At 41.6% G+C, this 144,179-nt stretch overlaps 2 protein-coding genes and 1 long non-coding RNA gene across 5 annotated transcripts; 2 read left to right on the top strand and 1 right to left on the bottom strand.

The window, feature by feature from the left end:
* Window positions 1–53,700: 53,700 nt before the first annotated feature.
* On the top strand, window positions 53,701–67,884 carry LOC140726309 (S-phase kinase-associated protein 1-like). Of its 3 annotated transcripts, none has more exons than XM_073042513.1 (6): window positions 53,701–53,850; window positions 55,577–55,676; window positions 56,763–56,836; window positions 57,464–57,607; window positions 63,885–64,025; window positions 65,725–67,884. In XM_073042513.1, exons 2-6 carry the CDS (start codon window positions 55,580–55,582, stop codon window positions 65,758–65,760), a joined length of 492 nt encoding a protein of 163 aa, XP_072898614.1. In that variant the 5' UTR covers window positions 53,701–53,850; window positions 55,577–55,579; the 3' UTR covers window positions 65,761–67,884. The 3 variants fall into 3 exon arrangements, with proteins under 3 accessions (XP_072898614.1, XP_072898613.1, XP_072898615.1); XM_073042512.1 differs by lacking the exon at window positions 53,701–53,850 and adding an exon at window positions 54,066–54,223; XM_073042514.1 differs by lacking the exon at window positions 53,701–53,850 and adding an exon at window positions 54,172–54,206.
* Window positions 67,885–72,529: 4,645 nt separating this feature from the next.
* Window positions 72,530–81,863, bottom strand: rpl34 (ribosomal protein L34). The gene is made up of 5 exons (XM_073042511.1): window positions 81,788–81,863; window positions 79,163–79,236; window positions 78,187–78,286; window positions 73,244–73,347; window positions 72,530–72,659 (listed from the first exon to the last, which is right to left on the bottom strand). Exons 2-5 carry the CDS (start codon window positions 79,225–79,227, stop codon window positions 72,575–72,577), a joined length of 354 nt encoding a protein of 117 aa, XP_072898612.1. The 5' UTR covers window positions 79,228–79,236; window positions 81,788–81,863; the 3' UTR covers window positions 72,530–72,574.
* LOC140726308 (uncharacterized) lies at window positions 81,860–129,094 on the top strand. Its single transcript, XR_012098607.1, has 3 exons — window positions 81,860–82,062; window positions 85,227–85,286; window positions 129,019–129,094. It is a non-coding gene; the product is annotated as an uncharacterized lncRNA (long non-coding RNA).
* The last annotated feature ends 15,085 nt before the right edge of the window (window positions 129,095–144,179 follow it).

Below are 144,179 nucleotides of genomic sequence, written 5' to 3'. Positions count from 1 at the left end.
CAATTTAAATTGCCCCTTGTGTGTTGGCACAGTACTGTTGGCGGGTGGTGCAGTGACATCAGTGCCGGACTCTGGTACGGAGGTTCCTGGGTTCGAATCCAGTCGGGCCGTTCCCGAGTAAGCTTTCCATCCATGCCGGGTTGAGTGTTGAGCTCGCAACTCGACCTCGTAAAATAAAAAAGAAAAAATACTGCGAAGTGTCTGTGTGAGGAGTGGCGTGCCACACAGTCTTTTGTTCTGTGCCTTGTAAGGCATGAAAATGCTGGCCTTTCGGGTCTGAGTCGACATTATCATCATCATTGTGTGTTGGAGAATAGTCACGTTTCAGGAGCTGAGAATAAAATGGAGATTAGTTTAAATGGTTGGTACAGACTCCTTGCTGAAGGACCTGTTTCTGTCAGAATTACTCCAGTAGGTAAATCTGCAGCTTAATTTTATTTTCATCAAATTAGTTTCATTTTTGGATATTTTAAAACAAAAGCAGGGAGGATCTAACTGTAGATTAAATGCCAACACTAATATATTTAAAGCTAATCTAATTTTGTATATGAATTATCTCAGTAAGCATAAATGATGAGATGCTTGCATTTTACCGAAAAGTGAATTAGTCTGGACCATGTTCATTTGGAAATTACTTTCATTCTGCATTTCTTACACTTGTTAAGCATTATTGAAGTTTAATCTTACACTTCTTTATAAACTTGTGATTGGTAAGGTCAGTGGTGTCAGTCAAATCTAGTTAATGAAACACCTGCACTTACAACATTAATTTATAAGAATGAGTTAATTTGGCTATAGCTTCATGCAAGCTCCAGATTTATGATGGAATCTTGGAAAGGATGTAACAACCAGGGAGACAGACTGATTGCATTCATGTTCATTTCAGGAGTTGAAATTTGAAAGTACGTTAAGAGTTGGAAGAGAAGTTCAGGTTTCTGTGATGTTTGAAGTTAGAACATTGTAATCAATGGGATCAAAAAAACATTAAAGGCGCCAGGATGAAACGAACAAGCCATTTTGTATATTTTTACAAAATGGATATGAAGTGGGCAACAAATTGGGGGGAATGTTCTACAGGTGGAAATACAGTTGTGATCCTTGGTACTCATAAGCCTAACTGTACAATACAATTGCATTGGAAGTTATGCTAAAAATCTAGCTGAACTCTAGAGAGATTGCAAAGGAAATTTACCAGGATGCTGCTTGGATTAGAGAACATGTCATACGAGGAAAGGTTGAGACACCTAGGGCTTTTCCTTTTGGAATGAAGAAAGATGGGAGAAAACAATGGTCTCCTCCTCAGAGGTACAAAATGATGAGAGGCACAAATAAAGAGAGCAGCCAGCACCTTTTTCCCAGAGTGGCAGTTGCTAATATGAAAAGATGTGGTTCTGAGGTGATTGAAGGGAAGTATAGGGGAGATGTCAGAGGCAAGTGTTTTACAAAGTGGTAGAGGCAGATACATTAGGGACAATTAAGAGATGATAGGTAGGCACATGGACAAAAGAAAATGGAGGGCTATGTGGAAAAGAAGTGTTAAAATGATTTTGGAGTAAGTTGAAAGGTCGGCGTGACATGGGCTGAAGAGTTTGTACTGTGCTGTGCTGTTGTAGTTTATGAACCATTGATCAGAAGTAAAGATAGAAAATACTGGAAAGATCGGAGCAACATCTATGCAGAGAAAACAGAGTTAATAGTCTACATGAGACAAAAGACTGCAGATGTTGAAATCTGGAGCAAAACCTAAGATGCTGGAGGAACATAGTGGGTTAGGTAGCATCCACGGAGGGAAATATTCCTCTGGATTAAACGATAGAGGAGAGGTTGCCGGAATAAAAAAGGATGAAGTAAAAGCTAGCAAGTGATAGGTGGATCCAGGAGAGGAGTGGTAATAGGCAGACGGGGGTGGAAACAGTGACAAAAGCTGGAAGGTGATGGGTGGACATTCTGTTTCTTTCTCCAGAGATGCTGTCTGAAGTGTCTCATGTTCCCAGTGTTTTGTGTTTTCCTTTGGATTCCTACTGTGCTTTTCAATAATCTTGTGCCTCGGCTCAAATTTTGTTTCCATTTCTAAATGCATATTTAGAATGACCGTAAAGTTTAGAGGAGGCTTACTGTAGTTGATATTAGACTCTAATGAGAAACTGTTTCCAGTAGTGGAAAGACTATTTAAGAAGTCTTCTCTGACTAATAATTGGAAAAAGCTGTGGGGGGGGGTGGTATGAATGGACAAAAATAAGGTGGAGAGCGAAGACCATTCCTGTAACTATTAAAGGTTGTGTACTGTTTTGGTGCGCTTGCATGTGTTTATCATTCTAGTCAGCAAATCAAATAGACGGTAAGATAAGCAAGTATTCTATTGATTAGAAACAAAAAGGCTTGGTGACAAAGCCAGAGAAGTGTACTTACACTATGTAATAAAATAAATAATCATGTGGGGGGTCTTGGTATGGAGTAGATATGTGTCCTGAGAGCTGTGCCTACCTTCACCTTTTGCCTCACCCAAATAGCAGTTAATTCTTATTTTTTAAGTGACTGAAGTGAGTTGTAATGGGCTGAACGAAATGACAAAGCCAGGTAAAGGGAAGAAACAAGAAAAGGGCGCAGGAGAAGAAGGTTTCTGGCGAGGGTTCCACGAAGCTAGCGGGCCCAGGAGAAGCTAAAGCTTTTCTTTTTCTTTTTCAATCTTTTTATTAATATCATATTAAAAATAACAAATATTGATACATAATTATTGGGATTACATTGTTAATAGTTAACATACATGGATATATAAACAATAGGTACAAGAGAATTAAGTCTCCCAAAATCATACATGATACAAATATAATGTATACAAAGCAAGATAATTGGTATAACAATAAGAAAAAGAAAGAAAGAAAAATTATATACCCCAAATGAAAAACTAATCTATCCAAGGCTAACCACTAACTAAAAAAAAAGAAAAAGAAACATGTGCTGTTTATAATATCTAAGAAAAGAAAAAGAATCATAGGTGTCATCAACTCCGATCCCCTCTACATGTATAAAATCAGAAGAAAAAGAAAGAAATAGGTTTGAGAAAAGGTCAAATTACATCATATGAAAATATTGAATAAATGGCCTTCAAGTCTTTTCAAATTTAATAGGAGGATCATGTATAAAGCTTCTAATTTTTTCTAAGTTTAAACATAACATAGTTTGAGAGAACCAATGAAATGTGGTAGGGGGATTAATCTCTTTCCAATTCAACAAAATAGATCTTTTAGCCATTAATGTAAGAAATGCAATCATTCGACGAGCTGAAGGAGTTAAATGAATTGGCTGTATCATTGGTGAACCTAAAATTGCGGTAATAGGGTGAGGTTGTAAGTTAATACTCAATACCATTGAAATAATATTGAAGATATCTTTCCAGTACTTTTTCAAAGACGGACATAACCAAAACATATGAGCTGGAGAGGCTGTCAGGCTGAGGCTGTCTCAGAATGACATTATTTGTGTGGGAATAATAACGAGCTAATTTATCCTTGGACATATGAGCCCTGTGCAAAACTTTAAACTGTATCAACGAATGTTTGGAACATATAGAGGATGAATTAACTAATTGAAGAATTTTTTCCCATTTCTCAATAGGTATAGTAAACTTAAGTTCCCTTTCCCAATCATTCTTAATTTTATAAGATACATCTGAATGTATTTTCATAATTATATTGGGAGAAGCTAAAGCTAATACTGCTAGTGCCCTGGTCCCAACTACAACTGAAGAAGTCCCTGTGGCAGTAAACGAGCTGTACAGTTTGGTAGATGGGAGACATGCTGAGCACGATAAGTCAATCATGAACCTAACAGCTTTAGCCGAAGTCAGTAAGCCTGTTTCTTTAATGGAGGATACCGCTGAATCATATGAGAGGCGAATTGAAGAGTTGGAGAGGCGGCTTGATAGCCTAATACAGGCAGTCCCTGGGTTACGTATGAGTTCTGTTCCTGAGTCCGTCTTTAAGTCGGATTTGTACGTAAGTTGGAACAAGTACATCCGGTATTATTTAGTGTCAGTCAAACGTTTGTCTTAGTATATAGTATATATTTTACCTTTCTATGCATATAAAACACTTAAGAAATATATGTATTTCAATAATTAAACCACTGCGTTGCTTAGTAATAATTATAGCTTTCATCGGGGCAGACCTTTCAAATGCTCCATTATTCTCACTTCATCCTTTATCCTTTAAAATTGTTCCGATCATTGACGGACTGTAGTCTAACGCTTTTCCAATGACGTTTCACCTATTTCCAAACGCTTTATTATTTCCACTTTATTTTCAATCGTGACCACTTCCCGTCAATGGAACAGAAACACTGCGGGCGGCGGGACCTGAGCTCCGCTGGCTCACGAGGTCCGCTGGATCCTAAGGACCACAGCACTGATTTCCCCCGGTGCTAAACTGCACCGCACTAAGACAGGCTAAATGGGACAAGTGGGGGCTGTGCTGGGTTTGGGTATTTGATCCTCCACAATATTCTGCGTGGGGATTTAAACTGGAGGTGGCAGTGTTTTTCATGAGGTCGAGTTGCGAGCTTGAAATCAACCCGGCACGGATGGTACGGGAGTCACTGGATTGACATCAACCCAGCACGGGAGCAGTCTGTCACTGGATCGAACTCGCGAACCTCCATTCTCCAGCCCGGCGCTGATCTCACGGCGCCACCAGCTGACCGGAACGGGGTGGGGAGGGCAGGGTCAAAGTGAATCTTACTAATGTTACGTACCCCGTAACTGGGTCACTTACCAGCAAAGATAGAGAGGTCCGTTGAAGTCTGATGGTACTATTTTTAACAGTATTTATTGATAAAAATACACAAAAATAATATCAATGCAAACATACAGATAATATACGTCGTCAATACTAAATCTAAAAGCGCGGGTATAATAATAATCAATAAGAAATAGCTCTATCGTTGTCTAGGAGATAATGTATTGTCCGATGGAAATATAAAAGTCATTCAAGTTCATTCAGGCTGCAGCTTTTGGTTGGAGAGAGAGAGAGACGGATTTTTAGAACTTGCCCATTTTCCTTTTTATGATGTCGATCCTTCGAAATGTCGTTGGGGCTGGTTTCTCCTTTTTAGCTAAAGCTGTTCTTCCGTGGTGAGGCCCACCAATTCTGAGGCAAATGGAAAAGGACGCACATGGGCTTTCCACTGGTTGTCGCTATTACGCTGTCATGGGATTTCTAGCGTTTCTCCTGGTGCGTCTGAAGGGGTTGTTCCCCAGACCCTCTTTTATCCTTACTCACGGGGTCTCAGATGTCAATCAGGTTGGGATGAGGCCATCCCTCAACCAGCCCCCTCAGAGTTGTTCCCTGAGGGCTTCACTGAATAGCACAATACTCAATACACAAGTCCGTCTCCAAGAGACAATGGCTGTTATCCGTGGCTTTGTCTCGCTGAGGGCAGGACACACATTCCAAGCCCATGAGGATTCTCTCTCATTTCCAGGGTCTCCAGACCTGAAATAATAGCGATCTGGCGATTCTCAAAAAGAAGGGGGCTACTTTGTACCCTTCGGCCCCTCAGAGTTGGGGCACAGGCGTAACACTAAGAAAAATTTAAGCCAAATACAAAGTTAAACACTCAACACAGTGTCAACAGCAATGACTTAAAATGGCAGACGGTGTTGCGATCCGACAAAATGGCTGACGGCATCGCAATCTGACTTAAAATGGCAGATGGCGTTCTCCTTGGTTCATGAGTACAAGTTGTCTGTAAGTCGGACGTTTGTAACTCAGGGACTGCCAGTAACCCAAAACACGCAACTACAGGCTAAGGTGGATGACCTTGAAGCTCGGTTTTGCCATCAAAACATTCGCATTATCAGAGTTCAGGAGAAAGCCAAAAACAATAAGCCGACGGAATTTGTAGCCACGTTGCTTCCGAAGTTGCTGGTGGAAGAACATTTCCACCAGCCAATTGAAGTGAATTATGCCCACCGGAGCCTAGCACCAGCTAAAAATGGCAGGCCAAGAGCTACACCACTACCAGGTTAAAGAGCTGGTGCTATGGCTGTCTCGGGAGAGAGTTCTGCTGCTATATGACAGGTGCCCAGTGTTCACGTACCCGGATTTAACCTCGGCCACCATGAGGAAATGTCAGGATTTTCAGAACATTGAGGAGAAATGCAAAGCCAGGAAAATTTGGTGTGGATTCCGGTACCTGGCGAGGTTTATGGTTACAGTAAACAACACCACCAGTACTTTCAGCACTGCAGCCATAGCTGAGGAGTTCCTGAGCCGAGAAGTTAAAAGATTGGCGTTCTGACACTGTATCAACCTAAAAACGGATTAGTGCTGGGTTCGTCATTGATTGCTAGCGGCTTCATCTGGAGACTTTATTATGTTCAGCGCATGAGGAACTGAAAAATAAGCTCACACTAAAATGTGGGTGAGGACTGTTTGTTATTGTTTATTTTTTATTAGCGTATTTGTGAAGAGGCATTTCTCTCGCGTTTAATAATGGGTAGTTATCTTGCTCTTCTGGACCGAGTGTTGGCTCTTGGATATAGCTTTGACTCTCGGTTAGGGGTGTGGAAGTACTGCTGCTGGTGTGTTTTTATTTTTGGGTGGGTTTGTTGTGTTTCTCAAGGGGTTGTTACAGCACATCTGTTCGTTCAAGTTACTGTTTGTGTTACGCCATGACCAGCATATTATTTTTTGTTAAGCAGCAGACATGACATCAAATCTGCATTTGCACAGCATTGATGAGACTAAACTTGTCAGCTGGAATGTACAGGGGATGAATAGAGGGAGGGTGTATGCACATCTTCGTACACTTAAGGCTGATACAGTATTTGTTTTCTCCAAGAAACACACTCTAACAGCAGCAAAAGTGCTTTGTCCCTCCTGGGCATCTCAGGTCTACCAGTCGAATTTTAGTACTAAAACTAGAGGTGTTGCAATCCTAATTTTTAAAAAAACATAGTTTATTCATACACAAACTGTTGCTGACCTGAGGGGCAGATACGTAATAGTAAGTGGAATATTAAACTCCATACCATAGACACCAGTGAATGTGTATGGGCCCAACTTTGATGATCCAATTTTTTTTCAGAACCTCTTTAAGGCCATGCCTAATCTGTCTGACTAACATAATTGCAGGTGGAGACTTTAATCGCATCTTGGACTCCTTCCTAGATAGACAACATCCCCAAGTTTGTTCACTTAAAAATAGCGCAACATTTAATAATCTCATGCAGTCGTATAACATAGTGGATATTTGGAGGCTTCTTAATCCCACAAAGAAAGATTTTTCATATTTTCATGGCCAATAAGTTAAAAAGAATGCATTTGTTCTATCATTCATCCAGAGCAAACTGGCTTTATGCCAGCATGTAGAAGAGGCTGCAGTCATCTCATTAGATGCACAACGTGCATTTGACCAAGCGGAATGGCCATATATGATGTTTGCACTTAAGAAATTTGGATTTGGACCATCCTTCATTAAATGAATTGAGATAATTTATTCACACCCATCTGCTTCAATTATCACTGATCAGAATCTCTATTTCCTCCCCTTTTGCAATTCATCGTGGGACTCGTCAAGGCTGCCCCCTTTCTCCGTTTTTGTTTACAGTTATCAATGAGCCATTCGCTGTTAGCATCAGACAGGACCCTTTGATATCTCCCATTGATATGCATGGATATAAACATCACCTTTCGTGATATGCTGACGACGTCCTTTTGTATATACAAACATCAATACCCGCCCTTCTGATTCTAATTAATAATTTTGGCAGTGCAGTGGTTAATACAGCATATGTACAGTCCATTCCCTTTAAAATAACATGATAATTTTTCCTATCTTGGTATGACTATTACAAAAAACCCAGATGATCTTTTGCAAGTGAATTGACGAAACAAAGTTGAGCAGGTTAAACGCAATATTCACTTTTGGAAAACTCTTCCAATTTCTTTGGTGGGGAGGGTTAATGCAATCAAGATGATTGTACTGCCACAATTTCTTCATCTTTTCCATTCAATTCCATGTTTTATTCCTCAGTCATTCTTTAAGCAATTGGATTCAATTATTATACCCTTCATTTGGAATTATAAATCCATTAGAATTACTAAAAAACACTTGTCCAAGCCTAAGGAAGCAAGTGGTTTTGCTCTACCAAATGTTAAAATGTATTACTGGGCTGCCCACCTATCCATTCTTGCATGGTGGAAAAAAGGCCCACCCTCTACCTCAGACTCGTGCCCAGCATGGTTACTCATAGAGGGAATGCTTTGTAAGAAGACTTCCTTACCAGCTCTCCTTAATAGCCCCACTGCAGTTAAAGTCACATTTTAGTAACAGCTTCGTGGTAGGCAGCACTATAAGAACTTGGAAGCAGATTCAACTGCACATTAAGGCTTCAAAAACTTATATTGACACTCCAACCTGTGACAATCGTTCCTTTTTTGCCTGGCCTGAATGATACTTTTTTTTTCACCTGGAAACAGAGAGGCATCTGTAGTATAGGTGACCTATATATTAATGGAAACTTTGCCTTATTTGCACAGTTACAAGCAGTTTACAATATCCCTGCATCTAGCTTTTTTAGGTATTTACAAATTCGAGATTATGTTAGGAAATGTATACCTAACTTCAAGGTTTTAGACAAACATGAGTCACTGGAGGCAATAAATAAATTTTATCCTGTTACTTGTAGTGCTGTATCCTATTTTTATCAGATCTGACATAGTGGAGCTCGGGTGAATACTGCTGGTTTTAAACAGGCGTGGGTGGATGAATTGGGTGTAGAACTGTCAGAGGAGGTCTGGGATGAATGTTTAAAGAGTATACATGATTGGTCAATGTTAGACACAGTCTCATACAGTTTAAAACATTACATAGACTCCATTATTCTAGAGAAAAGTTGCATAGTTTCTACCCAGATGTTTTGCCAGTTTGTAATAGACAAATGTGACAGTAACTTGTCACATTAATTCTGGTCATGTTGTAAGTTTTATGCATACTAGAAAAGTACTTTTCACTGTTTCTCTGAGGTTTTTGGGAAGCAGTGGGAACCAGACCCGCTTATAGCCATCCTTGGAGCAACAGGCTCCTTATTTTCACCCAGTATGTATGGAAGAAGTGGCTGTATTGTTTGGAATGGTGATTGCTAAGAAGTTAATCCTGCAAATGTGGAAAATGGACTCTGTGCCTACGTACAATCTGGCTGAGAGAACTGGCAAACACTTTACATTTGGAGAGAGTGAGACTATGTAATAAGGACAGTGGGGACACCTTTGAAAGGATATGGGGCCCTGTACTGATCTTCCTTACGGGGTGAGGTCTGAGGTTTTTTGGTGCGGTGCACCTCTGCTGTGTATGTTTACTTTTTGCCTTTTTTCTCTTTTGCTGCTCAATTTTTAATTTGATTTTGCTGTGGTTGTGGTTTTTGTGGTTGTGCTGTATATTTTTTTTCTTTTCCTTTTTTGTTTTTGTTAGTTTTTTTTCCAAGTCTGTTCACATAAAACAATAAAATATATAATAGAAATAAAAAGTGATTTTTAAATAATATGTAGCAGCAAATGATTACTTTTACAACAAAATTAATTAAAATTAAATTAATGGTGGGTAAATGGAAAGTATTATTATCTGGATAGATGGTCTGATTAGGAACAGTCAACATGGATTTGTGCGTGGATGGTCATGTTTGACAAATCTTATTGAATTTTTTTGAAGAAGTTACTAGGAAAGTTGACGGAGGTAAAGCAGTGGATGTTGTCTATATGGACTTCAGTAAGGCCTTTGACAAGGTTCCACACGGAAGGTTAGTTAGGAAGGTTCAATCGTTGGGTATTAATATTGAAGTAGTAAAATGGATTCAACAGTGGCTGGATGGGAGATGTCAGAGAGTAGTGGTGGATAACTGTTTGTCAGGTTGGAGGCCGGTGACTAGTGGTGTGCTTCAGGGATCTGTACTGGGCCCAATGTCGTTTGTCATATACATTAATGATCTGGATGATGGGGTGGTAAATTGGATTAGTAAGTATGCAGATGATACTAAGATAGGTGGCGTTGTGGATAATGAAGTAGGTTTTCAAAGCTTGCAGAGAGATTTAGGCCAGTTAGAAGAGTGGGCTGAAAGATGGCAGATGGAGTTTAATGCTGATAAGTGTGAGGTGCTACATTTTGGTAGGACTAATCAAAATAGGACGTACATGGTAGGGCATTGAGGAGTACAGTAGAACAGTGATCTAGGAATAATGGTGCATAGTTCCCTGAAAGTGGAAACTCATGTGAATAGGGTGATGAAGAAAGCTTTTGGTATGCTGGCCTTTATAAATCAAAGCATTGAGTATAGGTGTTGGGATGTAATGTTAAAATTGTACAAGACATTGGTGAGGCTGAATTTGGAGTATTGTGTACAGTTCTGGTCACCAAATTATAGGAAAGATATCAACAAAATAGAGAGTACAGAGGAGATTTACTAGAATGCTACCTGGGTTTCAGCACCTAAGTTACAGAGAAAGGTTGAACAAGTTAGGTCTTTATTCTTTGGAGCGTAAAAGGTTGAGGGCAGACTTGATAGAGGTATTTAAAATTGAGGGGGATAGATAGAGTTGACGTGGATAGGTTTTTTCCATTGACAGTAGGGGAGATTAAAACAAGAACACGAGTTGAGAGTTAAGGGGCAAAAGTTTAGGGGTAACATGAGGGGGAACTTCTTTACTCAGAGTGGTAGCTGTGTGGAATGAGCTTCCAGTAGAAGTGATTGAGGCAGGTTTGATATTGTCATTAAAAAAAAACCAAAAATTTTAAATTGGATAGGTGTATGGACAGGAAAGAAATGGAGGGTTATGGGCTGAGTGCAGGTAGGTTGGACTAGGTGAGAGTAAGCGTTTGGCACGGACTAGAAGAGCCGAGATGGCCTGTTTCCGTGCTGTAATTGTTATATGGTTATATAAACAATTCATTCCTAAAGCAAAGTTAATTCTGTTGCTATTCTTTATGTACCTGAATGGTAAATAGCTCCGTAAACTTTGCCTATGAGGATGGAATTTGAGGAATTGCATTAATTTAAGGGCTAGACTATGGAGAGCAGCACATTGCACAAAAATGTTAAATCGAAATTGCAAATGCATCAGGTCAGGGCAGCATCTGTAGTGGGAAAAATAGATTAACATTTCAAGTCAGAGATCCTTTAAGTTGTGAGTGGTCTATTTAGAAAGTCCTAAAGGACTGCCATGTTGTCAAGCTTTTATAATTGTGCTGTAACTTCCTTTAACTTTGTATGTAGTATGTGCTTTCACATAGTATGATACATTCACTTTATACTGTGTAGCAGCAGAATCAAATTTCTTCTTTATCTATCCTTCTTTGGGTTTATTGCAGTGGTACCAGTACTGAATCTGCCAAGTCTGATTATCAAGCAATTTAAAATTCAATGTGTGTGGACCCTTTTAAATCTTAAGCATCTAAATAAGATTTCTGCTGGACTTCATTTTCTCTAGATAATCCTCAGTAACCCTTGTGCAGCATTTTCTTTTAAAGCTGTAGGTGGGAGTTTTATTAACTGAATTCAACACCCCGAGCAGCAGGATGCATTGATTTTGGTGTTTGTAGAATTTAAAAAAAAAATCACCACCTATGTTTGCCTATTTAAGAATGCTGATTGTAGATGAAAATATTTTCTTAAACTGCACATGAATCAAAACAGTTCTCATGATGGTCTTCAAGCAGAAATGTTAACTTTTCTTTCTACAGGATGTGATGTATTATGTGTAGTTTATTTCCTGATATATTCAAGGTCAAAAGGAATATCAAAAGCTATTCAAAGAAAAAGGTCTCATTTTTAACTTTACCTCATCATTGAGTTTTGACATTTCAGAATAGTTGTGTAAAATTGCCATTTGTAGGAGCTATACAGTCGGCCCTCCTTATCTGCAGGGGATTGGTTCCGGGACCCACCGTGGATACCAAAAAACGCGGATGCTCAAGTCCCTTAATTAACCTGTTCAGGGCGGTGGACTTTAGGATCCTGCGGAGATCGGGACCCGCCTCCCGTGGCTGCTGCTGAATCCACAGTATTTCTGTTCTGTTGACGGAAAACAATCACGATTGAAAATAAAGTGGAGATAATAAAGCAATTGGAAAGAGGTGAAATGCCATCGGTCATTGGAGAAGCGTTAGGCTACAGTCGGTCAACGATCAGAACAATTTTAAAGGATAAAGTGAGAATAATGGAGCATGTGAAAGGCCCTGCCCCAATGAAAGCTACAATTATTATTAAGCAACGCAGTAGTTTAATTATTGAAATACACGTTTCTTAAGTGTTTTATATGCATAGAAAGATAAAATGTATACTAAGAGAAACATTTGACTAACTGACGCTAAATAATACCGGATGTACCTGTTCCGACTTATAATACCTAACACAAGTAAATGTTATGTAAATAGTTGTTATGCTGTATTGTTTAGGGAATAATGATAAAAAGTCTACATGCTCAAACAACAAGTGCTGGAGAGAGAACTTCCGGGTTTTCCCAATCCGCGGTTGGTTGAATCCGCGTATGCGGAACCCGCGGATAAGGAAGGCCCACTGTATTAACAGACTAACAGATTACTGTAGAAGTTGGATTACTTACCTAAAATGAATAATTTTGACTATCTGTCTTGGGTCACATTAAGGCATTTCATTTGATTCCTACACCATAAACGTTACACAGTTTCTTAACTGCTGTGTTTTCTTCCAGATGATGATGACCTAGAAATAATCTTTAGAAAAAGTTATTGTGAAGGACCACTTGTTTGGCAAGATGGTGAAATGTACAACCCAAGCCACGATCATGCTCCTTCATCAAGAACAAATATTGTAGCAATTCCTATTGTGCAGGGACAGTTTGATGATGCTGATGAATAAAGTTGGGAAGTCACATCCTGAGGGAAGAAGCGATGAATAGCAGTTTATATTTCCAAGTTATTTTCACTTTAATTTTTTGATCTAACTGTACTTTGTAATGGGAAAATGTCTTGAGTTGCTCCTTTCTTTTGCTTTTCATTGACATAATTCAGTTCCAGCTTGCAGAACTTAAAGGAAATTCAAAAGCTTCATTATTGTTGTATGCTTTTTTGTTTTTGGGAAATTATTTTGATAAATGTAAAGAAAAATATTTTGAAGATTGTATGCAGTCATAATGGAGCCCAGATTATTTAACTATTTTACTCAGAAGGAATGTAAAATTAGCAAAAGGAATAAATGAATGGCATGCACATTTTTTAGTTACCAGCGTTGTTTTTAATGGCATTTTGTTAGTGTTTTGAATCCCACCATGCTTGAAATGTTTCATTCCATGCATGCATACTAATCTGTCAGTTAATTGAGCAGATGGCAAATGTTGTTTATAATGGCATTTTTGGGTTTCCTATGCAGAAGAAATTGATGCATATATCTGAACCATGGTTATAACTTCTGTGACATTAGAAAAATGTTCCTTTGTCATAGTTGGTCAAGTTTTGTACAGCAACTGCAGGAACCATGTATCTGTTTTGTCATGTAGGTTGGGGCATGGTAGAAGCAAATGGGTATAGTTAGTATTCTCATTTCGTTAGTTGTTTAGTTTAATTGAGGCGGGGTGGTAAGCCACGGAGAATTTTTTTTTGTTGACTGGTATTAGTACACTTAAATACGTGTAGAATGCTAATTTAGTTCACCACTTAGGCTAATTGGGAAGTTATTGGAATGCTTTGGATCTGTCTTCACTAGGGAAGACACAGACAATCTCCCAGATGTAATAGTAGCCAGAGGACCTAGGGTAATGGAGGAACTTAGGCAGAAAATAGTGTTGGGTAGACTGATGGGACTGAAGGCAAAGAGGTCCTTCTGCAGTTGTACAGGGCCTGGTGAGACTACACCTGGAGTATTGTGTTCAGTTTTGGTCTCCAAATTTGAGGAAGGACCTTCTTGCTATTGAGGGAGTGCGGCGTAGGTTCAGGAGGTTGATTCCTGGGATGGTGGGACTGTCATATGTTGAAAGATTGGAGTGACTGGGCTTGTATACACTGGAATTTAGAAGTATGAGAGGGGATCTGATTGAAATATATAAGGTTATTAAGGGATTGGTCACGCTAGAGGCAGGAAACATGTTCCCGATGTTGGGGGAGTCCAGAACCAGAGGCCATGGTTTAAGAATAAGGGGTAGGCCATTTAGAACGGAGTTCAGGAAAAACTTTTTCACCCAGAGAGTTGTGGATCTATGGAATGCTCTGCCTCAGAAGGCAGTGGAGGCCAATTCTCTGGATGCTTTCAAGAAAGAGTTGGATAGAGCTCTTAAAGATAGCGGAGTCGAGGGATATGGGGAGAAGGCAGGAACCGGGTACTGATTGTGGATGATCAGCCATGATCACATTGAATGGCGGTGCTGGCTTGAAGGGCCGAAGGGCCTACTCCTGCACCTATTGTCTATTGCTAAGCAGATTGCTAACTTCGCTTCAATATATTAGTTGAACTAACTTTGTTACTTCGCTAATTTGAGCGTTAAATTGCTAATTTTGTTTTGTTAGTTTTTTCATCACTACAAGATCGTTCGTCTTTGGCTTTGTAATAAAGGATTGCAAGTATCTTTTCTTACTTTGGAACTTGGTTATTTCAAAGTGTGCCATACAGTGTCAATCTCCTGGCTTGGTGTCTCAACGGTTTGTTTTAATATAACAGCTACAGGACTTTGTCTAATTCAGACAGGTATTTTTGAGGAAGGTATTATTAAACCAATTTGAATGAGTTGACCAAAATATTTGTTTATTCAGAAATTGCAATGTAATATACTAGATTTAATTATTATTTGAAGTCTTGACCAATTTCTGCTTCAATAATTCATGATAGAAGTGGCTTGTGTTTGGGTCAGACAAATCACATGTAATTTCTCACCAGTCAGGCCAAGCTGATGAAAAATTATCACAGGCAATTACTGAAGGCTGTCCAAGGAACCTGTCTCAGTAAACAATTGAAGACTCCAGGAGGAGAATTTGGTTGGAAAATTTAAAAAACACGTTTGGTTTAGTTTGCATAAATTTCCCCATGAGATTACAGTGTCTTTTGTGCTGTTTAATAACCGCAGACTTTCTTTTGACTTGTTTAGCATGTATACTTTTTAAAGTGTTCATTCCCACTGAATCTCTCACAGACCTTACTGTTGCAATATACACAGGTAGCTGCATTGTCCTTTAACTACCCACACCCACCATGTACATACATTTCATCATAGAGGGATGCAGCACGAAGATGAATTCTTCAGTCCACCAATCTGTGCTATCAACAACCTATTTACACTAATCTCAACATTCTCATCAACTTCCTCCTACTCACCCATGCATTAGAAGCAATTTACCAATTCAGTTAACCAACCAGCACGCATGTTTTTGGGGAAAGAAATTGGAACATCTGGAAGTAATGTACTCGGGGTCATTATTGAACCTGAATCTCTGGTGCCATGAGGCTGCAGCTCTTCTGTTTTGTTACTATCCTACCCACATCTTCACTCAATTTTCATTTGGATTCTCATTAAACATCCTTGAGGCCTAATCTGAAAGAAATGGGTCACTACACGCACATTTGTTTAGGAGAGAAGAAACAAACTCAGAACTATTTTCTGCTGTAAATCATATTTCACTTTTGCCTTTTCCATTTTTAAAAGTCTCCCACACTAAAAAAAAAATGACTTTGCATTTAATAATGCCTTTACCTCCAGCATCTTGTTCCTTCAACTGGAACTTCCCTTTAATGAAACCTACATCTTTCTTTCCTCAGTCCTATTCCACTATTCCAAATTCATTTAATCCATAGAGTTTAGCATTTGGTCCTGTTTACTCCCATGCTTGTCATTTCTCATCCTTGCTGTGTTCATAGTAAACACCATATTCAGTTCACTCACCACCAGACTTTCAGCTCTTACCTGTGGCTCCAAGTAGCAGTTTGCAACTGACAGCAGTCGTACCTTGGTACACCTCATCAACAAGTGGGCTAAATCAAGGGAGGGAAGCTGTCTGGTCTTGTACCCTGGTGAGATAGGGATGTATGTGCCTGTCCTATGTATGAAAGCAGCTCTGGCAGACTGGGCAGATGAAGTTAACAGATCTTACAGGAAGTTGGTTCTGCAACAGTTCATGGGGAGCAAAGAGCATGGTAAGGCACAGTAGTAATCATGGCTATCCATTACAAACAAGGAAGATCCCATTTGTAAAAACCGCTGATATTGCATCCAAACTTCCAGGGTCAAGAGAGTGGATCTGCCCTAGAGCACTGACTTTTCCACTTTAAAACTTTCCTGCACTGCTGTTGGATATGACCGACAACCAGTCTTATAGTTTGACCAGGCAATCATATTGATTATATACACTACTTTGATCTCAGCTAACACTGCTGCATGTTTATATTCAGATTCAATTTATTGTCATTTATAAACCACAAATACAATGCAGTTAAAAATGAGACAACGTTCTCCGGAATGATATCATGAAAAAGCACAAAACAGACCACACAAGAAAAACCACATAACGTTTGGTAATCCCCAATCCAGAGTCCGGAGAGGCTGTTGTGTATCAATATCGTGCTACCGTCCTAGCACATTCCCCGGAAAGGAACTACAAACCCATCAGACAAACTAAAGCTACAGGACCTACATAAAACCACATAGTTACATATAGTTATAGTTAACATATAGTTTCAACAGTGCAGACACTGTTCATGTTTTCATTTGCAATTTTCTTAATACAACATTTCTGAAGTAATTGGGATTACAACATCTTATTGACGTTCTCTTGAAGTTCATACTCAAATGTCAAGCAACATGGCAAGAGGATATTCCCCTCATTTGGCTATTACCTACAGATTATGGTGCAAAGGCTTGATATAGGGTAGGAGACAGGATATGTCCTTGAACACGGTTCAAGTATCTTCTGGTTCATCTTGAAAGTATTTCTTTGAAATTTTGATCAAACATTATACCATGAGCTTACCATATAAGTAAGTCTTTGAACTCTTAGTAAATTTATTATCAAAGTACATACAGTGTACACTCAGAAGTCACTTTATTAGGTACACCTATATCACCATATACTACCTTGAGATTAATTTCCTTGAAGGCATTTACAGGTAAACAGGGATTTACCATAGAATTTATGAAAATATACATAAAGATCAACAATATGTAAAAGACAAAGTTCGCAAATAAGAAAAACAAATAATACTAAGAATATGAGTTGTGGAGCCCTTGAAAGTGAGACTGAATGAAGTTATCCAGCCATGCCAAAAGATTTCAGCCCAAAAGGGCAACTGTACTTTTCTCTTTAGACCATAAGGCATAGGAACAGAATTAGGCCATCTGGCCCATCGAATCTGCTCTGCCATTCAATCATAGCTGATCCTTTTTTTTTCTATCTCTTCCTCGACCCTAGTTCTAGGCCTTCTCCTCGTAACCTTTGATACCAAGTCCAATCAAGAACCTATTAAAATCTCTGCCCTAAATACACCCAATGACCTGCCCTCCACAGCTGCATGTGGCAACAAATTCCATGATGCTGCCTGGCCTGCTGAGTTACTTAAGCATTTTGTGTGTGTTGCTGGAATTTCCAGTATCTGCAGATTTTCTCGAGTTTATTTTCTGGTTCAGCAGCCTGATGTTTATAGGGCAATACTGCTCCTGAAACTAACAGTATGAGATATAAGGCTTCTGTACCTCATGCCTGATGGTAGTATCGAGAGGTAAGGAGTTTGTACGTTCTCCCCATGACTGCATGGGTTTTCTCCAGGTGCTGTGGCTCACTCCCACAGCCCAAAACCATTCTGGTTGGTAGGTTAATTGGTCATTGTAAATCGTCCCATGTAGTTATACTGAAGGTTGTAGGGCAGTGCAGCTGGAAGGGCCAATTCCATACTGCATCTCATTAGGTAAATAAATAAGGGTATATGGCCTGGATGGTGCTTTCGAGCGGCAAATCTCCATGTAAATGTGCCTCATGGCAGGGAGCGATTGCCTGTGGTGGACTGGGATGTATCCACCACTTTCTGTGGACTTCTCCATTCCGGGCCATTGGTGTTTCAATACCAGGACATGATGCTTATTTATGTTTTTGCCACTTCTAAAAGAGCTAAACAGTTGGTCTCAAATCCTTGTCCTTTCTCCAGTCCTTGAGAATTTATCATTTTCAAGTATTGTAGCATAAAGTAATCAAAGAAGAATAAGTTCTGAGAATGGGGGGGGGGGGGGGCAGGGAATTGAGTGTTCTGTTGATGATAGTAACCCTATTTTAACTTGAAATTGTTAAAAGTTTTGTAAATATCTGATCATTGTATTTTGTGAAGTGAATAAAGTTTTGTAGTTTTGTAAAAACTAATCAAAGAAAGGATATTAGGCTATATTCAGATTTAAGCTCACTAGGAAAGTGAATCAGAATCAGGTTTATTATCAGCGGCATGTGACGTGAAATTTGTTAACTTAGCAGCAGCAGGTCAATGCAATACATAATCTAGCAGAGAAAAAGTAATAATAATAAAACTAAAAAAAAGTAAATCAATTATGAAAAGATTATAAAAACTTGCAAAAATAGAAAATACTGTATATTAAAAAAAAAGGTGAGGTGGTGTCCAAAGATTCAATGTCCATTTAGGAATCAGATGGCAGAGGGGAAGAAGCTGTCGCTGAGTGTGTGCCTTCAGGCTTCTGTACCGCCTACCTGATGGTAACAGTGAGAAAGGGCATGCCCTGGGTGCTGGAGGTCCTTAATAATGAACTCTGCCTTTCTGAGACCCAGTGCTCCCTAAAGATGTTCTGGGTACTTTGTAGGCTAGTACCCAAGATGAAGCTGACTAGATTTGCACCCTTCTGCAGCTTCTTTTGGTCCTGTGCAGTAGCCACTCCATACCAGGCAGTGATGCAGCCTCTCAGAATGTTCTCCAACTGGGACTCCTGAATGCGTTATTTCCCTCGATGCGGAGAAAGCATTTGATCGTATAGAATGGAACTACCTCTTTGCAGTTTTAGAAAAATTTGACTTTGGTCAAAGTTTTATCTCTTGGATCAAATTGCTGTATCTGTGTCCCACTGCCTCGGTTTTGACTACGGTAATTTTCAGCAATCCCAGTTATTTAACCTCAAACGTGGCACCCGTCAAGGATGACCTTTAAGTCCCTTTCTCTTTGATTTGGCTATAGAACCTCTGGCGATAGCATTCCGAAGCTGTCCTGAACTGACCGGGATCTGGGGGGAGGGGGGGGGGGGTGTTGAGCATAAAGTTTCTCTTTATGCTGATGACTTATTACTTTTTCTTTCAAATCCGTCCACATCCTTACCTCCAATGTTTTCACTTCTTGATCAGTTTAGCCAGTTTTCTGGCTATAAACTTAATTTACATAAGAGTGAACTTTTCCCGATTAATAAAGAAGCACAAGAATTAGCATTTCGTGACCTCCCTTTTAAAGTAGTTCATAATCAATTTACTTATCTTGGGATTACAGTTACAAGGAAGTTTAAAGATCTTTTTCGTGAAAATTTTGCCAATCTTTTATTTACTCCAAAACAGAGTCTGTCACAATGGTCACCTCTATCTATGTCCTTGGTAAGTCGTATTAATGTTGTTAAAATGTATGTTTTCCCTAAATTTTTATATTTATTTCAATCAATCCCAATTTTTATTCCTAAAACCTTTTTTGATTCCTTAGACTCTATTATTTTGTCATATCTGTGGAAGAATAAGCATTCTAGAATTAATAAAGTTTATCTTCAAAAATCTAAAAAAGAGGGTGGCATGGCCTTACCTAACTTTCGTTTATATTATTGGGCAGCTAACATACGTTGTACTACCTTTTGGTCTTTTTTTCATAGCCAACCCGAGTGCCCTAATTGGGTGGCAATGGAGTTGAATTCCACTAAAGATTTATCTATTTCTGCATTTCTTGGCTCTGTACTCCCTACTAGTTTGTCTAGACTAATTGTTAATCCTCTTGTTAGACACACTTTGCGAATATGGGCTCAGTTTAGGAAATTTTATGGTTTTTATGGTTTTTCCCTTTCTAGTCCTATCTTACATAATCACCTTTTTTTACCTACTATGTATGATTCAGCATTCTATGATTGGTATAGGAAGGGCATTAGACATTTTGAAGATCTTTTTATCGATAATCGCTTCGCATCTTTTCAACAGCTCTCTGCTAAGTTCAATCTGCCTAATGCCCATTTTTTAAGATATCTCCAAATTAGACACTTTATTAATCCTTTAATTCCTAACTTCCCTGAAATGCCCAAGAAAAATGTTATGGATTTCTTTCTTTCTATTAATCCACTGGGTAAAGGTTTAATATCATTTATTCGTGATAAATTAGCATTCTTACGGCGTGCCCCTGTGGATAAAATTAGAATGGCTTGGGAGCATGATTTAAATATCTCTTTATCTGATGAGATTTGGGACTCGATTCTCAAATCAGTTAATTCAACCTCTCTTTGTGCTCGCCATTGCCTTTTACAGTTTAAGATTGATCATAGAGCCCATATGTCTAAATCTAAATTATCTCAATTTTACCCTAATATTAGTCCTCTTTGTGATAAATGCAAAAGGGTCGAGGCTTCTCTTATTCATATGTATTGGTCCTGTCCTCGTTTAGAGAAATTTTGGAAAGACATTTTTATAACTTTATCCTGTATTCTGAATCGCCACTTAGAACCTAACCCTTTAACTGCTCTGTTTGGTTTTTTGGGTGAGACAGATAGACGTTTAAGTTCGACTAAGTGTCGAATATTATCTTTTGCTTCTCTCCTGGCTAGACGTTTAATCCTCCTTAGATGGAGAGATGTTGCCCCGCCCACGCATGCTCAATGGCTTAATGATATTATGTCCTGTTTAGACCTTGAAAAAATTCATTATTCAATTCTTAATTCGGATATAAAGTTTCATAAGGTCTGGGGACCTTTTATTGAGTACTTTCATAACCTTCCTCTTAATTAAGGTTTTTTTTTCAGTCCCTTACTTTCAGCTCTTTTTTTTTGGTAGTAGGCATTATTATCTTCCGTTTTCAAGCGTATTTACAGTTTTGGGGGTTTGAATGTCCTGATTTATATTCTCTATATTGTGTTGTGGTTGGTCTGGAGTATTTTTTGCTGTGGGGCTTGGGGAGGATACTAACTTTACATGACTTAAATTTGGGTGCTTTCTCAATTATCATTTTTGTATTATATTATTATTGTATGTTTATTTTTGCACTGTATTAATTTTTTTATTTTGGTTTGGGGGTTTTTCTTATCTGTAGTGTTGTAGAAAATGCATTTAAAAACCAATTAAAAAAAAGAATGTTCTTTACGGTACAACTATAGAAGTTTTTGAGTGTATTTGTTGACATGCCATATCTCTTCAAAATGCAGTATTTTTCTGAAAATTTAATTTTTTTTGAGAATTTAATTATTCTATTTAAATTAAAAGATTTATTTAAATCTCCCATTTTTCTTAAAGCTTTACTGGCTAGTTTGTTTCCAATTTAGAACATTTATTGGAATTTAAACTACTCCATTTACAATTACTGTATTTGTTCTGTCTCTTATGGTATGTTAACTGCTGCCAAAAACAACAGAATTCAGGAAGTGCAATCCTCATTTTAAATAGAAAACTGCCGCAGCTTCAGATCTCATTGATTAAATTGGCTTAAATAAATCTTTCAGTTAAAAGGTATTAAGTTGTGCCTTTTTGATCCATGCACATTTACTGGGCTAAAATGTTCATAGTGAGTTGCCAGCTACAATTACGGACCTTTTGTGGTTGGTTTGTAAATGATTTTTTTGTGAATCTGGTATGTGTGTGCCAGTTGCATAATGCCATTGCAATCCTGATAAAGTGTTTCAGACTGAAATGATAGCTGTTTCTCTTTTCACAGGTGCTGCCTGACTTGCTGAGCTTCTCCAGAAACTTCTGTTTTTATTTCAGTTTTCCAGCACCAGCAGTTCTGTGATTTTCATTGCAATGCTAAATGCAAGAAGTTTATAAAACTATGACAGGAATAGACATGGAAGATTATCTCTTTTTTCAGGGGTAGAAATGTCAAGTACTAGATGGTGTAGCTTTAAGATGAGAAGGGAAAATGTGTTTTTTACACAGAAGGTGGCAGGTGCCTAAAACGGGCTGCTAGAGGTCATGATGGATGCAGACACCTAAGTGGCATTTAAGAGGTAGTTAGACAGGCATATGATCATTAAGGGAATGGAGGGATAATGGTTTCTTGTGCAGGCCAATAGGTATAGGGTGTATTGTCCTGTCCTCTGTTCTATGGTAAGGCACAATGTGGCAGATCAAAACTATTTTTTATTGAGGCAAGAAAGACACAAACTGAAAACAATGTTTTTCACTGTATCTCAGTCCCTGTGGTAATAATTGATTAATTTACCATGGTGATCAGCAAAGCAGAGGGTATCAGTGAAGGTTGATGGGGTCAGGGGCCTACATATTCATAGAGAATTAGCAATGAAGTGAGAGAGAAGGGGAATGAAAGTGGTTCTATTCTTTCTGCACATTTTCTGATGCTGGCAAAAGAACCAATTAACACAACCATTAATGTAAACCTTAAAATAATGAAAGCTAGAAAGGATTAAATTAAAACAAAAGGTTTACAAGGATGTTCCCAGGTGATGCACCATCAATAACTCTCTCTGAGACGTAAAGGCGAGATATCGGCTTTTATTGACTGGAAGAAAGAACAAGCGGTAGTTGACCACCATACTACATCCTGGAGAATGAGGGCCAGGCTCAGGCCTCAATCGCCTTTATACCGGGGTCTGTGGGAGGAGCCACAGGAGCGGTCAGCAGGGGGCATGTCCAGACAGGTATATGTAGTTCACCACACCAGGTTTGCATAGTTAAAACTATAAGGCAAGTTTGGTTAGGCTTGGACTTTTTTCCCTAGTGTAGGAAGCTGAGGAATGACTATAGAGAATAATAAAATCATGAGGGGTATCAATAAGGTAAATAGTCATTGTCTTTTTTCCCCCAGGAATGAGGAGTCCAAAACTAGGAGGCAAAAGTTTAAAACGAGAGGAGGGAGATTTAAAAAGGACCTGAGGGGTAACTACTTCCCTCAGAGGTTGTTGTGTATACTTCGAAGAGCTGCTAGAGGAAGTGGGAAGAGGAAAGTACAATTACAACATTTGGATAGGAAAGGTTTAGATCGATATGGTTCAAATACAGGCAAATGGGTCTAGCAATGGTTAGACATCTTGGTCAGCTCAGATGAGTTGAGCTGGGTCGCCTGTTTTCTCTGCTGTGTGTCTCTCTGATTGGGTCCTGTCCCTTTATTTAAAAGAACTGAAAGCTGAACTGCAAGCACCCTATTCCGAAATGCCGTCATAAGGCACAGCTTGTAATTGATTCATCAACAAGATTTCTTTCAGGACTACACAGGCACATGTGATGGCTGCTCAGATGACTGACACTGAAACAGTTGTAAACACAAATATATAGAAAGTATCAGCTGAGTGGGCACAGATATGATCATAAATTTCCTAGTAGGTTTAGTTGTTTTCTAAAGCCAACTGTTTATATCAGGAAATATTGACAGAATCAGCAATGGTCAGCTGTCAACCACATGTCCAGTGTGAATCATCCATGAAGGCCTACTTCATTAACTAGAAGTGCAAGCTAATTTCTGACTGAGTGACTGTATCATTTTAACCACATGTTTTAGAAATGAATTCCTTCTAAACTTTGTCCACCGTTCAGTGGAATTGGCTTATGCCTAATGATGAGATTTCACTGAACTTACAGCCATGAGGATTATTTTAAAAGCAAGATGAAAAAAGGGAGAATACTAGAATGACATTTTAAATGGGAAAATGATTAAATGCCAATAATAATGTTGCTTTGACATAAGAGGTGGGATAAGCGAAAACAGACTCTGTTCTTAGGAGCTTGTTTGTGAAGTAGTCACGCTATAACAAAGCGACTCAACAGTCTGGAACCTAAAGTAGTGAGAGTGATACTGGTAATTGCTTTATTATTGTCACACCATAGAGGTACCAACTAGAGAAGGGGCAGTGTTGGATCTCCTGTTAGGGAATGAGATAGGTCAGGTGACAGAGGTATGTGTTAGGGAGCACTTCGGGTCCAGTGATCACAATACCATTAGTTTCAATATAATTATGGAGAAGAATAGGACTGGACCCAGGGTTGAGATTTTTGATTGGAGAAAGGCTAACTTTGAGGAGATGCAAAAGTATTTAGAAGGAGTGGACTGGGACAATTTGTTTTATGGGAAGGATGTAATAGAGAAATGGAGGTCATTTAAAGGTGAAATTTTGAGGGTACAGGATCTTTATGTTCCTGTTAAGTTGAAAAGAACGGTTAAAAGTTTGAGAGAGCCATGGTTTTCAAGGGATATTGGAAACTTTGTTCAGAAAAAGAGAGAGATCTACAATAAATATAGGCAGCATGGAGTAAATGAGGTGCTTGAGGAATATAAAGAATGTAAAAAGAATCTTAGGAAATAAATTAGAAAAGCTAAAAGAAGATATGAGGTTGCTTTGGCAAATAAGGTGAAAATAAATCCAAAGGGTTTCTGCAGTTATATTAATAGCAAAAGGATAGTGAGGGATAAAATTGGTCCCTTAGAGAATCAGAGTGGACAGCTATGTGTGGAGCCAAAAGAGATGGGGGAGATTTTGAACAATTTCTTTTCATCGGTATTCACTAAGGAGAAGGATATTGAATTGTGTAAGGTAAGGGAAACAAGTAAGGTACTTATGGAAACTATGATGATTAAAGAAGAGGAAGTACTAGAGCTTTTAAAGAATATAAAACTGGATAAGTCTCCAGGTCCTGATAGGATATTCCCTAGGACCTTGAGGGAAGTTAGTGTAGAAATAGCAGGGGCTCTGACAGAAATACTTCAAATGTCATTAGAAACGGGGATGGTGCAGGAGGATTGGCGTATTGCTCATGTGGTTCCATTGTTTAAAAAGGGTTCTAAGAGTAAACCTAGCAATTATCGGCCTGTAAGTTTGATGTCAGTGGGTAAATTAATGGAAAGTATTCTTAGAGATGGTATATATAATTATCTGGACAGACACGGTCTGATTAGGAGCAGTCAACATGGATTTGTGCATGGAAGGTCATGTTTGACAAATCTTACTGAATTTTTTGAAGAGGTTACTAGGAAAGTTGACGAGGGTAAAGCAGTGGATGTTGTCTACATGGACTTCAGTAAGGCCTTTGACAAGGTTCCACACAGAAGTTAGCAAGGTTCAATTGTTAGGTATTAATATTGAAGTAGTGAAATGGATTCAACAGTGGCTGGATGGGAGATGCCAGAGAGTAGTGGTGGATAACTGTTCGTCAGGTTGGAGGCCGGTGACTAGTGGTGTGCCTCAGGGATCTGTACTGGGTCCAATGTTGTTTGTCATATACATTAATGATCTGGATGATGGGGTGGTAAATTGGATTAGTAAGTATGCAGACGATACTAAGATAGGTGGCGTTGTGGATAATGAAGTAGGTTTTCAAAGCTTGCAGAGAGATTTAGGCCTGTTAGAAGAGTGGGCTGAAAGATGGCAGATGGAGTTTAATGCTGATAAGCATGAGGTGCTAAATTTTGATAGGAATAATCAAAATAGGACATACATGGTAAATGGTAGGGCATTGATGAATGCAGTAGAACAGAGTGATCTAGGAATAATGGTGCATAGTTCCCTGAAGGTGGAATCTCATGTGGATAGGGTGATGAAGAAAGCTTTTGGTATGCTGGCCTTTATAAATCAGAGCATTGATTATAGGAGTTAGGATGTAATGTTAAAATTGTACAAGACATTGGTGAGGCTGAATTTGGAGTATTGTGTACAGTTCTGGTCACCGATTTATAGGAAAGATGTCAACAAAATAGAGAGTACGGAGGAGATTTACTGGAATGTTACCTGGGTTTCAGCACCTAAATTACAGAGAAAGGTTGAACAAGTTAGGTCTTTATACTTTGGAGCGTAAAAGGTTGAGGGGGGACTTGATAGAGGTATTTAAAATTATGAGGGGGATAGATAGAGTTGACGTGGATAGGCTTTTTTCCATTGAGAGTGGGGAGATTCAAACAAGGGGACATGAGTTGAGAGTTAAGGGGCAAAAGTTTAGAGGTAACATGAGGGGGAACTTATTTACTCAGAGAGTGGTAGCTATGTGGAACAAGCTTCCAGTAGAAGTGGTAGAGGCAGGTTCAATTTTGTCATTTAAAAAAAAATTGGATAGGTATATGGACAGGAAAGGAATGGAGGGTTATGGGCTAAGTGCAGGTCGGTGGGACTAGGTGAGAGTAAGTGTTTGGCACGGACTAGAAGGGCCGAGATGGCCTTTCCGTGCTGTAATTGTTATAAAACACAGAATATAGTGTTTTAGTTACAGAGCAAGAGCAATGCTCACAAGCTACAAAGTGAACGGCCACAGTGAGGTAGGTAAGAGCAAAAGTTCATCTTTATTGTAGAGGAAATCCTTTTAAGAATCTTTTAACAGCTGGATAGAACCTATCCTTGAGTCTTGCAGTGTATGTTTTTAAGCTTTTGTGTCTTGTACTTGGAGTGAGGTGTCTTTGATCATGTTGGCTGCTTTCCTGAGGTTCTGTAATCCATCAATTTTTCAGTTCCCTTGGGTCACATAATCATTGAAATTGGTCTTTTGGTGAACCTTGCACAGAAATAGCAGGTGTGCTTCTGTGCTTTTAAAGAGATTATTACCCACTTGTAGATTTATTGGAAAGTTAATTGATGTTCATTATGCTTTTCCAGATAAAATACCGGTATATCAAATTGCAAGCTCTGTGCAGAATCTTGTTTGCCTTTCTTTGCAGCTTGGTGGTTCAGTTGTCCAGAAGGAGGGGAGGGGCCAAAGAGTAAGGATAACTAGATAGAGAGCCCAAAGGAGGAAACACAGAAAGATTCTGGATAGGACATAAAAGCAGAAATTTGCAGCAATACTCAATATGAGGAGGGAGAAAAATAATAATGTTTTCAGGTCAGTGACCTTTCAACAGAACCGTAAGAGATTTGGAAAGACCGACACCCTAGAGCCAGAGATCCAATAATTTGAAGGACATTGCATTTGAGTGGAGTGATTTCCTAAGACAATTTTGGCCATAAACCAGACTGTTTTGCTAATAGATGTATAACTCAGTCTCTGGATCATTCCAGGTGGTGATATCCGATAACATATCATTTCAATCTGCCACTTTTTCATAATATGGCATGTCACAGATACTGTCAGTTTGAGGAGAGGGCGTCCATTTCTGTAAGCACAGAGCAGATGTACAAGCATGCATATTTGCCAATCATTCAATCAGGCCTAAGGATCATAGCACAATAAATTGCATATGGCCTAAGATGTAGTAGTAGAATTAGGCTATTTGGCCCATTGAGTCTGCTCTACCATTTGATCATGGCTGATCAATGATTCTCTCAACCACATTCTAATGCCTTCTCCCCATAACCTTTGACACCCTAATTAATTAAGAGCCAATTAACTCCATTTAAAATCTATCCAATGACTTGGCCACCGCAGCCATCTGTGGCTTTAAATTCCTCACCTCCATTCTAAAGTGATGCCCTTCTATTCTAAGGTTGTGCCCTCTGGTTCTAGACTCTCCCACCGCTGAAAACATGCCCACTCTACACGGGCCTGTCAATATTTAGTAGGTTTCAATGAGATTCTCTCCCACATCCTTCTAATCTCCAGTGACTACAAGCCCAGAGCTATCAAATGCCATTGTCACTCACAGGAGAAAATTCAGTTTCAATGGTAACTATACTGCTAAAGTATGAGGTGTGGTTTGCTTTTCCTAAACAGTGCCATAAGTGAGTTTGTGAAGCTGGAGCAGGAAAGAAAATGAGTTTTTTTGTTCTAGAGCGTTTACCTTTTGATTGAAGCCAGATATCAAGCTCCCTTCCTTTTGGGGTACAGTACTCACATAATCATAGAAGCAAAATATTGCAGATGCTCTAAATAGAAAATAAATAAAAACAAAAAAGTTGGAAAAACATAGTAGTTTGGGCTTTATTTCCAGAATGAGAGAGTTCATCTATCCTTGTACCTCGCTCCCTCTTTTATATCAAACCTTAAAACTCAACCCTACTCCCTGTTGACCTCAAACGAAAAAATCTGCAGATGTTGGAAATCCAAGCAACACACAAAAAATGCTACAGGAACTCAGCAGATCAGACAGCATCAGTGGAAAAGAGTACAGTCTACGTTTTGGGCCAATACCTTTCATCAGGATGCTGGAGTATTTAGACCAAAACTTGCTACTGTACTCTTTTCCATAGATGCCGCCTGGCCTGTAGAGTTCCTCCAGCATTTTGAGTGTGTTCCCTGTTGACCATGCCCACTTTTGGTGTCAACTGTTGTTTGATCTCACTCCCAACTCACTCCTGAGGCTGTTATCCTGCTTTAAAAAATGGTGTTGATTTACCGTTGCAACACTTGCTTTAAATCTGAAGGGTCACTTTCGGGCATCTGCTGAATTCCCACAATGAAAATGGTAAGTAATCATTTCTGTTTCTGTTTACTGCGTTGTAGGGCAAGGTGCCATCTGAAGGTTTAGTTGATATTTAAATAAACCACTTACAGTTTATGGCTTAGTGCACTTTAATTCTTTGCAGACTGCATGTTGGCCCATATTCAAATCTAATGTTTCATTGGCTTTGACTTGCCAATCAAAAATAGGACAAACATTTCAACATACAAAACGAATAAAATAAATGCAGAAAGCTAAAGTACTGTTTGTGGATTCTAAAAAGTGATGCCTTCAGACCACAGTTCTTACTCCATTATTTTGGTAGAAGTAGTTTAACACATTTAAGGTCAAATTAACATTCAGAATTATTGTCATTTCCGAGTTGGACTACCACGTTTCACAGAACAACATGGATATTTTTTCAGTCCATGGGTCCATTTATATTGTTAATTAATGATAAATATTTACATTTAGCATCACTTAGGAATTCAGTTCTCCAGTTAAAATGTTTAATCTGACTATATTCTGCCAAAGTACTTTGTGCTTTTGCATCACAGCTAGGAAATTTCTTACTGTATTGCAAGCTTGTTCCAAAAATTATAACTATTTGCAATGAAAAATGGTCCCAAGAATTGATCAAGTAGAGAATGCACAGTTAATAGACAATAGACAATAGGTGCAGAAGTAGAGCATTCGGCCCTTCGAGCCTGCACCTCCATTTTGAGATCATGGCTGATCATCTACTATCAATACCCGTTGCAGTAAGCTGATAATCATGTCCAATGCAGATATCTGCCTTTTATCTAATCAAATTGGAATTTTATGTCAAACCACAGGAATATTTGGCAGGAGCTCTAAAATATGACTTTAAAATGTTGAAATGACTGTTTAAGGAAAGTCAATGTACAGTTGTTCAAGAAGGACTCGTTGTAAGTCTTCAATCTACTGAATGCGCTTTCCCTCATTTGCTCTAAATGCCAAATTAAAAGCAGCCTTTGAGAAAAACCATATAGTTTATGAGGTCATGATTCATGCCATATAATAGGTTTGTGTGACATTTTGAAAATCAAAGTAATGTCAACATATTAAATGTAATATTTTCATGGATATGCATTAACCTTGTTTGGCCTGGTTGATTAAATTCCCCAATGTGAATAGAGTTTTGTTTCAATTCTCCCTTCATTTAAGTGTATGAGACATAGGGCATAGGAGCAAAGTTAGGCTATTTGGCCCATCATGTCTGCTCTGCCATTCCATTGTGGCTGATTTATTATCCCTTTCAACCCCACTCTCCTGTCATCTCCTCTTAACCTTTGACTTGCTTACTGATCAAGAACCTACCAACCTCCGCTTTAAATAGATCCAATGACTTGGCCTCCACAGGTGTCTGGCAAAATAAATTCCTCCTCAGTTCTATTCTAAAGGGACCTTCTCATATTCCAAGGCTGACCCTCAGGTCCTAGACTCCTCTACTTTTGGAAACATCTCCATGTCCACTCTATCCAGGCCTTTTAATACTCAATAGGTTTCAGTGTGATTATCCTCCCCCCCCCCCCACCACCCATTCTTCTACATTCCAGTGAGTCAAGCCATCAAATGCTCCTCATCTGTTAACCCGTTCATTCCCAGAATCATTCTGGTGAACCTCTTCTGTACCCTCTCCAATGCCAGCACATCCTTTCCTAGATAAGGGGTACAAAACTGCTCACAATACTCCAAGTGCTGTTTGATAAATGCCTTATAAAGTCTCAGCATTACACCCTTGCTTTTATATTCTAGTTCTCTTCAAATAAATGCTAACATTGCATTTGTCATCCTCACTATTAACTCAAGCTGTAAGTTAACCTTTATGGAATCCTGCATGAGGACTCCCAAGTACCTTTGCAACTCTGATTTCTGAATTCTCATTTAGAAAGTAGTCTACAGCTTTATTGTTTCTACCAAAGTGCATGACCATACATGTCCCTGCACTGTATTACATCTGCCATTTCTTTGGCTAGACTCCTAATCTGCCCAAGTCCTTCTGCAGGTTCCTTGCTCTCTCAACACTACTTGTTCCTCACCTATATTTGTATCGTCCATAAACCTGGCCACAAAGCCATCAATCCTGTCATTCAGATCATTGACAAGTAATGTGGAAAGAAACAGCCCAACATCATCCCCTTTGGAACATCACTAGTCACTGGCAGCCAAACAGAAAAGGCCCCCTTTATTCCCACTCTTTGCCTCCTGCCAGCCACCCAATCTTTTATCCATGCTAATACCCTTTCTGTAACACTATGGGCTCTTGTTTAGCAGCCTCATGTGCAGCACCTTGTCAAAGGCCTTCTGGAAATCCAAGTAAACAACATCTTCTGATTGTCCTTTATCTATCCTGCCTGTTATTTCCTCAAAGAGTTCCAATGGATTAGTCAGGCAAGATTTCCCCTGAAGAAAAACCCGTTGACTTCTTCAGTCTGTTTTACCATGTGCCTTCAAGTACCCAAAACTAATAATGGACTCCAACATCTTACTAACTGTTGTACGATGTTGTGAAGTACGAGGAAGTAGATGGGATGAACTACCACCCCACCTTCTTGATCTTTCAGTCCTAGGTCTTGTCTTTATCTACTTGCCCTCTGAATATTCCAACCCTCTGGGCTAGGGAACTCCAGAGACTTGCTACCCTTGGCCTTGATTCCATATGAGTTGTTAAATTAATACTAATTTTTTTTAAAACTTTTTTTATTGTGTTTTCAAGTAGTTACAGAATAAAAGTGTATGAAAAAGAAAATGTATGTTAAAAAAAATAATACTAATTGTTGCTAATTAATATAGAAAATATCCACATTTTGATTGAAATCTTTACAAATTTTCACTCACCCTGTGTTTGCATTTGCATCCTGGCCTCAATGGTCCAGTGGCAATTCTAAAGTCACTTCCCTTTGTTGTGGATGTCCCACTTGAGAAATGTTTGCTTCTGTATCAAATCCATTGCATCACCCCTTAACAAACTAAATTTAAGGAAATCTAGCCTAGACTTTTTAACTTGGCTTCATCATTTGACCCCTTGTGCCTCAATAACATTGTCAATTTACACTGCTTAGGATATGGTTCTTGAAGTGCGTGACAGTCGTTAGACAATGACTGTTTCATCTTAGATGCCATTATTTCGAAATTTAGCCATGTCTCCACCACAAAAGGTCAGGCGATGTAACTTTTGTAGTTGGCCTGGTCTTGGCCTGCCAAGGTAGGACTTGGGAGCTCATCCTTGGGTTCAGTCTGACCATGGCTGGGGTCTGGGAGTGACGAAGCTCAGCTCTTGATATGGCGGTGTGCCCAGTAGGACTGGATAATTGGCATTTAGGTGGGGTCAATGAGGACATTCTGGCATTTGTGGCTGGAATTAGGGGTTAGGATACATATCAGTTCTCAGTGAAAACCTAAACATTGGTTCCTTCATGTTGCAAGTTTAGAGTTCTGGCTTGTTTGGTTTCATCTTTCATTGTGGAAGAAATTGATAATTAATTGCAAACATTGCTACACAGTTGAATCTTGGGCCAAAGATAACAGATAGGCCTAAAATTGCCATTCTATTAGCCATTTTCATTAGTCCTTTCACTTGCATTCCTCTCCCTTAACATTAAGTACATTCCATTTTTAAAATCTGTCTTTTAAAAATGTGATGAGACCAAAGGTGATTAAATACTAACTGTGGCCTTACTTCTTTTTAGATTGCCCAGAGGATTTATATTGTGTTTCTTTGTACTTTCTTGGTTTTTCTTCAGCAGCCAATTAATGTTTCAAACTCTTTGCCTGGGTTGGTCACTCTATGGTCCTTGCTTGCTCATAACACATGGATGCTCTGAGATGTTGACGCCCAAGAATTTGAAGCTGTCCACAGTTTCTACTGCTGATCACTCAATAGGGACTGATGAGTGTTCTCCTGACTTCCCCTTCCTCAAGTCCACAATCAGTTCCTTGGTCCTTACTAATATATTCCTGAGTTACCCTATGCTATGGTTAGATGCATGCGTAAGAAAGTATGTTAACATAACCATAACCATATAACAATTACAGCATGGAAACAGGCCATCTTGGCCCTTCTAGTCCGTGCCAAACGCTTACTCTCACCTAGTCCCACTGACCCGCACTCAGCCCATAACCCTCCATTCCTTTCCTGTCCTTATACCTATCCAATTTTACTTTAAATGACAATACCGAACCTGCCTCTACCACTTCTACTGGAAGCTTGTTCCACACAGCTACCGCTCTCTGAGTAAAGAAGATCCCCCTCGTGTTACCCCTAAACTTTTGCCCCCTAACTCTCAACTCATGTCCTCTTGTTTGAATCTCCCCTACTCTCAATGGAAAAAGCCTATCCACGTCAACTCTGTCTATCCCCCGCATAATTTTAAATACCTCTATCAATTCCCCCCCCCCCCCCCACAACCTTCTACGCTCCAAAGAATAAAGACCTAACTTGTTCAACCTTTACCTGTAACTTAGGTGCTGAAACCCAGGTAATATTCTGGTAAATCTTCTCTGTACTCTCTCTATCTTGTTGACATCTTTCCTATAATTTGGTGACCAGAACTGTACACAATACTCCAAATTTGGCCTTACCAATGCCTTGTACAATTTTAACATTACATCCCGACTCCTATACTCAATGCTCTGATTTATAAAGGCCAGCATACCAAAAGCTTTCTTCACCACCCTATCCATATGAGATTCCACCTTCAGGGAACTATGCACCATAACATAGAACAGTACAGCACAAGACAGGACAGGCCTTTTGCCCACCATGTCTTTACTGATCATGATACTAAACTAAACAAGACCTATCTGCCTGCACATGACCCATATCCCTCCATATCCATTTGATGGTCTAAAAGCCTTTTAAATTTTAAATGCTGCTTTTGTAACCTCTCATCCCCTTGTTTATCAAAAACATACCTATCTCTTTCTTAAATATGTTCAAAGATTCTGCTTCCACTGCCCTTTGAGGAGGAGAGTTCCAATGACACATCATCCTCAGAGGGAAAAGATACCTTGTCCCTTTTCTTAAATGAGTTATGCCTTATTTTTAAACAGCAATCTCTAGTTCCGGGTCCTCCCACAAGAGGGGATGTTGTCTAGATGTGCATTCTATCAATACTTCCATCAATTTCCCACTCACTCTTCTAAAACACACAGAGAACATGCTGGAAAATCTCAGGTGGCCAGGCAGCACCTGTGGAAAGACAAGCAGAGCCATGCCCTGGTCGAAGACCACATCTTGAAATATAAGAAGCTGAAGCAATTCCTGGGAGTGGTCACACTTTCTGTGTACAACCTAAACTTGCAACATTGAGGCACTAATTCACAAAATTCAAGATTCAAGTACATTTATTATCAAAGAACGTATAAATTATACAACCCTGAGATTTGCTTGCTTACAGGCAGCCACAAAGCAAGAAACCCAATTTTAAAAAGACCATAGAAGAGGCAAAACACACACACATCATGCAGACGACAGATTTGTGAACCAGATTGAGTCCTGAGACCCACTCCCCGGAGCAGATGGAGTAGGCGCAAGCCATCTGGCTTCATCACATTAGCGGGGTCAAACTGCTGCAAAACTCGCAGAGACAACAGCCGCGGGAGAGAGGGATGAACACGGGAGAGTGAGTGAAACCAGCTGAACTCTTGCCTCCGGTCCCGACAGTCGGGCTTTCCACTCTCACTGGGCAGGTGTCTAAAAGGTGAATCTTCAGACGTTCACATAAAACTTCTATTAAGCACACAGTTCATTTGGCCTAACAATTTTATTCCACTGTGTGTAAACAATATTGTAGGTTTTCGCAAAAAAAACTGCTTTACGTTTGAGGAAAAAACCATATGAACTCATTTATTGAACTCCAAAATAGACAATAGACAGTAGGTGCAGGAGTAGGCCATTCGGCCCTTCTAGCCAGCACCGCCATTCACTGTGATCATGGCTGATCATACACAATCAGTACCCGGTTCCTGCCCTCTCCCCATATCCCTTGACCCCACTATCTATAAGAGCTCTATCTAACTCTCTCTTGAATGCATCCAGAGACTTTGCCTCCACTGCCTTCTGGGGCAGAGCATTCCACATATCCACCACTCTCTGGGTGAAAAAGTTTTTCCGCATCACTGTTCTAAATGGCCTACCCCTTATTCTTAAACTGTGGCCTCTAGTTCTGGACTCACCCATCAGTGGGAACATGCTTCCTGCCTCCAGTGTGTCCAATCCCTTAATAATCTTATATGTTTCAATCAGATCCCCTCTCATCCTTCTAAATTCCAGTGTATACAAGCCCAGTGGCTCCAATCTTTCAACATATGACAGTCCCACCATTCCGGGAATTAACCTTGTGAACCTACGCTGCACTCCCTCAATAGCAAGAATGTCCTTCCTCAAATTTGGAGACCAAAACTGCACACAATACTCCAGGTGGGGTCTCACCAGGGCCCTGTACAACTGCAGAAGGACCTCTTTGCTCCTATACTCAATTCCTCTTGTTATAAAAGCCAGCATGCCATTGGCTTTCTCCACTGCCTGCTGTACCTGCATGCTTGCTTTCATTGACTGATGTACAAGAACACCTAGATCTCGTTGTACTTCCCCTTTACTGAATACTGAACACAAAGTGCGGTAAAAGTAACTTTATGTAATTACGTAATCATGTCAGACCCAACTCTGAAAGAGAACCCCAACTCAATTCAGTGGTTGTGAATTCTGAATGTTTCCACCAATTCCATTACCCTACAGTATCAAGCATTTGTACGCATACTTTTGCTTTCTACCCTGTTCCCATAAACTTGAAATTGAATGGAATTGCTTTGACCTGGTTTATTGTCACATGTACCAAGACGCAGTGAAAAGCTTATCTTGCATACTGTTCATACAAATCAAATCATTATACATGGCATTGAGGTAGAACAATCTAAAATGAAAACAGCATGTAGAGCAAAGTGTAACAGCTACAGAAAAAATGCACTCCAGCTAGACAATAAACTGCATGATCATATAAGGTAGATTGTGAGGTCACAGGAGTCCTTATTTTCATTCAATTTTCCTTCATTTTATCCAGCTGACCTTTTAAGTGCATAGCTTTATTTAAAATCTGTCAATGAACCCAATACATTTTAGAACTTAATTGGATTATTGACAGAGAGAGTGAGGATTTGTTTTAGAAGTGTGGAAGAGGACTGGACATTTCCAGTTGCAGCATATGCTAGACATGGGGTGGCATGAATATGTGGAGCTTATTTGTCTTTTTACCACTTTCTCTGTGAATTATCCCGTTGTCTTTATCAATCACACTGGTTTGGTTCATTATCCTGAGTCATGTGTAATGAAAGCTTAAACGCTGATGCTGCAAAAAAAACCACCTTTAAGTGTTTAAGTGTATTTGCAATGAATATTCATAAACCATTTCTAAAATGCTGCTCATTACAGTGTCTTTCAGCAGAATTTGAGGGATTGGCAGCCTGTCACTTTCCAGAGAGACACAAGAGAGTGCAGATGCTGGAATCTGGAGCAACAATCTGCTGCAGGAGCTCAACAGGTCGAGCAACATCTGTTTGGGTGGCGAGTGGAAGGAAAGCCACTTTCCAACTGGTTTCAACATTCAACAGTTCAATTTCATTGCTGCCATATAGGGATCTGAACTCTGGCTTCTGGATTGTTAGGTCAGGGAAGTGTGAACTCTAATCCCTGTACACTGGACAAATTGAGAGTCTTGCAGAATTTTGCTGGGGTGAAGGATTCAAGGAATATTGAATTGAGGCAGATAACCAGAACTGAAGTAAATCACCACAAACTACTCAAAAGGCAAAGTGGGTTTAGGGAGGACAATGGTTCAGTTAGCTTCCTCAGAATCATTATTCATTTCAGCCTAAAAATGATGAAGGATTCCATTCTGTATCTTCTCCTCAATGTCTTTAGTCATTGGCTGCCATTGACCCAGTTGATCTGTTGCCGTGGTCTGTGGAAGAGAGGCTGAAGTTTGGATCTGTTAAGGTAGGGCAATTCCATGAAGAAGTGTGAATAATTTCTGTTACTCTTCTGAACTTTAATGATCAAACAACACAGATCTTATGTGCTTCTTGGGGTCATACAGACTGGAAAAACGCCATTTGTCCCATCAAGTTTACACTGAGCAGTAGGCACTCATTGATTAATCCCATCCAGCACTTGACCATTTAATTCTTAGGCAGGTCAAGTACTTATTCCGACCCTTCGCTTCATAAATCCTGTCAGTTTCCACCACTTTCTCAAGCAGTCACCAGTAGAAAAGGTCCCCTGCAGATCTATTCTAAAGCCCTTGCAGAGTGAGTGTTTTGAGTTTGGAATATACCTCCAGGGTAGAAGTGGATACAAATTCAATTGAGGTATTCCTAAGGGAACTGAGTAATATGTGAAAAGAAGGGGTTTTCAGTTGTTAAGGGAGACGGAAGAATTGTTCTTACACAGAACCAGCAACTGATTGGATTGTCCCTACTCAGAATCAGTATAGACCTGTTGGGCCAAATGGCAAACTTACTATTAATCTGTAACTCTAGTCTTCTGACTGACCCAGAAAGACACACTGTTAATCCTTGTTCCTTCTCAGATGCCTTTTCTGTTGGTCAACCACATAACCTTTGCTCGACATGCTGTATCAATTTAAGTGAGGTAATTGCACAACAGAAAATAGACTTTATAAGATTACAAAAAATACACAGAATCACAAGTTCATATTTAATGTAGCCTGCAGGGAAAAAATTATTTTTATCAATGTTGATCATTGCATGAGAAATAGGGATTTGAAGGGGCATTATGAAAATAGAACATATCTGTCCCCAAAAAACCCTCATCTTTCTTGCTGATTAGCTACTTGCCAAGTGAAGAGATGCTTCTTTACCAATGCAGATGACACTAAACATCTTCCATGAACATGCTGATAACCTGCGGAGTGCTGGGTCTCAGATCACTGATCTGTTATAGGGATCTTCATTCTGCAGTTCAACACATGAACCAAACTTCAGATGGACAATTTGTGAACCAGGTCTGACACTGATAATTCATTAACCATAACTCATGATGAAGACATCTCTCAGGCTGTGCTGAGATCCTGGTGAGGCCACTAGCACCCTTACAGGAGTGAGTCACTCTCAGCTGGATGTAGAGAGACTGCCTCTGACCGCTGGGGTGGCTGGTGGGGCTGCTGAGATGTGGAGCTCAAGGCTGCATCCTGGCTTGCATGGTGAATGTGGGCTTTTGACTGGCAGTATCTTAACCATGTGTTGATGAACTGTATCATAATATGGTCTCTCTCTCTCCCCCTCTCTCTCTCTCTCCCCCCCCCCCCTCTCTTTCTCTCTCTCTCTCTCCCTCTCTCTCTCTCTCCATCCAGTCTCCACCTGCCAACCCCCCCCACCTTCTTTGGTTGCACAGATCTCCCTGCACCCAGAGTTCCTCGATGATGATAAACGCAGTAGCTTGTGAAACCACCAAGGTTGCCACCATTGCGAAGGTGCAGAGAAACCTGGGGGAGTCATTCGTCTTCTTCAGTGGTGATGTGTGGCCTGTGAACAATAGTGAATGATGGCAGCACTCATTTAGATGAACTGCCCTGGCAGTTCTGTAATTCGGCATGCTCTCGTAAAATACATCCTGTTGTAGCTTTACTTAAAGCTGCCGGTTCAGACTTGGAGGCTTTTGCTGCGAGACTCTGCCTCAGACCATGCATATGGCTATTCTGGTTGAATGGCTCCCCTAGGTTTCATTGCACCTTCTCTATAGTGACAAATTCAGTGGCTCCAGCAGCCACTGAGATCATCTTCACAGAGAAAATTCTGGGCACAGAGAGCTCTGTGCAGCCATTAACTATCCCTCTCCCTCCATTGAAGCTGTTTGACCTGCTGAGCAGTGTGTTAGTCTCTCCAGATTCAAGCATCGGCAGCCTCTTGTGTCTTCACGATAGTGATATCCTGGGTTTTCAGAATGGAATGGCTATGAAATGGAGCTGAGGCTACTCATTGCAGGGAATGAGAGAACGCTGAGTCCCAAACCCCAGAATCTGTGCTCCAGTCTGTCCTGGTGGCTCTTGTCTAATCTTCCCAGGGCAAGTAGAGGATTCATTCCAAACAGATTGGTTTGGTTTAAGAGTTGGATTCTCTGGTTTACAAACATGCATTGGTGTGAATCTCCCCACAAAGTCTCATTTCATTAGCTATCATCACTGGAATGTGCTCAGCCCCATGGGTTACGTTAACGCACTTCATACCCTGATGCACCTTCCATTTGTAGATTATATACACACTTTCCAAGTCACTTGTCCGAATACTACCATGTTCACTAAAGCCCACTCCAGAGGCTCCAGCTTATTATCTGCGAGCACCTGAAGGATGCCAAGTCAAACAGGGTAATGATCCTCAGTCTGCTATACATAATCTCAGATCATGTATCTTGGTCAAATTATAAACATCAGTCAGTACTATTAGCATAAATTGTGGTAAAACTGTAATAAATTGGTGCCCAATGGTTCAGAAATCCCTATGGTTGACATCTGGCAGCAGTGAAGCATTTCCTGCACTGAAGTGCTTTTGTGCTCAGGTCTCTGAAGTGCTACTTGACTTTTCTGACTCTCAGCTGAGGAAGCTGCCCTGATCTAGATCTGGAATGGCTGTGCTTTGCGCTACTCTGTGATTTACGGAATCAGAACGGTTCTTAATAGTTTTGTTTCAATGTTAAGCAATAATCTGCAGAACTCACTCCGAGATACTTAATCATGTGATGGAATAAAATCCAGACTAATTCCAGGGAGGGGCAGATCGCACAAGTTTAAAACTGGGACTTTGCAGGCCAGTTGTTGCAATTCGTTGTGCATCTCGCCAGCAAAGGCCCAGGTCCAAACCTGCTGCTTGTCTCCATCAACTGGCCACAAATTCATTCAGTACGGCCAGCAACAAAGCCGACTTTTCATCTCATTGCCACTGGTGCCAGCTCAAGCATCTTCAAGTTTTGTATTCTTCTGTTCCACCTTCTGCAAAAATGTTAAGAAATAAGTAAGTTGCAGATAGGCTTGTGAATATGTGGGGAATAGAGGGATATGTAGAGGCGGCCTCTGTGGTGCAGACATTGTGGATCAAAAGGCCTGTTCCTTTGGTGCACTCTATGTTCTTTGTAGTTAATCTTTGGTATTTGTTACCGGGTTGGTTATGGAAGTTTATTCACTGAGTGTATTCAAGGCTGGAACTGATACATCTTTGAACACTAACGGTGTGCTCTTCTGTACCCATTCTCCATAGTTCCCCAGATATACAGAGGATAAGTGGAAAAAGCACAGGGTTAGCCACAAACATTTTGACCAACAGAACAGGACTGAGGGCTGATTCAGTTTCTAATTTTACGACCAATGCACAAAAGCTCAAATAAGAAAAGTGCAGCTCATCTAACCAGCCTGTACAATGTAGCTGAAACTTAATATCAAGTGTAAAAACTACTTTCACATTTACAACCAGGTGGGCCCCCTGAAAAAGTTGAAAGGCCAATTAGGGGAAAAGCCCTGGGAATTTTTTCTCCAATCCTTCTGGATAGCCGGAACTTGTCCCAGAAGACTATATTGATTATTACCCACCTTTTGTGTGAAGTGACAGGATTCTGCTAGGCTCGCTCTGTCTCTTGTACGGACATCCAGAAAGTAGGTAGGTTTGTGCCAGAGGTGCAAAGATGAGAGAAGCATTTTCAATCACCATTCAGTCCTGCTGGAGCAGTGAAGTTCTCCGTAGAGAGGAGATGACCCATCATTTAGTAATGGAGATGTTACTAAACAAGCAATGGGAGTTTCAACGGATATCCTTTCTCAGATAGGATCCAGATTTCACAACACTAGTAATTGAGAGACAATGCTTTCCTCAGGCATTCTTTTTAGTCTACATTACTGTTCAGCAGCACTTTCCTACAGCGGTGCTGTCTTGACTAAGAGTTCTTCAGCAAGTTACAGATAGAGCCTCCTGCTGGAGCTGATCTTGATGAGTCATCGTCAGTGGGGAGCTGGGTGTTGCAGTCACTCATGTTTGTAACAGAAACGCTTTGAAAATTGTTTTGGCAGCTCTCACATGAATTTGTAACAAAAGTCTCCGTATCCTAAAACGACCTCATCTGTTCGAAGCATTCACGACAGCTGTTGATTATCACCCCCCCAAAAAAAATAACCATAGGAGTTCAACTTCTAAGATAAAAAATATATATTTAGTTCCAAGAAATCACCAGCTGGAAAAAGAAAGTATTTTTCAAACTAATATACACCAAATGCCAGAGGAACTTAGCAGGTCAGGCTGCATCTATAAAAAAGAATAAAGAGTTGAAGTTTCATACCAAAACGTTCATCAGTACAATTCTGACAAATTGGCCTGAAATATCGACTCTTTATTCCTTTCCATAGATGCTGCCTGACCTGCTGAGTTCCTCCAGCATTTTGTGTGTGTTGCTCTGGAATTCCAGCATCTGCAGAATCTCTTGTGTTTAGTACTTTTTGAAAATTCCTTGTGAGCTGCACATTGGCTGGATGGCCTACAATTCTTTACCCGAGGAAGCCAGAAGTTCAGCTTCACTACAACGGTGACTGTATTAATACACTGGCTATCAGTACACCGTGAGACACCAAGCACTTCGGGCATTCCGAGAATGTGAAGATTGTACAAGTACGAGTTCTCTCTTTTAGGGCGCCCCACGGTAGCAAAGTGGTTAGCACGACACTATTACAGCTCGGGGTGTCGGATTTGGAGTTGAATCCCAGTGCCCTCTGTAAAGTTTTTGTGTGTCCAACCTGTGGGATGCCTGTTTCCTCTGGCTGCTCCAGCTTCCCCCCACAATCCAAAGACATACTGGCTTGTGGGTTAATTGGTCATTGTAAATTGTCCCGTGATTAAATTAGGGTTAAATCGGGGGTTACTGGCCTGTTCCACACTGTATCTCTAAATAAATAAATACAGTAACTACTGGGTGCAGCAGGGGAAATGGGGCAGTGAATGATCAGATGGGTGAGCATCTCTGGAGACACAAGAGACCGCAGATGCTGAAACCTGGGGAGCAACCCAGTCAGAGGAACCCAGCGGATCAGGCTATGGCGGGAAATGGACGGTTGATGTTTTGGATGGGGATCCTTCAGTGAGATGGCCTTTGGAAGCCAAGCACTCTTGCTTGATTTTCTTTGCCCAAGGTTGCATTGAAATCCCTTGGAGTTCTGGGATCTGACTTTATTTCAGGAGCTCCTGTTGTTTTGCACAACGTTAAGACCATAAGATATAGGTATAGAATGAGGCTAATTGGTTCATGGAATCTGCTCCACCATTCAATCGTGGCTGAATTATATTCCTCTTTCAAGCCCATTCTCCTGCCTTCTCTCTACAACCTTTGACGCCCTTATTAATCAAGTTCCAAGATGCCATCTGTCATATTGTCTGGGCTTTTGTGTCTGGGAGAATGCAAATCAGCAGGCAATGTCCAGCTGAATTGGAGCTTGCCCTCCAGCCACCATTCCACCGGTGAACACAGATTCAGCAGCAGGAACAAGCCACAGATGTTCAATCAAGGAGCCTCCTCCGAAGACCACTTCAGATGGAGCGCATCACCCTCTGCAAAGTGGTTCTTTGGTATTGCGGAGGTCTGTTTTTCCTCAACAGTGTCACCATCAGGAGTACTCAGCCTTTGCCTGTGGAGTAGGAGGTAGAGGAAGGTGGGGGGGGGGGGATGAGGGAAAACTAGTCAGAGTTCGGGTTAAGATGGCGTTACTGAACATGTGCGATAGCTCACTAGTAGTTAAAAATTAAGAAATATGACTGAAAACATCACTAAAAATCCCTTTTCTGAGGTAAATTGTGTTAGATTATTGGCGCAAACAGTGAAGGGGTGAGCGATGCTGAGGTGAGTTTTGGGGATGAACCGAGATGCTGTATTGCAGAATTATTGCAGATAGAGTTCCAATGCCCATACGACTGGCCCTGGTGCGAGGTTGGATTGCTCTGGGTGCTGAGAGGAGAAGTCGGAGCCCAGGCAGAGGTGATTTGATGTCTGTACAACTGGCCTGGGTGCAAAATTGGTTTGCTGTGGGCACCGAGCTCATTTGAAGAGCTTGAAGGCGGCTTCAGGCTGGGCTCCAAAATCTGGGCCGGGAGCAAGTCACTGGGCTGTGTGGTGTAGGCCCCAAGCACTTTGCAGCAGCTGTGTCCTAGTGCGAGGTATGATCCGCTCTTTAGACAATCTAAACTCAGGCCCAGATCAGAGGTGAGAGCTCATTTCACTCACTCTCTGCGATGTTTGCTCCTCTCTCCAGGGAGCTGGAGCCTTTCACTGTTCCATTGTTTGGTCAATTTAAACTCAGGCCAGATTGGAGGCAAGGCCCGATCTCTCTCACTCTCTGCCATGTTTACTCCTCTCTCCAGGGCCCGGAGGTGTTCTGTTGTTTGGTCTATTTAAACACTGGCCCAGAGAGACTCTAAAGACAAGGCATCAGGATCTGGAGCAAGAGACGATTTTGCTCATTCTCCACGATGGTTACTTCTCTCTCTATGAAGACTGTCCCCTGGCTGTTGTGCTCCACGTCCGCTAATATGATGAACTGATAAGCAAGGCTTTGGGTCTACTCCAGCTGCTCCGGCGTTCAGATATGAGGACTTGGTTTTGGTTTGGAATAAAAGCAACATACACAAAATGCTGAAGGAACTCAGCAGGCCAGACAGCATCTATGGAGAAGAGTACAGTCGATGTTTTGGACCAAAACCCTTCACCAGGACTGGGTTCAGAATGTTGTTGTTCACTCCAACTGTTTGCACGATTTGTGTTTATTTCTCTTGCGCATCTGGTGTTGGTCTTTTATTTTTTCCTTTAATTGGGTTCCTTAAGTTTCTTGCTTTGTGGCTACCTGTCAGCAAACAAATCTTAGGGTTATATAATTTGTACATTCTTTGATAATAAATGTACTTCGACTTTGCCTGGCCAGGATGTCGACGTCAAATTCTACCACGCTACAAATAAAAAACTGCAATTCCCTATATATCATCAATTCCAATGCATTACTCCTCTGACCTAATGTTATAATTAAAACTGATCTTCAAACTAAATTTATGAATCAGTGAAGACAAAGGGCTGTAGATGCTGGAATCTGGAGCCATATATAAAACGCTGGATGACCGTTATGTGTCAATAGCATCTATGGAAGGTTGATGTTTGATGTTTCGCTTGAGACCTTTCATGTGGACTAGGATGAGTCAGTGTTTAGCAGGTTACATTTAAATGGCAACTAATCAATGTTGTGCCTTCCCTTAGCACCTGCCTTTCATTGTTCAACACTTTCCCATTGGAGTGCTGATCAGTGGTTGGAACATACTCAGTGAAAAGCTGTTCGCTTTTTTTGTGACTTTCCACAGTTCAGCAGGGAGAGCAAACTCATTCAACTCTGGACTGGGATTGCAGGATTTAAAACTGCTGAAGCTCAGCCTGAACAACAACAGTTTGGATGTGTTGGTAAAGATAGGGGGTCATGAATACTGTCCCTGAGAATGAACTTCCATATTCTTCTACCCCTTGACATTGCGTGCATGCTTTCTGGTTGGCCTGGCGTGTATCAAGTGTTGTGCATACTCCTCAACATCTGAGACCTCTGCACAAAACCTGTGTCTAACCTGGTTATCCATGAATCTGACACTGGCACCGCTTTTCTCTGCACCAGGTGGCTCAGTGGGTGTCGATCCCCCAGGCAGTGGCTGGGGAGGGACGACTGTGACCTGTTCTCACTCTGCTCTCGCTCTCCTACTGTTGCTTGGTCAGCTGTGGAGCTTGAAGGATGGAACAATTGTGAGGAGCAGCCTCGCGCCAGCTGCAGCTTGTAAATCAATACAGATTGTGAGAGGTGGGCCAACAGCTATGACGATTCTACTGCTTCACCTGACCGTGGACTCGTACGTGATGCATAGCCTCTTCTCCACAGCAGTGAGGTGATGCAGGTGTTCACACTTCCCCCCCAGTTTGATGTTGCTCCGTCTTGCTCGTCCTGCAAGAGAGAAGGCAGTGTATCTGTAACCGACGTGCATGGTGTTTGGTTAATGTGACATGGCTGAATAGCTGGCAACATAAAAGAGAGACAAAGATCATAAGCTTGTTAGATTGTCATTCTGATGGGGCTAGTTGATAGGTGAGCAAAGGAATGCGGTGCATTGGATAGTGGAATAGTTGATGGGAAATATCATTTGATTGATCAAAGGACCTTGACCATTGTGTAAAATGATTGTGCTCTTTCTGGCACTGAAACCTAACACCTGCCATTAACATCACAGGTAGTCTTCCGTCCTGATATGTCTGGTGGGGCCACATTAATATAGGGCATCTTTGCTCCCCTCTCTGAGGCTTCTCATGCAAAGTATATGCAGCCTGCTTCCTCCTTAGTTATGGCATTATTCAAAGTTTCAAAATTTAAATTATCGAATGGAATGAGTTCTTCTTGAGCTTGAAGGGGAACAAAGTACTTGTGGGCAGATTTTCTAGAGCTGTTGTAATCTAGTTTGCAGGGGAATGGAAACCAGAGGGAAAAGTCAGCAGATGGAGCACTTGGTGTAAAGGTAAATGAAATGTATAGAGATACCATGGCGAAGTGGATAGGGCATAAATGCAGTCAGTTGAATGAGTGCCTACTTTAATGGACAAGTATCGGAAGCAATGGTGATGAATTTAGAGCATGGATCAATACATGGAACTAAACATTGTGGCCATTACAGAGACTTCACTGTAACAAGGGTAGTAGTTTAAAACAAGTTCAAAACTTCAACGTTCAAAGTAAATTTATTATCACAATACATATATGTCACCATATGCAAACCTGAGATTCATTTTCTTGCAGGCAAACTAAATAAATCCATGATAGAATGGATAAAAGACTGCTCCAACACAGTCACATCTGGTTGTACTACTGTCCAGAATTAATTTCTTCTCTTTCTCAGTTGACCTTCAGTTAAACTTGTTTATAAAACAAGCAGTTCTAATCAGGTACCTTGAGAGATTTCCCTGGTATTTTTGCTGGTCAAGAAATTAATCTACATGCCACAGGGTAGTAACTTAACACCACCATCAACTGCGCAACAAATCCGGCCCATTGCCAGTATCAGGCTCATTCACTCCTTGTCATGTTGACTTAAACCAAATGTTCTGTACACAAGGACCCTTCCAGCCTCCCGTATAAAACTATGAGCAGAACTATACCTACAGGCCCATAACGTTGTTCTGTACTAATCAGTTCCATTCTTTGTCTTACAAAAGGTGGGGATGTTTTTTGTAGGTGAAATGGGCAGGTACCAGATAAAACTGTGGGTCCTAAGTAATGAGTTGGTCAAACTGGGTTTAAGCTACTTTTTCAATTGTTTATCATCTTCCCACATAAAAATAGCTGCCTGTGAAAACCTAACAGAAAGAGGCACCTCTCACAAAAATGATAGAAGAGTCCAGTCACAGGAGGGTGTAGCTCAAAGTTCATAGAGAGATACAGCACAGAAACAGACCCTTTAGCAACTACCCGTTTACATTAATCCTAAACTAAATGTGTTTCTTTGAGTAGAGATGTCACAGAGATGAATGGCTGTAAGCACCACAGGGGCTGACTGTTCTCCAGACATTCTCCAGGTAATACAATCCACCTCACTCTTTGCTGTTTACGGCCATCTTCTCTGTGACACTCCTAACAGGGAACACATTTATTTTTCCAAATGCTTCCTCCAGCAGTACTTCAAGCAGCCTGTGTTACCCATTTCTTCTCAAAGCTCTTTTTAATATGAGTAAATTTTGTTTTTATGTGTCAGAAACCAGTTGAGATTCACCTACCTTGTATTCAGCCGGCGCTTGTAGACTGGAATGCAGACTCCAACACCAGCCCAGCTCCGAAAGCCCCCTCTTCCAAATCAGTCGCCTGACCCTAGACTAGAAAATGCCAAAAGTACATTCATGCTGGTTAGCTTAGAGTGAAAACAGTCATGCAAGGATAAAGACTGACTTTTAACATTTTCAGAGAAAAGCGAGTCTTTGAGTAAGAAGTCACAAGTCCTCTGATTAAATGAGACGTGTACACAGGGCAAAGATTTTAACAGCAAATCTATCTGCAGCTGAGCCAAATAAATACTGGCTGCAGTTTCAGAATTAGTTGTGTTGTTTGGAGTCCATCCCACTCTGACCTGCCAATTCTGAACGCTAGCTGGAGTCTCCAGGAATTGATAATTAATCTCCTGGACAGCAAGGCAAGAGAAACATCAAAGAAGCTTTAAAAATAATGACATGCGTCCTTATGTTCTTTAAACATGTCCACTTGCTGGTTCTAATATCTAATGGAGATGAGGGAAAGAGTTTGCAGTGTGAATGAAAGGACTACTTACATTTATAAGTAGTCAAACAAGTACAATGTAGGAAATGTCAATCTGGGCACAGCAAACTCTCACAATTAGCAGTGTGATAAAGAGCAGGTAATATTTCAAGAATGATGACTGCTTTATTCTTGCTCTCTGCTTTTGTACACAGTTTGAAAGTACTGTCAACACTGCTGGCACTCTATCTCACTCTCACTCTTATATGGTCCATCTCTGACTCTTTTCATCCCTCCCTCAACCTCTATCTCCACCTCAGGGAATCACTTAACAACCAATATCTATTGCATTCCTTTATTCACACCTTCTCCCACCCCGATGCTATCTGTTCCATTCTGTCAGTTTCTTCATGTCTGTCGTATCTGCTGTCCTTAGTCAGTCTGGCTCTCCAGAGCCACATTCTGATCTTATCATCTCTCTGGAGGGGTCCTACCCTCCCACCTCAAAGAACAAAGGCAATTAGTGGCAAGCAATAAATGCTTGTCTTGCAGGTGAAAGTTAATCTCAGAGTTGTATACGGTGTCATATATGTACGTTGATTGTAACGTTTTCTTTGAACTTTGATGCCAACCAGGGAATGAAGAAATAGGGAAGAGTTTGCTCAAACTGGAAGCCCTGAATTCCCTTCTGATGCCAGATATCTGTAGAAGAAAAGGGAATAAAAATGATGCTGGAGGAAAATCTGTGGTGGAAATAGACAGTTGATATTTTGGGTTGAGGTCCTTCACCTGGACTGAATGACAGAGGGTGATAGCCACTATAAAGAGGGGAGGGGAAGCGGTGGAGCAAGAGCTAGTGAGTGAGAGGTGGATCGAGGTGAGGAGGGATGAGTGGAATTGGTGATAGAGGCTGAGAAGTGATAAGTGGGGGTAACAAAGGGCTGAAGATCATAGAATCTGGCAGGAGAGAGATTTAACCTCTGATATATAAAATATCTGGCAGCCTTTCCAATTGGTATCACATTCAAATGACTGCCAAGATCATATGAATAAAACCCAGTTTAAATATCATAATAATGCAGGCCTGTCGCTCCAAAATAAATAATGTTTCCAAAGATTTTGTGTATAATGCAGAATCTTGGGGCTTCAGATCAGTTGCATATTTCCTAAAGTATAACAGTGTACTCCATTCCCTTATGTTTCTCATCTGTCAATGAAACAGGTTTAACTCCCTTCTTTAATGCATGAATCTAACATGTTTATGAGAATGTAATTGTGTAATCAATAACTCAAACAGCACAGTGTTGAAAGGATTTCTGTGCTCAGAGTCAGCTAAATGTGACACTGTGGTAAGGGATTTGTATAAATATAGGCTGAAGGCAGGTGGACAGGATGTCATGTTTATATATGCCATGAGATTTGGAATGAGAATAATTTGGAAGGATTTGCTCCAAAAAAATTAATCTGGCTTGTTGCAAAATGAGAATCAGAAACTTGCCCTTTGCTTCTCTAATTGATACATCCTTCAAGCTCTGGAATTTCCTGGGGTTAACTGTGCAAATATTGTGGGACAGATGGGAATGGATCCATGATATTTTTGTCCCAAATTCTGTAGACATAAGGACAATTGAGAGTTTTGGAAATGAGATTGACAAATCTTTGTCTGTTGAAAGATTTCACAGAGCTAAGCAAAGTAATTGGTGCTTAAGGAGATCTTACTGGAATTCTGAAGCAGACAGAGATGGAATGGACTGCTGTTGCTCCAGACCACAGTGCTGGGTTTAACAAGGTGAGTGAAGACAATGCTGTGATGGATAGATATTTGCTTCCTGGGCCGGGAGCCCTCATGTTTTGCAAAGCTTGGCTTTCTAAGCACAATGGCTCCCACTTGTGAGTTCAAAGAGATGAAAGTAAACTTCCAACTAGCATTAGCAGGAACCAGTCTTCAGTTCATAAAATGTAAATGGCAAGTAGTAATCAGTCTGAAGTTTAAAAAGCACTACCTGTAGAGCAGCTGTGCTGGCTCATACCATGAGGCTAACATCTCAAGAGGTGCAGTATAAGACAATGGGTTTGTTAATCTGGCTTGTTTCAAAACAGACAACACAAACTAAGTTCAAGGAAGATTGCAGACCGGATGGATACAATCATTTAGCATATCAATACATGATCTATTGATGTTGGAAGTTTTATGTATTCAAGGAAGTTAGCTTCACAGCACTAATGGTAGGTAACTGAGATCTGTGTCTCCAAAAAGCTTTTATTTTTTTTGTGTAAAAAGGGTATCTGATGAAATAATCATATATTCACCCAAGTGACAAAGAAAAGAGTCTAAATGTAGAGAGCAGTTCAGGCTTATTAGGAATGAGGTAAGGAACATTAAGAAGCATGAAAGAAACATGAGAAAGAACTAGAATCCATTCTTCTGGCTTTGATTTCTGCAATGGATGATTTGTTCATTTGCATCGTTGGTTTGTCTTTTTAGTTTATAGGAATTGTATCTGTGTTTGGAAATCCTTTGATTTTAGGAATGCTTTGTGTTTTAGAAATAGTCTGTAATTTGGAAATGTTTAAGATGGAAATCTTCTGTGAATTTTAAATATGTCTTAAGAATGTTGTTTGAATTTAAATGTATATCACTGAAAATAAATGGACTGTGCTTTAAACTACTTTGTTAGCTGGAAGTATCTTCTCCTTTAATTTTCCAACACCCGGTAATTCCCTCCCCCTCCCTTCCCCCATCCCAGTTTCTCTCTGCCTCCTCCTCCAGCTGCCTATCACCTCTCTCGTGATTCTGCCTTCTTCTGCTGCACAGTGCTTTCCCCTTACATTCCTTCTTCACCTTTCCTGCCTATCCCCTCCCTGCTTCCCCTCCCCCACCCCTTGATCTTTCCTCTTAATAGTTTTTCAGCTGGCACCTACCAGCCTTCTTCCCACCCTCCCCCATCTTCTTTATAGGGCCCCTGCCCCCTCCCTCTTCAGTCCTGACGAAGGGTCTCGGCCCGAAACATTGACTGTTTGTTTCCATGGATGCTGAGTTCCTCTAGCATGTTGTGCGAGTATCTTCTTCTGGATAGGTAGGGGGACCCACCGCTCAAATAGTGGGTATTGGCAGCTAACCTCACCATGGGGAATAAACAGGGAAGCGAACTTGTCTTTGAAGATTAGGTAGTTACAGTTATAATCCCCTTTTTGTGAGAGTAATTAAATCTGATTGGGTTTAAGGTCTTCATCTGAGTTTAGAACCTGCCAATCAGCAACCATAGAACCATCACAAATGAGATGAAGTTTTAACATCTGGCGAAATGAAAGAGCTCTTCAATGACAGCCTTTGTGGAAGAAATTTCATTGGACTCCCACTGGACCTACAGACCCAATGGCTCTCTGATTCAATGATACTCAATGCATGCATCAATGCTGAATTTAACTAAGCACTCTTCTGCTTTACCGTAGATTTTGCCTGGGCCTTCCTGTGACTCCTCATACTACATCAGTCTGTGTTTCTGAGCAATTCTGGGCCTAATATTAAACTGGAAGTATTTGTTAATGAAAGTCAAAGTTGAGTTTATAGTCATATGCACAAGTGCAACTATGCCCAACATCACCGGCACATAGCATCTGATAAGTAATGTTCACAAGAAAAAAGTAAATTAAACATAAATTATATGCACTTTCTTTCAAATAAAAGAGAACATTAAAAATCATTAGGAAAAATGTGATGCCTGTTGCTTGGTATTGTATTTGGATAGAATTTGCCATCTTGGGTTTCCAATCTAAAGTCAACAAAAAAATCAAAAATCTGCAGTGGCTAGCTATCTGAAATAAAAATAGAAAATGGTGGAAACATTCAGCAGGTCAAGCAGCATTTCTAAGCTGAGAACAGAGTTAATACTTCAAGCCAAGAACCTTTCAGAAGAAATGGAATGCAAAGGTCTGTTTTGATGAACATTCTCTTATAAGACCATAAATTCATAAGACATAAAAGTAGAATTAGGCTATACGGCCCAACAGGTCTGGTCCACCATTTGATCAAGGGTAATTTATTTTCCACTTCTATTCCACTTCCTCCTTTCTCCTTGTAAACTTACTAATCAAGAACCCATTAATCTCCACTTTAAATATACCCAATAACTTAGCCTTAACTGCTGTCTGTTGCAATGAATTCCACAGTTTCACCACCTCTGGCTAAAGAAATTCCTGCACATTTTTGCCCTAAAGTATGTCCTTCTATTCTGAGGCTGTTCTCTCTGTTCCTAAACTCTCCCACCTCTGAAAACACATCCACTCCACACAGGCATTTCAATATTCGATAGATTTCAATGAGATTCCCTTCTCATCCTTCTAATTCCAAATGAGTACTAGTCCAGAGCCATCAAATACTCCTCAGACATTAACTGTTTCATTCCAGGATCACTCTCATAAACCTTCTCTGGACACTTTCCAATGCCAGCACATCTTTTCTTAGATAAGGGTACAAAATTACTCGCAATACTCCAAGTACAGCCTGACCAATGCCTTATAAAGTCTCAGCATTACATACTTGTGTTTATATTCTAGTCCTCTCAAAATGAATGTTAACATTACATTTGCCTTCCTTGGTACCGAATGAACCTGCAAATTAACCTTCAGGGAATCCTGTACTAGGACTCACAAGGCCCGTTGCAGCAGTGATTTCTGAAAGTGCTCCCTGTTTAGAAAATAATCTATGCATTTATTCCTTCTATCAACGTGATTTGGCAGTCAGAGAAAATTCACAGATTCACAAACTAATTGCAAGAACATTTCATTTAGCATGAGCTGAAATCATGAGTCAAATGTCAAGCCTGCATTTGAGCTCCTGATCTTACCTGACAGTTTAATGCAAAGTAGATAGGGTGCTATTTTGTTGGAGCTCCCATCTTCCTTGGAAATACTTAATATTTAATCAACATTGGCAAATGCAAATTAACTGGTCATGTTTCTTACTGCTATTTTTAGAGCTTTCAGGAATGTATTAGTGCCAATGGCTCGCACAAATTATTGGTTGTGAAGCTCCCCAGGATGTCCAGAAGGTGGCACTATATAAATGGAAGCTCTTTCCCTTTTGGGTGTGCATTTGGAGTTTAAATCCCGTACCTAAGGTCTATGAAAACCACTGGTTAGCTTCACTATCAATATTGTGCTCTGAAAATTGTTTTCCTGGTCATTATCCCAAGTATTGTTGAGAAGCCTAGATACCTTAATAAAGTTAATATCCCTAAAGTACCAAAAAAATGCCAGCATTAGTGGAAAGTGGGTGGCAAAACATTTCATGAGGTCCACTACCACTTCTTCTTCCTGTGCTGGCGCTAAATAATCTCTTTAGTTGATAAATGATAGAGGAACTCTTGTTTCTGGATTAAAAGGCTGTTGATTGAGTCCCCCTCCAACTTTTAAACACGAGAAGCAAGTAAGCCAAGGCAGGAGCGGAACTGCAAAGTTACAGAATCAGAAATACGTGATTTGAGGTTCATCTTTAAGTTAAATATGGCACCATTTAAGAAAATGGTCAGGGTTCATTTCAGAATCCTTTATTATCGCCAAGTATGAGGACACATACAGGGAATTTGATGCCGGTTTCCCTGAGCTCTCTCTGTACAGAATTAAAAGCAAACAAAACAATAGTGCAAATAATTATGAACTATATACAATGAGGTCCACCTCATTGAATGTACAGGTGGACTTGATTTATAATAGACTAAAATTCAAGTGTTCATAAGACTGATGGCATACGGAAATAAACTGTTCTTGTACCTATTTGTCCTGGCATACAGTGATCTAATCTGCCTACCAGAAAGGAGGAGTTGGAACAGGTGATGTCCAGGGTGTGATGGGTCTACAATAATGCTGCTTGCTCGCTTCCTGACTCTAGATGCATATAAGTCCTGGATCGGGGGCAGCTTCACACCAATAATCCTTTCCGCAGTCCTGACGGTTCTTTGGAGTCTATTCTTGTCTTGTTTGGTAGCTGATCCAAACCAGACAGTGATGGACGAACAGAGATCAGACTGGATTATTCCTGAATAGAATTGCATCAGCAGCTCCTGAGGCAGGTTGTACTTCCTGAGTTGACGTAGGAAATACAACCTCTGCTGAGCCTTTTTGATAAGAGTGATAAGTGATTTCGAATAGAGGAACAGATGGACTCAATGGCTAGCGAGGAGAGATTAAGAAATGGACTGAAGACAAAGTCTTTGGTATTTTTAGTAATTAGTATTCAAGTAAAAGTGTTCATACAGTACGGGATGTTAGAGAGAAATCTTAAGCTAGAAAGAATGCAAAAGAAAGGCTTATGAGGATGTTGCCAGGTGTTGTACAGGCTGGGACTTTAGTCACCGGAGTGTAGATAATTTCACCACATCAGTATAGTAAGATAGTACAAAGTAAGATAATGCAGAATTCCAGTTGCAGAGAAAGCAGACAATAAGGTGCACGGCAGATTGTGAACTCGACAGCCCATTTTATTGTACAAAACGTCTATTCAGTAGTTTTGTAACGGTGATAGCTGTCTTTGAAGCTGTGTTATGTGCTTTCAGGTTTTTGTATTTTTCCCTGAGGGGAGAAGCGAGAATAAAAATATCCCTTGTACAAATTCATCAATAAAATTATTATCCAGCTGTTAGCATGTCGCGACGTGTCAGATTTTCACATGCGTAGTTTTGCAGTTGTTCCTACTTAACACTGGCTTATTTTCAAGACTCATCCACAAGTTGTAGTGTACTTGAGGATATTCTAACATCATGGAATGGATTGCAGAGAAGCCCAGTTGGATGATTACTTTCCAGGACCGCAGAGCCCCAAAACGGGATAACTTCACCGGAGGCTGGGGAGCGATGAATCATGGGTGTTGTAGGTACTTCAGCTCAGCTAAAACTACAATTCCCTAAAGTCAACGCGACCGGCCGCGTGACGCGACATTGCCGCATCTTCCTTCTCCCCTGTTGGCAAAACTGTACCGCCTACGAAGGTACTGGAAATCTGCCCGTGGCTACAACCTTTTCTGAGGAAAGCTTCACACCAGCCCTTCATCTATAGGTAACAACTGTCTGATGATTTATAAACAGGATCGATGTGCGCATCTGCGGTGTGGTAGGCAAATATTTTTTTCCCCCGATGCAGACGTCCCTCCACCCTGGGTCTGTTCTCAGACAACATTCGGTTATAGTTGCATAGGAAGGCCAGGAATTCGCTGTGCCTGGTTTTAAATCGAACATTTTTTTGACAGACAGGCACTGTAGCGGAGGCCTAGCTGAGGTCCTAGCGTTGCGTAGCGAGGGCTGTGACATCACGGCGGCGGGTGCCCCCTATAAAGAGCGCGGAGCCGAGTGGGGGTCAGATTAACGGCGGGGTTGTGTGTGGTGGCTCCGGACGGACGGCGAGGACACCGGGCGGTAACTCCCTGCGACAGGTGCATGCTCGCTTGTTACTCAGTCCGTGGAGGAAAGGGTTTCCCTCCTCCACCGTCCCCGTAGGCAGTGCCGCGAGTGGGCTGGCGATACCCTCGCAGCACCGCCATCCTGCCCTCCCCGCCTCCCGCTGTTGCTAATCCGTCCGCCGAGGCTGCTTTACAACTGTTACAGCTGCCGCTCCTTGATGCCTTTTGTTGCAGCTTCTGGCTGTCACATGCCACATACGAAATTCACCCAACGGCGCCTGCACCCCCTTTACCTGCTTATGTTTGTTTTCGTCAGGCGGTGGTGGATGGGATTGAGGGAAGAGCTACATTCTTTTTCAGCTGTAGTTTTATTTTTGCCTCCAGGCATAGCTCATTGAGAGTTTAACTGATGAGGACTGGGGGATAGCACTTTATTTGAAAATTAGGTATAGGATCAGAATCAGGTTTATCATCACTAACGTCATGGAATTTGTTGTTTTGAGGCGGCAGTGCATGAAAATTACTTTAAGCTACAATAAAAATATACAAATAGTGTAAAAAGTGAGGTAGTGTTCATGATCCGTTCAAGAATCTGAGGGGGGAGGGGAAGAAGCTGTTCCTAAAACGTTGTGTGGGTGTCCTCGGGCAAAAGTACCTTTGTGTTGATGGTAGCGATGAGAAGAGGGCATGTCCTGAATGATGAATATTGAAAATGCCCTTCATAGTGGGGAGGCTGGTACCCGTGATGGAGCTGACTGAGTTTACAATCCTTTCAGCTTCTCTGATGCTGTGCAGTGGCCCCTCCATATTAGATGATGCAATCAGTCAAAATGCTCTCCATGGTACCTCTAGAAATTTGCTAGCATACCAATCTCCTCACTCCTAAGAACTATACCTGCTGGGGTGCTCTCTTTATAATTACATCACTATACTGGGCCCAGGATAGATCTTCGGAGATGTTGCCACCAAGGAATTTGAAGCTGATATGTATGATCCATTTGTTTCAGGTGTAAAGGTGTGCATTTCTTCATTTCTGTCTGGATACTTATTTACTCTTTGCCTCCTTTGTAAACATCTGTGTAAATCCTATAGAATCATTTGAAGATGTAAGAATACTTGAAGAAAAGAGAAACTGTTGGGAGTGGTGTAGAGATAAAATAAGTACCTGAGAGCTGGTGAGATTGGATCCTGAAGCTATTGCATAATGATCTGAAGTCTGACAATTGGCTGATCAGGGGTTTGAAATGAAATGCTAATTGAAGCTCGGGATAGCAAAGATAAATGGTAATGGATAATATTTCTGCTACCAAGGTGATAAGAATATAGTGCTTGGAACTTTGTGATGTGAAGTTTCAGTTGTTACTACTTTCCTTCTCTTTCTTTTAGATAATGCCGGCCATTAAGCTGCAGAGTTCAGATGGAGAGATATTTGAGGTTGATGTAGAAATAGCAAAGCAATCCATCACTATAAAGACTATGTTGGAAGGTATGTCTAACCAAGGGCTCTGAGATAACTGATATTTTAAAATTCTCTGCAGACAGTTAATGTATTGTCATGGCAAAATTTGGTTGAAGTCTTGGCTGTTTAAACATTACTCCTTTCATGCAGTACATATTGAGAGGTGATTGCATAATTCACCTTTTTTCTCATTTTAATCTGGAATTTGAATCAATGTTTGTCCTTTCATTAATGGAAACATTCAGGGATGCAAATGAACTTTGGAATAACAGATTCTTTTAGAGACCTTCCCAATGACTTTAAGATGCATATGAGTCAGCAAATCTCGCACAGCCTAGCTTTATGTCTGAAATCAATCCACTCTCCATCTTTGGGTGCTTTTCCTACACATGCACACCTCATCAGATCAATGGTAAATAGTTTTCCTGGACTTTATTCATAAACAGAGTACCACAAAGTGTTGAATTTAGTTTATTTTCTGGTTTAATCTGCGAACAGCTAGTGTTTTAATAATTCTGATTTTAAACATCTATACCTAAAGGCACAGATTTAACTGGCTGAATTTATTTCTGTTTGCACTATTTTTCGTGTTGCCCAATGCTAAACTTTCTGCATAGTTGACAGAATGTGCTTGCTGCTGCTGTGAAACAATGGTGAATGCAGCAGGGGATAAACTGGCTGCAATGCCAATGCGGGATGCTATTGATAGACATGGCAGTGATCCAGTGATGCTAACATGACTGTGCAGTAAATCAGCTGGCCATCAACTTGACTGTAATAGGCGTCTTTTTAAGTTTTTAATAGTAGGGAGTGGTTGCTATCATAAAACTACCATTTTTTTGAACTCTTGAGAGAATTGATAGAAAATCTAACTCGAAGAAAGATTTTAATGTGGACAATTCACAGGTTGTAAAAATCTGGAAAGGCATAAAAGTGGACATTGATATTATTCAGTAGGTCTAATGGCATCAGAGCCATTCTAGTGAAAGACCTGTTGCCTGAATCACAAAATCTTTTCATTCTGGTGATAATGATTTTTTCCTTTCATTATGAAATTCTGCCTGGTTAGAACTATATTCGTGAGTTTAACATTTGCTTTACTCCAAATCTCAGATCTGGGAATGGATGATGAAGGTGATGATGATCCAGTTCCTCTACCAAATGTGAATGCTGCAATTCTGAAAAAGGTAAGATGCCAAAATATATTCAGTGGTTATCTGTCTTGGGAGCAATGACACTGTTGTAGAGTTCCTGCTTTACTTCATCAAATCACTCAAAATCAAATAGGTTTGTGTCAGTCTCAGCTCGATGGTACATTCAGACCCCACTCCAGAGATTTTAATACCCAATTTAGGCTGTTTCTTCAGACTGTAATTTTGTGAGATGCACAACAGGTAAACAGAAAGCCCAAGGCACTCTTGTCCCCCAAAGGAGTTATTCCTTGTATCTATTTTAAATAGCTCCTAGATCAGTGATGTCTGTTATATCAGTGTATCCAGTACCTAGCTGTGTGCAGTAGGTTCCCTTCATTAGAATAGTGACTAAATTTCAAAAAGTAATTAACTATAATGACTTTCTAAGATGGTGAAAATAGCTGGAAAAATGCAAAATATTCTTTTGTAAATCTTTTTTTTATTTTAGCGAATTTTGAATGGTTAAAACAGGGTTTAAAAATTGTCCTTATTTTCTAAGGCTCTTGGAAAAAAACAATTATCCAGTTGGCTACTTTGTTCTGTGGGTTGTGATCCGCAGTGTTGGCCTGTGGTGTACGTGCACTGATGAAGATGCAAATGACTAGTTGTTTATACACCCAGGTGATCCAGTGGTGTACACATCACCGGGATGATCCTCCACCACCAGAAGATGATGAAAACAAAGAGAAGAGAACTGATGACATACCTGTGTGGGATCAAGAGTTTCTGAAAGTTGACCAGGGTACTCTCTTTGAATTAATTCTGGTTAGTATATATTGCTTCTTTGTGGTTTTAAACAACTGCTGTTTGACTGTAACGTGTCATAACTGAATGTCTAAATATTTATTGTTTTGCTTTTGTTGATGCTTGATATGTAGGCCTCTAAGTAATTTGGACATGGTGCTGTTTCCATGCCCATATGGCCATCATTTCAACAGGATGTTATTAATGGCGAGGTTGTACATAGTGTCTTACATTTCATGTCGAGTCACACCAAAGGAAGTGAATGGTGGGTATGGTGCTAATCTTTGTTTTTGGGTGGTATTAAATTATTTGCAAGTCATTATAATTGCCCTTGAGCATTATTTCATCACAATCCTGTTTCTTTTTCAGGTCAGGAAAGGTTTGAGAGTTGGGTAACTTGTCAGTGCTTATTTCTTGTAGTCAGCCTATGTGTGGTTAGTTCAGTGAAGTTTTGACCACAAACCAAATGTGTCAAATTGCTTTTGAGTTGTGTTGTAATCAACTCTTTACTATTTAAATTGCTCTTAAAACTGGGGTCGTTTTCCTTGTCCCATCATAGCTGATCGATTGTAAATGTGGCAGTTTGTATTCTCTGCAGTTGCCTGCTGATAGAACAGTTTTGTTAGATGCATATTTGGGCAGTTTGATCTTTCACATTGAATGTGATCAGATACTGGGTGGGCTGGAAACAATGTTTAGAAGTGTTATTTTATAGGAAGTTGGATATTATTTGTGGAATAAATGGCTGGTTGGAGACCTCACGTGCATGAGATTTGTAAACCAGTCACTTGCTCCTGTTATTCATCTAAGCTGGTATATTAGTCCAACACAGAATGTAACAATTGCTTTGGTTGCCTCTGCTTGGTGCTATTTCAGAGGTCAGCTAAGAGTTGTGTATGGACCCAACCAGATAAAAATGGCAGACTCCAAAGGTGGTTGATTAGATTTTAAGGAGAGGTCTGTAGGTTTTATTTTTCATTCTTGGCCAGCATTATTTCTAGTCCTTATTCTCCTTCAGAGAGTAGTAGTGAACTGCTGTGTTGTACCCCATAGTCTTTCAGATGAGGGTACTCCCACCGTGTAGGGGAGGGAGTTGCAGGATTTTCATCCATTAATGAAGGAATTGAAATTTCCAAAGTGATTTGGTGAGATTTGTGCAACTTGCATGTGGGGTGGTCATACCTGAAACCCTTGTTCTAGCTTGTTTAAGTTGTAGATTTGGGACACTGTTCCCTGCACCAGTGCCTGAAATGTTGTGGTGGTTGTCGGATCAGTCTACCAGACATTGTTTTCGTGCTGCTTGAGTATTTTAGAGCTGCACTTCATCCACACAAATATTTATCATTCTGTCAGTTATTCCTTGTAGTTGATGGAAAGGCATTAGTGTCAGGAGGTACAGTTGCAAGAAAGAGTTTGTGAACCCTCTACTATTACCTAGTTTTAGAAACATAGAAAACCTACAGCATAATACAGGCCCTTTGGCCCACAAAACTGTGCCAAACATGTACTTGCTTTAGAAATTACCTAGGGTTCTCCATAGCCCTCTATTTTTCTAAGCTTCACGTACCTATCCAGGAGTCTCTTAAAAGTCCCTATTGTATCAGCCACTCCGCTGGCAGCCCATTCCACGCACTCACCACTCTCTGCGGTTTTTTTAAAAATTTACCGCTGACTTCTCTGTACCTACTTCCAAGCACTTTAAGACTGTGTCCTCTCATGTTAGTCATTTCAGCCCTGGGAAAAAGCCTCTGACTATCCACAGAATCAATGCCTCTCATCATCTTATACACCTCTATCAGGTCACATCTCATCCTCTGTCACACCAAGGAGAAAAGGCCAAGTTCACTCAACCTATTCTCATAAGGCATGCTCGCCAATCGAGGCAACATCCTTGTAAATCTCCTCTGCACCCTTTTTATAGTTTACACATCCTTCCTGTAGTGAGGTGATCAGAACTGAGCATAGTACTCCGAGTGGGGTCTGACCAGGGTCCTATATAGCTGTAACATTACCTCTCCGCTTGTCGTGGTTTCTCGTGCCCCACAAACGACCAGGAGACGCAGAAGATTCTTCAAGAAGTGTTAAACTTTAATTTGCAAATCAAAGCTGAGACAGTCATTGAGCTAGTTGCTGATTGCCCACCGATCCTTGTACATAGCATTTTTTATAGCAATCTCCTGGTTTAGTTGCATTAGCATATCCAATTGGTCTACGGTTGGTTGCGTATCACTAGTACATCAGCCACTATTGTTTCTACCCATTAAGTTAATCATGTTCTAATCTACATCTCTTAGCTACTTCTCATTAACACACCATTATCTTCTTATTTGGCTACATTCTTAAGTCACTGATCTGTTCAATAGTACAGAGACAAAACAGAGATTTCATTCTCCTACTAAATTGGATACATAGCAAATAGCAAACACAAAGCTGACTACATAGTTTTGGTTACACAGCAAACAATGCAACTTTTATACTCCAATATGCTCTTGAACTCAATCCCATGGTTGATGAAGGCCAATACACTGTATACCTTCTTAACCACAGAGTCAACCTGCACAGCAGCTTTGAGTGTCCTGTTGCCTCGGACCCCAAGATCCCTCTGATCCTCCACACTGCCAAGAGTCTTACCATTAGTACTATATTTTGTCGTTATATTTGACCTACCAAAATGAACCACCTTATGCTTATCTTGGTTGATCTCCATCTGCCACTTCTCAGCCTATAGTTTTGCATCCTATCAATGTCCCGCTGTAACCTCTGACAGCCCTCCACACTATCCACAAGACCTCCAACCTTTGTGTCATCAGCAAATTTACTAACCCAACACTCCACTTCCTCATCCAGGTCATTTATAAAAATCAAGAGAAGGGAACCCAGAACAGATCCCCGAGGCACACCACTGGTCACCAACCTCCATGCAGAATATGACCCGTCTACAACCACTCTTTGACTTCTGGGCAAGCCAGTTCTGGATCCACAAAGCAAGGTCCCCTTGGATCCCATGCCTCCTTACTTTCTCAATAAGCCTTGCATGGGGTACATTATCAAATGCCTTGCTGAAATCCATATACACTACATCTACTGCTCTACCTTCATCAGTGTGTTTAGTCACATTCTCAAAAAATTCAGTCAGCCTTGTAAAGCACGACCTGCCTTTGACAAAGCCATGCTAACTTTTCCTAATCATATTATGCCTCTCCAAGTGTTGATAAATCCTGCCTGTCAGGATCTTCTCCATCAGCTTACCAACCACTGAGTAAGACTCGCTAGTCTATAATTTCCAGGGCTATCTCTTCTCCCTTTCTTGAATAAGGGAAGAACATCTGCAACCCTCCAATCCTCTGGAACACCTCTGTTCCCATTGATGATGCAGAGATCATTGCAGAGGCTCAGCGATCTCCTCCCTCACTTCCCACAGTAGCCTGGGGTATATCTCGTCCAGTCCCGGTGACTTACCCAACTGGATGTTTTCCAAAAGCTCCAGAACATTCTCTTTCTTAATGACTCTATGCTTAAGGTCGTTTTCCGTGGTGAATACTGAATCAAAGTATTCATTAAGTACATCCACTACCACCTCCAATTCCATACGGTCTTCCACTGTCACACTTGATTGGTCCTATTCTCTCACGTCTTATCCTCTTGATCTTCCCATACTTGTAGAATCCCTTGCGGTTTTCCTTAATCCTGTCCACCAAGGCCTTCTCATGGCCCCTTCTGGCTCTAATTTCATTCTTAAGCTCCTTCCTGCTAGCTTTATAATTTTCTAGATCTCTATCATTACCTAGTTCTTTTTGAACCTTTCATAAGCTTTTCTTCTTGACTAGATTTTCAACAGCCTTTGTACACCATGGTTCCTGTACCCTACCATCCTTTCCCTGTCTCATTGGAACGTAACTGTGCAGAATGCCACGCAAATATCCCCTGAACATTTCCCACATTTCTGCTGTACATTTCCCTGAGAACATCTGTCCCCAATTTATGCTTCCAAGTTCCTGCCTGATGGCTTCATATTTCCCCTTACTCCAATTAAACGCTTTCCTAACTTGTCTGCTTCTATCCCTCTGCAATGCTATGGTAAAGGAGATAGAATTGTGATCACTATCTCCAAAATGCTCTCCCACTGAGAGACCTGACACCTGATCAGGTTCATTTCCCAATACCATAACAAGAACAGCCTCTCCTCTTATAGGCTTATCTACATGTTGTAACAGGAAACCTTCCAGAACACACCTAACAAACTCCATCCTATCTAAATCCCTCGCTCTAGGGAGATGCCAGTCAATATTGGGGAAATTAAAATCCCCCATCTCGACAACCCTGTTATTATTACACCTTTCCAGAATCTGTCTCCCTATCTGTTCCTCAATGTCCCTGTTACTGTTGAGCGGTCTATTTAAAAAAAATACGCCCAGTAGAGTTATTGACGCCTTCCTGTTTCTAACTTGACCTACAAAGACTCATGTGGTCTGATCTTCATCCAAGTCACAATAATAGACGAACACTATCTGCCTAAACTAATAACACTCAAACAATCGTACTTTCATGTTTCTATTGAACGTATTGTTTAATCATTCACAGTCCAGGCTGGAAAAAGAGTGTTAACCTTTGTATTTAGTAACTGATAGAACCTCTACCAAACACTTCCTGTAGCTGCTCCTCAGACTTGCACAGTAGTGAGGAGGAATTTTAGACCATTCCTCCATACAAAACAGTTTCAGTTCATCAGTACTTCTGGGATACCTTGCATGAACAGCCCTCTTCAGGTCATGACGCAGCATCTCAATTGGGTTAAGGGCTGAGCACTGACTTCGCCATTCCTAAACATGAATTTTCTTTTTAAATGATAGTTTTGATTTACTCTTGTCTTTCAGATCATTGTCTTGTTGTTCATCCAACTTCTAACAAGCTTTAGTGACAGACCATTACCCTGACATTCTCCTGTAAGATGTCTTGTTACAATTTTGAATTAATTGTTCCCTCAGTGATTGCTAGCTGTCCAGGCCCTGCGGCACAAAGCAGCCTAAACCATGATGCTCCTTCCACCATGTTTCACAGTTGGGATGAAGTTTTGGTGTTGGTGTGCAGTACCCTTTTATCTCCAAACATAGCAGTGTGTATTTCCGCCAGAAAGTTGAACTTTTGAACATCTAGCCACAGAACATTATCCCAGAAGTGTTGTGGAAGTGTGGTGGTCTTTTGCAAACTTGAGATGTGCAGCAATGTTTTTTTTGGAGAGTAGTGGTTTCCTCCATGGTGTCCTTCCAGGAACACCATTCTTATTCAGTGTTTTTCTTGTAGTGGACACATGAAGAGACTTTAGGAAGTTCTAGAGATTTCTGCAGGTCTTTTGCTGTTACCCTTCCGCTCTTTTTCACCTCCTTCAGCATTGCATGTTGGCGCTATCTTTGCAGGATGCCCACTCCTAGAGACAGTAGGAACAGTACTGAGTTTTCTCCATTTGTAGATAATGTCTAGTACTGTAGATTGATGAACACTAGGTTTTTAGAAATGCTTTTGTTGTCTTTCCAGCTTCATGCATCTCTACAATTCTTTTAAGGTCCTCAAAGTTATTTTGATTGAGGCACAAGTAGATGTTTCTTGAGAAGAGCAGGCTCTGTCAGTAACCCGTCTTTTTTATAGCGCAGGACACCTCTACAACTCACGCCTCCAGACATCTCATTGATTGGAAGACTGACTTCAAATAGCTTTTGAGAAGGCTCACGTACTTTTTTGAACCTAGACTCTGATTGTTTAAATGTGTACTCAGTATTGACGAGAAGTATGATTTTTTTTGTGTTATTGGTTTAGGCAGGTTGTGTTTGTCTATTATTGTATCTTAGATGAAGATCAGACCACGTTTTATGAGTAATGCAGAAAGCCAGGTAATTGCAAAGGGTCTCAAACTTTTTCTTGCAACTGTATGCTATTTGTCTCAGCTCTTCTTCAGGTGCCATTGAGTTTCTGATGAGTTGTGACCACCGAGACATTAATGGTCAGGGACATGGCCTTGCTAATGACATTAAACCTCAAGCTTTGGTTGTTAGACCTTCTTGTCTTTGCTGCCTGGATTTTGCTTGCAGCTGCAGTCTGTTTCACTTTGTGAGGAGTTGGTTTTTTTTAGGAATTGAATATGTGAATTCAACAGTTTGTCGTCTTTTCTGAATTTAGTCCAGTGAAACAATCACTGCTATCCCCTGCAAATCTGGGGAATGACCCTTCGTGAAGTGCTTGGTTAGAATTTTTTTTGTCCCACTGTGGAAAAACTTGTTTTAAACAACATTTTTTGTTTCAATAGGCAGCAAACTACCTTGATATCAAGGGACTACTAGATGTAACTTGCAAAACTGTGGCCAACATGATAAAAGGAAAAACACCTGAAGAAATTCGCAAAACTTTCAATATCAAGAATGATTTTACCGAGGAAGAGGAAGCACAGGTATTGTCAGCTCAGCTTGAAGGATTGCTCTTGAATTATTTTTTTGTCGTGGCTGGTTTGGGGTGGCTTGAAGGAAGTATCCCTTTCTCCTCCTCTCTAAGCATTGTCTGAAGTACATACTAGGGGCTATGTGGCTATACTGAGCAACTCCTGGCTATGGTTTGAATCCAGGCTGAACAAGTCCAAAGCAACATAAAGTTGTGAGTTATACAGCACAGGAGCCTGCTGATGACTTGATACTTCCCTATCAACCAAGTTGCCTACCTGAGCTAGTCCCATCTCCTCATCTTTGGCTCATATCAAAATAACTATTTAAATATTGTAATTGCTTACCACTTCTTCAGCCAGCTTGTTACCCACTACCCTTTGGGCTCCTCACTTACTTAAACCTGTGCCTTCAGTTTTAGACTTCCCTATCTGTTGGGGTGGTGGTGTGGAGAAGAATAGTTATTCATGCTACATATGCCCCTCAAACTTTATATTCCTCCAAGGTTGCCCCTCAGCTTTGTGATCCAGGGTCAACTGCCCCAGCCTATCCTGTATCTCCTTGTAACTCAAGTATCCCAGTTCTGCTGGTAGAGTGGAGTCCATGGAGCAAAGCTGATTAAATAACTTATTTCAAGCCACTGATGGGGTGGTTTTCTCTGTGATAGTATTAGAGAGCATATGAGGCTTGGTGTAACTAGCTCCTACAAATTATTTAGATATTCTGGGGCAACTTTTATTTGTAGGTTTTTTTTGACATTGTGTAGAGCAAGATGTTCATCTTATGACTGCACTGCATTTTATTTCAATTAACTAGCAATTAATATTTGCCATTTTCTAGACCTTTCAGTTTTTACTAAGTTTCTACTCCTGTATGTACAGTTGTCTTTAAAAATGCTCACTAATATCCAAAATTGTAATAAACAGATGAACTAAATCAGAATCAGATTATCTCTTAATAGTATGTGAATTTTTTTTCTATCAGCTGTACAAAATTATTAATAAATTCCAAAAATGATACAAAAAATAGACATGGTATTCATGGACCACTCAGAAATCTGAATGTAAAGGGTTAGAAGCTATTTCTGAAGTATTGGATGAGTCTTCATTCTCGTCTTGCTCCTCCCTAACAAGAGGGAATGTCCTGGGTGATCAGAGTCCTTGATGATGGATGCTGGAAATGCAGAGTATCTCACATAATGCTGAAGAAACTCAGCAGGTCAGCATCCCAGAGAAAGCAACAAACAGTCAATGTTTCAGCCAAGACCATTCATCAGAGCCTGCCTCTTGCTATCTTTGATGGTGGGGAGGGTTGTGCCTGTGAAGGAGCTGACTGAGCCTGTAATCCTCTGCTGCTGCTTGTGATCCTGTGCATTGGAGCTTCTCTGCCATAGTATGGAGAAAGGTATGGGAGATGGGCTTGTGAGGTGGCATGGTAGAACAGTGGCTAGTGTAACATTTTACAGTGCCAATGGCCCGGTTTCCAATTCCTGCTCCTGTCTGTAAGGTGTTTGTACGTTCTCTGTGTGACAACATGGGTTAGGATTAATAAGCTGTGGGTATGTCATGTTGGTACCAGAAGCCTGATGACATTAGCTGCTGTCGGCTCATCCTCGGACTGTGGTAATCTAAATGATACATTTCTCTCTATGTACATGTTCTTCAGAAGTGATGGAAGGATGAAGGATGACCTAATTGTACTTCTCTTTTTCAGGTACGGAAAGAGAATCAGTGGTGTGAAGAGAAGTGACCCAGTAGGAATTGTGCAACTCAATGGAAAAGCTTTGCTTGCACCATGTATTATATCATTAGCAGCCTGTGATTCCTCTAAATATAGTGATAAGATAACCTTGCGTAATATTTGTAACTAGTAATAATTTGAGCTTGCAGTGTGCTCCATGAAACCTATTAGTGAGTAGCACAGTGACTATTTATTACTCCACTCTGACCTCATTGATCTGTGGAATGTAAGTTGTATAAAACTGGCAGCATGACAGCAATTACTATGTTAATTTGTATTTAAAATTTACTCTTTCAATGACTTTTTTCATGGCTACCTTTTACAAAAAAATCCCCAAATGATTTTTGAATCGATTTATGGTTGCTGGTTATGGATTTTAGCCCATGTTAATCACAGTGCATGAAGTGCATCCTCAAGATTGATGTCACACCAGTGATCTCTTGATATATTCCATTTGTATCAAAGATGATTTAGGTTCCATTCTTTTCTGGACTTTCTACATAACCCACAGTTGGCAGAGAACTAGAAAGGTGTGGTAGAACTGGTTTAAAGATCAGTGTTGAAAGAATTAATGGGATGTAAAGTTCTTACTGTGATCTGTGAGCATTTTTGGCCAACAAAACTCCAGAAATCACGGATATTGTACTACTTCACTCTTTGAATTTCTGAATATTAGTGTCAAACTGGCTTGTTCTTGTGTGCTATGGAGTACAGTTGCTTTGTTTCTTTTGTTTTCAGGAAGAAACCTCATTAAATAACTTGTAGTTTATGTTTGAAAGGATTGGAGTGCTTAAAATGGCTTGTTGCCCAAATGGCTCTGGTATTGCTCTTTTCTCCCAAGAAAACGCTTTGGCGATTATGGGAGTAACAGCGCCAGTGATAACAGCTATGAACGTGCAGAATATTTTTTCCGGAAGAGGTGTCACAGCAAACAAAGAAAATGGTCATACTAGATTTAGTGACATTATCAACAGATGAACCTGGATTGATTAATATCTTGAGGAATGTTCACATTATTATTTACGTACAGCATGTGCAAAAGTATTGGGCATATGTATATTGATAGGGTGCCTGGGACTTGCACAGTACTGTATTTGACAACATGGAGCAGAGATCAAATTTGTAAATCTGGTGGGACCAGAGGATGTTGGGAATGGCAAATGTGGAGTGTCACGGGAGTGATGCAGAGGAGTGCCAAGGGTGAAGGGTGGTGTGAATGCAGACCTACCCAGCCTTGAGATACAGACTAGGTGATTTGATTCCAAACAATTGGTTTTTTGATCATTGCAGAATGTCTGGTGCTTCCTGCTCCCTCCACTCACCCTTTCCCTTTTCCCAGCCATGATTCCACTCTCCCTGCCTTCTTCCCAGTCTCAGTTGACAAGAGAGACCCAAATCAGAATAGGGTTTATCATCACTCACATTTGTCATGAAATGCTTTTTTTTGCTGCAGCAGTATAGTGCAATTCACAAGATTTTACAATACTGTGAGAAAGTCTTGGGCATACGAGCAATATATATGCCTAAAATTTTTGCACAGTTCTGTATAGCTGAAGAATTCCAAAATAGCATTGTCAATTCTTTTATTGCAAAGAATGGAAGAATTGTAATTCTGAATGCAATTCAGAATCTGCATGTGACCAATGAAGAATAAATGTCATATCAATTAAACTTGAAGCCTTCAGAAACACAAGATTTAAAAAAAAGATAATGGTGTGGAGTTGGGGTCCCTTTGAGGTGATGTGTCTGATATACAGATTTTACATTGCAAACTTAAAATAATTGAAGTGCAAGGTTGGAAGCCTCCTTCAAATGCAATCACTTTTTTGGTCATTATTCAAGAGTGTTCTTTCACTTTTCAGATTTGATAATCATCAATTTAGCTTTAACTTAGCAGTCGTAGCCCCAAATGCAATGTGGGGTCTTTATTAAAGTATCTGTAGCTTGAAGCAGAGTTTGGTTTGTGTTATCAACTTGAATTGACAAATTAGTGGCTAACTTTCTAGCTGTCTTGTGTTGAAGCAATGCTATTGCTGGTGGCCACCATTGTGTAAATATTGACTGAATTTATCGACCGTATGAATGCTTAAGATTCTTGCACCTTTTCATTAAAGTTAATTCCACAATACTAAATGCATTGACTGGTTGAGATTTTTGTGTAACAAGCCTTGCATACATTGATTACCTCAGTATTTCCATGAAATAATACACCAACTAGGATTCTATTCCCTGAAATTGGGGCTAAAGAGTACACTACTAAGAATTGATGGATATAAGGTGCAAAACCTTTCTGATAGTTATTGCAGAATAATGGTACAAGATTTTAAAAGCCAGAAAACACTTCTGTGGTTCAGGTAGTACAAATAGTTTTCAGCAAAAGGCACTTGAAACTGGAGGTCCATGAGCCAATCCTCATCAGGGATCAGAGACGGAGAGGGTCAGCAACATCAGTGTCCCCTTTTCAGAGGATCTGCCCTGGGCCCAATACGCAAATGCAATTATGAAGAAAGTACGGCAGAGCGTCTACTTTGAAGTTTATGAAGATTTGGCATGAAATCTAAAAGCTGACAAGCTTCAATAGATGTGTGGTGTTAAAGTATATTGACTGGCTGCATCTCAGCCTGGTATGGAAACATCAATGCTGTTGAATGGACAATCTTACAAATAGTGCTACAAAAAGCCCAGTCCATAATGGGAAAGCCCTCCCTACCACTGAGCACATCTATAGGAAGGCAGCATCCATCATTGTGGGGGTGATGTTCTCTCCTTGCCATCACCAAGAAGGTACGGGAGTCTCAGGCTCACACCAGCAGTGAGTCCCACAACCTATGGACTCGCTTTCAAGGACTCTGCTCCTCATGTTCTCCATTTTATTTCTTAATTGTCTTTCCCCCCCACCCCATTTTTTGTATTTTGTTGCTTTTGAGCAATGGTTATTTATCCATCCAGTTGGGTGTGGCCTTTCATTGATTCCATTATGCTTGGATTTACCTGGAAGGAGTCTCAGGGTTGTGTATGGTGAGTACTTTTGAAAGTAAATTATCACTTTGATGCTTGTTCAGTTAATTTTTAAATATTCTTGTTAAGGCAATTTGGAATGCAGGGAATAGTGGGGATATGGGCTTGGGTTCAGAGGTAGCAAACAAGCTTGAGGGCTCTTGGTCTGTGTTCTATCTTGCAATCTGCCTGATACAGCAGTATTGAGACCAGTCAATTAGAATAGTTACAAGATTCTTGGGTTCAGAATTGGCATAATTTGATTTCATGCAGAGGGATGGCATATTGGATTTCCAGAGCTGACATAGGAACTGTTGTAGATGAATAGACAAGGTTATAAATATGCAAAAAGACTGAAAGTAGTTGAGCGTTTTTGCATTGCTAGCAAAATGGCAGTAAGCCTTACCGTATGAGTACAGCAGACAAGTTTTAATAAAAGAATGAAAACCTTTAAGGATAAATAATTCCTTGGGTGGTGGTGGTGGGGGTGGGGGGGGGTTCTGCTATCTCTCTATGCAATAGCAGGGATATAACAAGTTTACCTAAAAATATTCTAGAATTAAATTGAGAAAGGAACTATTTAAACATTGCTAGAATTGCTCCATAGTTCAGTCTCTCTCACCTGGAAAAGGCTGATCTATTTTGGGTCACTTTTTATCCTTGACTACATTCTGTAAACCAAGGCTGGTATTTATTACCAATTAAAGACTTGTCTTGATGACTCTGTGCTACTTTCAGAGGCCAAATAAGTCAACAGCATGACTGGAGCTAGACACAACAGCCTCCCTCCCAGATGTGGTAGTTTGAGTCGCCATGGCCACAGGAAACTGCAGAGCAGCAAACAATATGCTGGAGGAACTCGGTGGGTCATACAGCATCTGTGGGATGAAAGTTTGTTTCAGGGTTTCAACATGAAATGCAAATTTCATTCCTCCCACAGTGTATGTAAACTGAGTTTTTCTTCCAGTATATTATTGCTTTCATCATCATACCTGCATTGTGGTGGCTCATAAGGGTGGATATATCAGCGGTTTGATATTTAATGTTCTGTGTTATTTATGTGATTAGTTTTTTTTGCATTTTGGTTATTTGATGATCTTTCTTTTAAATGGGTTCTACGGTGTTTGTGGCTGCCTGTAGGGAGGCTTACTGCAGGGTTGCATACTCTATACATAATTTAATAAATATTTTGAATTTCTAAACCTGCCAGTTGAGGTGGGGATTCAAATTATATTAAAATTGTGTAAATTGCAGCATTTGTAGAAGATGCAGTGCTAGTTACAATCTCTGCCTCCATTCTTAAGCTGTTGATTCTGGATTTCCTGTTTCTAATAACTGTTCATGTGAACATTATTACTGACAAAGCAAACAGTCCTCTTTCACCCCATCTAACACATTGAAAATGGTTGAGTTTTACACTTGGAACATTTGTTGGAGCTTGGCCTCAATTTTTTAATAACTGAGCTGTTCATGTTAACTTTGGATGCTCAAAGAGTAAATACATTTGAAACTTTGAATACCAGTCATCAAGGGATCAGAAGTGGAAAGGGTGTGCAGTTTCAAATGCTTGGCTGTCAACAGCTGAGGATCTAGCCCAAGCCCAACAATTACAAGGAAAGCACGGCAGTGGCTATATTTCATCAGGAATTTGAGGAGAATGGTTATCAAAGAAACTTCCTACAAATGCACTATACAAAACATTTAACTAGTCGCATTGTCTGGCACAGGATCAGAAAAAGCTGCAGATGTTGCAAATTCACTCAGCCTCTATTTTTCCTCTCTTGCAGTGCTGCTGCAAAACAAACTTCATGTCATATCCAGTGCTATTAAACCTGATTCTGATCTTAACTGGGTAAGTGGGCTAAGGAATGCTGGCAAATGGAGTTAATCCACATTTTGGGAGGACAAATGAGGGCAAAAATTGAAGTGCAATACACACCAAAATGCTGGAGGGACTCAGCAGGCCAGGCAGCATCAATGGGGAAAAATAGTCAATGTTTCAGGCTGAAACCCCTTGGCAGGACTGGGGGATAAAAAGCCGAGTAGATTTAAAAGGTGGAGGGGAGAGAGAAATAACAAGTTTAAGGTGGACCCTGGAGGGGGAGGGATGAAGTAAAGAGCTGGGAAGTTGATTGGTGAAGGAGACAGAAGACAGTGGAAGAAATGAAAATGGGGGGAGGAGCACCAAAGGGAGGTGATGGGTGGGCAAGAAGCTAAAGCATTACTGGAAGTTTGAAAAATTGATGTTCATGACATTAGGTTGGAGGCTACCCAATTGGAATACAAGGTGTTCTTCTTCCAACCTGAGTGTGGCCATGGATGGAGACTGGGAGATCCCGCTTGTTCCAGCAGATGGCGCGTAGACGCTCAGTGAAGCACTCTACAAATCTACATCAGGTCTCACTGATGTACAGGAGGCCACACCAGGAGCACCAAACATAGTAAATGACCCCAACAGACTCTCAAGTGAAGTATTCATACTCATCTGGAAGGACTATTTAGGGCCCTGAATGCTGAGTTTCTCCAGCATTTTGTGTATTGCTCGGATTTCCAAAATCTGCAGAAATTTCAGTGAATGGCAGGACCCCAGAGAATGGATAACAAAAGGACCAGTCGTCGTGGTAGCTTAACAGGGTAGTGAAGGTGGCTTTTTGGCACACTGGCCTTCAGCAGTTAGGAGTATGGAAGTTGGGATATTGCACTTGTATAAAGATTTGAAGCCACATTTGGAATATTGTGTTCAGTTTTGGTCACCCTGCTGTAAGAAAGATGCTGTTAGGTTGGGAAAAATTGCAGAGATTGATGAGAACGTTGCTGGACTTGGACATTGTTGAACAAGTTCAGACTTTCACTAAGGTCTGATATATAAAAAGATGAGGGTGATGGGCATGGTCTTCTAAGGATTAGGGTGAGAGGCGAGGGATTTAATGGGAACCTGAGGGGCAGTGAGGATATGGAATGAGCTACCGGAGGAAGTGGTTATGACTGATACTTAAACAGTTAAAAAGGTTGTTTTATAGGTACATGGATAGGAAGTTTAGGGACATTAGCCAAACAGGCTACCTTAGATTGAGAATCTTGGTCAGCATATATCAGATGGCTGGGGGTCCTGTTTCCCCCATTAATTTACCCTGTAATCTATTAGATTTCCATTACCTGCATACTAGGAGTAGTTTTGTGGCTAATCCATCCACTGACCCACACACCTTTTAAGACATAGCAGGAAATATAAGTTGTCACACTCTGTAGACCATACAGGTTAGGACAAGTGTGAAAAACAAGCTTTCTGGATTGAATTCAATCTCATTTGAATTATGTCATTAAAAATTTGCGTAAACTTTCAGTCAAAAAGAGAGCCTGCGACTATTTAAGGGAACTATTATTGGACATAAATATTAAAGTAAAAACTGCAAATTCTGCATTTTTCAGTATAAAGCTCTTAGTAGGCACATTGAGCAGGTGCCAGACAGTTCCTGCATTTTGGAAGGATAAACTACAAATCAGATTAAGAAAACATCTCTTAAGAGTGAAATCTCAAGGATCAGGTTACAATTCTACTTGCAAGTACTGATAATCATTTATGTCCATTCCAAACTCCTTCATGGCCAAGGCAATAAGCAAATTTCAACATAAAGCTGGTGGATCAGAATACTAGGATCAGGAAGGATCAAAGTCAAAGTCACAGGGCAAGCTTTCTACCCCCTAAAGCATTTGTGGAATTGACTTTGTGGTCACAACCATCTACATTTTGGAGGAAGAATAAAATTCTCAAACAAGTGAGTTCCAATTAATTTTTTACTTTCATACGCATACAAAATGACATGATTCACTTTGACTTCTGGCTCTGTGCTTGTGCCTTCAGCACCTTCACCACTATCTTCTGTTCCTCAATAAGGAACGCACGCTTAATTCTGAAATTTAAAAAAAATGCACATTAGATTAAATTTTATAGCCAAAGGCTTAAAAACTCAGACACCAATCACACATCCCACTCTCAGAACCCGCACTCTAGGCCAAAATTCCCTGCTGTGATGGGACACAAGCTTTGGCACTGCGTCAGGTTTTGGGTCCACACACAAGGTTGGCTGCCACTTTCTTTTCCTTTTGCAGTGGAGTCAATCCACAGACAACACATTGATCAAAACAAGTAACCCTGGAATCAATTAACTGCACGCTTCTGGGGCAAGTGACTTTACCATGAACATACAACCATTTGGGTTTAAAACTCATGATCACCAATAGCTTAATATACCAAGTAGTCATCTAGTAAACTACCTGAGGCACCTCCACCGTAAACTTTGATGGCGACCCTATAATTTTTTTACTACTGGGTAATCATGAACTCCCCAAGTTAGAGCACCCGACTACACTACACCAATGCCTCAGTGAGTTACTGATGGGAAAACCATACTTTTACCACCCCCTACATAGTTTCACACCTGACAGGGATGCTCAATAAAGCAGTGGACAAGAAACAAGTCACTTTGGAGTTTACCTGTCACGCACACACTTGGCACACATAGAACCACCATAGGCTCTACTGACGTGTTTCTTGGTCTTCGATAATCTCATTAGGACCTTGGGTCGAACAGCCCGAATCTATAAAAATTTAAGAGGAAGCAGTTAATGTGTGCTTTCTGTCAACATTCTGAATAGAGAATAATCACTAGGTTTAAAATCAATTTATACTAAGCAGGACATAAACCATTTATCAAAAGATTTAAACTAGGCGGCATAGAAATGCAGTAGTTCGCACATCGCTTTACAGCCCCAGCAATCTGATTGGTATTCAATCCCTGCTGCTGCCTGTAAGGAGTTTGTACCTTCTTCCATGACTGACTGGGTTTCCTCCCACATTCCAAAGATGCAGCTTGGCTTAGTGAATTGTGGGCATACTACGCTGGGACCGGAAGTGAGCTACCCAGCTGAATCTTGCTGATTTGATGATGCTAATGACATTTCATGTTTTGATGTATATGTGGCATGGCAAGGCTAATCTTAAAAAAAAATCATCTATGGAAGAATCACTGAAATGAAACTAGGAATAGGTGATCCAGTGCCTTACAGCTAGGTTCTAAGTTAAACCTAAAAAAACCAAAGGCTGCATGGGTCCTCACTGTTGCAGCAAAGTTTAATACAAACTCAAGGAACAACTTGGTTTCCTTCCACTTTACAGCTTTCCAGGTCTTCCAAAGTTCAACCACTTTGGATAGCCTTTTTGACTTGCATATTTTGATTACAAAGCAGATAATTACAGTTAATTATTCTGTTTCTTTTCACATCGCTTCCGAACCAGTTTTAGTAATGTCACTAATCCAACACCCCATTTTATTCTGCACTATTGTCCCTTGCGTCATTCTCTCTCTCACCTTCCTCCTCTGCAATTTGCATTTCATCCAATCTTGTTTTCAGCTCTGCTCCAAGATAACTAACCTGAAACGTTAACTCCAAAAATGCCAACAAATTTGCTAACCATTCTGGTGTATTTTTTTGTTCCATACAAAAGTTGTGTGAAATGTGTTTTGTTGGTCCAAATCTCTTTTATTTAGAACAGATTATGTAGCAAATAAAAACAATCCTTACTGGGAAACGTTACCCATTCTGATGACAGTAGTTATGCCTGATGAGCATGTTTCCAAGTTCATGGCAGTCAAACTACATTAATTAGACTCTCAGCGATCTACAGATTATTCCTGGGCTATGAACAGCCATCTCATGGATATTCTCAGATACAAATAAGCTCTCAATATTAAATTTATAATTCTGACATATGTACATACATCGAAATAGCAGAACTAGTTTCTTCTCTCGTTTCACATTTAGTGATTTTTTATTCTTCTCAGTCTTAAGTGCATATGGTGCCATTCACCACAATATTGTGGAGGTATAGTTAGCATATCAGGTGAGTTTTGTGTATTTCTGACTTACAAATTGACTTCTGAATGCCTAAAAATGGAACCAGTTTGGTACCTGGAAATGGCCCGCAGTTGTCCCAGGAGTATGTAAAGTGGAAAATTAAAGTACTCCTTCATATAGTGTGACTGCACTTCACAAACAAGACAAAAATAAACCCTCCAAATATAGATAAAGGATTTGCCGTGCCTGTGCTGAATGCCAAAGATATTATCAGTATTTTGGAATTGAGGTACTGACCAGTTTTTCCTCAATATTTTTACAGCAACTGGGCAAGCTGAGGAAATGTACTTTTGCCAGAGTGAAGCTGGATGCACAAACAAAATTGCATTCTGCAGACTTTTACTGCAATTAAAAGGAAGTCCCAAATGACAGGTCAGTAATGATCACTGCCTGTGGGAGGTGGTAAATATTCTAAACCAGACATGGGATCTATAAAAGACAGCTTCCCATTCGTTTTCATCTTTTAAATGTTACTTCAGGGCTTTGTTTGTAACAAATCCCTGGTGGTTATATATTGTGGCGACCCACTTTCTGCGCAGGCGAACCGGGTCACAAATAGCCAGCGCGTGGGGAGAGACTTTGGTAATGCACCTCTGACATCATTTCTGCCCGGACAGGGCGGGTGCTAGGGATTAAATGCCAGCGCTGCTAAGTTTGAATAAACTAGTCTTGAAACGACTTACCGACTGCGTGTCATTATTTCAGCGCTGTGTGTAGCACATCACTACATTTCATTTTCATTCTAACAGCAGACACAATGGTGTTCAAGAGGTATTTAAACATGTGAACATGCAGAGAATGGATCATGTATGGGCATTTTTAATGGCAAATATCAGCATTTGATTTTTACACGCTTTTTAATGTACACCATTAATCTCAGTCCATGGGTGGACAGAGGGGTTGCTCTCACAAGAACATTAACAAGTTGCAACCATACTAACATGAGTACAATCAGTAGGGATAGGCAGCAACACCTCAATACCGGTACCCAAAAAGGCTCCCTAACTTTACTCCTTATGCATTATCAATCCTGTGGCCAGATTCTGCTCCAACTCCATTTATCAGTTTATAGAGGACACCACCAGAATGGCCCAACTCTCAAACAAGCCACAGCACAGGAAGGAGACAAAGTCTAGCGCCATGGTATCATAACATTTCCCTCAATATCAACAGAACCAAAGAGCTGGTCATGACTTCAGGAAGCAACGGTTATTACAGCTCGTGGCATCGGAGTTCAATGCTGGCATCCTCCGTACGCCCTTTTCCCTCCCACAGTCCAAAGAAGTACCAGAAAGGTTAAGTGTTCATTGTAAATTGTCCAGTGATTAGGATAGGGTTAAATTCGGGTTGTCAGGCGTTGCTGGGCAGTGCCGCTCAAAAGGTCAGAGGTCTTACTCTGCACTCGATCACTGAATAAAATAAAATGAGCAGGGTGGAGCCAACAGCCCATGGCCTCATCAATGGTGCTGACCTGGAGATGCTTGAGAGCTCCAAGATCCTCAGTCCCGATCTCATTACATAGACACCAGAACCTAGAAAGCACAGCAGTGCCTCTAATTCTTCAGGAGGCCAAGGAACCTTGGCATGCCCCTGTTGACTCCCACTAACTCCTACATATCTTGGTATGGCAACTGTTCTTCCCAAGACCACATGCAACTGCAGGATTGTGGAAATAGTATGCCGTGAAAGCCAGCCTCTCCACACTTCTCGGTGCCTCAGTAAAGCAGCTAACGCAAAACCCCCCTCAGAGATTCTCCCTTCTTCCAAATGCAGAAAAGCCTGAAAGTATGTACCATCAGACTCAAGGACAGCTGCTATCCCACTGTAATGTGTCTATTGAATGCACCTCTTCTACGACAAGATAGACTCGATCTCCATCTACCTTGTCGTGGACTTGTACCTTATTATCCTGCACTTTCTCAGTAACTAACACTACATTCTCCATTCTGTTTCTGCTTTTCCCTGCATTACTTCAATATATTGCTGCAATTAATTGATCTGTATGGATGGCATGCAAAACAAAGGTTTGCACTGTACCTTGGTACATGTGACAATTACTAACAGCTATCTTTCAACAAGAATAAAACTTTCTCCTACTCTGCAAATGAACCTGATAATTGAGGTCAGACCAATGCAATTCACATAAACAAGCCTGAACACTCGTTGAATTATGCCAACTCCAGCAGTGAGACATGCTTCGGATTTACACTTCCATACCATCTAATTTGCAGTGTGCACCCTATGTCATTAGGACTAAAAATGTCACTCTGTTGAATTTGAAGTTTCAGTAATCCACAACACAATGTGGTCAGCAGTAAAACGCACATTATAGCAAACTGTCCAGGCAAGACTGAAGCTTTACGTCTACAACTTCAAAAGGGCTTATAAATTATCATCACTAACAAACCAAGCACAGGAGGTGGAGGAGCTTAGGAGAATTAATGGCGACTCCTTTGCTTGCATCTTTGGAAGCAGCTCTATTTCCATCTTTAATATCTCTATTTTTCCCTTTCAGCATTCTTTTGAAGACCCTGACCTGGAGTTGCATGCTGACTCTGGTTCTCTGCGGGAATGGGACCCGCTCTCGGGGTTTCACGACTGGCCGTTATTCATCACACCAAGGGCTCGGCCCACCTTCGGAGGGCCTAGATCTCATGGCCCTGGAGGCGGGCAGATTGAAGGTCAGTGTCCAGGCAAGAGATCAGTGTGTTGTGGGAAATGGAAGATCTGAGGCTGTGTGCCCAGAGACCCAAAATCTTTGGGCACAGAGCTCAGCAAAAGCGACGCAACTGACTTTTAACATCATAAACCAGTGAGTTGTTTGTTATGCCGCCTCTCTTGCTGTGAAATGGAGATTACACTTTCTCCCTTATTAGGGAGAGGGAGGGAGAGAGAGAGAGAGAGAGGGAGTGCACGCACGCCTGTGGTGTGCTGAATACTGGGTGAACAAGTAGTTTTCGCAGTACCGCAAGTCGGTGTCTTTGTTGTTGCTTTGCTCACGCTTGAGTGTTCAGTAGCACTGCCGATTCTTTTTTGCCGGTGGGATCGATGCTTGCTGCCGCTTATGCACGGGAGGGAGGGGAGCTGGGGGGACTTTTATATTCTAACATTTAACTGTCATTCGTTCTTTGGGGGCACTCCTGTTTTCTGTGGACGGTTGCAAATAAAAAGCATTTCAGGATATATATTGTATACATTTCTAACATTAAATGTACCTTTGAAACAGGAACATATATATAAAATTTCCCTATACATTTAAAGACTACATAATTTAAAAAATCTATTAAATATCTTCTCCAGTTCTACAGGACAGTCATGATGCATAAAGTCTCTTGCCTTCACTAAAGCCAGAAAGACATTAAGATCAGAAAACCATGAAATAAATCCATGTTTGCTGATCTTTTCTTTGACGAACAGCTCGGACTGCAGAACACAGTGGTTGCTGAGGCCTATCCAGCAAGCGGTCAGTTACTCACAGCCACAAGGGGCAAGTAACAGCAAGTACATTTTAAAATGACTTACACCACGCAGTCTTCCAGGACAGATTCCACATGCGGACTTCGGTGCCTTGCCGACTTTCTTCGTGTACAGGAACACAATGCGGTTTCCAGGTGTCCGGGAGCTTCACAAATTAAAAAAAAAATAGTTTTCAGAAAATTAGTATTAAGATTGTTTGGGGGGGGGGGGGGGGAATGCACTTTCAATTGTAATCATAGAACAATGCAGCACAGAAACTGGCTCTTTGACCAAACTTGTCCATGTCAACCAAGGTCCTAACTGAACTGGTGTCATTTACCTGTGTCTGCCTGAAATCACCCTGAATGATTCCTATTCCTGTGACTGTCCATATGCCTTTTAACTGTACCCATCCATTCCACAGTCAACACCCATCGTGAAAAAGTTGCCCAGCCCATCAGATCCCTTTTAATCTGTATGGAACTCACCACTTGCATCACTTACACCAAGCAACTTCAACTGATTCTTCTCACTTCTGACAAATCAAAGGTGTATTCATGGGCACCTGCATGCTTGTCTTTCTGTGAATAGTCCCCATATCTGATATAACTACCGTACTCCACAACTGTTACACTGACAACTGCAATAGTGCCTGTGCAAAAGTCTTCAACTTTATCTACTCCAGCAGCTGCGCGTGCCCCTCACATTTTAAACTTATACCTTCTAATTTTGTACTTCCAATATACTACAGGATGATCAGATTAAGGGTCGCAGGAATGAGTTTAATGAAAGAGACCCATTTTTGCTGGAGCAGCTCAGAAGTCAACCCAGCAGAGGTGATGTCAGGAAACAGTTCTTCACACAACTGGCAAAGGATATTGGGACCTTTCTCCCACAGAACACCAGAGAGGGGTTAAATGAGAGGCTCAGAATAGAAAGCAATTTAGATTAGAGAAATAGAACCAGGATAGTACAGGTCCGTTATCATTTATCTTAAAGGAATAGATGCGCTGAATATATTCCTCTTATATGCAGTACTTACAGTCTTTTCTTGTTGGAGGTGGTGTTGTAGGACAACCTACGGCGGTATGTCAGACGCTGAACCATTTTTTAAATCTGTAAAAAGAAGAAAAAAGTATATCTAATAGACAGTCTTGAAGATGCAGGCTTTCAAAATTCAGATTTGTCAATAGAATGTTTAAATCTGTGGAGATAACTAGCTGATGTATAAGACAAGATATCGATGAGTATCAGATTCAGCCCTTGGAATCCCAGTACTTATAGCCTGATTTGTGAACTACCTTCATAAACTAAATTTAATTTCTATGCTGGAGGAAAATAACCTAGCTCAAATTTCCCAGTAATCTATTAGATTTTAAGGAAATACTCATTCATATAGCACCTGAATGTGTCAAAACTATTCAAGATTCTTCTCAGCAGGACCAATCTAATTTGACATGAGCTTAAAGAAATATTATCAAATAGCATTTAAGGAGCACCTTGAAGAACACAAGAGATTGCAAAGCCTACGGCTTTAGTCTCAGTTGCTGAAAACATGGAAGACCCTTTGAGCTTGCAGAGTAAGGCCAATCAGGGAACATCGTAAAACACAGAATAAAAATTTTGATAAGAAAACCTGTTCCTACAAACTGGAGAATCTGCCCATTTTCCACTCAAACACCGTGACGGTTACCAGGACTTCAGACTGTCAGCAGCAAGCAGTTGTGTTAAACTGCAGATGGCTGCAACACTCAGAAACCATTTTCTTTAGTGTGACTATCTTAGATGAGCTCTACATGCTTTGGGTTGTGTATGACTGTTGGTACTGTATTTTGCACCTTGGCCTTGGAGTAATGCTGTTTCATTTGGTCGTGTTCGTGGATATTTATGTATGGTTGAATGACAATTAAACTTGAACTTCAGGTCTAAACTAAGGTAAAACCAACAGTTTCACGCCACACTTTTTGCCCAAGATGGTTCTCGATTGAAAAACAACAGCTGTTCTAACAAACAAGTATTCAATAGTACAGGGGAATTATCCCTGGCACAAAAAACAGAAAATGCTGGAAACTCGACAGATCAGACTGTATCTGTGGAAAGAAAAATAACCTAGACATTTAACCACCTCTCCACGGATAATGCCTAACCTCTCCGTGTTTCCAGAAATCTTTCACTCTATTGTGACATAAGAGACGGCAGATGCTGGACTCTGGAGCAACAAAAAAAGAGCAGGAAGAACTCAGTGGGAGGACTAGGAGAACTTGCAGAGCAAAATGGAACTTTTGGGTAAAGACCCTTCCTCTGAACCAGATGAAAGGTGTTGATTAGAAATGTCAACTGTCCATTTCCATCTACAGATGACACTGAGTTCATGTAGCATCTTCTTTATTTTGATGTATCTGCTGGTTTTCTTGATTTTCAAGTACCCCATCGTCCTGTCTCCTCTACCAACACCATCTGTACATCTACTTGGATGCTTCACAACTTGATATGATGATTGCCCAGAGTTGTAGACACAGCTCAGTCCATCATGAAAGCCAGCCTTCCTTCCGTGGACTTTTCTACATTGCCCTGCCATACAAGGGCGTTGCGGTCGTGTAGTGGTTAGCACAATGCTATTATGGCTCGGGGTGTTGGAGTTCAAAGGTAAATCCCAGTGTCCCCTGTAAGGACTCTGTACACCATCCTTACAGAATGCGTGGGTTTTCTCCAAAGACGTATCAGGTTGGCTAATTGGTCATTGTAATTTGTTCCATGAATAAGTTAGGGTTAAATTAGGATGGTCAGGGTTTGACTTGAAGGGCCTATTCTGTGCTGTATCTCAAAACAGCCAACACAATGAAAAGCCCCCTCACCTTGACATTCTCTCTTCCTTTCCATTATACTTTACAGAAGCTTGACAACATGCACCACTAAAGCACAGCTTCTACCCTGACATTATACGACATTTGAAGGGCTCTGCTTGACTGCTTTCTCGGTAACAGCTGCATGATATTCTGCACAGTCATTACATTTCCCTCGCACTACTTCAATCTACTTACATTGTAAAGTTATCTGTACTGGTGGCATGCAAAACAAGGTTACTCACTATATGTGTGATAATAAACCAAAGCATTAGAGGCCCAGGTTAAAGGCTCAGGCATAAAAAATAGGGTAATATAACAATAATGTGGGAGTGAGGAAAAACTTTTTAATGGGAACCCATCGCCTATGAGGGTGTAGCAAGATTATGAATAAGGAAATTGAATCACTGGTCGGATTAGTCCTTCCTCTTCGGATCCTGCTGTGCTACAACTCAACGTTTGTAAATAATTCAGATAACATATTAATGAACCAATTAAACCACCGTCCCTAAGTACCGACAGCCCTAGCCCAGACGGATACGCCAACAGTCTGGCCCCCAATCCCACAACCAGCTAACTATTACGCCCAGGCCCAAAGCCGGGAGGGTGGTTAGTGCTGACTTCCCGGGCACCAGGAGCGGCACTGGGCTTTCGCTCCGGCCGGCGGGCATCAGAGACGGAGACGTTGACAATATACATCCCGGAGGAACTCTCCCGCTCGGGGTAACACCACTCGGCAGAGGATCCATCGGACCGCGGCCGCCGATGGCACCGGATTGTCGCAAGAACATTGGCAGGCAGTCCGCCCTTCACCAGAACCATACCTGCAGCCGGCGTCACCGGAAAAGGAAGGAGGAAGCTACTCGGGGTGGAAGGTCAAATGGAGCCAAGAACCGGACGTGACGTGGGGCTGAGCGGGATTGGTCGTGTTGTTAAACGGCGAAGCTTCAGTCCTGAGCGCTGAAACCATGGGGAACTTCATCAGTGTAACTTACTTCAGTTTAAAGCACGAAACAGTGCAATGGTGGACAAGAAGCAGCTCATTCCAATGAGTATTTTCCGCGGTCAACTAAACTGAATGCACACAGAAGTGTCGGCGGTGCGTGTTAATCGGCTTATCATTGCCACATGCACTGAGTTTTCAGCGAAAAAACTAAAGCATCCGGACACTGATCATTCTGTACCAAAACGGACCTTGTAATTTTTGCTCTAATTGTGTTCTTCCTTGTAAAATATGTGTATACTTCATGCTTCATTCATGATTTTTCTTGTGAACGCTGCTTCTCTAAAGTAAATCTGTGATTCTGCAAGTCAGAATCAGGTTTATATTCACTGAACTAAAATATGTGAAAACTTTAATTGTTCAGTTTTTATGGCACTGTTCACACATGTACTTAAGCTTATAATAAGATCTACTCTTGACCTGGTGATGTCCCTGCACCTTATTGTTGCCTGTACTGCACTTCCCCGTAATTGTAACACATTATTCTGTAATTGTTTTCCCGTGTACTACCTCAACATACTGTTGTAATGAAATGATCGGCGGATGGCATGCAAAACAAAGTACTTCACTATCTCGGTACCTGTGGCAGGGTAGTGTAGTGGTTAGCACAACACTGTTACAGCTCGGGCGTAATCAGAGCTCAATCCCGGCATTCTCCGTTTGCACGTCCTCCCATGGAATGTGTGGTTCCCTCCCAGTGCTCTCTCTTCCTCCCAGTCCACAGACCTATGGGTTAGTCGGTTCATTGGTCACTGTAAATTGTCGCACGATTAGGCTAGGGTTAAATCAGGGGTTACTGGCTCAGGGGGCCGGAAGGGCTGATTTGCGCTGTCTTTCTAAATCAAGAAAACCGGTCTACCACTTTCATCTCGACATTTACAGTCCAAACATAAGTATATTGTGGGAGTACAAAGGGATATATCTGGAGGATGGGGGGGGGGGGGATATATCTGGAGGATGGGGGGGGGATATATCTGGAGGATGGGGGGGGATATATCTGGAGGATGGAGTGGATATTTCTGATGGGTGGGTAGATATTTCTGGAGGATGGAGCAGATATTTCTGGAGGATGCAGTGGATATTTCTGGTGGAGGATGGAGTGGATATTTCTGGTGGATGGAGTGGATAATTCTGGTGGAGGATGGAGTGGATATTTCTGGTGGATGGAATGGATAATTCTGGTGGAGGATGGAGTGGATATTTCTGGTGGATGGAATGGATAATTCTGGAAGATGGAGTGGATATTTCTGGTGGAGGATGGAGTGTATATTTCTGAAGGATGGAGTGGATATTTCTGGTGGATGGAGTGGATATTTCTGGTGGAGGATGGAGTAGATATTTCTGGTGGAGGATGGAGTAGATATTTCTGGCGGAGGATGGAGTGGATATTTCTGGTGGAGGATGGAGTGGATATTTCTGGAGGACGGAGTGGATATCTCTGGTGGAGGATGGAGTGGATATTTCTGGAGGATGGAGTGGATATTTCTGGAGGACGGAGTGGATATTTCCGGTAGATGGAATGGATATTTCTGGAGGATGGAGTTGATATTTCTTGTGGAGGATGGAGTGGATATCTCTGGAGGATAGAGTGGATATCCCTGGAGGATGGAGTGGATATCTTTGGTGGATGGAGTGGATATTTCTGGAGGATGGAGTGGATATTTCTGGAGGATGGAGTGGATATTTCTGCTGGAGGATGGAGTGGATATTTCTGGTGGTGGTTTATCCTGCAAAGCGCCTTGAATATAAATTTCAGGCCACACTTTATCTAACCCCTGATGGTACCAGCACTCTTGGAGATGGGGATTGGCAAATGTGGGGCAATAGAGGGTAAGAGGAGAGGTGATGTTTAAAATAAATAAAATAGTTAGTTTGAGGGACCATTTTGGACAATTCTTCCTCGATTCCTTGTCCTTTTACTTCTTTTGGAACACTGGAGGGTGTTGCTGCAACCCCTGATGAGCTTCCAGTTGAGAAGTATGAAGTTTAAAGCAGATGTGTGGGATAAAATATTTGACATGGAGAACGAAAGGTGTCTGGAACATTCTGCCAGAGCTGGCAGTGGAAGCAGATACAACTTAGTTTTAGATGTAGGATTTTATTTCTTACATATATCTCACAACATGATGGAGTAATAATCTTTCTGTTGCAGCTCCGTTGCTATGTAGAAGCAATAAGGAAGGGAAATGTGGGAGGATATTGCCCATACACGAAGATTGTATACATAATTGTTTTGTATCCGTGTATGTACAGTCCGATCAGATATTCAATCAGATCAATGTGTATTGATCAATCTGATGGCCTGGTGAAGGAAGCAGTCCCCGAGCCTGCTGGTCCTGGCCATAATGCTGCGATACTGTTTGCCAGACAGAAGCAGTTTGTGGTTGGGGCAGCTGGAGTGCCTGATGATCTGCTGAGTCCCCTTTATGCACCTGTCACTGTAAATGTCCTGAATAAGGGACAGTTCACTGCCACAGATATGCTGGGCTGTCTGCACCACTCTCTGCAGTGCCCTGCTATTAAAGGTAGTACAGTTCCCATGCTATGTGGTGACACAGCCAGTCAGGATGCTGTCGTTGGTGCCCCTGTAGAAAGATCTCAGCTGGACTGTACATACTGGCTGGGTAGTAACTAAAGCACAACAGTGCCTCTTTCACCTCAGATGGCTTAGGAAGTTTGGTATGAGAGTGGCTATGCTTTGTTTAATCACACAGCCGGTATGTACAGTCCTGGTGAGATCTTTGGTGATGTACATACGGGAAACTGCTCACCCTCTCAACTACAGACCCATTGGTGTCAATCTGGAATAGGTTGTCTCTGTTCCTCCTGTAATCCATGATCAACTCCTTTGTTTATTCAACATCGAAGGAGAGGTTGTTTTATCGGCACCACTGTGTCAGGGTGTTGGCCTCTTCAGTAGGCTGTCTCATCATTCTTGGAAATAAGGCCTATCAATGTCATGTCATCTGCAAATTTGATCAGCAGATTGGAGCTGTATGTGGCAACGCAGTCGTGGGTGTGTAGGGAGTAGAAGAGGGGGCTCAGGACACAGCCCAGGGAGGCTTCTGTGTTGAGGGCCAGAGGGTGTCCATCCTCACCACCTGCCGGCGATCTGACAGGAAGTCCAGGATCCAGCTGCACAAGGCAGGGTGCAGGCTGAGCTGTTTGAGCTTCTTGTCGAGCCTGAGGGGAATTATAGCGTTGGATGCTGAACTGTAGTCCAAGAACAGCACTCTAACATATGCATCCCTCTTCTCCAGGTGGGTGAGGACGGTGTGAAGAGCTGTGGCTATGGCTTCATCTGTCCATCGGTTGTGTCGGTAGGTGAATTGTAGGGGGTCCAGTGTGGGTGGTAGCAAGCTGCAGATGTAATCCTTGACCAGCCTCTCAAAGCATTTGCTTATGGTTGAGGTGAGCGTGACAAGACGCCAGTCATTCTGACATGCTAGCTTGGTTTATTTTGGTACAGGGACAATGATGGATGTTTTGAAGCAGGAGGGCACTACACACTGGGAGAGGGAAAGATTAAAAATGGCTGTGAACACACCAGCCAGCTCTGCCGCGCAGACTTGGAGTACTTGCCCTGGGACGCCGTCTGGCCCCAATCCTTTGTGGCTATTGATGACCTACGTACCTTAGCCTTGGAAATGACCAGGCTATAGGTCGCTTCGGGGGTTCAGTGTTAATGACTTCGAAACAAGCGTAAAAACAATTTAACTCGTCTGTGAGAGAGCAGCGATATTGGCTGCGTTGCTGCTTTTCCCTTTGAAACACCAATGGGGGTTCCCAATAGGGGTGTTTAAGAGGCACCTGATGGAATAGAGGGATATGGATTATGTAGGGCAGAGAGGTTTAGTTTAACCTGGCGTCATGGCCTGCAGAGACATTATGGTCAGTTTCTCTGCCACACAGGTCTACATTCTTGTTCCATGTTGTAAGTCATTAGACTGAATTCAGATATTCTCCCAATCACAGTCGACCCCCTCCAGATTGCTAATATGCATTTCAGAAACCAGTTGAACAGGAAATGCGTATTTCATAACAATGAGTTTATTTATTTATATCATGGTTAGAATGTCAGAGATGGAGGCAGCAATGTTCTGTTACCTCATGCCAGCTCTGAAATGTAATGGGATCATCTCAGCTTGATTATTCTGTGCGGTCTTCATATCTAATTCTCTCTGTGTCTAAAAACGTCAATGAGCATTGATAGCTCACTGAGGTGAAGAATTGTAAAGTTTTAAAATGAACAATGCGCATGGAAGACAGAGGGTAGTGGTTGAGGGGACATTTGAGCTGGAGGTCTGTAATTAGTGGAGTTCTGCAGGAATCTGTGCTGGGACCTCTGCTGTTTGTAATGTATATAAGTGACCTGGATGAAAATGTAGATGGGTGGGTTAGTAAGTCTGCAGATGATACCAAGATTGGTGGAGTTGTGGATGGTGCAGAAGACTGGCAAAGAATACAGCATGATATCGAGCAGTTGTACATACGGGCTGAGAAATGGCAGATGGAGTTTAACCGAGATAAATGTGAGGTGTTGCACCTCGGTAGGGCAAATTCAAGGAGACAGTACACTGTCAAGGGTAAGGTCCTTAACAATGTTGCTGAACAGAGAGATCGTAGGATCCAAGTTCATGGCTCCTTGAAAGTAGCTACACAGGTCAATTATTTGGTTAAGAAGGCTTATAGAATGCTTGTTTTTATTAATCGAGGCATTGAATTCAAAAGTCAGGAGATTATGTTGCAACTTTGTAAAACTCTGGTTAGGCCACATCTGGAGTATTGCGTGCAGGTGTAGTTGCCCCATGAAAGGAAGGATATTAAGGGTTTGGAGAGGGTGCAGAAGAGGATCACTAGGATGCTGCCTGTTTTAGAGGATATGTGCTATTAAGAGAGGTTGGATAAATTTGGGTTGCTTTCTCGAGCATCGGAGACAAAGGAGAGATCTGATAGAGGTTCACAAGATTATGATAGATAGATAGATAGATACTTTATTCATCCCCATGGGGAAATTCAACTTTTTTTCCAATGTCCCATACACTTGTTGTAGCAAAACTAATTACATACAATACTTAACTCAGTAAAAAATATGATATGCATATAAATCACTATCTCAAAAAGCATTAATAATAGCTTTTAAAAAGTTCTTAAGTCCTGGCGGTAGAATTGTAAAGCCTAATGGCATTGGGGAGTATTGACCTCTTCATCCTGTCTGAGGAGCATTGCATCGATAGTATCTGGGAGTACAGTTAGACGAGAAGCTAGACTGGACTGCCAACACAGATGCCTTGTGCAGGAAGGCACAGAGTCGACTGTACTTCCTAAGAAGGTTGGCGTCATTCAATGTCTGTAGTGAGATGCTGAAGATGTTCTATAGGTCAGTTGTGGAGAGCGCCCTCTTCTTTGTGGTGGCGTGTTGGGAGGAAGCATTAAGAAGAGGGACGCCTCACGTCTTAATAAGCTGGTAAGGAAGGCGGGCTTTGTCGTGGGCAAAGTACTGGAGAGTTTAACATCGGTAGCTGAGCGAAGGGCGCTGAGTAGGCTACGGTCAATTATGGATAACTCTGAACATCCTCTACATAGCACCATCCAGAGACAGAGAAGCAGTTTCAGCGACAGGTTACTATCGATGCAATGCGTTGATAGACATTGATAGTGAACAGAGAGTATCTGTTTCCCGGGGTTGAAATGTCTAATACCAGAGGGCATGCATTGAAGATGAGAGGGGGTAGATTCAAGGGGGATGTGAAGTTTTTTTACTCAATCATGGATGCCTGGAATGCGCTGCCTGGTATGGTGGTAGAGTCAAATACATTGGAGGCTTTTAAGAGATGTTTGGATAGGCACATGGATGCAAGAAAGATGGAGGAATACAGGTATGGTGTAGGTAGGAGGAATTTGTGTTTGGATGTTTTTGATTTGCTTTTTAGCTGGTTTGGCACACATTGTGGGCAGAATGCCCTGCTCCTGGGCTGTACTGTTCTATGCTTTACGTTCTCTATTCTCCTTAACTTGACCAACACTTATTCTAAGGTGTCGAAGTAACAATCATTGCTGGTAATAAAATAAAATAACTGAAATAACCAGGCCCAGAACACATGCCCACTCTTACGACTCAAGCATTCTTTTTCTCTTACTTGTGCACAAGGAGAACCACATGGACCCTGTCCTGAAGTCTGAATAGAAAACTGCTATTTTTAAACAGAATTGGCTTATCAATTACGGCCATTAATACTTCTAAATTGTATACGTTTGAATTCTTCACTTGCAAAGTCAATCAACATTCACAAAAGAGGTGCTAAAGACAATCGAAACTTCAAGCAGGCAGCCGATGATATTTTGAAGTTAGTAAAGACAATGGAGTCTGAAGACTGATTTATACTTGTGTGTCGCATCGATGCCGTGTGTAACGTGTACCCTACGCCATACCTATGCCGTACCCTATGCTGTAGGGTGACGTGCACCTCTCCAGAAAAGTTGCTCACGCGTCGTGGCAATGCAGACCACAACAACTGTGATTGGTCCTTTTGGTAGCATCGCATTTCCTCCTACACGTTTCCAGTTGCTTCTTCTCTGCCATATCTGGAGGCTGTGCATACACTGATGCGAAAAAGATGAACCAAATTGTCAAATCTACCTGCTGACATGCGAAAATGTTTGAAATGCATTTCCTTGTCCATATCTCTCACCAAGAACCTCAACGCAGTGGCATAGAAACCCCACCGCCAACTAGTGTTTTGGCGCACACCAACGCATGCTTGCTATGGCGTAGAGCAACGCAGAAGTAAAAATCAGGGTTGTGGCGTAGGCTGTACGCACAAGTATAAATCAGCCTTTAGCTAGAAGCATGGAAAACCTACAGCACAATACAGGCCCTTCGACCCACAAACTTGTGCCGAACATGTCCCTGCCTTAGAAATTACTAGGCTTACCTATAGCCCTCTATTTTACTAAGCTCCATGTACCTATCTAAAAGTCTCTTAAAAGACCCTATCATATTCGCCTCCACCCACCGTTGCCAGCAGCCCATTCCACACACTCACCACTCACTGAGTAAAAAACTTACCCCTGACATCTCCTCTGTAGCTACTCCCCAGCACTGTAAACCTGTGTCCTCCTGTGGCAACCATTTCAGCCCTGGGAAAAAGTCTCTGACTATCCACACGATCAATGCCTCTCATCATCTTATACACCTCTATCAGGTCACATCTCATCCTCTGTAGCTCCAAGGAGAAAAGGCCGAGTTCACTTAACCTATTCTCATAAGGCATGCTCCCCAATCCTGGCAACATCTTTGTAAATCTCCTCCGCACCCTTTCTATGGCTTCATCATCCTTCCTGTAGTGAGGCGACCAGAACTGAGCACAGTACTCCAAGTGGGGTCTGACTAAGGTCCTATATAGCTGCAACATTACCTCTCGGCTCCTAAATTCAATTCCACGATTAATGAAGATCAATACATCATACGCTATACACCTTCTTAACCACAGAGTCAACCTGCACAGCTGCTTTGAGCATCCTATGGACTCGGACCCCAAGATCCCTCTGATCCTCCACTGCCAAGAGTCTTACCATTAATACTATATTCTGCCATCATATTTGACCTACCAAAATTAACCACTTCACACTTGTCTGGGTTGAAGTCCATCTGCCACTTCTCCGCCCAGTTTTGCATCCTATCAATGTCCCGCTGTAACCTCTGACAACCCTCCACACTATCACAACCTTATAACCTTTGAGTCATCAGCAAACTTACTAACCCATCTTCCCAATTCCTGATCCAGGTCATTTATAAAAATCACGTACAGTAAGGGTCCCAGAACAGATCCCTGAGGCACACCACTGGTCATGGACCTCCATACAGAATATGACCCGTCTACAGTCAGTCTTTGCCTTCTGTGGGCAAGCCAGTTCTGGATCCACAAAGCAATGTCCCCTTGGATCCCATGCCTTTTTACTTTCTCAATAAGCCTTGCATGGGGTACCTTATCAAATGCCTTGCTGAAATCCATATACACTACATCTACTGCTCTTCCTTCATCAATGTGTTTAGTCACATCCTCAAAAAATTCAATCAGACTCGCAAGGCATGACCTGGCCTTGACAAAGCCATGCTGATTGCTCCTAATCATATTATAGCTCTCCAAATGTTCATAAATCCTGCCTCTCAGGATCTTCTCCATCAACTTACCAACCACTGAGGTAAGACTCACTGGTCTATAATTTCCTGGGCTATCTCTATTCCCTTTCTTGAATAAAGGAACAACATCCACGGCTCTCCAATCCTCCAGAATCTCTCTTGTCCCCATTGATGATGCAGAGATCATCACCAGAGGCTGAGCAATCTCCTGCCTTGCCCCCCACAGTAGCGTGGGGTACATTGCATCTGGTCCCGGTGACTTATCCAACTTGATGCTTTCCAAAAGCTCCAGCACATCCTCTTCCTTAATATCTACATGCTCAAGCTTTTCAGTCTGCAGCAAGTCATCACTACAATCACCAAGATCCTTTTCCATAGTGAATACTGAAGTGAAGTATTTATTAAGTACTTCTGCTATTTCCTCCAGTTCCATACACACTTTCCCACTGTCACACTTGGTAGGTCCTATTCTTTCATGTCTTATCCTCTTGATCTTCACATAGCTGTAGAATGCCTTGGGGTTTTCCTTAATCCTGCCCATCAAGGCCTTCTCATGGCCCCTTTTGGCTCTCCTAATTTCCTTCTTAAGCTCCTTCCTATTAGCCTTATAATCTTCTAGATCTCTAACATTACCTAGCTCTCTGAACCTTTTCTAAGCTTTTCTTCTTGACTAAATTTACTACAACCTTTGTACGCCACAATTTCTGTACCCTACCATAACTTCCCTGTCTCATTGGAACGTACCTATACAGAACTCCACACAAATATCCCCTGAATATTTGCCACATTTCTTCTGTACTTTTCCCAGAGAACATCCGTTTCCAATTTAAGCCTACAATTTCCTACCTGATAGCCTTATAATTCCCCTTACTCCAATTAAGCATTTCCCTAGCTTGTCTGTTCCTATCTCTCTCCAATGCTGTTGTAAAGGAGACAGAATTATGATCACTATCTCCAAAATGCTCTCCCACTGAGAGATCTGATACCTGACCAGTTTCAATTCCCATTACAGTACCAAATGAAGTACAGCCTCTCCTCTTGTAGGCTTATTTACATATTGTGTCAAGAAACCTTCCTGAACACACCTAACAAACTCCATCCAATCTAAACCCCTTGCTCTAGGGAGAGGCCCGTTGATATTTGGGAAATTAAAATCTCCCATCACGACAACTCTGTTATTATTACACCTTTCCAGGATCTGTTTCCCTATGTGCTCATTGATATCCCTGTTACTATTGGGCAGCCTATAAAAAACACCCAGCAAAGTTATTGACCCCTTCCTGTTCCTAACCTCCACCCACAGAGACTCCGTAGACAATCCCTCCATGGTGTCCACCTTTTCTGCAGCCGTGACACTATCTCTGATCAACAGAATCATGCCCCCACCTCTTTTGCCTCCCTCCCTGTCCTTTCTGAAACATCTAAACCCCGGCACTTGAAGTAACCATTCCTGTCCCTGAGCCATTAAAGTCTCTGTAATGGCCAGCACATCGTATCTCCAAGTACTGATCCTTGCTCTAAGCTCATCCACTTTGTTCACAACACTCCCTGTGTTAAAATAGACACATCTCAAACCTTTGGTTTGAGCGCATCCTTTCTCTATCACCTACCTATCCTCCCTCTTGCACTGTCTACAAGCTTTCTCTATTTGTGAGCCAACCGCCTCTTCCCCCATCCCTTCAGTTTGGTTCCCACCCCCAACAGTTCTAGTTTAAATTCTCCCCAATAGCCTTAGCAAACCTCCCCGCCAGGATATTGGTCCCCCTCAAATTCAAGTGTAACCCGTCCTTTTTGTACAGGTCACACCTGCCCCAAAAGAGGTCCCAATGATCCAGAAATCTGAATCCCTGCCCCGTGCTCCAATCCCTCAGTCATGCATTTATCCTCCACCTCATCCTATTCCTACTCTCACTGTCATGTGGCACAGGCAGTAATCCTGAAATGACTACCTTTGTGGTCCTTCTTCTCAACTTCCTTCCTAACTCCCTGTAGTCTTTTTTCAGGACCTCTTCCCTTTTCCTACCTATGTCATTGGTACCAATGTGTACCTCTGGCTGTTCTCCCTCCCACCGCAGGATATCGTGGATGCAATCTGAAACATCCCAGCCCCTGGCACCTGGGAGGCAAACTATCATCCGAGTTTCTTTCCTGCATCCACAGAATCGCCTGTCTGACCCCCTGACTATAGAGTCCCTTACCACTACTGCCTTCCTCTTCCCTTCCCTACCTTTCTGAGCCACAGGGCCAGACTCTGTGCCAGAGGCATGGCCACTGCCACTTCCACCAGGTAGGCTGTTCCCCCCCAACAGTACTCAAACAGGAGTACTTATTGTCAAGGGGTACAGCCACAGGGGTACTCTCCAGTACCTGACTCTCCCCCCTCCCCCTTCTGACTGTGACTCACTTGTCCATCTCCCATGGCCCCAGTGTGACCACCTGCATATAACTCCTCTGTATCACCTCCTTGCTCTCTCTGACCAGGCAAAGGTCATCCAGCTGCATCACCAGTTCCTTAACTCGGTCCATCAGGAGCTGCAGCTCGACACACCTGGTGCAGGTATGGCCGTCCGAGAGGCTGGGAGACTTCAAGCCCCCCAACATCTGACACTGAGCACAGAAAACTGGCCTCACACACATACTACCTCCTTTCCGCAAGTAACACAGTTAAACCTACCTCGCCTCATCCCGTTACCGCCTAAGCCCTTTGAGCCAAAGCCCTAACTCTCTGCTGCCTCTCACTCCACTACCCACTCCGATGCTCCCCGCTGATACGGTGGTCTTTTTAAAACTTTCGCGCGCTACTGGCTGACGTCACGTGCCTACGCAGTCTCGCCTCTCTTTTACCCTGAGTAGCAAAAAACTCCCTTCGCTCCGAAAAATCAGTCATTCAGTCACAGCCTTCTTGCTCCGAATCAAGTTGTTGGGTATATTTCATACCCTTCTGTTATCTCGTTTTGGTTCAATGTCCATTTAGGAATTTTATGGCAGAGGGGAAGAAGCTGTTCCTGAATCACTGAGAGCGTGCCTTCAGGCTTCTGTACCTCCTTCCCGAGGTAACAATGAAAAGAGGGCACATGCTGGGTGATGGGGGAACTTAATAATGGACTATGCCTTCCTAAGGCACTGCTCCTTGAAGATGTCTTGGATACAATGGAGGCTAGTACCCACGATGGAGCTGACTAATCGTACAAGTTTCTGCAACTTACTGTGATCTTGTGCCCCCCTCCCCCCCAATACCAGACAGTGATGCAGCCAAACCAAACCTCTTCAAGTTCTTAATGAAATATAGCCGCTGTCTTGCCTTGTTCAGAGAAATTGTTCACTCTCTCCACTGCTGATCCCTCTATGAGGATTGGTTTGTGTTCCCTCTCCTTACCCTTTCTGAAGTCCCCAATCAGCTCTTTGGTCTTAGTCTCGTTAGTGCAAGGTTGTTGCTGCGACACCACTCAACTAACTGGTATATCTTGCTCCTGTACATTCTTTCGTCACCATCTGGCCAATAATGGCTGTATCATCAGCAAATTTATAGGTGGCATTTGAGCTGTGCTCGGCCACACAGTCATGGGTATAGAGAGAGTAGAGCAGTGGGCTAAGCACACAGAATAGAGGGGCATTCTTTTAGAACAGAAGTGAGGAGGATTTCTTTCGCCAGAGAGTGGTGAATCTGTGAAATTTATTGCCACAGATGGCTGTGGAGGCCAAGTAATTGGGTATATTTAAGGCAGAGGTTGATAGATTCTTAATTGGTTGGGGTATGAAGGGATACATGGAGTAAGCAGGAGATTGGGCTGAGAGGAGAAAATGGATCAGCTATAATGAAATGGCAGAGCAGATTCGATGGGCTAAATGGCCTAATTCTGCTCCTCTGTCTTATGGTCTGATGGTCTTTGCATTTATTTATCTTCCTTCCTCACACCTCATACAGAACGCATCTAAGGAGGTGGGAAGTTTTTTAATTATCAGTTGTTACATGCCAAAACATATTGCATGTCACCTCAACATTTATGGCCCCCCTAGTTTTGTAGGTAAAAGTTTGTTTAAGATTTCAGATTCAGATTCAGTTTATTGTCATTTAAAAACCACAAATGCAATGCAGTTTAAAAATGAGACAACGTTCCTCCAGAATGATATCAACAAAGCACATGACAAAAACGGACTACATCAGAAAATCCACATAACGTTTGGCAATCCCCAATCCAGAGCCCGGAGAGGCTGCTGCGTATTAATATCACGCTGCCATCTTAGTGCGTTCTCCGGAAAGGAACTCCAATCCCACCAGACAAAACAAGACCAAAAACTAAAGCTACAAGACCTGCACAAAACCACATAGTTACAACATATAGTTACAACAGTGCAAACAATAGCATAATTGATAAAAAAACAGACCATGGGCACAGTAAACATAGTCCAAAGATGTTAAAAGACCATAACTTCAAAAGAAACCACCACACAGTTTCCACAAGTCCTCAGGGTCCTGATTGACTCGCCATCCCACGCAGGTGGCAGAAGGGAATACCCCCGCTATGGACTTCCATGGCGCCGCCGGACTCAGCCTCGCAGACGCAGCACACAATGAAAGCTCCGTCGAACCCAGCCTCGCAGACACAGCACACAGTGAAAGCGACCTGATCGCAGCGGACTCCGAGTCCATCAAACCTCCGAGCCTCTGACCATCCCCTCCGGTACAGCTTCTCAGAGCACCATCCTCTGCTGACCGTATTAAGATGGCAATCGCCAACGGCCATCGGCAACGCGACCCCGAGAACTGGGGGCCTGTTCTTCCCAGCAGAGACCCGGACCTCACAGCAGCAGCAGCAACGAAGAAGGTCTTCTTGGAGATTTCCAGATGTTCCTCCGTGCTCCTACATCCGTTTTTCATCCGATTATGATTGCGCACGGCACCTGGCTTCACAAATAACAGATAATCAGCTCCGGAGTGGCCGCTGCAAGCTGCGTCGCACCACCATCTTGGAATTTAGTTGTTGATTTAGAGATTTTGGGCATAAAAGACATTGGTGGAAAATATATTTCGATAAGATGTGATCACAAGGAAGGAGTGACACCATCTTTAATTTTTAAAAAAGTTGAGGAAGTTTGGCAAATCACTGAACACTCCAACAAACTTTTACTGATATACCGTGGACCATATCCTGACTGGTTACATCATGATCATTTCATAAGGTGTGGAGAGAAGCCCAATATATCATGGACACATCCTTCCCACTATTGGTAGTATATAAATGAGGCACTGTTGTCAAAGCTCCCCACCAACTGAGCCATGCCATCTTCTTGTACCAAAGAAGCCACTTTACAAAACGTTTTATCTGCTTAAATTGTGTTCTTTCTTGTTAAAAACTCAGTATAATTTATGGTTAATTTATATTTTCCTTGTGAATGTTTTGTCTCTAATGTTATGTGTCTGTGATGCTACCGCAGGGAGTGTTTTTTTGTTACAACCTATGCATGCATGCAGTTGTGCATGTGACAATAAGTAGGATTTGGACATTATGATCCAAGATGCATCACTCTAACCAATGCCATTCTGGCTCAACATTTTATGACCCTTTTCTTAAGTGAGGCAGTTAAGTCATCTTGTAAGTTGACTGTTTTAAAATATGTTTAAGTGTAACATGAATAATTCCAGGCAGGGTAAAAAAAAATTTAAAAGATTTTCCATTGAATTTAAGAGAAGAGAAGAGAGTTAATTATCATTCACATATTCACAAGAACATAAAGTGGAACATGTTTTAATATTTGGACATGGAATTTTCCCTTGAGAATTCAATTTTACATGAAAAGTGAAAGTCACAATATGCAAGAATCTTCAAAGGATTAATTTAGGAACTGCAGAACAACAAACTAATTGGGCTTCTGACTGTTCTGTTAGATATGATTTTAATATGTGTGTTCTATAATTAAATCATTCCTTTTTAATAGGATCATCTATGCAAATTAGACAGTTTCTAAATAAAAGAGCAAAATTCTGCAGATATTTAAAATAAAAGCAGAAAGTTTTGGAAATAACTCAGTAGAACAGACAGCATCTATGAAGAAAGAATCTGGGTTAACTTTTTAGGTCAATGAGAAAATGGATGTGGGGTGAGCCAGGGTTGGATGGCAAAGGAAATTGAGACAGGAATAAAAAACACTCTGTACAAATAATTTCTTCTACCCCAAATTCTACTTTCAAGCTTTTAGAATAATTTTTGGGTTTGTATAATCACCAATTATGTCTAACTTTGATTTGTCCTGTATCAGTATATTTAAGTATAACACTGGCTCCATTTTGGGACACTGTATTAAAAACTGAGAGCTAGTCAGTAGCAGGTTTGGAATGGGGCCAGAATGTTTAACAACCTGACTGTGGCTTTAAAAAGAGCAGCGTGAATTGTGACAGCAGCACGATTGATTCAGCAATGAACCCACTCAGTCAGAGAGGGGCTGTGTTGTTGTCTGAATGGGGTCACCGGAGAAAAGTATTGGTAGTTGTGAAGCAGCCTCTTTATTCAATACAGCAGACATCATATAGAGATCCTTTTGGTTGGGGGGAAAAGTCTGGGGGGCTCTACTTTACCTGACATTTTATGTGTTAAACATCAAAAGACAATTCCATAGTTACAATGCATCCACAATGCTTTCTTTGAAACTATACACAAACTTCACACCTCCTGATATGCATTCACACCACAGACATCTAAATTAATTTTAATCAGCATTGTCTGGTTTGTGATTCAAGGCTTTTAGGAACCTATTGTTCAGAGCTGTGTTTTAAATGTAATCTACAATCTATATTCAGATTTGAAGATTGGTGGCTAAAGTTATTTGCGATAGGTCCTAAATCCAAAAACGGCTCTAACATGCTGCTACCTTTCAAGGTATCGTTAGCACCTTCAGGTTCCTGGGTGTCAACATCTCAGAAGATCTAACCTAGGCCAACACATTAATGCGATCACAAAGGAGGCATATGAACAAATATTGTTAGGTGTTTGAGATCTGATACGACACCAAAGACTTATAAATTTCTACAGGTGTACGGTTGCCTCACAGCCTGTTATAGAGGCTCCAAAGCACAATATCACAAAAGGCTGCAGAGGATTGTCAATTCAGGCAGCTTTATCACAAGTACCATCTTCCCCACCATCAAGGACATCTTCAAGAGGCGGCGCCTCTCAATAAGATCCATCTAAGGATCCTTACCATCCGGGATATGCCCTCTTCTTATTACTGCCAATGGGGAGGAGGTACTGGAACCCAAAGACCCACTCTCAATGATTTAGGGAGAGCCCCTTTGCCATCAGATTTCTGCAGGTTTCTGAATGGTCCTTGAAACAGCGAACACCACCCCATTATTCCTATTTATTTATTATTTTAATTTATAGAGTTTTATTTCTTTGCGCTGTACTGCTACCCCAAAACAACAAGTTTCACATCATACGTCAGTGTTAATAAATCTGAATCTGTTGGGATAGAAACTGGATTCACCGCACATTATGCAATTTTTCTGTAGCTGATTGAACACTCTAATAGGGTGGATGGAAAGCAGCAGATTACATTTGCCATTTCCTCTGCTAGCCGTCTAACAGATAACCGCCTGCAGATAATGAAGTTTGAGCCAAATTGAATATGGACTCTTTGATTTAGTGTTTTATTGTCTGTGCTTTCGCACATTCTTTCTTGTTGCCATTTGCTTGATTTGTTTTTTGCGTGGGGTTTAATGTTTTTATTGCCATTTGCACAATTTGTTTGTTTTTTGCTTGGGGTAGGGGTTGATGTTCTTGTTGCCATTTGCGAGATTTGTTTTTTTGCAAAGGGGGTGTTAGGGCATGTTAGGGTATATAGCAAATAATAACTTCACCAGCAACCAATCTTCAGCCATGAACATGGATTGTAGATTGAATTCAAAATGCAACTCAGAACAATAGTTTTCCTGGAGCTGTGCACTGGAGTTGATTGCAAATCAGATAATGCCGATTAATATTCATTATGGGTGTCTGGAGTGTGGGTGCGAAAAACGAGGTGTATGAAAGCTAACTGTAATTAATAGGAAGCACTGTAGATACATTGTAAGTATAGAATTGTCCTGCAGTTACCTTTGATCTTCAGCATATAAAAATGTTATTTAATATTGAGTCGGGAAGCCACTTCTTCCAGAAGTGTCTCAATATGGTGCTTGTTGCTTGTTCTTGTTGAATAAAACACTTCTGTGTCCACTAGCTTCAGTGACTTTGTTCATGTCACAACAGGGGAGTTGATGCTGTTGTTACTGTTTGCCTGATTTGTTTTCTTTTGGCAATGCCGGGGGGGGGGGGGGTGGTGTTTGATGTGTTTTTTTTCTTTGAACAAGTTCTATGGTTTTCTTTGTTTCGTGCCTGTCTGTGAGAAGACAAATCTCAGGGTTGAATACTACAAACATACTTTGACAATAAATGTACTCTGAATCCTTTAAACATGATACTTGTCCTTCAGAAAGTCCTCACCAATCCCTTATTCTCAGATGTAGGGTCTCGAGCCGAAACGTCGACCATCCATTTCCCTCCACCAATGCTTCCTGACCTGCTGAGTTCCTCTAGTAGTTTGTTTGTCGTAGGCTCCAAGGGTAGTCATAGCCGAAGTGTGGTAGTGGGGATGAGCTCCCACTGCTAAACAAATGCTCTTCATGGTGTGCATCTCAAACAGCCTCTGACAATCAAGTCCAACTCCTGGCCTTCACGTGTGGCACAGTTCTTATGCTTGGCGGAGCTGTTCTCACTGACAGGAGAATGGGCAAAGGTGGCCACTGGTGCCTTAAAACCAGTTGCTCTGGGCAGATGGGGCTCATTAACCATGGATAGTAGCTCATCTAGGAGAGGGAAAACTCCGATTTCAAACCTCCGCTGCCTTGCGGCTATACCCACTCATGGGAAAGGCTTTGGGAGTAAACCCTGAGGAAAAATCTGGAGTCAGAGTCCCTAAGGCGGCTGACTGCTGTACCCAGCACCAGCACAGCAACTCCTGTGATGCTGCTGGCACCAAACTGTATTGACTTTTGTCGTTCCTTTGGACCTGTGATCAGCATGGAGAGAGGTTCCACTGCATGGGCAACAGATGGATCTCTATATCAACTCTGCCCTGGCTTGCGCCCTGGAGAAGCCACTCCCAGTGACTACCAGAGGCGCAGTACCCATTGTCGACCATGACCGACGGAGGCCACAGTTTTGTTTGTCGTTCTAAATTTCAGTCTCCCTCCCATCCCATTTTCCCTGTTGGAGCAGACTGATCCATGTTGTCTGCCAGGGTGAAGTTAAAGGGAACAAAGGTTGGAGGAATTCAACCACTTATCCTTGACTGGGGCTGCCTGTGGAGAAACTCTAAGGGACAGACCACACTTCATATTGAACCAGGTTCTGCTGAGCAGGTGGCAAGTGCAACGGAGAAATAATCTACCAAAATGATGCAAGTTGTAATGGAGAGCCAGCAACCTGAAAAGGACCTGGCATCAAAGAACAGCCACTTTATAAGAAGTCTTATAAAGGACTCAAATTAATTAGGCAATAAATTTTTTTTGAAAATTCAAGCTGGGGTAGCCAAAAGAAAACAGCAGATGAATAAAGAATAACTTGCTTTGAAGCTTGATGCTGAGATGGCTATGGAGCTAATTTTGCCTGACTGGATATCATAATGAAACAGCTGCCGGTTACATCCCTAGATTGGTGAAGGAATCCAATAACTATGATTGCAACCCCCTACTGTTAGAGGTGAAGAAAGAGTTGTTTAATTGACCTCTCTTTCTCCCTTGAGCTTTTCAAACCCTGTAGGAGCAAGACTGCTGCTGCTAAATTATTTAAGTACTGTTGGATCTTGTATGTTTGATGAAATGAAGGCAGCTTTGTAGCAGTCCGGTTGAGATTCATCCCCTTCGAATGTGAGTTGAGCATCCCACCAGGAAAGCTGGCACAGAAATAAAGCTCAGACCCTAGGAGAGGAGCGTGCCAGTGGGTGAGGGCCTGGCTAAGTGTGGCAGGAACTCCACTAGTCTTTAGGAGGCACAGAGGGGTAGCTAGTAGAGCTCCTGCTAGTGATTTGGGTTCAATCCCAAGCCTGGGTGCTGTCTGTGTGTGTGGTTTGCTTGATCTGTGACTGTGTGGGCTACCTCCAAATGCTTCGGTTTCTTCCCACGTCCCGAGGCACGTCGTTTGGTAAGTTTATTTTGCCTCTATAAATTGCTCCTAGTGGGCAAGTAAACGATAGAATCTGGGCTCGTTGATGTGGGAAGAAGAAATAGGATTGGGGGTGTAGTACAGACTAGGTGGGCCGAAGGGTCTGGTTCCTTACTAAAGCTGGCTATATAGCTTGCTGGTTTGCAGGCCATGCATTATGGAGGAGGAATTAATTTCTGTCATAGATTTTGCCAGACAAAAAAAATCAGCCTGGAGTTCTGCTGTTGTTTGCATTTACTGCACCCTTGTGATGCAGTTACTGGGGAAGTAACCAGGGTCCTGGACAATGGACCCAATAATGGTTCTGAATTCTGCATCAGCAACACCATTACATAGGATGAACGCAGCGATGTGGAACGAAAACCGGAGTTATTTAAATTTTCCACTATCAGTAATGGTGACCAGGAGATTAACAGACTGTTGTAAAATCTCATCTTAAAGTCATGGAATCATGAGTTACACAGCCCAGAAACAGGCCCTTTGGCCTGATCTTCCCGTACTGGCCAAGATGTCCATCTACACTAGTCCAATTTGCTCATGTTTGGCACATACTGGAATGCTTTAAAACTTCTCTATCCATGTACCCGTGCTTGTCTTTTAAATCTCATCATTGTACCTGTCCTCTGCTAACTAATTCTATAATGACGTTCAAAGAAGGAATTAAGTCCTCCTTCTCCTGTTTGGGCTACAGGTGACTTAGCAAGACATTCCGTTCATTTACAGGTGTTAACCTTGCTGTGTCTCTGAGTGAAAGTGATTGTTGATGTTTTGGGACAAAACTCTGCACCAGGAGGGTGACCCTCTCCCACACGGGGGACCCTATGGAACAACACTTTAAGAAAGATTTTCCTGACAGTATCCTTGTTACTCTTATTTTAGGTGAGGTTTTAATTAAAGCCTGTTTGGAAGTAATATAGGTAGGGCTTGAATTTGTGACATGTGGAGGTGAATGGGGTGACCTTTCTACTTTGCCCAATACTCCTACAAATCTCACTGCAAACCTCAACTCCTCTCTGTATTTCAGATCAGTGCTCTCTAACTAAGCATGGCAGATGGGTTTTATAAGTTTAATTCAACCAGTACAGATCATGCTCAGGTTGTGAATAGGTTCCATTTTTACAGACGTCACTAAGCAGATCTTGTGTAGAAACCATACAAAAACTTACTTGATATGGCAACTCTACACCTTCATTATATTGTAATGAATAGCATTGCAAGCATGTAAGACTGATAAGAAAGAACAATTAGAGAGAGAGGAAAGTAGTTCCAATGTTTGTTGCAACAGTACATTGGACTTTTGAATTCAGTCATATTATAGACAGATAGATACTTTATTGATCCCAAAGGAAATGACGGTGTCACAATAGCATTACACGTGCACAGATATAAATATTAGAAGAGAGGTAGAAAGAATAAAAGAATAAGTTTCCTCCAACAGTCTAACAGGAGGGGGTTATCACTTCCCCAGCTATAGATTGACTCATTATAGAGCCTAATGGCTGAGGATAAGAATGACCTCATATCGTGCTCTTTGGAGCAGCACAGTTGTCTTAGTCTAATACTAAAAGTGCTCCTCCGTTCAACTAAGGAGGCATGCAGAGGGTGAGAAACATTATCCAGAATTGCCAGGATTTTCTGGAGGGTCCTTTGTTCCACCAGAGCCATCAGTGCGGCCAGTTTGATTCCTATAATGGAGCCAGCCTTTCTAATCAATTTATTGAACCTGTTGGAGAGTCCTGCATACTCCAAAGTACCTCAGTCTCCTCAGGAAGTAGAGGTGACTCTGGTCCTTCATGTACATAGCCACTGGGTTGGTGCTCCACTCAGGTCTATCATCCAGCTTCACCCCCAGGTACTTGTAGGTCCTCACCACATCCACGTCCTCACCATCAATAGTACCAGGGAGCCGTGCAGGCTTGGTCTTTCTAAAGTCCATTACCATGTCCTTTGTCTTACTGATGTTGAGCTGCAGATGATTCAGCTTGCACCGTATGACCAAGTCCTCACCAGGTCCTGTACTCATCCTCACGTCCTCCCTTTATACACCCAACTATTGCTGAGTCATCAGAGAATTTCTGCAGATGACATGACTCAGTGTCGTATCTAAAGTCTGAGGCATACAGGGTAAACAGGAAGAGAACCAGTGCAGTCCCTGTGGGGCCCAGTGCTGCTTATAGCCACGTCTGACACACAGCTCTGAAGCATGCCAACCTGCATCGAATGGAGATTTTACCCCAGCAATGAGGGCTGTCTGGTATTGAAGGCACTTGAGAAATCAAACAACATGATCCTCACAGAGCTGCCCTGCTTATCCAAATGGGAGTAGGCTCTGTTCAGCAGGTAGATGACAGCATCAATGTGCTCCTTGTAGGCAAACTGCAGGGGATCGAGGGCTGATATAACCAGGGGTCAGAGGTGAGGCAATACCAGCCTCCCTAGGGTCTTCATGATGTGTGCAGTCAGGGCCACTGGATGGTATTCATTCAAGACTTTCAGTTGGCCCTTCTTGGGTACTGGGACCACACATGATGTTTTCCATACAGTCAGGACCCTTTCCAGGCTGAGACTCGTATTGAAAATGCGCTGGAGAACTCCACACAGCTGCTCAGCACACTCCTTCAGGACCTTGGGGTTCACACCTTCCGCTCCCAATGCTTTGCCATGTCTGAGTTTCCCCAGAGCCCTTCTCACCTGCTCAGTAGTGAAGGTGAGTCCATGATGACTGGGGAGTTGGTGGAAGGTGGGGACTAGGGGAGATGAAGATTGGGACGATAGCAGTTGGGATGTGGAGGGGTGGATGGTAGGTGGAGAGCAAGGAGGGGATGTAGATAGCAATAGCCTATGTTGTTCATCCATGTGTTGAACTGGAGGGGGGAGGAGGGAGGAGCGGAGACATTAGTGCTGAGAGAGCATTGTGTGCCTAGCACCTGGACTGTTGTGCTGAGGGGATTGTGAACAGGAGGGCAATTGTTAAACCTATTGAAGAATTGGTTTAATTCATTAGCCCATTCATGGCTGCACTTCAAGGCTCTACAGCTAGGTTGATTGAAGCCAGCAATCTTCTTCATGCCTCTCCACATCTCCTATATGTTACTCTGTCGAAGCTTGTTCTTCAGCTCTCTTCTGTATTCCTCTATAGTCACTTGGATCTTCTCCTTAGTTCCCTCTGCATATCTTTCAATTCCTCTCTGTTTCCTGACCTAAAGGCTCTCTTTTTGTCATTGAGAAGAGTTGTTAGATCATTGGTGACACATAGTTTGGTGTTAGGGAAGCAGCGAACAGTCGTTGATGGTATTGCAATGTCCACATAGAAGCTGATGAAGCTAGTGATGCAATCATCAAGTCCATTAATGTTCTTCTCATATGGTTCATAAAGTACATTCCAGTCAGTAACCTCAAAGCAACCCTTCAAGGCCTCAATGGTTTCTGGTGGTAGCTGGCTGTTGCTGTATTTGGGCTTATACAAGGGCATGAGGTGAACCAGGTTGCGATCTGATCTTCCAAGTGGGGGGAAGAGCTGTGAAGCTGTATGCAAATTTAACATTTGTACACAATAGATCTAGTGCTTTATTTTCTCTTGTATGACACTGGACGAAGTATTATAGGAGCTAACTTGTATGTGCGCTCATAAATCTGGTGTTCATAACCTGAAGATGGCCTATGTTGCAATCTGAAGTGATAATGTTTCAAGCATTGGTGGGGGGCAAGAGCAATTGACAGCAGTTCAAATTTTGTCCACCTGAGGGTGATGGTATGCAGTTCATCAGTGATTCCTAATGGGCGCAGGGGTGGTTATGTGTCCTAAGGAGGCGTAAGGAGTAATAGAAGTCCTTGGGGTGTGTTCAAGATTATTGGGGGGGGGGGAGCAGGGTGGTAAGTGGCACCCACTCTATGGCACTATAATTATGAAACATTATGTGATCGGTAGCTCGCCGAACACTAGCTCTATCCTGACTAACATTCAGATTCCAATTTGAATCCTTGTCGATGTAATATTTGCTGTTGTGATCATCTTTATCTTTGCCTTGTCATTCCTTTACATGCCGCTACCATCGTTCCATCCATGTCAACTCGCTGCTGTCATCAACATCCGATAGGCATTCCCAGTTTGTATTAATTTTTAAATTTAATTTAGCTCTTTAATGATGGATAAATATGTATGACATGATCTCTATGAGTCTGAAGGCAGTGAAGCCTTGAATTCTAATCCTACTAAGAAACTGAAACTGCATCAATACAATGTTATACAATGGAGTGTGGTTTTATTCTGTTCCCATCATATCAGCGATGACCCAAGTGTCTTATTGTACTGTCTAATGAAACCATGAAATCATCAAGATTGCAGGGAAACTTCTGTAAAAGACACCCTGAAAATGCTACTTATGGTATTACTCAGCTCCAGAAGATGAAAGAAGCATTTGAAAAGCACTGCACAGTCAAGTCATTTGCCAAGGAAGCTAAAAATGACCTTGATAGTGGTGTCATTGCTTCTTATAACATTTCCAAAATGATAGCAAAATGTGGAAAATCTCATACAATTGCTGAAAGATTAATAATGCCTGCTGATTCATAAGTGTTACCATTATTCTCAAAATGGATCCCAGTATTTTAAAATCAGTTCCTCTGAGTAATAACCCTGTAACTCATCGTATTGACGAAATGAGTGAAGACATTGAGTATCAACTATGCACAGAACTAGAAAATTGGGAATTTGGGATACAACTGGATGAATCAACTGTGCAAGACAACAAGGCATTGCTAATGGCATAGGCATGGTTTATCAAAAATGGAAAAGTTTATGAAGAGGTTCTCTTTTGTAGAAAGTTAAAAACAAATATCAACAGAGAATGAATCTACAATGAGCTCAACATGTATATTGAGGATAAAAGAATTCCAATTAAGAACATGATTTCTTGTGCAACAGATGGAGCACCATTTATGATGGGTTCAGCGGCATTTATGAAAAAAATTCCAGTTTGCAATCCATTGTGAAATTTATTGTCAACATCTCAGCCAAGAACCTCAGCTGGTGACTTTTCAAGCATGACTGTTGTAATGTCTGCTATCAACAAAATTAAAGCTTATCCATTAAATAACAGAATATTTCGCCAGTTATGCCAAGTTAATGCTGAAGAGTTTGAACGCTTGCTTCTTCACACTGAAGTGCACTGGCTGTCAAAAGGCTGCTGGTTAAAATGTTTCTTTGATCCTTTTTGACACTGTAGTTGAATTTTTGCTCAAAGTCAACAAGAGCTTGGGAAACAAGATTGAACTTCTACTTGGAGAAATGGCATTCCTAGCTGATCTGTATGACAAAATGAACATTGTAAATATGAAAATGCAGGATGATAATTTCAATTTAATTGAGGCAAATGTCTGCATTTATTGGAAAACTGGAAATATATAGTAAAACATTGGGAGAAGAATGTTCTCTCTGTTTCCCTGCAGGGAAAGTATGGCACTCTCTTTCACAGACAGTGATTTGCAAGAGTGCTGCTTACACCTGCAGTCACTGAAGAAGGATTTTCAGAAGCAAGGATTTAAATGATCTGGAAATTCTGGACTGTGTAATTAACCCATTTCTTTCCAAGGTGGAAGAACGGGAAGAGAACTTGCAAAAAGAAATTATTGAAATTCAGAATGATGAAGAAGTGAAAATGCTTTTCAAAAATGTCAGCTTTTGTGGTATGTGGCTACACTGTCATAGAAAGTTTTCTGGTCTTTGGAAAAGAGCCAAACTGCTCTGCAATGCATTTCCATCCTCTTACCTTGTTGAAAGAGACTTCAGTGCAGTGAACCACATACTCAGAAAAACCAGAAGCCGCTTGGACATCGTTATGTATGGGGACTTATGTTTTTTGCTGTCACAATTTGAACTAGATATTTCAACTCTTGCTAAAAACTATCAAGCTCAAGGATCACATTGATATTGAAACTGCTGTACAGTGCACAGGTACTGTGAAAGCTAGGTTTAAAGATTTAAAGACAAATGAAGAATCATTTTTCTCATGTTACTATATGGTAGATATTTATTAACACTATGAGGATGCTGTAAAATATATTGTGCTGAAGAGGAGCATTGGCAATTATGAAGGTGCTTTAGGTGCGCGTTGGGCTAAAAAAGGTTTGAAAACACTGAGCTACATAAACCTTATTACTGTGAAATTCTTTCGTGAGGTGATGGTGACCACTTTGCACTGATATCAATCATCTGATGTTTGTTCTGCCACATAATCTAGGCTCCCACAGAAAGAACTAGTTTTAGATGCTGTGATGTTATAAGCAATGAATTAAGAAGAGGACAAAGTCGCTCAACCCCACGTACACTGCTCCATCCGTTTAGTACAACCACGATTGATCTCTTTATAATCTCGCCCCTGCATGCCTGTCTCTCCAGGCTAATCTTTAACTTTCCACCTCTGCCACCACTTATCAGGTATACATCTACCTCTGATCTGACAACAATTGGACTACAACCAGAGAGGAAGGACTGATTTCAGCTAAAATAAACAGTAAGAACAGCAATTGATCAATCAAGCTATGATACAAAATCTGACAAGTTTTTGATGACATGTTTACAGTCACCAATATTCTTCTGTCTTCAACTTTTCAACTTTCAATATCCCAACAGATGAAGAGGGATTTGATCAAAGTTAAAATAAACATCACCTTTAGTAGCCATTCTCCATTGATCTGTCCTAACTATAGCAAGCAGCCTACTTTAAAAACAGTTTATGTCAGTTGCTTGAGGTAACAGTGGCTGATGATAGATCCTCTCCATTATATGACTTGTATGTTGTGGAGACACAAGCTATTGCAGATACTGGAATCTGGAGTGAAAAAAAACAAGATGCTGGAGGAACTCTGTGGGTCGAGAGCAGCATCTGTGGAAGGAAATGTACAGTCGCTGTCTTTATCTTTATCTGCTGAGTACCTCCAGCATCTTGTTTCAGTAGTTTGTGGAATTCATTCATCTGGATGAGTAGCAGCTACCTTCATAAATCATTGTTTTTCAGCTGCAGCTTCTAATTAATAGTTTGATTTTCTCTTTTGGTTTTTAGACACAAAGAATTACAAAATTGTATTATTTTGTCTTCTACACAGATGATTTCCCCACAGTGACCAATTCAGATACAGAGCAATTTTTAATACCAAGTATTCCAACAAATGTAGCAAGACAATATCTGAAACAGCTTCCTCCAGCAGTAAAGTTCAGAAGCATTTGATGTTATAGGGACAAAAAGAAAATGGTATTTATGCTTAAGCTTCTGTCCAACTGAGTCTGTCTCATTTCATTTACAAGTCCTCCTGCTCCCTTCTCTTGCTCCCTTTTCATGCATATGTTTATCCAGCTTCCCCTTAAAGTCATCCATGCTGTGTGTCCCAATCTCTCCACAGTGTAATGAGTTCCACGTTCTCACTACTGGCTGCATGAAGAAGTTTCTCTTGAGAGCCACACTGATTTCAACTCGTGGCCTGTTGTTATCAGAAGGGCAACCAACAGTTTGCTCCAACAGTTTATGGATGAGAAGGTGAGGAGAAATTTCCTCAGCAGAGGTGGTGAGTCTGTGGAATCCATTGCCGTAAATGGCTGTGCAGGCCAAGTCATTAGGTATATTTAAAGAGGAGGGTGGTAGGTTCTTGATTAGACAGGGCATCAAAGGTTATGAGGAGAAGGCAGAAGAATGAGGTTGAGAGGGATAATAAATCAGCCATGATGGAATGGTAGAGCAGACTTGATAGATATAATGGCCTATCGGCTTATGGCTTATGGCCTTATGGTCTTACATTCAAATGTCTCCAGTTTTTAAAATTCAGTTTTCGTGATGTGGATGCTGTTGGTAAAGCCAATATCCATTGTCCATCCTTTATTGCAATTGGGAAGATGGTGAATCATTATTGTCTGAAAATACTCCCACAATATATCTGGATAGGCAGTTCTTGGAGTTTGTCCAAGGCTCAACTTAACCTAACTTTGCAAATGAGGCACCAGAAAGTGATTTGCAGAAATTTCATTCACTGCAACTGAATATGTTGGTCAGTTGTTAAAATACAATTGACATTGTTAAAAACTAAAAATAAATAAACTAACACAAATAGTAAAAAAAATAAAAAGTATTAAAGAACTCTTGCATGCATTTAAAACACATAGATAAACCAAACTAAATTAAGTAGGAAGATCTAAGAACAGTTCAATTCTGTGGACAACAGGTTATTACCTTGATTCCAGGAGAATGCTATATTTGCACAGATCTGACCATGAGGAGCCCACAGATTTCCCAAGTCCAAGTAAACCTGAAGCAAAAGGCTACAGTACAGTCTGTTTAACTTTTACCCAATTAAGTGCTTAAATGCTGACAAATCCAAGCCAAACTAGCCAAATGACTTTGCTTGGAAACCCAAGAGACTGCAAAGGCTGGAATTTGTTATCAAAAAGGAGAATGAACAGCCCGAGGAACTTAGATTCTGCCTGACCTACTGAGTTCCTCTAGCAATTTGTTTTTTGCACCTGCGATTTTGATCCCCCTGTTTTCACATCCTTTCCCATTCCAACAGTTGGCCCATTGCCAACTTATTTTGGTACTTTTAATACAATCTCTTCTGCACTCTACCCCATTTCAGGCCTTACCCTTAATTCTGGGCTATGGGGATCACTGGCAAGGCTAGTAAGTTCAAGTTTATTGCCATTCAACCATACACATTAATCAGCTGAACAAAACTGTTCATCTGGGGCCAAGGTGCAAAACACAGAACACAGACTCACACACAGCATATATAGTTATGATCCAGCACATACAAAATAATATTAACACGTCACTGAGGGTAAAGTAGGAGGTGTCTGTTTATATAAGACAATGGAAAGTTACTGGCACTATTATACGAGGGGTGATTGATAAGTTTGTAGCCTAAGGTAGAAGGAGTCAATTTTAGGAAACCTAGCACATTTATTTTTCAACATAGTCCCCTCCTGCATGTACACACTTAGTCCAGCAGTTGTGGAGCATACAGATCCCTTCTTTGTAGAAGTGGTCCACAGCAGGGGTGATTGATAAGTTTGTGGCCTAAAGTAGAAGGCGATGTTATACAGCTCTTGTTACATGCACGTGCAGTTCAACTCCTTGAGTGAAAATGCAGAAAGCTTGAAGTTAATATCGCCTTCCACCTTCGGCCACAAACTTATCAATCACCCCATGCTGTGGACCACTTCTGGAGGTCCAAGACACCGACTTCTACAAAAAAGGAATCCGTATGCTCCATGACCGCTGGACTAAGTGTGTAAATGTAGGAAAAATAAATGTGCTAGGTTTTCTAAAATTGACTCCTTCTACCGTAGGCCACGAACTTATCAATCACCCCTCATAAGTGGTATGAATTAGTAGAAGAAGTAATTATTGCCATTCCTAATTACCCTTGAAAAACTAATTCTTACTGAACTGATGCAGTCCACCTGGTGGTGATGCACCCACAATGCATTTTGTGTTATTCTTGTTCCCCCCCCCCCCCCCCCCCCCACCTTCTTTGCATCCTAGAGCTTATTTCTCATTTTTACACAGAAAGCTGAAGGAAGATTCATGCTGTGGGCTATATGAGGGAGTTTGAAAATTTGGCCGAGTGGTGTAATAACACCAACCTGTCACTCAATGTCAATAAGAGCAAGCAATTGACTGTAGACTTCAGGAGAGGAAAACCAAAGGTCCATGAGCCAGTAAACATCAGGGGTGGAGAGGGTTAGTAACTTTAAATTCTTAGGTCTCACTTTCTCAGAAGGCCTGACCTGGACCTGTCATATAAATATAATTGCGAACAAAGCACAACAGTGCCTCTGCTTCCTCAGAAGGCTGCGGAAATTCAGCATATCATCAAAAACTTTGGCAAATTTCTATAGATGTGAGGTGGAAAGTGTGCTGACTGGCTGCATTACAGCCTGGTATGGGAACGCCAATGCCTTTGAGTGGAAAATCCTACAAAAGGTAATGGATTCACCCAGTACATCATGGGTAAAACCCTCTCAGCCATTAAGCAAATTGACATGAAAAGCAGTATCCATCTTCAAAGATCTTCTCCACCCAGGCCTTGCTCTTTTCTCGCTGCTACCATCAGGGAGAAGGTACAAGTGCCTCAGGACTCACATCACCAGGTTCAGGAACAATTGCTACCCCTCAACTACCAGGCTCTTGATAAAAGGGGATAACTACACTCATTTAAGGACTCTTTTATTTTGTTATTTCATGATTGTTATTTATTGCTATTTATTTATTATCCTCACTTGCATAGTTTGTTTACAGTTACCAATATTTACAGTTTACTGTTGCTCTTCTGTAGATTTGCTAAAAATACGCACAGAAAAAGAATCTCAGGGTTGTATGTGGTGACATGTATGTACAGTGATAATAACTTTTACTTTGAACTTTGACTGGGACTGTTAATTCTCTCTCTCCCTCCACAGCAGCTTGCCCGACCTGCTGAGCATTTCTAGCATTTTCCCATTTTTTTTGCTTGTGTAAGTGCTACTACTGTGACTTCAGAAACCTGAGCCTAAGAGTCTACTGATACATAGATCTTGCTGCATAATTGGTGAAGTCATCTATGAGCTGAGATATTGTACTGAAGTGCTGTATACTCATTTAAAACCCTGCATTCCTGCACCAACAGGAGTTAACCCAGGCCTCCTGACTGGCCTGGTTTGTTGTACATCACGTAGTGTGTGCCGATCATCGTATCCAATCCGTCTAGTTGTTACTAGGAGGCTGTTATGCATAAATTAGCACCTCCTTTTCCAATAGATAGATAGATAGATAGATAGATAGATACTTTATTCATCCCCATGGGGAAATTCAACTTTTTTTCCAATGTCCCATACACTTGTTGTAGCAAAACTAATTACATACAATACTTAACTCAGTAAAAAATATGATATGCATCTAAATCACTATCTCAAAAAGCATTAATAATAGCTTTTAAAAAGTTCTTAAGTCCTGGCGGTAGAATTGTAAAGCCTAATGGCATTGGGGAGTATTGACCTCTTCATCCTGTCTGAGGAGCATTGTATCGATAGTAACCTGTCGCTGAAACTGCTTCTCTGTCTCTGGATGGTGCTATGTAGAGGATGTTCAGAGTTTTCCATAATTGACCGTAGCCTACTCAGCGCCCTTCGCTCAGCTACCAATGTTAAACTCTCCAGTACTTTGCCCACGACAGAGCCCGCCTTCCTTACCAGCTTATTAAGACGTGAGGCGTCCCTCTTCTTAATGCTTCCTCCCCAACACGCCACCACAAAGAAGAGGGCGCTCTCCACAACTGACCTATAGAACATCTTCAGCATCTCACTACAGACATTGAATGACGCCAACCTTCTTAGGAAGTACAGTCGACTCTGTGCCTTCCTGCACAAGGCATCTGTGTTGGCAGTCCAGTCTAGCTTCTCGTCTAACTGTACTCCCAGGTACTTGTAGGTCTTAACCTGCTCCACACATTCTCCATTAATGATCACTGGCTCCATATGAGGCCTAGATCTCCTAAAGTCCATTTACAATTTAAAATATTACAATGACTGCTCTGCAAAGATATGTAAATGGCTTCAAACACCTCACAGTTCCCATTTGCTCACTGACCCTCACAAATTTGGTTCCACACTTCACCTTTTAAAACATTTTTTTATCAGATTTCATCACCTGCAACACTTTGTACCTCCACCTGTCACCACTCACTAACTCCACCCCCCCTCCCCACCTGGCTGCCCCTCTTGCTTGCCAGATCTTGCCCCATACCCCCTTACCCTTCTGGAATGTCTATCCCCACACCACCTGACCTTGACCCAAAATGTCAGCTGTCCATTTCCCTCTACAGATGGTGCCTGACTTGCTGAGTTCCTTCAGCAGCTCGCTTCCTAACTTCAAAACACACACGATGCCCTGAAATCACCAAATCTGATTTAAAAGTACAAACCTTGTTTTCTTCTTATTTCATTGAGCGTACCCTGAGGAAGACACATATAGATTGCATTTTTTCAACAGTGCCGGTTAAAGCGAAAAGATTATTGGTTTTAAGCATCTTCTTCGTCTTCTGTATGAGTGGAATCAGTCCTGTAAAAATCTTAATGAACAATTCAAGCCTGTAGCAAGGTGAACTTTCTGCATGTTCAGCAGCAGATGGCAGTAGAAGATTTGCATAGCACCTATTTCACTTGCAGATCAGTGCTAGCTGGATTGTAGCTATGGGGTATATTGTCCAAGTCAAAGTTATAGCCTTATGCACACGTACAGTGAGGTACAGGTGCATTAAAAAGCTTACCCATAGAAACATCGCAGGCACATGGGTGCTGACGGCACACAGAATATAAGCTATACAAGTCAGTGAAGAGAAAACAGAATGGAGAACAAGGTATCAGTTCAAAAGACACAACCAGAGACAAATTCACAGTATTCATGAGGTTGCCTGTGGTACTCGGGTTGCAGAGGTAGGATTAGGGTTGTGATAGTTGTTTCAAGAACCTGATGATTGTAGGAAAGTAGCTGTTCCTGGAATTGGTGGGGGACTTCAGGCTCCTGTACCTCCTGCCCAACCGTAGCTGCAAGAAGATGGTCTTTATCCTGGATGTTGGGGATACTTGATTCTGTTTTCACTCACGTCATGTCTCCTGTAATTGCTATCAATGGTAGGGATGGCTCTGTCAGTGACTGATCAGGCTGCAGCCTCTTGCTTTGGAATTGAGGTACCAGGCTATTATACAACTAGTCAGATAATGTTTAACAGTGCAAATGTAGAAGTTAGTTAGAATGACTTGTGATATGCAGTTCTACTCAGTGCACCTAAAAACTACTGCCAATGCCCTCTCCGCAGAACCCTCTTAACTTCACTGGAAGAGTCAGTCAACCAGTATCAGCGTCCTGTTACAGACCAACAACACCTTCACTGAGGTCCCTGATACACTCAGTCAGCTCCAGTGGGCAGAACACTTTGTCTGCAATGTGCTCTGTCAAGGAAAGAGAGAGAAGAAATGAGTCAGGGGTGTGCTCAGATCTCTGGCCTGACTGATTCCTGAGAATACCGACCCTATAGCTGCTCACTGGAGAAGGTGCTGGGATGGTACTGAGAACCTGTATGCCATGTATCAGGAGCTCACAGTGTATGCAGGAGAAGGAGCAGACCTCATCATAAACCACCCAAATGGCCCACTCATTATCCTCTGCATTATTAGGCAGCTGAGAACCCACGAATGCAAGGTGTTTATTGCAAGAAACTCAAGTCTAAGATTTAGAATACACTTCAATGGGGAAGTGGATAAATAATCGGAATATTTTATGGAGTCATCTTCTGTGCGGTGCTGTCAAGTGATTCCAAGATTATCTTCTCACTTCAAGATCTTCTAAAAGGCTTTAGGGGCAATGATGTCCATTCATCGAAGTGGGACTTGGGTACATCCATTGGTAATATCTATATAGGGAGTTCTACCTCAGGAAGGCAGCATCTATCACCCAAGATACCCACCATCTGAGTAATGCCACCTTCTTGCAGCTACCATCAGGTAAGAGGTACAGAAGCTTGAAGTCCTACACCACCAGGTTCAAGAGCAGTTACCTCCCTTCAACCAGTCTTCACTACCTTGGTATAGCAACACCATGACCACTTTGCACTACAATGGACTTTGTATTTTTGTTCTAATTGCGTGCATTCTTGTAAAAATGTGTATATCTTGTGTTCAATATGTATGTCCTGTAAATGTTTTGTATCTGATGCTGCTGACATTAGGTTTCCACTGCACTCCTGCAGAAGTGTACTCATGAAATGACAAGAGACTTTGACAGACAATAAGCTTGTGCATTTAGCTTTATAATCCCAGGTGACAGCCTAAAACAGTAGGACTTTCTGCACAGTACTGTCCTTACATTAGAAAGGCCAGCTTCTAATTTTATCATCACACTTCACATCCAAATAAATTCCAGCACCACACTTGGTAACAATTGATTTAATCAGTTCTCATACATGAGCCCACGCACAGTGAGTATTTAAAGCTACTTCTCCTGTTTTATTTATACCACTGAACTTTATTCAAGATTCAAAATTATGGAAAAATGGTGAAAAAAAAAGAATTAGCAGTGGCTACCGATTTCAGGTGAAGGACCAGAAGTAAGATTAGAATAAACTTATTGCGAGCAGCTTGAGGTAAGGGTTTGGCATACACTTCAAAAAGAAATGGATAAAAAAATGGAATATTTCAAGGAGTTGTCCTCTGTCCTGCACTGCTGGGTGATTTCAAGATTATCTTCTGACTCCTGTAATCTCAGGATCTTCTAAAGGGCTTTAGGTCCCATGATGTCCATTCATTGCAGGACATGAGGTAGCACATTTCTCACAGGAAGCTCCCACTGACAGCATTAAGATTAAAGCAACAAATCATCTCCTTCAGTTAATGAGGGATGAAGGTTGCCAGGAACATTGTAGGGAAACTTTTCTTCTTTAAAGGCTCAAAGACTCTTTTATTTGTGTTTGATGTTTGGTGTTTAACATTTATCTGAGAGTGCAGTGTTCAATGCTGGTAACTTCCATTTCCTTGGTGCCTCCAACACAATTTTGGGATGTTGGCTCCTGTGGGTCCTCAGTAGCATAATCAGACATGGGACTCCATGAAGACACTAGGATCAAAGAGATGGGTTTATGGAGGTGGACTGTAAAGAAGGGGTGGGAGGCAAAGAAATCTTGGAAAAGGATTTCAGTGTTTGAGGCCTATAATGGGGTGATGCACTAGGAGATTAGGGCGAGAGAAACCCGGGCTCAAGTCATGGGTCAGGGGGAGGTTAAGGACACAGATGCATTTGAACACAAGTAAGAGGATATTTAATTGGAAGCATTGCATGATTGGGAGCCAACATGGGTTGAAGAGGACTGTGTATGGGTGGAGGATAGGATTCAGAGAGCAGGAATTTGGTTGAGGCTAAGTTTGGGAGAGTTAGGGACTGGACAGCATTCAGAAGATCTCTGTGCTAATCACATCTGGCACTGGAGAAGGTCCAAAGGAATGAAAGGGTTAACATCTAATTAATAGAATGGCAGGGTGGCGGGGATCTCATTGAAACGTATGGCCTAATTCTGCTTCTCTGTCTCATGGCCTTATCTGGAGATGGCATGTCAGATTTCAGAAGCAGGTCCTTTGGCCCATCTAGTCTATTCTGACCAACATTCCCATATAATCTAGCCCCATTTGCCCTTGCCTGAGTTTGGCCCATAACCCTCTGAATTTTTCACATCAGTCCAAGTACCTTTCAAATGTTGACAAAGTTCCTGCCTTAACGACTTAGACTGGCAGCTCATTCCACGCAATGACCACTCTCTGTGTGATGAGGTTTCCCCTCAGCTTCCTAGTAAATACCTTCCGTCTCGTATTAAACCTACTGTATGTCCTAAACCTATGTTCTTAATTCCCCAGCCCTGGGAAAACAACTGTGAGCTTTGCCCCTACCTATGCCCCTTGTGATTGTACGCACTTCCAGAAGAACATCCCCCATTCTCCCTCACTCCAATGGAGAAGTACCACCTTGCTCAACCTCTCCCCATAACTCAGTTCCTCAAACCCACCAACATTCTCATAAATCATCTCAGCACTGTTTCCAGCTTAAAGGCATCTTTCTTATAGCAGGGCAATCAAAACGGAAGACTATATTGCAAATGTGGCCTCACCTAGTTCTTGATTCCCCAGCACTGGGACAACATTAAAGTGGCATGTGGGCTGATGAAGAGAGTCGGTCAGACACTCTGCACTACAAGAGAGAGAATGTGGTTGATCCTATGTCTTTCCTTTGGGATGCAGTAAAAGCAAAAATCAGATAAGGGGCTATCTGATACTCAAGAAGACAGAGTTAAGCTCAGTGAAGGCAAACAGCTCCTGTACAACATGTAGAAAGGGTCATGAAACCTGATGGCTCAACGATGGTGCAGCTCCACCAACAGCTGATGGAACAAGCTCAACTTGATGACTCCTGGCTCCGTGCTCCCGACGGATTTCTGAACTCTGCTACCGTGTGGACCACTTTGCACTTGCTCCCAAAATCGGCTACAGAGCACTGAGCAAAAAACGTGGAATTAGTTCCTGCAAAAGAATTTCCCCATTAGCACAAAACGTTGGCAGGGAAAACCCAATGAACATCGTTGACCCAGTAGCAAGTGTTTCATTCTGCAGTGCTCACTACAACCTCATAGAAGAGAAGTGAGTAGCACCCCAATTCTTTTGCTAATGTTACCCAATCTTTTTTTCTCCTGTGGAGTATATTTTAAATGGTATATACGGTTGGGGAAAGTGTGGGACTTTTTTGAAAAGCTAATTGTGGGTGGATCTGAAACCGGCTCAAGTTAAATTTGCATTTAAGTGGTTTTGGAGTGGAGATATGCCAACACTGCAAAGGAGAGAACAACAGAAAAAGACCTCTTTATATACCAGGGTCCATGTTTTTCTCATTCAATTAAGGGATGTGGACTTTGCAGGCGCAGCCAGCTTTAGATCGGCCAAGGAAGCTGTTCTCACTAGTGGCTGTTTACAGGCCAGGGAACACAGACACATTTTGGGTAAGAGGGCTTTGGGAAATAACTATTATTTTTACACAGGATCGAGCCATATTTCCTGAGGGAATTCAATGGCAGTGGAAAGAGAAGTTTTTGCAGAAACCTAGGGGAAGTGCAGGCCAATGGGACTTGACAGAATTTCTCAACCAGGAGGCTCAATAGGCCAAAGGACTCATTCTCCATCATAATAATCCCATGAACTTAAGAATCTATGAGTTAATGGATTCATGCCTAATGCTCAGCCTCATCACCACTTTCTCACCCCAACCGGTGATTTCTTCAACATCCACAAAAAGTGATGTAAGTTTGAAGAAACTATATGTCGTTTATTCAGCACACATAGAATATTGGAGGAACACAGCAAATCAGCCAGCATCTGTGGAGGGAAATAAGTAGTTGATGTTTCAGGCAAAGATCATTCATCAGAACTGGAAAGACCTTTATTAACTACTGAATTCCTTGACACCTTTCAAACGGTTCTCTATCATAGCATTAAATTAAATAAATCCTAAATTTGCTGTCTAAACTGGTAAAAATCGTGCATCTCCCCTTTATTCTCTTTGCTCCAAAGAAAAATACCCCAGTTCCTTCAGTTTAACCTTGTGGCAAAAATCCCTTGAATACTGGAACCATTCAGGTAATACCTTTCTGCACCCTCTCATTCTTTATGCAGAATTGGATGTAATACTCCAAGTGGAAATATCACCTGGTTCAAAATATCCTCCCTGATTTTGTACTGTGTGTGTCTCATTTGGAAATCCCAGGATCTCACAGATTTCACAAATCATCCTTTCCACATGTTCTTCCACTTCCAAAGATTAAGACACATTTAGGGAATGACGGAGCAGGCTTGATGGAGGCCATGTGAGCTTCCTTTGCTTCTATTTCTCATTAAAATCTTTCTGACACTAATCAACTAGAATAAAAATCACAAAGCCTTCACTGAGAAATGGAATATCAGATCTCAGCATTATACAACTGAAAAACAAACTGTTTCCAGAGTGAAGCATGACAACACTAGTTTCTGGGGCCATTTTGTATGGCAATTCCATTCAGGTGGACTTGTGTGTCCGTTGTAATGTCATTGTCAAATATAATTCTTTGTTGGCATAGAAATAAGAACACAAGGTGGCAGCTGTGACCATCCTTGCACAAGCAAAGGACATGTTTTATTAGTGATTTGCCTTCTGAAGTCTTGTGACACTAAATCTCTTTGATCCCCAGGGAATGGCATGGAATGGGTTTGCATTTGCAAACCTTTCCTTATCACCCTGTCTATCTGTGATGCCACATTGTGACATCAGTGACACTTGTGACATAAGAGCAAGTCTTTTAACCAATTTTGTATGAACATATGAATTAGGAGCAGAAAAAAATATCTCTGCTCTTTATGTCTGCTCTGGTAATTAATAAGGTTATTAATATACATTACCCCTACCTTAGTAAACTTCCACCTCTTGCTTATCAAATAATTATCTATCTTTTCCTTAAAGGTTTTAGAAAGCACTGGTTTCACCACCCATTGAGGAAGAGAGTTTCAGGGACTTGTGACATTCTATGAGAAGCTATTTCTGAGTGACAAAGTCTAGCATCACCTGGACAGTCAAGGCTTGGTCAGGAATAGTCAGCGTGGATTTGTGTGTGGGAGGTCATGTTTGACGATGATCAGTTAGGGTGATGGGTTGAGGAAAGGCAAATGCTTTCCAATAAAGTGTGAGGTGATGCAGTTTGGACAGTCAAACAGTGAATGGCAGGGCAGTGACGGGTGTTGTGGAACAGAGGGATCTGGGAGTACAAGTGTGGCTGCACATGTAGACAGGGCAATGAAGGAGGCATTTCGCATGTTAGCCTTCATCAGTTGAGGAGCAGGACATTCTGCTGCAGTTGTATCAGTCATTGGTGAGTACTGTGTACACTTTCGGCCACCTGGTTATGGGAAGGATGGAGAGAGATTTATGAGGATACTCCCTGGACTAGAGGACCTGAGTTATAGGAAGAGGATAGCCATGCTAGATCATTATCGGGAGCCTTGGTATGGTAGCAGTTAGTGCGACACTATTACAGCTCGGGGTTCGGAGTTCAATTCTGACGTCCCCTGTAAGCATGTTTGTATTCTTCCTATGTGTGCATGGGCTTTGTCCAGGTGCTCCAGTTTCTTCCCACAGTTGCAAGATGTACCAGTTCGTAGGTTAATTATCATTGTAAAATAGGTCGGTTGCTGGGCTGGCAGGGCAGAAGGGCTCATTCTGTGCTGTATTTCGACATAAATAAATAAAGTTATTCCTTGGAGCAGAGGAGAGTGAGAAATGATCTCAAGATCTTATAACATCTTGAGGGGGATGACTAAAGTGTATAGTCATAATCTATTCCCCAGGGTTGGGGATTCTGAAACTAGAGGGCACAGATACAAGATAAGAGCAGATGGACTTACAGAAGACCTCAGAGGTAACTTTACTACAGAGAGGATGGCGAATACCTGGAATTCGATGCCTGAAGTTTGGGGTGGGTACAATTGCAACACAGAAGAGGTATTTGTATATGTACATGGAGGGGAAAGGATTGGAGGGTTATGGGGCAACAGGGACTAACAGGGAGGATGCCGTGATAGAATTAAACAGTACGGCTGAAGGGCGTGTTTCTGTGCTGTATTGCTGTGCGACTCTGTAACCCAAAATATTGAGTGTCAATTTCTTCCCATGGATGGATTCAGCCTAATCCATTCAGTTCCTCCTGAATTTTGAGTGTTGCTCTGGATTCCAGCATCTGCAGTCTCTTGTGTTTCCTTATTCAAATCAATAAGTCTGTTTATTCAATTTCTCCTCCTAACACAATCCCACCGATTCCAGGTATTAGTCTTTCACATAAAGCGAGTGATCTGATGACTTTAATTGCTGTTTGTGGGATCTGTCTGTGCTTGATCACAACAAAGTATACTTCAAAATGTCTTTGCCATCTACAGATGTGGTAAACACCTGAGATTCTTATTTATCATTCTATAATCCCTTGTCATCTCTGCATAGTTATCAGGTAATCTCAGCTAAAAATATTATTTAAAATCTTTGAACTGCCTGCTATTCCTTTTTGAGAACATCGCACTGTATCTGGACTGTGCTACACCGCCTCTGGCCACTAGAGGGTAATGTGGAGCTGCTCAGGACGAGCTTTCACGCAAGATACTGCCTATGCGTTCCCAATCTCTGTTCCTTGAAGTTTGTTCCGCCTGATTAATGACAATGGAATTCCTTTCAAAGGTGCAATGATGAGTTGCTGGGCGTGCTGGTCAATACCACTGGCGCAACTTTGTTGGCAATCAACTCAACCTCAAGTTTTCTTGAGAATAGAGAAGAAATTAAGATTTTCCTTGGTTTTTGAGACTGGTGGAAAAGAAGAAAAGAAGAAATACAAAGAAAAGAAGAGGTATTTGTGCTCTCACCAACCTCAGGACATCTCAAAGCTTTACATTCAATGATGTATAAAGGGGGTCCTGTGTGATACAGTGTTGTTCAGAACAAACATTTGCTTTCTCCTCTGCCTCCAACCTTCAGACCACTGTCACCTTATGGTTTACCACCTCTAACGGGATTGCCCTGGACTCTCCAGGAACTGGGAGAATAATCCTGAGGACCTTACCTGCGGAGGCAGCAAAACCAATTAACGATACTCATTTAAAAAAAACAAAATTGCCTTTTTAAATTTTCTTTAAATATTTTTGATAGATCAATCGGCCACTGTAAGTTGCCTCTAGTTTGTAGGTGGGTGGTAGGATCTGCAGGGAATTGATGGGAATCTGGGAATAATATAGTAGCCCACTGCTCTGCTCTCTCTATAGCCATGACTGTGTAGCTCAAATACCATCTATAAATTTGCTGATGATACAAACATTATTGGTAGAATCTCAGGTGGTGACGAGAGGGCGTAAATATGCCAACTAGTGGAGTGGTGCCACAGCAACAACCTGGCACTCAACATCTGTAAGACGAAAGAGCTGATTGTGGACTTCAGGAATGATAAGATGAAGGAACACTTACCAATCCTCATAGAGGGATCAGAAGTGGAGAGAGTGAGCAGTTTCAAGTTGCTGGGTGTCAAGATCTCTGCGGATCTAACCTGATCCCAACGTATCGATGTAGTTATAAAGAAGGCAAGACAGCGACTATACTTCATTAGGCATTTGAAGAGATTTGGTATGTCAATAAGTACACTCAGAAACCTCTATAGTTGTACCGTGTAGAGCATTCTGACAGACTGCATCACTGTCTGGTATGGAGGGGCTACTGCACAGGACTGAAAGAAGCTGCAGAAGGTTGTAAATCGAGTCAGCTGCATCTTGGGCACTACCTACAAAGAACTCAGGACATCTTTAGGGAGTGGTGTCTAAAAGGCAGCGTCTGTTATTAAGGACCTCCAGCTCCCAGAGCATGCCCTTTTCACACTGTTACCATCAGGTAGGAGATACAGAAGCCTGGAGGCACACACTCAGTGATTCAGGAACAGCTTTTTCCCCTCTGCCATCTGATTCCTAAATGGATGTTAAGCCCTTGGACACTAGCTCACTTTTTTTAATAAACAGTATTTCTGTTTTTTGCACATTTTTAAAATCTATTCAATAAACGTATACTGTATTTGATTTACGTAGTTATTTATTATTTTTTTTATTTTATGTATTATTTTTGTTTTCTCTTCTATATTATGAATTACATTGAACTGCTGCTGCTAAGTTAACAAATTTCACGTCACATGCCGGTGATAATGAACCTAATTTTGATTCTGATTCTGATTTGTGCAAACGGGTTGATGGCTGACATTAACTTGATGGGCTAAAGGGCCTATTTTCACTCTGTGACAACTACTAAAGCTCTAGAACTTTTGCTTAAGAGTTACAAAAAGTACTGCACCTGGGTAGTAAGTTGTTGGATTGCATGATGCAGTCATGCTGTGGCTGGAAGGAGAGGTGACATGTGATGCAATATTAAAACAGAATTGGAAATACCAAAATGAAGACACAAGAGACTGCAAGTGTTAGAGGCTGCAGCAAAAAAGCAATTTGTTGGAGGAACCCACTAGTCCAGGCGTCATCTATGGAGAAATAGATGCTCAATGTTTCAGGACTCAGGCACCGTCAACTATCCCTTGCTTCCACAATGCACAGATTGACAAGGCCATTACCAAGACTTGAAGGACTGAGTTATAGGGAGAGGATGGCCAGACCAGAACTTCATTTCCTTAGAGCCTAGTAGATTGAGAGATGACCTTGCAGAGTGTACAAAATTATAATTGGCTTAAATAAAACAAATACACTCAGATTTTGCCCCAGGGTTAGAAAAGCAAGAACTTTTGTATATAAATTTAAGGTGAGGCAATATATGTATGGGATGAGCTGTTTGAGGAAGTGGCTGAGGCAGGTCCAGTAACAACTTTTAAAAGATACTTCTAACTTCAGGAAGATAGAGTCATAAAGAGCATCTTTGTCACATTGGCCTTCATAAATCAAAGCATTGAATACAAGAGTTGGGATGGTATCTTGAAGAGGTTGGTGAGGTAAAAATTGGAGTATTGTGTGCACTTACCTACAGGAAAGATATCAATAAATTTAAAAGAGTGCAGAGAAAATTTACAAATATTTTCCCGGGACTTGAGAACCCGAGTTATAGGGGAAGTTTAAATAGTTTAGGACATTATTCCCAGGAGCGTAGAAGATCAGTGGGAGATTTGATAGAGGCTTTAAAATTATGAGGGGTATGGATAGATTGAATGCAAGCGGGCTTTTTCCTCTGAGTTTGGGTGAGACCACAACTAGAGGTCATAGGTTAAAGGTGAAAGGTGAAATGTTTAAGAGGACCATGAAGGGGAACTTCTTCACTCAAAGGGTGGTGACAGAGTTTAATGAGCTGTCAGTGGATACGGATTCAATCGCAACATTTAAGAGGAATTTGGATGGGTGGGAGAAAAATGGAGTCCTATGGTCCAGCTGTAGGACGATAGCACTGGGCAGAATTATGAAATAAGAAAGCAGTCTTTGAGGAGCTCCCTTTCCAAAGTAGGTGCCATGATATATGTGGTGTTTGTACAAATTGAACTTGCTGTAAGGGATTGGGTGGGGTGGAGTTACTGGGGTGAGGGGGAAGTAGATGTTACATTTTCCTGAGTATTTGAGCTTTTGGCTTCCAATAGTAGTTTAAGGTTCAAGATTTATCATGTGGTGTTTTGTAAAGCTCAGGACCCAAGGGGCTGGGCTCCTATTCAAAGATCTGTGACATCTACTTTTGAAGTCTTGGAATTGATTGTTCCAGCCTTGGTAAAACCTCTCCCCACCCCCAGTGTTCTCCTTTAGCTCTGCTTTGAGAAAGAAGTACAGTCCCAAGCATTCTGAGATGCCAGACGAGTAAGGCACCATATGTGCCTGTTGGCATCCCTACCCCTTGGTTGGCGCTGCCAATTCAGAGGTCACTGCAGCATGTTACTAGAACGGAATCCAGAGGTCTGGGCTTAGGATCTAATGATATTTTCCAATCTCACCATGGTGGCTTGTCAATTTGAACTCAGTTTATTAACTAAAAAGCTGGTACTGGTATACCTTCTCCCATACAGATAAGTAAAAGGAGCTGTCGCAGCAAGGAAAATTGGCTTTAATGCAGTGGAAGATTGTTTTCCAGACTAGAGCAAAGTACAGAGTCTGATCACCATGTCAAAACAACACCGTGATCCTTGTGCCAATTCTTGGTGACTTTAACCTTCCTCCAGTCCACAGAACAACCTACCAACAGGACTGTTTCTTGTCTCCTGACTCCTTTTGCCAAAGCTTCTTCCGTTCACCTAATCTGATTTATTTTCTAGGGAATGGTTTAATGGGTGGGACATCTAAGAACAACATTTATATAGCAGATCAAATGTAAATTGTGGTTATTTGGCCACTGTACATTGTGGAGGTTGTAGAAACTGTAGTAGAAACTGTAGTAGAAACTGGAGGGAGTTGATGGGAGAGTGAGGAGAATTAAAAGGGGATTAGTCAAGACTCACTGTAAATGGCGTCTTGATCTTCCAGCTATGACTTGGGTGAACAACTTCCAACTTTGCTGATGACACAAAACTTAGAAGTGCAGACAGAGAACTGTTAATTTGATACAGAGAGATAGACTGATGAAGAGCTTCAGTCCAAAATGTCACCTCCATAGATGCTGCCTGACTTGCTGAGTTCCTCCAGCATTTTGTGTATGAACCTCAATAGTTCTTCTTTAGACTGGTATGGAACTAGCATGCAGTAACTTAAGTACATGGAAGGGAGGGGCTAGAGGCTATGGCCCAGGAGCAGGTCAACAGGACTAGGCAGAATAATAGTCAGCACAGACTAGATGAGCTGAAGGGCCTACTGTAGTTCTCTATGAGTATGACTCTAACTTTTTGGCACTGTCACTGTACGACTATATTTAAGAGATTTTGAAGGGCCAATAGAGCACAGAGACAGGACCTTTGACCCAACTGGTCCATACTGATCAAGATTCCCATCTTAACTAATCCCACTTTCCTGCATTTGGCCCACATCCCTCTACCTTTCTGACCAGTGTATATGTCCAAGTATCTTTGAAATGTTGTTAATGTTCTTGCCTCAACTCCATATTCTGGCAGCTCATTCCATATATGGACCATCTCTGGGTGAAAAAGTTGACCCTCAGGTTTCCATTAAATATTTCCCCTCTCTCCTTAAACCTTTGCTCTCTGGTAGACTTGCCCACTTCATACTGAAATAGTGCAGTGGTATCAGAGCTCCAGAGGCCTGGGTTCGATCCTGGCCTCTGATAGATCTGTGTGGATTTTGCATGTCCTCCTTGTGACAGTCTGTGTTTCTCCCCAAGTACTCCAGTTCCTGCCCACATCTCAGAGACAAATTGGTTGATGGATAAAATGGCTGCAGTTAATTGTCCCAGCATGCAGGTAGTTGGTAAGAGAGTCAGGGGCAGTGTTGAAGATAATTGCATGGAAATTAATGGGGAAATGGGCTTGATGGGATTGTTCTGAGGGCTGACCTATGTGTAATGGACCAAATTACCTTCTTCCCTGTCATCGGGGAATATGGGAAGTATGTAAAATATTGCTTAGTAATCAGAACACTCCGGTTCTTCTTGAAATATTGCCATGCAGCCTTTTATATCTACTTGAAAGATTGGAGGGCATTTAAATCTGCACCCAAAAAGTGCTGGAGGAACTTAGCAGGTCAGGCAGCTTCTATGGAGGGGAATAAGCAGTCAACACTTAGGGCCGAGAACTTTCATCAGGGCTTTTGAGCTCTTCCTTCATTTGCTGTGTATTGCTTCAGATTTCCAGCATCTGCAGAGTGTTTTGTGTTTAACTCTACACGCCCAGTTGTGTAGCCTTGCACTGAATTATCTGATTGGGTGATGTGACTCAGGGTGGCATTCTAACCTCTTAACAACACCTAGAAAAGACTTGAACAAGTACGTGGACAGGAAACACTTGGAGGGATATGGGCCAACCATGGACAAGTGTGACCAGCTTAGATGGGAAACTTGATTAGATGGTTGCGTTGGCCAAGGGGCCTGTTTCCACACAGTATGACACCATGACTAAACAAAACACCATTGTGCGCAAAGAAGAGAAAATCTGCAGACGCTGGGAGGGTCTCAGTCTGAAACGTCAACTGTACTCGTTTTCATAGATGCTGCCTCCACTGCTGAGTTCCTCCAGCATTTTATGTGCCAAGGTTTGACAACTGAAGAGATGGACTTGCATCCTACATTGGGTTTTCTAGCCAAAGGTATGGGTTACATTGCACTCTGGTTGTTAGTCCTTTGGTTGCAATTAATAATATTTTGTCCCCTTGGATCTCAATGTGGTCCAGGTCTTGCTGTTAGGACATCCTGCAGGCAGGAGGTGTATGCAAGCAGTGACTAGGCCTCAGCTGCTGGACCCTGAGACACCCACCCCTCCACATACTGTCCCTCATGGCCCTTAAAAATGCCTGCTGCACTCAGCAGCCTTTGAACTGCCTACAGTACTTCTAAAGAGCGATGACAAACAAAAACAGCTTAAAAAGATTTGCACAGTTAAAAAGAAACAAATAATGCATTCACATAACATGTTGAAGTAATAGAAAATAAATCAGAAACATCGGGTAAATAAAGTTAAGCAGATCGCGGAAGTGCGGTTACATTTTCAGTCAAGGTCGGTGTCCCTGTTCAAGTGAATGGGTCAGGACTGGCATAAGCTGAGGTGATGTAGGATGTAAGGGGGTGATACAGGGCCACTCACAGCTTCAACAATGCAGGATCAATCTGATCACGGGAACTGTCTGTGTGGAGTCCGAGTGGCCTCCCTGTGACCATGTGGGTTTTCTCCCCATCCCCACGGTGTGTGGCTCAATTGTAAATTGTAGGCACCTGATAGAATCGTGAAGGAATTGGCAGGAGTGAGGGGAGAATAAAATGGTATTTGTGGTGTGAATGGGTGGTTGACGGTCAGTATGGACTCAGTGGGCTGAGTGGCCTGTTCTGCCATGCGAGTCTAGGTATACGTGACTAACCTCTGCTCCTGGGCTGGGAATTTGGGGAGAATGGAGTGCAGGGACGTTTAGAGTGAGAATGACACTGATCTGTGAGTTGGCAGAGATTCAGTGGGCTGAATGGCATTCTTCTGTGTCCTCCAGAAACACGAAGCATGTGCTCTGTGTCCAGTGGTGGAGTGGGAGGCTGGATTAACTCACATCTGACCCCCGGCACATTGTGTGCTGCAATGCGTAGGCGCAGAGGGTGGGAACGAGTTGACCCGTACGGTGCGGTTATCCTGTTGATCACCAAGGAGCTGTCTGCCGGTGAGGAGCACAATGGGATATATTGTGCTTGGGCTACCAGCGGCCACAAATGTGACCGTGTCCCATTGTGCAGCAGTGAGGAGGTCCCACTGTCAAACAGAGAGGATGGGGATAGTTAACTCACCCTCCTCCAGCTACTAATGCTCCCTCGATGGCAGCTTCTGGCACTACATCAATTAAGTCCATGCCAGTTCTCTCTGGGATGTATTCCCAAAATAAACTGAGCATCTGCATTCTTATCCTCTTTGTAATTGTTGTTTATAGGCAAACAATGATTATTCTGGGGCAACAATGAAAGTGCACAGTTATTAGGGACGTTTGAAGTTGTTTTATTAGCTTGGTCCAATTAGTGTGCAATTAAAACCCACTGAACATTCTTGCTATATTATAAAAGATTAATAGATAGTTTTTCTTTATCCATAAAGTGAGATGTGGAAACTCCCTTTGGACTGAAGCCTTTGATTAGATTTGACATGTGAATAAATCGTTCCTGCACTCAAAACGATGTAGAGATGTGAGGAAAGGGCAGAGGAACGGACTCACTGAATGAGGCTTCAAAGGAGGTAGCACAGACTCAATGGGAAGAATGGCTTTCTGTGCTATCACATAATTCAATATGATGGACAAAATGAATAGGAAACATTTGCAATTATGTCAATGAAAGCTCTATGCGTATGAATACAAGGAGAACATTCAACCCCTCAAGTGTGTTTCATCCTTCCAACAGGTTGGCTCTGTACATTAAGGCCATTTTTACTGATAATCAGATCCTTTGACGTTTCCACTCACCAGGGAATTGTATGACACAATAACAGGCTCTTTGACCTACCTCAGTGATGCTAACCTGTTTGCATTAACACAGGGCAATTTACGGTGGTCAGTTAACCCACCAAGCTGCATATCTATGGGATGTGGGAGGAAACCCATCGGGAGAACATGCAGACTCCACGCAACAGCAGCTGAAGTCAGAACTGAACCCAGATCACTGGATCTGTGAGGCAGCAGCTCATCTAACTGCACCCAGGGCAACAGAGACCTGTCAGTCTGAGTCTTGAAAACATCTACAGACACAACTTTTTGTGAAAGAACATTCTAGATTTTCAGTTTCTTTTCCCAAAAAAGCTTCCTGATTTCATTCCTAAATCACTAAGCTTTATTTTTAATGGTTCTGTGTTCCCCCATCAGAAGAAAAAGTAATTCTTTACATATAATCTTGCCCCATCAAGAGTAAGACACATGCGGAGAGGGAGAGAGGGAGGGATATATATATATATAAAGCAAGTTCAGGTTGATCCTCAATTCACATGGCAAAGTGGTGCTGAGCTGTTTAATCGAGAACCTGATGTTAATCTTGAACAAGAGGACGCAGCTACAAAATAAGTCATTTAAAACTCAAGTGCATAAAAATGTATTCTTTCAGAGATTAGTGTATCTCTGGAATTCTCTTTCCCCGAGGATGGTGGAGGCCAGGTCATTGGATTTACTTATGATGTATGTCGGTAAGTGCTTGAAAGATCGAGGAATTGAGGGTTATGGGAAACTGTCAGTGGAGAGTTGAGGGCCAGTGTAGATCAGCCGTGATCATACTGATCTGTGGGGTAAGCATGAGGGGCTGAGTGGATTGCTTCGGCTCCCATTTTTATGTGTTTGTCTGAAACATTACCTGTTACTCTGACAACAGATGCTGCCTCATCTACTGAGGGTTTCCTGAATTCCCTGTTTGTATGAAACTCACCGTTTGAGACCCAGTCAATGTGCAATGTAACCTTTTCATCATTTAGTGTCCACTTCCTGAGGTGTGGTGTCCACACAATACTGAACAGTAGGTGGGCAGGCATGGTGCAGATGAAGCCTAACTTTTTCATCACTATGCAGGAGAATAGATCATGAAGTTTCAGTCAATGTCCTGGTTGACGAGACTGTCCCATAGGCTATTAAACCAGATATGATTACAACAGCACATTAATTAAAGCACTTTCCATTATATAGATGGATACGAGCAATTACAATAACATTTGACAGGAACTTCATGCAGATAGGTTGGTTAATACCTATATATATAGAATTATATTTTATTATGCTTCAGGAAAGTCAGTATTTTTTTGTCAATGAACATATATGCCAGAAAAATATTTCCAAGTTCCTTTAAGGAACTATTCCTTGAAATTATGTCATTAATTAAATAGATAAAGCTATATTTAATAGTTTTAATAAAGCTATTAAATATAATATAATACTTTAAATAGACATACTATTATATAACATTTATTTTATATTAAATACATGAAAAATTAATGTATTCCAGTGCTAGTATTAATTTTCTTAACTGGACTTAGTTGACAGAATGATGCACCATCAATAACTCTCGGAGACGGGAGGCGAACGATAGGCTTTTATTAGCTGCAAGAGACCACGATTAGCAGCAAGAGACCACCACACAACATCCTGGAGACTGAGGGGGGAGCAGTGCCTCCAACGGCCTTTATACAGGGGTCTGTGGGAGGAGCCACAGGAGCCGTCAGCAGAGGGGCGTGTCCAGACAGGTATGTGTAGTTCACCACACAGAACTAAGAGTTTACAGTTAATAATTTAGTTTCCGTGCCCAATTCAAGATGTAGGACTCCGCTGAGCTGTTGCATCTATTGTATTTAAAAAGAGCATTAGATCTTAGCTACATGCATTTTCAAATGTCTTAGCATGGTCTGTGCAGTGGAGACTGTGGACTACATATCTGTTTCACGCTCTTTCAGATCAGTTATGGCACAAATTGCCTTACACTCAATGTAAATCATATTATATTGTGACTAAATGATTCTGTTGTTTTAAGGCATAGGAGAAGACTTTTCAGCCCATCGATTTCCTGTTGTTGACTAGCTCATCGATCCTTCATTCTTGGCACTGCAAGTTATTTTCCCTCAACTGCCCATCCAATGCCTGAGTCAACAGTGTTCCTGCCAGCACATCCAGGTAGTTTATTTTTGATCATATCTGCTCCCTGCTTAAGAAAGTTTCAATGCTTTGATTAAATTGAAACAGTGTACTCTAACAGCACAAAAAATCTACAACCTTCTTGTGTAGAACAGTGTCAAAATAATTCATAGCCACATGTGGGAAGTGATTTTATGGAAGCCACTGATAACTGTAGGTTTTAAGGAGAATCGTAGGACTAAGGGGGTATTAAGAACAAGAAGTGTTTTGGAAGTACTGTTGGGTGTGACCTGTGAAGTTGAAGACAGGAGTTTCAGAGTGGTGAATGGGAGATTGCTTGATGATATTTGAAAACAATCTGGATGATTACCCCATAATAGTATCATAGTACCCTATAATGATCTATAAATACTACCTCTCCTGCCTCAGGGACTATGATCAAGACAATCCAGGATGACAGCTTGCCTATGGAATCTATTTGTGGCTGTGTGAAGTTAACAAGTATAAATCCATAGTATAAAATTATTTGGAATTGACTGGTTGACTTACATGGACAGACACTGGAAGGGAAAGATACAAGGCAACACAGTAAAGATACACATGCATCCACGGGGAATTATCACATAACTTCACAACTCTCTAAATGTTGTACAGCTAAAGAGGTACTTTTCAAAGTACACTTACTACGGTAAATGTAGGAAGTGCCCTGGAGACAACAGAGTTCATGCAGGCTGCAAAGCAACAGATTTAGTGACAAATGCCAGTGATAATAACCCTGCTTCTGAACCTGTGATACAGCTCAGAAATCTTTAATCGTGACCTGTGTTAATGAAGGCTTGTTCTATATATTTTTCACTGCTGAATATCTGATCCAAGCTGCACTTGATTTAGTTGATATCTAAACTAGAATCATAGAAGTCTTGTAGAAATGCTGTAACAAAGCAGGCTGTTTAGTACATCATATTTCTGCTGATACAATGTATTACAACTAAGAAAGGTCCCCATTCATGACTGAATGTTTTGTTGAAAAAAATTCAGTGAAGATTTGCTGGAAAGGCCAGTTTATTTTCTGAAGGAAAGTCTAGATTTGTTTCTCCTGGGACGTAAAAGAGGGAGAGAGTATCTGATTTTGACAGGGTAGCTGTGGATGTGGAGAGAATCTAGAATTAGAATCTATTTATAAAGAATGATGAGGCAACTTTTCTTTTCTCTCAGACATCTGTGAGTCCTTGGAAATTTATTCTAAAGCAGTACTTGAATAGGTTAAAGACAGAGATAGGCAGATAGACAGAGGTGACATTATATCAGATCAGACATGACCTTATTAAATGCTGGAGAAAGCTTGATGGGCCGAATGGCCTACACCGCTTTTGATTCACATGGTGTATGATATTGCCAAGTTTTGTATGTTATGCATATAGGTCCTGTCTACCCCTCAAGCAAAAGTAAAGTTAAATAGCACTGTTCTAGTTTAAAGAAGAGCAGAGGACTTCTTTCATAATCCAGGTGAATATTCAATCCCAAACAATATCTAAGGAGATAAAAGTCATTTATCTCTATGTTTTGTGGTGTTTGTTATTTACAAGTTAGCTGCAGTCTTTGTTGGCCTTATAATATTGACAAGTAATTAATTCGATATAAAGTATTTTGGCAAGTTCTGAGGACAAGTGTTAAATTGATATATGTGAAGATTCCGATCTATGGGAGTGCATGTTCCATTTTCAAGTTGAAATAAATCAACTCAATTATGTTTTGAAACCAAAGTGTTTGAGATTTGACAAACCCGCAACTGGAACTTTCACTCTTGTGGCTGTTGTCAGCACAACTCTTCTATCTGTTGCTCATCTCCGAGATCAGATCCAAGTTTACAAAGTCCAGATTTGCAAACCATCTTTGCATATGACAGCATGATATATCTTGGTTAGCATCAAGTCTATCCAACTTCAGCACCTTTGTAACATAATCAATTACATTTAAAATTCCACAACAATAAAGCCAAGGATTTTTGTTTCATTACTAATTTCAAATTTCAGGTCTTAGAAAACAGCAAATAAGTTTTCACCTAAATATACTGTATATCTCTTGAAAGAGCCCAGTATTCACCATATTATATTAGAAATTCCATTTAGTGGCAAGCAAGGTATAGTTAAGGTCACACTCTATTTTTGTAGTTATAGCCCGTCTCAATATTTCTCTTCTATCCTGCTTCTTGTCTTCAATCTAGTATGCTCTTGTATACTATTTAACCATTGCAGCTAATGGAAGGAGTTGCACTGAAATAACATAATTGGCATCAGTTGATTATAAACAGTTTGAGCTTAGCTTCTGACACACGAGCAATGCAACATATTTATTCAATTTGCCTTAGGTTTACCACGATGGAAAGTACCTTTATAGTTAGGTCAGATTTGACTTGTTTCTTGTGGGTTGATTGAATTAAAAGATTCTATAGGTGTTACGTTCCTGCCAAAAAGCATTCCAGCAAATGATATCTGCCACTTGGAAGCCCCCTGTCCTTTGCCTTTGAACTGTTGATTATAATTTTAAAGTTGCCAATTTTAAAAAAGAGAACTTGGACTAACTTCTTTCCAGTTTATGGTTGTCATGTCACTTTTCCAATTCATCCTTCAGATATTTTGTCTCCAAAGCTTCAAAACATACCCTGAACTTACAGTTTTTCTGCAGAGCATAGGCAGTGGAGATTCATTAATCAATTAGCAATCATTAACTGGGAACTTTTAATTTCCATTTGTCTAGGTTGGAACATCCGAGATGCTTCATTTGAGGCTGTCCAGTGGCATTCAGTCCAATGCGCAGAGCATCAGCAAGTTTCCATTATTTTACCATTTGCCCAATGATTTGGGCAAAAAAGGCGAGATGATAGGTTTTGATTCTGACCTCAGGTGCTTTCTGTGTGGAGTCTGCATTTTCTCCCAGTGACTCTTTCCCCTGGGTGCTCTGCTTTTCTCCCACATCCAAAAATGCACTGGTTGGTGGGTTAATTAACCAGTGCAAGTTACCCAGACTCTAGTTGGGTGGTCGGAGAATGAGGGAGTTGATGAGTCTGTGGGAGAAATAAATGGGAGGATGGGCCTTTGGAAATGCCCCGAGAGCTAGTATGGACAACATGAGCAGCACTCAACAACAACATCATCTCCTCAACATCCATCATTAAGTTCCAAGACCTGAGTCTCGGTGCCTCCCTGTAAAACTGGATCCTCAATATCCTCAATGGCACAACTCAGTTAGTACATCTCCACCACACTCACCACAGGGGTGTGTGTTTAGCCGTCAGCTCTATTCATTTCGTATTTATGATTGTGTAGCTAAGTGCAGCTCCAATGTCATATTTAAATTCTCGGACTGCACCACTATTGTTAGCTGAATCAAATGTGGTGATGAATCAGCGTATAGAGAGGTGATTGAAAATCTGGTCGAATGGTACCTCAATGACAATCTCTTACTCAACATCAGCAAAACCAAAGAGCTGATTATTGACTACATGAGGAAGAAACTGGAGGTCCATGTGAGCCAGTCCTCATCAGGGGAACAGAGGTCAAGAGGGGCAGTAGCTTTAAATTCCTTAGCATTAACATATCAGTGGATCTGTCCTGGGACGAGCACGTACTGTAAGTGTCGTCACAAAGAAAGCACAGCAGCACCTCTACTTCCCTAGAAATTTACATAGATTCAGCATGTCACCAAAAACTTTTACAAACTTCTCTAGACACACGGCAGAGAGTATCCTAACTGGTTGGTCTGGTATGAAAACACAAATCCTCAGGAACAGAAAAGGCTGCAGAACATAGGCAAAGCTGTCTCGTCGCTAGTACATTTACATGAAGCACTGTCACAGCAAAGCAGCATCCATCATCAAAGGCCCCACCATCTAGTCTATGCCTTCTTCTCTCTAGGTAGAGAAGAAATCAGGTAGAAGATACAGAAACTTCAGGTCCACACCACCGGGTTTAGGAACAATTATTACCCTACAACTATCAGGCTCCTGAACCGGCATGGATAACTTAACTCACCATTACACTGGACTGACTCTACAACTTACAGACTCACATTCCAGGGCTCTTTACAACTCATGTTCTCAGTATTATTTTTATTCGCACAATTTCTCTTCTTTTGCCATTGGTGTTTGTCGGTCTTTCTGTGCTTATGTCTAGTTTATTGTAAAATTCTATTGTATTCCTTTTTTTCCTGTACATGCCTGCAAGAAAAAAATCTCAAGGTGGTATATGTTTTGTAAGTACTTTACTTTGAACTTTAAATGTCTTTGTAACTGCATGTACCAGCAGTTCAGCCCTGTGCACAGAATAGGTCAGGTAGAACCACAGCTGCCTTGCCAAAGTCCAACTCAATGCAACAGTTTATTACAGAACATTTAGCTCCTCTCCAGCCTCCCAACTGCTTGATCTGGCAAACTTTGCTCTTCTGCCAAATGCCTAGGTGTCTCAACTCACCAAAACAGAGAAAAATAAGCATCTCACTATTCACCAGGATTTCACTGATACCCTGTCCCTCCTGAAGTTAGAGAGAGGTACAGCCCTTTGGCCCATCATCTATGTGCCAGCCATCAACCATCTGTTAATAAGCTCATCCCATTCTAAACCATTTTATTCACTTCACTTTACCATTGACTCCCTCTCAGATTCTATCACTCACCTACACCCAGGGCAATTCACAGTGGGGTAGTTAACCTACCAACCCCACACATCTTTGGGATGTGGGAGGTAACTGGAGCACCCAAAGGAACCTTTCCCAGTTACAGAGAGTGTGTTCAGGGTTCTTCCCCTTCGAAATCTGAGCAAATTTAACCCCAATGGGGCTGTGAATGCAGAACTCAAACCAAAAGAAGTACAAATGAGCACCTTGTTAAGAGCTGTCATGGACCGTCCCTGGCTTTGATCTCCCACGTAGGTTATGGTTACTCTAAATTGTTTCCACACAAATTAAAGCAGATGTGGACAGTTGATATTTGAGGGAAATTAGTGTGTGTGGTGATCAGGAACAGATGATAGAACATAAATGTGCAATCCATAAATGTGAGGGAGGTTCCACAGTGACACATTCTTTCACCTTAGATGCAATTATTTGGTTTCATCATCCTAGTCTAAATTTGTAATTGTTACTGCGATGTTAAACCAGACAGCCATGTGAAAGAGAGAAAGCAGGCAAGATATCTGGAACTTTACAAGAGTGCAAAAGTATTGGGTAGTCATAATAGAGGACCTTAATTCTTTGAATTGGAATGGTGTTAGAGTGAAGTTTTGAGAGACACTCAAGTAAATAGGAGCAGGAATCGGCCATCTGCCTAATCAGGCCTGGACCTCCTTTTCATGCGATCATGGCTGACCTGCCACAAGCCTCAACTCTTCTTTTATTCTGGTTCCCCATAGCCCTCAGTTCCCTGGTCTTCCAAAAATCCATCTACTTCCTCATTAAATTCCTTCAATGATCTAAGTTCCACAACCTTCCGGGATACAGAATTCCAGATATTCACCATTTTCTGTGAAAAGAAATTCATGCAGTAATCAGTTGTAAATTGCTGTCCTCATATCTTGTAACTAAGACCTTCCTTACATCGCAACATGTGCCTTTTCATGTCCCTTACAATCTTATATGTTTCAAAAATATTACCCTTCATTCTTCTGAACTCCAAGGTGTATGTGTCTATCCTTGTGAAAGGACAACCCTCTCATCCAGGAATTAGCTTAAAGAATCTCTTCTGGATTATTTCCAACATTAGCAAATCCTCTCCTAAGTAGGGAGACCAAAAGTATAATTAGTTGGTGGCCTCATGAACTCCTGGTACAATTGTACTTAGGAGAACATCATACTTGAGTGATTGACTACTACTGCTACAATTGTGACAATACTTCTCTAATGGTCAGACAATGGATGTTAGAAATCAAGACCAATGTGCCTTTTTGCTTCATGCTGAAGTTGTATGTGCAAGAACACCTGTATCTCTTTGCACTTCACTGCTGCCATCAGGAAGGAGGAATAGAAGCCTCAAGTTCCACACACCAGATTCTGGAACAGTTATCCAGAGGGGATAACTTCATTCACTTACCCCAGCACTGAACTGATTCCACAATCTGTGGACTCATTCTTAAGCTTGTGTTCTTGATATTTATTGCCCATTTATTCATTTATCTATCAACTTATTTATTTATTATACCAGTTTCCTCATTTTGTATTGCATGGTTTGCTGTTTTTTGCTTATTGGTTGTTCGTCTAACTTTGTCATGTGTGGTTTTTCATTGATTCTTTGTATCTGCTGTGAATGCCCACAAAAATGAATCTCAGAGCAGTGTATTGTGACGTATATGTACTTTGATAATGAATTGACATTGAAATCTGAACTTACTAGTTGTTTCTATCCATTTAGGCAATTGTGATTTTTGATTTCTCCTACGGAGGTGTATAACCTCACACTTTGCCAGGGTGAAGAATTTCTCGAAAATATCAAGGATAATTTTCTAGTGCAATGCATAAGGGGTGATTAATAAGTTCATGGCCTAAGGTAGGAGTCAATTTTAGAAAACCTAGCACATTTATTTTTCAACATAATCCCCTCCTACATTTACACACTTAGTCCAGCGGTCATGGAGCATACAGATCATGGACCTCCAGAAAGTGTCCACAGATGGGTGATTGATAAGTTCATGACCTAAGGTAGAAGGAGATGAGTTATACAACTCTCTTTACATGCACATGCAGTTCAACTCTCAGAAAGTTTGAAGTTAATAACATCTCCTTCTATCTTAGGCCATGAACTTATCAATCACCCCTGATGAGTTATTGATGAGCTATTAACTTCAAACTTTCTGCATAATCACTCAAGGAGTTGAACTGCATGTGCATGTAATGAGAGCTGTATAACTCATCTCTTTCTACCTTAGGCCACAAACTTATCAATCACCCCTGCTGTGGACACTTTCTGGAGGTCCAAGATCCGTATGCTCCACTGGACTAAGTGTGTAAATGTAGGAGAGGACTATGTTGAAAAATATATGTGCTAGGTTTCCTAAAATTGACACCTTCTACTCTAGGCCACGAACATATCAATCACCCCTCGTACTTATGGTTTAGCAAGTAAAGAGGCATTGCTGTGCTGGTTCTAAGCAATGAAATGGGTCAAAGTGCATAATGTCTTGGTCAGGGAACATCTAGAATATAGCAGTCATAACAGATTAAAATTTTACTTAGACATCGGAAAAGAAAAGGAGCAACCAATAGTAAAAATAACTAATTTCAATGGGTTGTAAGCGGATCTAGCCCAGATAAACTGGAATAACATATGTTGCCCCAAGACAAAGCAGAACAATAGGCTGCCTTTAAGAAATAGTTCAGATATAGTTAAGGCACATTCCCATAAGTTACAAAGGAAGAACAAACAAAATTCAAAATATGGACTATTGTGATCAGTTTTGGGCTCCATGTCTAAGAAAGGATGTGCTGGCATCGGCAATGGTTCAGAGCAGATTTAAAAGAATGATCCCAGGAAAGAAAGGGTTAATGTATGAAGAGCATTTGATAGCTCAAGCTTCGTACTCATAAGAGTTTAAAAAAATGAAGGGAAATCTCGTTGAAACTTACTGAATAGCAAGCAAAGGGCCTTAGACTCAGCTATCAGTTTGAAAGTTTAGGGATCCTCAGACTTAGCACACACAGAACACATCAGATGCTCAAGTCTTCATTGAACTGGAAACCTACAAAGCTCATCCACTGTGTTTGACAGGGAGTTGTTTCTAGCGATGAGACCTTCAACCAGCTGGTTTATATGTTGAAACCAGCACCCCAAAGATGCTGATGTTCAATGTACTGTGCGCAAGGGAGGAATTGCAGAGAGATGTGGACACTGCAGAGCACATCGCGAAAACCAGCCACCCCTCCATGGTCTCTGTCTGATAGATAGATAGACAGATAGATACTTTATTCATCCCCATGGGGAAATTCAACATTTTTTCCAATGTCCCATACACTTATTGTAGCAAAACTAATTACATACAATACTTAACTCAGTAAAAATATGATATGCTTCTAAAATCACCCTCTCAAAAAGCATTAATAAATAGCTTTTTAAAAGTTCTTAAATAGTTTACTAAAATACATTGAATGGTAACTTAAGCTTGGTCCTAACCCCAGCACTTTAACATATCTTACCCCTGGCGGTTGAATTGTAAAGCCGAATGGCATTGGGGAGTAATGATCTCTTCATCCTGTCTGAGGAGCATTGCATCGATAGCAACCTGCCGTTGAAGCTGCTTCTCTGTCTCTAGATGGTGCTATGCAGAGGATGTTCAGGGTTTTCCATGATTGACTGTAGCCTACTCAGCGCCCTTTGCTCTGCTACCGATGTCATACTCTCCAGTTCTGTGCCCACGACAGAGCCCGCCTTCCTTACCAGCTTATTAAGACGTGATGTGTCCCTCTTCTTAATGCTGCCTCCCCAACACGCCACCACAAAGAAGAGGGCGCTCTCCACAACTGACCTATAGAACATCTTCAGCATCTCACTACAAACATTGAATGATGCCAACCTTCTAAGGAAGTACAGTCGACTCTGTGCCTTCCTGCACAAGGCATCTGTGTTGACAGTCCAGTCTAGCTTCTCGTCTAACTGCACTCCCAGATACTTGTAGGTCTTAACCTGCTCCACACATTCTCCATTAATGATCACTGGCTCCATATGAGGCCTAGATCTCCTAAAGTCCACCACCATCTCCTTGGTCTTGGTGATATTGAGACGCAGGTAGTTTGAGTTGCACCATATCACAAAGTCCTGCACTCCTTGCTCTCTTGGAAAAGCAGGTTACATAGTCAAAGGTCCCTCTCACCTAGTGCATTCTCTGCTCTTCCCCCCTCCCATCAGGAAGAAGATAGAAAAGACTGAAGGTACATAGCACAAGGCTCAAGGTCAGCTTCTACCCCACTGTTGTAAGACCACTGAACGGACCACTGAACACTGAACAGAATATGGACTCTTGACTTGCAATCTATCTCCTCACTGTTTGTCTACACGGCACTTTTGCTGTAACTGTAATACTACTTTCTGTTGTTGCTTTTCGCATGCATTGCCTCGATGTACCGATGCAGTGGAATGATCTGTATGGATGCTGTCTCAAAGTTTCTCACTGTCCCTTGGTATATGTGGCAATAAAGTAATTACCAATTTCCTTCCTTATAGTGAGCCATCTTGAATCCTTTCCTATTAAAGGTAATTCTGAGGCTGTGAGATTACCCTCAGTGATAGTGACATCAGCTTTGTGCGTGAATAGTTTTTACTGCAACTTGCTCTATTGAAATCAGTGATTTGCAGTTCTCCGGGTGATCGATTGGATGGCTGGAGATTTGGCCTTGCTTGTTACATGCTGGTTATTAATGGGTGACATTGACGACATGACAGAGTGTGCTGCAACCCTGAGTTTACTTGAGTTGACATCAGTTCCGTCAAGATAAAGGGGCTTTGGTGATCATACCTCCTACTCCTCAGATGGACAGGAGGAAGAGAGGCAGGACAGGGAGTCAAGAGGAGGACTGCAAGCTGCAAATGAAGGGGGCTGGTGGGGAGCGTCTCTGGCCAGTGGAGGTCATGACATGACAGAATAACAATTTTCCAGGAGAGCCCCCTTTCCCCACGTGGTTCTCCTTGGCAGAAAAATGTCAAATGGAGTTTAATCCTGGCAAGTGTGAGGTGTTGCACTTTGGGAAGTCAAACTCAAAGCGAAAGTATGCAGTTAATGGCAGGACCCTTAATAGCACTGACCTGGGGTTCCATGTTCATAGCCCCCTGAAAATGGCATTGCTATGGGTGGTTAAAAATACATCTTGTTTGGCATACTTGCCTTCATTGAGTATAACAGTCAGGAAGTCATGTTGCAGCTGTGTAGAGTTTCAGTTGGGCTGCACTGGAGTATTGTGTACAGTTCTTGTAGCCCCATTACAGGAAGGATGTGTAGGCTTTGGAAAGGGTACAGAAGAGGTTTATCAGAATGCTGCCTGGATTAAAGCCATGAGCTACAAGGGGAGGTTGAACGTATTCGATTGCTTTCTCTGGACTGTCAGAGGTTGAGGGGATCATGTTAGAAGTTTATAGAGAAGTGTGGATAAAGTAGATGGTCTTTTCCCAAAGTAGAAATGTCAACTATTGGAAGCCATATGTTTAAGATGAGAAAATGGAAGTTTACAGGAAATGTGTAGGGTAAAGTTTTATACAGGAGAGTAATTAGGTGCCCAAAATACGCTGCTGGTGTTGGTGCAGATCTGATGGTGGTTTAAGAGACTTGTCAATAGACACACAGCTATGATGGGCTGAAGGGCCTGTTCAGTGTTCTACAAGATGAGGCTGTTGAGCAGGGGCTCCCAACCTGGGGTCCACAGACCCCTTGCTTAATGGTATATGTCCTTGGCACAAAAGAGGTTGGGACCCGTGTAGAATGCTAGAAGCTGCAGCTGGTCAGTGCTAAATTTCTATGTATGTACCTCTTTCTAAGCTGGTGCTGGAGACATAAGTCACATCTTCCAGTTGAGCCACGCTGCCCAGGGGATAATAAGGAGCCTCTCTGCTCAAGGATGCAACAATTAATGAAGACACTGTGACACAATGTTGAAGTGTAACACAACACAACACAACACACACACACACACACACACACACACACACACAGACACACACACACACACACACACACACACAACACACACACACACACACACACACACACAGACACACAGACACACACACACACACACACACACACACACACACACACACACACACACACACACACACACACACACACACACACACACACACACACACACCTCATACATTGTAAGCATGGTGCATACAAGCGATGAGTTGCTGCTATTATGAGTCCCTGTATTAAATTCCATCTGCCATGAATTGACTGTATTTTCTCATCAAACTCAGTAAACTTCATGCTGCCTCCTCTGTCCCTCCCTTCTGCCCCCACCATGAACTAGTTTCACCCAATAAACAATAAACCCAATTGGATCCCTGAGATCCAATTTCATGTAGACACCAGCCTACACAGTCCCTGCACGCAGAGTTCCTTCAGTTTTATTTTGTGAGAGACATTAGCAGTGTGCCAGAGATCTGCGAGTGTAGACCAAACTGTGTATAAGCAAACCTAAGATGGGAGTGAATTGTTGCTCTGTGTAATCTGAGTGATGGGAATTCTGCTGGAATGTAAGCATCTGAGCCCATGGTGACTGCACATAATTCAATGAGTCAGATCAGAAAGGGGAAGAAACACGGGTCACTTCCCAGAGACCATATCTAGCCCGGACAACCCAATGCTTGGGTGAAGAGAGATAAGAAGAACATAAGACCATAAGTCACAGAAGCAGAATTAGGCCATTCAGCCCATCCATCTGTTCTGCCATTCCATCAGGTCTGATCCTGGAACGCACTCAGCCTCCATACACTTGCCTTTTCGCCATATCCTTTGATGCTCTGACCGATCGGGAAACTATCAACTTTCTCCTTAAATATATGCATGGACTTGGCCTTCACTGCAGTCTGTGGCAGAACATTCCACGGATTCACTACTCTCTGGCTAAAATAATTCCTCCTTAGCTCTGTTCTAGGGGTTGCCCCTCAATTCTGAGGCTGTGCCCTCTAATTCTGGATACCCCACCATAGGAAACATCCTTTCCCCATTCACCCTATCTAGTCCTTTCAACATTTGGTAGGCTTCAATGAAATCCTCTGCACTCTTCTAAATTCCAGTGAGTGCAGGCCCAAAGCTGCCAAATGCTCCTCATATGTTAACCATTTCATTTCCGGAATCATCCTCGGGACTCTCCAATAACAACACATCCTTTCTGAGATATGGGGCTCAAAATTGTTGGCAATATTCCAAGTGTGGCCTGACTAGTATCTTATAAAGGCTCAACATTATCTCCTTGCTTTTATATTCTATTCCCCTTGAAATACATGCCAATATTGCATTTGGCTTTTTTACCACAGACTCAACCTGTAAATTAACCTTCTGGGAGTCTTGCACGAGGACTCCCAAGTCCCTCTGCATCTCTGATGTTTGAACCTTCACCCCATTTCGATAATAGTCCGTAATATTGTTCCTTTTACCAAAATGCATTATCATACATTTCCCAACACTGTATTTCATCTACCATTTTGTTGCCTATTCTTCCAATTTGTCAAAGTCCTGCTGCAATTGCATTGCTTCCTCAGCACTACCTAACCCTCCACTTATCTTCGTATCATTCGCAAACTTTGTCACAAAGCCATCAATTCCATTATCTGAATCATTGACAAACAACGTAAAAGGCAGCAGTCCCAATACTGACCCCTGAGGAACACCACTAGTCATTGGCAGCCAACCAGAAAAGGTCCCTTTTATTCAACACTCACTGCCTCCTGCCGGCCAGCCGTTCGGCTATCCATGCCAGTATCTTTGCCATAGGATTTTATCTTGTTAAGCAGCCTTATGTATGGTACCTTATCAAATGCCTTCTGAAAATTGAAGTAAGTGATGTCTACTGCCTCTCTTTTGTCCACCTTGCTGGTTACTTCCTCAAAGAACTCTAACAGATTTGTCAGCTAAGATTTCCCTTTACAGAAACCATGCTGACTTTGACTTATGTTATCATTAGTCTCCAAGTTCCTCAAAACCTCATAGATAGATAGATAGATAGATAGATAGATAGATAGATAGATAGATAGATAGATAGATAGATAGATAGATACTTTATTCATCCCCATGGGGAAATTCAACTTTTTTCCAATGTCCCATACACTTGTTGTAGCAAAACTAATTACATACAATACTTAACTCAGTAAAAAAATATGATATGCATCTAAATCACTATCTCAAAAAGCATTAATAATAGCTTTTAAAAAGTTCTTAAGTCCTGGCGGTTGAATTGTAAAACCTAATGGCATTGGGGAGTATTGACCTCTTCATCCTGTCTGAGGAGCATTGCATCGATAGTAACCTGTCGCTGAAACTGCTTCTCTGTCTCTGGATGGTGCTATGTAGAGGATGTTCAGAGTTATCCATAATTGACCTAGCCTACTCAGCGCCCTTCGCTCAGCTACCGATGTTAAACTCTCCAGTACTTTGCCCACGACAGAGCCCGCCTTCCTTACCAGCTTATTAAGACGTGAGGCGTCCCTCTTCTTAATGCTTCCTCCCCAACACGCCACTACAAAGAAGAGGGCGCTCTCCACAACTGACCTATAGAACATCTTCAGCATCTCACTACAGGCATTGAATGACGCCAACCTTCTAAGGAAGTACAGTCGACTCTGTGCCTTCCTGCACAAGGCATCTGTGTTGGCAGTCCAGTCTAGCTTCTCGTCTAACTGTACTCCCAGATACTTGTAGGTCTTAACCTGCTCCACACATTCTCCATTAATGATCACTGGCTCCATATGAGGCCTAGATCTCCTAAAGTCCACCACCATCTCCTTGGTCTTGGTGATATTGAGACGCAGGTAGTTTGAGTTGCACCATATCACAAAGTCCTGTATCAGTTTCCTATACTCTTCCTCCTGTCCATTCCTGACACACCCCACTATGGCCGTGTCATCAGCGAACTTCTGCACATGGCAGGACTCCGAGTTATATTGGAAGTCTGATGTGTACAGGGTGAACAGGACTGGAGAGAGTACGGTTCCCTGCGGCGCTCCTGTGCTGCTGACCACCGTGTCAGACCTACAGTCTCCCAACCGTACATACTGAGGTCTATCTGTCAAGTAGTCCACTATCCAATCCACCATGTGAGAGTCTACTCCCATCTCAGTTAGTTTGTGCCTTAAGATCTTGGGCTGGATGGTGTTAAAGGCACTAGAGAAGTCAAGGAATAACAGACTGCAGCACTTTCCCAACCACTGAGGTTAGGCTAACAGGCCTATAATTTCCTTTCTTTTGCCTTTCTCCCTTCGTAAAGAGTGGAGTGACATTTGCAATCTTCCAGTCCTCCAGGGCCATGCCAGAATCAAGTGATTCTTGAAAGATCATGACTAATGCATCCGTTATCTCTTCAGCAACCTCTCTCCGGACTCTGGGATGTAGTCCATCTGGCCCGGGTGACTTAGCAACTTAAGACCTTTGAGTCTGCCTAGCACTTTTTCCTTTGTAATAGCAAGGTCACTCACTTCTGCTCCCTTACACTCATGGACCTCTGGCACACTGCTAGTGTTTTCCACAGTGAAGACAGATGCAAAGTACCCATTAGGTTCATCTGCCATTTCTTTGTCCCCCATTACTACCTCACAGCATCATTTTCCAGTGGTGCAATATCAACTCTCACCTCCCTTTTACTCTTTACAGAACTGAAAAAATTATCCGGCTTTATATTATTGGCTAGTCTGCCCTCATATTTAATCTTTTCCCTTCTGGTGGCTTTTTTAGTTGCCTTTTGTTGGATTTTAAAAGCTTCCCAATGAGAAAAGGAGGCAAGCAATGTCTGATGGAGAGGAGGCAGACTCGGGGTGAGTCATGCCAGGTGTGTGTCTCTGAGAGTGAGTGAGGGAGACAGGAATGTACCTTGGAAGGGAGAT

Source organism: Hemitrygon akajei, chromosome 4 (genome assembly GCF_048418815.1).
Source record: "Hemitrygon akajei chromosome 4, sHemAka1.3, whole genome shotgun sequence".
NCBI classification, from domain to species: domain Eukaryota; kingdom Metazoa; phylum Chordata; class Chondrichthyes; order Myliobatiformes; family Dasyatidae; genus Hemitrygon; species Hemitrygon akajei.
Note: the sequence above shows the minus strand (reverse complement) of the source record. Positions and strands in the feature narration are given on the sequence as shown.

What these genes read in the sequence shown, in the direction of transcription:
- LOC140726309 (XM_073042513.1), top strand. Translation starts at nt 55,580, where the DNA reads ATGCCGGCCATTAAGCTGCAGAGTTCAGATGGAGAGATATTTGAGGTT. An exon ending in TATAAAGACTATGTTGGAAG is followed by an intron (nt 55,677 to 56,762) that starts GTATGTCTAACC and finishes TCCAAATCTCAG; the next exon opens with ATCTGGGAATGGATGATGAA. An exon ending in ATGCTGCAATTCTGAAAAAG is followed by an intron (nt 56,837 to 57,463) that starts GTAAGATGCCAA and finishes TTATACACCCAG; the next exon opens with GTGATCCAGTGGTGTACACA.
- rpl34 (XM_073042511.1), bottom strand. Translation starts at nt 79,227, where the DNA reads ATGGTTCAGCGTCTGACATACCGCCGTAGGTTGTCCTACAACACCACC. An exon ending in ACCTCCAACAAGAAAAGACT is followed by an intron (nt 78,287 to 79,162) that starts GTAAGTACTGCA and finishes TAATTTGTGAAG; the next exon opens with CTCCCGGACACCTGGAAACC. An exon ending in GCCAAGTGTGTGCGTGACAG is followed by an intron (nt 72,660 to 73,243) that starts GTAAACTCCAAA and finishes TTTAAATTTCAG; the next exon opens with AATTAAGCGTGCGTTCCTTA.